At 40.2% G+C, this 114,214-nt stretch overlaps 2 protein-coding genes across 2 annotated transcripts; one reads left to right on the forward strand and one right to left on the reverse strand.

Moving 5' to 3' along the window:
* Nucleotides 1-6,000: 6,000 nt before the first annotated feature.
* Nucleotides 6,001-56,454, forward strand: LOC149298710 (myotubularin-related protein 5-like). The gene is made up of 41 exons (XM_089487058.1): nucleotides 6,001-6,055; nucleotides 23,885-23,970; nucleotides 24,091-24,228; nucleotides 25,627-25,749; nucleotides 26,064-26,174; nucleotides 27,202-27,307; nucleotides 27,522-27,654; nucleotides 27,752-27,860; nucleotides 28,434-28,547; nucleotides 28,757-28,834; nucleotides 30,501-30,614; nucleotides 30,740-30,868; nucleotides 31,045-31,143; nucleotides 31,242-31,446; nucleotides 36,451-36,563; nucleotides 36,703-36,852; nucleotides 37,435-37,503; nucleotides 38,852-39,007; nucleotides 39,097-39,353; nucleotides 39,629-39,801; nucleotides 40,418-40,491; nucleotides 40,794-40,989; nucleotides 41,824-41,951; nucleotides 42,639-42,814; nucleotides 43,776-43,915; nucleotides 44,267-44,465; nucleotides 45,228-45,424; nucleotides 46,325-46,456; nucleotides 47,584-47,661; nucleotides 48,509-48,690; nucleotides 49,217-49,393; nucleotides 50,354-50,455; nucleotides 50,607-50,792; nucleotides 51,284-51,410; nucleotides 51,913-52,043; nucleotides 52,347-52,574; nucleotides 53,661-53,768; nucleotides 54,623-54,837; nucleotides 55,794-55,881; nucleotides 56,067-56,198; nucleotides 56,356-56,454. Exons 1-41 carry the CDS (start codon nucleotides 6,001-6,003, stop codon nucleotides 56,452-56,454), a joined length of 5,613 nt encoding a protein of 1,870 aa, XP_089343184.1.
* Nucleotides 56,455-63,927: 7,473 nt separating this feature from the next.
* On the reverse strand, nucleotides 63,928-96,838 carry LOC149298711 (serine/threonine-protein phosphatase 6 regulatory subunit 2-like). The gene is made up of 22 exons (XM_089487059.1): nucleotides 96,612-96,838; nucleotides 95,963-96,149; nucleotides 95,686-95,823; nucleotides 94,935-95,000; nucleotides 94,110-94,222; nucleotides 93,090-93,203; nucleotides 92,718-92,844; nucleotides 79,784-79,936; nucleotides 79,441-79,644; nucleotides 78,588-78,652; nucleotides 76,952-77,067; nucleotides 76,360-76,445; nucleotides 75,949-76,029; nucleotides 75,638-75,735; nucleotides 74,964-75,021; nucleotides 72,576-72,697; nucleotides 71,848-72,029; nucleotides 71,081-71,243; nucleotides 70,790-70,878; nucleotides 69,949-70,153; nucleotides 65,983-66,141; nucleotides 63,928-64,048 (listed from the first exon to the last, which is right to left on the reverse strand). Exons 1-22 carry the CDS (start codon nucleotides 96,836-96,838, stop codon nucleotides 63,928-63,930), a joined length of 2,874 nt encoding a protein of 957 aa, XP_089343185.1.
* Nucleotides 96,839-114,214: the final 17,376 nt, after the last annotated feature.

Below are 114,214 nucleotides of genomic sequence, written 5' to 3' on the forward strand. Positions count from 1 at the left end.
ATATAAACCCTCCAGACAGCTCACGCTGTGCTTACTAGTTGAGCTGTATACCTTGCTACATCCTCTTCTCGTTCAAAAGTCATTTAGTCTTCCTGCTTCTGACCCCTGGCTCTCCTTTACGGACTACTCTGCTTCTGTTACCTACTTTGACTCCTGGATTGTGACCCCAATACTGCTTGATTGCTGCCTGCTTCGACCCCTGGATTGTGACCCCAATATTCAATATTGCTTCCTGACTCGACCCCTGGATTGTGACTCCTAATTTGATAAGTGCTGCCTGCCTCGACCATTGGCTTGGGACCCCGATGCTGATTATTTGCCGTCTGCCTCTGCCCCCGGACCACAACCCAACTTCTCTTTTGGATTTTCCCTTTGGCTTGGACATTTGTGGACTCTGTTCAGTCTTCCTGCGCTACCCTCCGCACCTTGGCCTGACAATATTTCCTGAAAACATACCACCTAAAAATCTTAAAGACACCACACTTTCTAGGTGGACAAATGTAGCCACAAATTTAATGGGGGACACAGGATTTTTTGTCTCTTTTCTCTACATTTTCACATTTTCACTTTTCCTTGCATATATGGCATGGTTTTTGCCATAGTTCTTTCCCAGGGCCTACTAGATATGTTTTAGTTTTAGTGAGTGATATTTTTTTGGTGTCTTAAAACAAACAATAAAATTATTGATGTAACAATTTAGTAATTATATATATTGGGTTAGATTGATGTTGAGGGATAGAGTAAAGGTAGTGTTGAGGTACTATTAGTGGATAGTGATTTTTTTCTTCACTCTGTTTGGTACAGTTAGATATTAGGGCTATGTTACAGTTTGTATATAGTGGTAGGGTTGATTAGAGTAAGTCACTGGCTATTGATAAGTGAGATCAATCATTTATCAGTGACCTAAAAGGACACTAATCAGTGAACAGAGAGCAATTTGCTAGTTTCAAAAATGTACAAATCTAAAATGAATATTGTAAAAAAAAAAAAAAATCCGTTAACACTATCAAATCACTTCTAAGTGGCCACTGACGTTGATTGTTGAAATTGATCAATAATCTGTGAATTAATCAGTCATCAGATAATAAAAATGAAAAATATAAAGTAATAATGTAAAAAGTAGTAACAGATTTAGAATCATGTAATATCTGTTTGCCACCACTGGGTGTCAGTGCTCCCATACAATACTTGCATTATTTGGTGCTATTATTATTTAAATTCTGTCTTTCTCAGAAATGTTTTGCCTAAACAATGCATATTCACAGTTTGTTTGTAATTTTAAATGTTGTACTAGTGCATACATGGCTAGACAAAGCTAGGTCTAGGGACAGGTTGGAAACTGTAATATTGTGACTAACCTCAAAAATTGAAACAAAGACAATGCATAGTGTCCATTCATGTCTGGCATTCACCAAAATAGGCAGGAAAGAGCCTATAGAAGGAACAAGACAAAGGGTGGTATCTTCTGTGCAAGTCCATTGATCGCCATACATGAGATCTTATAACTAGAGGAGGTGAGGCCAGTCATGGTAGAACATACAACACAGGCTGGAGCTAAGCCAGACCCTTGGGTTAAGCCAGTTGTGCAGTCAATGAAGATTCAGTGGGACAATGTTCAGGAGTATAAAGTCAGAAGCAGCTGCCCATGCATTCCAAGGGGAACAAGAGTAGTCTAATCATCCACTAACTGTATTTGCTACATAGTGAAAGAAAGATGAGATTGTTTTATATAGACATGGTTTGGTGCCAACATGGTGATGGCTGTGTGTGCCCATGTATTACATTAGGCAATAATTGAACTATGCCATAAAATACATGTGAGCAAGGCTGCTTCATCCAAATGTGAATATGGCATTTGTCATTCACCCAAATAAAACATTTAACTTATTTTTAAATATACACACCTGATAGCTGCTCAAAATGATAGTTTTATAGATGTAATTTAAACATTTTTAATCTTTATGAATGGAAACTTTGTCAATAAGTCACAAGATCAATTAAAGTAGAACTGTACTAATATTAGCTGCACGAGACCATTTTAAGGAAGTGAATGTGAATACAGACAATAAGAATGACATTAGTTGTATCCTCTAATAGTTTCTATATTGAAATTGAAACTTTGTGAGTCATGCAATATTTAGGCTACAACCTATATTATTTATATAGCTTTATTATGACGGCAACTGAAAGATTTGCATAAAAACAAAGCGAGTTAATTCCAAAGGCCCCTGATCAAGAATAAAAAAAGGATGCTATTATCATTACATTTTTTTTAAATGTTGCCACAATGGAATTCTTGATAATTGGACCCAAGTTTGATAAAACATTAACAATGTGTATAGTAGCAAAGACATTAATTAGCAATGCAGGTTTAAATAACTTAAAAATATATAAAATAATTGATTTGTTGGTTTTTTTGCAGTGTTTATAACCCAACATGGAAACGTGTCTTCAAATATTAACATTAACAGGGATTTCACCATTTGGTGGATTTATGTATATGTTACAGTAATAGGTTTTATTCTGACCATACAGGTTGGAATGTAAAGTTGTCAAAGACCGTATACTCTACAGGGATAGCTGGCCCAGATAGCTTGCCTATTTTGATCAAACTTAGAGATCTGATATTATTATATTCAATGGGTATTCACTTAAACTGTGACTCGTAGCAGGAACCAAACCTAAGCATCTTGGATTCACATTCAAAGCTTCAGTTTTAGTGTACACTGTTAGAAATTTAGAAGCACAGAACCATTTGGCCTGGTTAACAGAATCTGATATCATTTTGCTCCGCTTCATTTTCATTTGTTTTGTTTAGAATCCCTCCTCATTTTCGGACATTCGTAGGAATTAACAAAATTGGCAAATTTCATTAAAATTAAAATTCATACGAATCTGAGTGCACAAGTCCAGCTTAGAGAGCTTGTGGTTTAATTGACTATACCCCATGCTGTGTACAGTAAAGAATGAGGCACAGTAGATAGTAGGTAGTAGATGTACGTGATACTATTTGGTTAGATAGATGAAGGCTTTCAAATTCATTGTTTATGATCACATAGCATCTATGTTTCATAAACCATTATGAAGAATACAATTACTACACTAAGTTAATTCAAGAAAATAAATTTACAGTTTTCATTACAGAATCATTTTCTCAACAGAATATGTGGTGATCTCTGAATTTAGAGTGACCTAAACTCTAAGTGACTTAGAAATATTTAACATCATTGTTCCTAGTTTAGCTCAGTCTGTAAGAGTCAACCTCTCATCTGTCATATTTATAGGCCATGAGAACTGCAGATACTTTTGGAAGACTTAAAAAGACTGGGATTTCATACAGCCAATCAATTTTGATAAAAGAAACCGTTTTAAAAATTGCATTTTTTTTCTGTTCTGGTTTGGATGTTGATGTGCTGCTTCCATTACCATATTCTTTCAAAAACTGGCATGATCCATAAATAAGCTAAAATGTCAGGGTTATGCAATCTTTCATTCACACACAAATGCACACTCTTCATACTCATGAGCAAGCTACTGTCCAGTGGTGTACCTGGGGTAGGTCTGTCTGTTTCGAGTGACATTCATCAGGGGTGTGCCATCAGGGCCGGACCCTGGTATGCACCCCTCCAGACAAGGACTCTACTGCTTGCAGCTGGAGGAGCAGGGCCAACTATTCTCTACCACAGTTAATGCCTGGCTCAGTATAGTGAAAGGAGTCATGCTATATTGCCTTCACTGCCTGTCTCAGTATATAGTGATATGAGTTATAGTGCAACACCCTCTATATCTGGCTCAGTATATAGGGATGAGAGTTATCCTGTACCACCATCGATGTCTGGCTCGGTATATGGTAATAAATATTTGAACTATTTTGATATTTAAACAGCTGATGGTTTACTTCAAATGTTGCCTTAATTTGCATATAGATACCTCTGTGTTTAAATGTTTGCACATTTAAACATTAAGGCCTTTTGGCCTGGCAATGGATTAAGATATTTGTACACAGCTGCCGGTCTATTTGGTATACTGACTTTATTAAGCAGATAGATACAATTCAACATTTTTATACTTGAATATCTGTATTTCTAAACATTATTTTTAAATATATAAATGTAAAGACCATTTTGGCCTTGGTACACGTTAAAATTAAGTGATTATTTTATATTTTGCCATATTATTATGATATAGCTGATATACGGTAGTTTTGAACGTAACCTCTGAGACCTTAATATAAAGAAAAGCTATTCTTTTCTTAGTATCTTTAAATAATCATACTGTTGTTTTACTATTCTTTATTCTGAAGGGCTCCCTTACATATTATATACCATAAGGTTTTCAACACATATGCTAAGGAAAACAAGCTATAATGCAAAGTGTGTTATAAATTTTTGACTTGTACCTTTTTGCCTAATTATTTTAATAAGATTATAGAAGTGTACATTTAAAATGTATTAAATTAAACTGTGTGTATGATCATGTATGTGTAAATGTTGTGTGCGAGCATGGATGTGTGTGAATGCATATATGTGTACGTATGTGTGAGCATGCATGTGTATGTGAGCAAGGAAGTGTATGTGTGAGCATGGATGTGTAAGGATGTGTGAGCATATATGTGTAAATATTTGTGTTGAGCATGTATGTTTAAATGTTTGTATGTGAGCATGGATGTGTGTGTGAGCATGTATGTTTAAATATGTGTGTGTGAGCATGGATGTTTAAATATTTGTGTGTGTAAATGCATCCCAAAGGTGTTCAATGGAGTTGAGGTCAGGGGTCTTGGCTGAAGGGAACATACTAAGGCATTTTGTTATGCCTCTGTAGAAACAGTTTGGGGAAGACCCTTTTCGATTCCAGCATGACTGTGCCCCAGTGGATAAACGGTCCATAAAGACATGGTTGGAAGAGTTTGGTGTGAAAGAACTTGACTGGCCTTCACAGAGTCCCGTCCTCAATCCTATCTAACACCTTTGGGGTGAACTGGAACAGAGATTGCAGGGCAGGCCTTCTCGTCTTACATCAGCATTTGCCCTCACAAATGCTCTACTGGATGAAAGGACAAGAATTCCCACAGACACACTCTAAAATCTTGTGGAAAGCCTTCCCAGAAGAGTGGAAGCTGATAGAGCTGCAAAGTGGGGACCGACTTCGTATTAATGTCTATGTATTTAGAATGCATAAAAGGCCCTGACGGTGTAATGGTCAGGTGCCCCATTACTTTTGTCTATAGAGTGTATATGACCAAAAGTACGGGCACGTAGGCACTATGCATTCAAGTAGGTAACATTCTCCTGGCATCGACTAAACCCAGATTCCAGTGAAGTGTAATTCATCACCGCAGAGAACGTTTCCATTACTTCAGAGTCCTGTGGCCATGTGCTTTACACCACTCCAGCAGTCACTTGGCATTTCATGTAGCGCAGCTTTTCCGCAGCCTGAGAATGTGCTTTTAAGTAAAAGCAAAGGCAAATATAGTGCACTTAAGTTAAAATACATGAGTAAGGAGGTGATAAACAAGAACCCACATTTTCTACACATGCTGTAGTCATGATCAGGCATCGTATGTTATGACCCTAACTTCCTATATAGACATAGGGACATATGACACAAGCAGGTGTATCAAACATATGTGACAGTGAGCCAGCTCCACCCAATTACATTGCCAGTGTTGACACTGTTACACTTGGCAAAAGACAACGCCCACGTGTGGCTGGACCCCACCCACCGTCTAATTAGGCAAAGAATCAATTCCTAATTGTTTGGAAGCCACACCCCGTGACAGCACATCTCATTCAACGCCCAACACATCGCGCAATCCTTTGCTGATCTCACGCATGTGTCCTCCTCCTAACCCTGTCCTGCTTGCTGACGTCACCAGAAGCGAGTCCCACCTTCCGCCCTGCCCAGATTCAGGCATGCGCAGTATTGGGCCCGGCTGGCAGGAAAGATGGCGGTGACGGGAGGAGTCCGGGGCTGAGGGAGAGCAACCCGTGAAACGGGACCATGGCGAGGCTGGCAGATTACTTCCTGCTGGTGGGGTATGACCTGGCCAAGAGAGGTGAGAAGGGGCGGGTCTGCCAATTAGAAGAGGGGTCCAATGGCAGCTGGAGGGTAATGAAATATCTGGCAGCAGGAGGTGGGGGATACCCTGGGGCTGGGGGGAGGAGAGAGACTCATGGGGAGAGACGTGGGTACCGATGATAGTTACATGGATGGCATGGATGGCAGGGTCTGATGTTGTCCTGTTGAATAGTTTTTTTAGTGGTGATGGATTTGGCACTTTTGACCCAGTCAAGCCACTGAGTCCTCCCCACTGGAGACAACCCCCCTGCTGTTACTTACTGTGATGGGAGTTGCTCATAAGCATATACAGTGCCTGGCACTGCTTTCTATACAGAGATGTGCATTATGCGTCGATAGGTCTGTTTCTTATAGTGCATGACGAGATAAACATTGTGTAATGTTAACCACTGTTCGTATACAGTTGTTTTTCTTAATAAGGTGGTTAAGGATTATTGGACTGCTGTATGACGTTATATGTGTTAATTGGTCTCACATTTGTGTATGAAATGTAGGCGTCTATATTTTGGGCGTACAACCAGACTGTAAAGAGAGGGTGGTAAATAAATGGGATAGTCTTCCATCAGAGGTGGTAGATGGTAATACAATGAAGGAATGTAAACAAGTCTGGGATAGACATAAAGATATCTTTTATCTAAGACAAGAGCAAAGCATGATTAGTCGTTACACCAGGAAAGAATCAGCAGACTGGATGGGCCTAATGGTTCTTATCTGCTGTCAAATTCTGTGTTTCTATTTATGTTCTTAATGCTTCTGCTGCCTCAAATTTCTTACCCTGTCCGCATAAAACACCCAACCTTTTCCCAGGATCCCTGTCTTCTGTTTATTATATAAATGAAACCAATGGAAATCACTGCTGTCTTTCCCTTTCCATTGTGAAGACGTCCTTTGGTGTTAAGAAGTAGAACTGGGCAAGCCTATGTTTGTGTCCCTATCTTCTGTTCCTCAAGTGCACCACTTTCCTCTGTCCATTTCTCAACCTCTTCCACTCTCTACACTCTGCCTCTTGACAGTATTCTAGTGGGAATTGGTAATGCGTACATGTGTGTCCAGATTGCAAGGGTACATTCTGTGGGCCCCTGGGACATAACTTGGGCCTTGGCCAGCTGTCTCTTCTATTCTGTGTTGAAGATGCCACAGGTGCCCTTGGTCTTCTGCTTTTATACTCGTGTAGCAACTTCTTTTCCACCGACCCTTCACTTCTCTATCCTGATGTCAGGGGTTTCCTTAGAAGAGTTGGCATTGACATTCAAGACTGCCTTAGATGCCACCACAAAATCCTCTGAATGAACACAAATACTTACGCTTCTTGCAGACCTTTTTTTTTTTTTTTTTTTAGAAATAAATTCTATTATTGTTGACTTTACCATATTCATTGCAGTCCAGAGCTGCATCCCCATCCATAGGTTATTCCCCTAAGAAGTCTTTACTGCAATTTCTGCTCCTTTTTTCCTTAGGTCTATAAGATGAGCCTATTCCTCATACTGTACCCAATATCTGTATCTTGTTTGTGTCTCCTTAATACCATTTTCTCTGATGGCGTATCTGCGTGAATTTTGTGTATGTCTTGTTACTTTCCCACTCCTGGGTTACATCTCCTTGTCAAGGGCCTGGAAAACTATGTACATTTAGATGTTTTGTTGCCGGTTCCTTTTTAAAATGTGCGTTTTTTGAGGGGTTTTTTTTTTTTTGTTCTCTCTCTCTCTACCCACGTACGCTATGCAGATTTCTCCCCAGGCACATCTTGCTGTTTCACTTGGCTTTGGAGTGGTGAGACAAATATTGGGGAGAGCTGTAGTGTATGTATGTTTTTTGGGGTTTTTTTATTCCTTGGTAGGGACCTTACAGTCTCATGTCATATCTAATGTATGCGTTTAAATAGCACTTAGTAATATTAATGAAATTTACAGTGACACAGGCATACACGGAATCCTGTTATGCAACCAGATCATTGAGCTACCTAAATGAATATCCTCCCCGTAACACTAACAGGGATATTTTGCCATCTGTGTCATCTCCATGGACCTGAGTATTATCTACCCAACATCATCCAGTATCATCTATTTCTGGTCCCTTGCTATGCTTGCATCTTGAATACACTTCCTCGTGATATTCAAGCTGGTAGTAATGAATGTGTTATTAAGCTGTCCCCATAAATTATACCCTTAAAATACTAACATACATTATCGTTAATTAGAATATAAAGAGAATTATGAACGCACATCAGATAATTCTGAGTTAATTATAAGTTATCATGTATTTTATCTTCTTCTGAAAGAACATGGTGCAGTTTAGTGAAGGACTGGAAATTTAGATCTATTAGGACCAGTGTAAACACAAAACAGCTGTACTCGTCACAGTAGCTAAGGCTCTTAACACCCGCTGACATAACTGGGATTTACTTTGATGATCCTTTGTATCGTCTTTATAATTTGCCCATACAAACTATAATCGTAATTGTACATTAATATAGTTACTAATAATGTACATGCACACACTGACACCTCTGACTTTACAGCACTCTGCATCTGGTTGTTTTTGAAATAGCCTATTTGCCAAATATCTTAACCCCTACAGTAAACAAACTAGGATGCTCCAGCAGTTGTATACTTAGGGGGTGGGAGCTGACCGAGACCACCGTGCTCCTGGCATTTCTTAGCTTGTACCTTTATGGCCACCATCCTCTCTGGTAAGTACTGGGAAATATCTTCATATCCAGACACTGTCTGGGAGGGATGTGCGGCTGTGGGCACAACAGACTAGAGATGCATTGCTTCCTAGGCACACATCTCCATGGTATAAGTTGGCCTGTTGTTGAGCTCAGAGGTCTACCTTTTAACAAGCCCTTTGAGCAGCGGTGCAATGGGTAGTCTGATCATCTGTGAGTCTGGATAGAGGCTGCTGGCCTTGGCCAGTAAACACAAATGGCCTCCGGTATTGACAGATGGGAAAAAATAATAGGGGGAGGTTTGCGTTGCATCATCTACTTTTCTTTACTAAATTGTGTATACTTGCCCAATAGACCATCGTGTACATGTAAAAGTATATACATAGAGGGAATGGACCGTTATTTTCTTCTTGGCTGTGTTGCATGGTAAAGTTAAAGATGCATATGGGGCTCAGAGTACACTTGGTAGAATAGGGAGTTTTTGAAGGGGTAAGCAATACAGTACAGGGTTTGGGTAGGTAAGCTGGCTAGTGAGATGTGCTCTGCTGCCCGTGTGAGTGGTTTGGGCAAGGCAGGCACAGTGCAAGCAGACAAAAAATGTGTCCAATTGCAAGTATGGCTTCATACTCGAATTGTGCTGTACTGTATAGCAAAACTTATTTACTCCTGTGCCTGGAATTTTATTCCTCAAAATGGTCCAAATAAAGTGTGATAAAGACTTGACGCAATTATACAACAGGCTGAGAGGAGGTTAACACTGTACACATTTCTAATAGAACTACACAGTGGCAAGAACATTTGTTTTCATTAAAGCTCACACAGACAAGCATTGTATTGAAGATTGTTAATAAACAAGACAATAATAACGTGTCTATGAATGCTGTATCCAACGCTAGCAAGCTTCTCCAGTGTGAAGAGCTGACTCCTTGAGTAAGGCCTAGTTCAGTTTAAGATACTGAAGAAAGTGAAGGAGATGAAATGGCAGTGTCTCTCAAACTCTCCAGCCAACTTTCACTTTAGTGAATAAACCCATTTTTGTTATGGCACGGTACACAGAATTAAATGTGTGACATGCCTAAAGTAGAACCTTAGTGTAACGAATGAATGTGGAAGCTTGGGCAAAAAACGTGCGTATCTGAAACCAAAAGTCTGTTAAAGGAAGTTATTAGCTATATCGTGGTGCAGGGATGACATTAGACTCGTGGGTGCTGGATCTTTTAATGTGTTGCTGCTGTAGCACCAGATACATTTGTATACATTCTGGCAGACTGTGTGGGAATGTGCCCTGTAAGTGTTGCTCGTTTCCACCCCTATTGTACAGAGCTGTTTTCATGTCTGCTGTATAAGTAAATGCAGATACTCTGACTGTGTGCAGAGGGCTGTGCTAATGTCTCTTATAGGAACAGCGAGGTTCCTATTGTAAATATGTGGGCCTAGCTAGGGTTCTGCCAAAACCTGTGTATCAATCACATGTTAGACTGAGATCGGCTCCAGGAAGTTTAGAAATATCATCTAGTTTCGTGTGTGTGTGTGTGTGTGTATATGTATATATGTATATATATATATATATATATATATATATGTGTGTGTGTGTGTCTTAAAACTGCATTAGTTGTAGAACCTATGGAAGCGCACTATACACTAGATATGTAGCTACTATTTTTTCTATAAACGTAATTACCTGTTATACCTTTTGATCGAATGCCTTGGACTATGACATGGCAAGGATAACGTCCCCTGGGTCTGAAAGTGTAATGTGTGTGTATGTATGTATGTATGTATGTATATATATATATATATATATTAGACTCATAGGCTGCAAGCAGATACTGTAGCTCTGTTACAGTGGAGAATACATAATTAACAATAAACAGTAAAAATAACAAGACATACTGGTACATAAATAACATGCACACCTTTTTGTTTCAGATAATGACACTGTCAGCCTTTCCTGCTTCCCTCTACCGTACTGTCCAGGCAATCTCTGTTTCTAAAAATGTAATCGCTGCTGTTTAAAATAGTCTCACACCAGTTGTATGGAGCAATGCCTGACCTCCCTTCATACACACTGACCCCAAGGTCTGACTGATGCTTCATCTGACGTCAGAGGGTAGCTATATGCTTCCAGAACCACTTCTTATGTTTTGGCAGAAGAGCCACTTATTTCCTTTTTGCTGCACAAAACATTTGCTTTTGCACCTAAAAATATGAATGCAAATTACTCCAGTATTTATAGAAGTTACACTTCGGAGTAGGACATTACATATGTGTATCATTTTATACGTTCATCCTTTCGGAGTGGTGATTCCTGCTGACCGAATGCAAGCACTTGAATGCCGCTGATTTTGTGCTGTTTAGTATGCAAATAGTTCAGCAAGCAATATCAATTTATATCAGAATTCTAGTGTTCTTTAATGGTACAGACCTTTCTATATGAGTATTTAAGCTAATTGAATCCCCATAATACTCAATCGGGTATGGGGAATTATGTATAGAGAGAAGTTATGGTGCAAAATGCTAAAAAGTTGTGTAGGTACCATAGCAACCAGTAGTATTTTTCCTTCTCATTGCTCACGTTTATGTCTTTTGTGTATATCCCACTCAATGGCTGTCTTTTCTGGCTTATCCGCTTGTGCTGTTTTTAAAGAAATAAGTGGTCACTGTTTGGGTAACTTGAAGGGTGTTATTAGAGGGGCGGCCGTGCCAGAGTCATATGTTCTTATTGCTTACAGAAAACTTGCAATTCTAGTATTAACATACAAAGGAAAAAAATGTTAGCAGTTAATGTCTCTTAAAGGAGACGTTTCTATTTTGTACCTATATTCTGGCACATAATACAGGGCCCTTCTTGTGTGCACAAGCATCAGTATAGATCTTGAAGCGTGGCACCAGCAATGTGTAAACTTCATCATGGTATTTATACATTCCTGCACACAGACCTGCGAATCTGTGAAAGTGAAAGAAGACACCATATTGTTTATATATTAGAAGGTTTAATATACACAAATGTCTGTTAAACCTAAATATTTAATGCTAGAAACATTGTCTATACCCACTGTAATTAACCCTATATGCATCCAAGTCTTTGGGAAGGATTTCATCCCAAAAATGACATTTTGGACTTTTTTTTTTTTTGTTTATTTTCAACACCAATTCCCCTCTTTATTATTAAATGCACCCATATGAATTATATACTGGTTTTTTTCTGATACCTTATTTGTTTATTTGACCTATCATTTATCATGAACAAATATGATGGGAAATGGGAATAAATAAAAAATAAAGTTTAATAATTGCACCACCTAGAGTAGCTAAAGTACCCCCCCCCCTCTAAACAAAGTAAGAAAGGCAATTGCAGAAATAGGATTTGTATCTGATCAAAACAGATCATTGAATGCTAAGGGAAATATAATGTATGTGGTGAGTTGTTTTTTTTTTTTTTTTATATATACCTATTTTTAAATGTTTTTCCCCTACCTAAAACTACAGCCCCCCTGTCCCCGTCCCTGTAAAATAATATATATATATATATATATATATATATATATATATATATATATATATATATATATATATATATATATTCTGGCATTTAAAGCAGGAAGAGAGGAAAGCTGGACGCTGTGATTGGTGAATCGCAATAAATATAGTGCAGGTGAACACTGGTCCTCTAATCACAGTAGTCGCATGACCAGGGGCAGCACTATTGGTGATAGAGCATCAGTCCCGTGCACCAGGAACCAGCTGCACGCAGCAGTCTGAAGAGGTTAACTAAAAACATGGTTAGGCTTATTCTCTAAAATGTGTACTGTGTGATGAGCTTTCTGACACTTGACAGCTAGCCCTCTCACATCCGTGTTTCTGTATGTGGCTAGGAGTTATAATTCCCTTAACACCAATTTGGTCCTTAAACAGCCACTTGTATTTAGGCAGCCCTGGAAAGGATGATGAAACCCAGGCCTACTTTTATTTTGTCTAGATATGGTTATTACCCTTGTCATGATTTTCTTGATGTATTTCCTATAACTACTTCTCATTATTTTATATGTTTTTCTTTAATCTGGTTGTCGCTGTGCCCTTTTGCTTGGATGTTGGCTTTCCTATGCTGACGGTGACAGAGAGGTTTAAATATACCCTGCCTTAAGCAGACGCTGTTTGCTGTCTGCAAGCAACGTGCAGACTGAGTAGAACACTTGTCACATGGTAGTGTCTTGTGACAACAACCATAATGACCCTGTCACTAGTTGGGTTAGGGTTAACCTGCGAAGTGCCGGAACAGTCTTTGCTGGTCTGGGCATTTGAATGACACTTGACTCTCTTCCGACCTGTGCATGCACATCCTGCATTATATGCACCCCTTGTTTAGGATATCTTTTGACTGCGACAGCACGGTATTGATAAATAAATTTGAATATCTGCCTTTTCTTCAGTCTCGCGTGTCTGTCGTGCTTATCTCATTTACCTTTACACTTCCTTCCTATAAAAATAGGTTTATTTCCAACCACAACCAACCATGCCAACACATGATGCATCTGCAAAAGGCACCACGCATCATGCAAAATCCCACTATATTTCCTGGAATATTCCATTAGTTGTTCTCGAATCGGTTGTTATCAGCCCAAATACCCATGGCTGAAACATGGAATTATGTTGTTTGTTTTGTAATGTTTCCATTTTTTTTTTTTTACATTTTGCTAAACAGTATCTTTCCAACATTCTCCTCTGGGCATGATGGATGAACTAAACATTTAAAATAAAGGTGTAAAGAATATATTGTGCTGGTAAAATGTGTAGCAAAAGATTAACCCAGCGTTACTCAAATCCAGTCCATGAGGTTGCAGACAGGCCACCAGTGATTGAAAATCCCAACTACAGCATAGACATCTCAAATTTTTTTTTTTTTAAATTATAAAATATTGAGTCAGATTTTGAAGAAAGTGTACACATGGGACAACCAATAAGATCTTTTGACCCGCAACATATCTGGAAAACCATATTTTACAGCGAATACACCCTGTATACATAATAATGAGCGAATACACCCAGCGAATACACCCTGTATGCCTTACAAAAAGATATATGGTATGTCCTACTAATACTGATATGTATCCACACTTAATGTAACCCCACTTTTAATAAAAAAAACTGGTCTGTTTGCTGCTCTTGAGAACTGGAGTTAAGCACCCCTGGATAAACCAAAATATGCACCTTAGTTGTCATGTGAAGAGGTGGTGTGTATGGTTGTGATTTCACCATGTTAGTGTACACTTACAGTATTCACAAATATCTTTATCTAAAATGATTTGATTTATATAAAGCCATCAGATTCCAAAGTTTTGTACTAAGTAGGTGATATGTTGTGGGAACAGATTATGACCCTTCGAACGGATTCGTGGAAAGCCTTCCCAGAAGAGTGGGGGTAATTGTAGCTGCAGAGGCAGGCCCAGCTCCATAGTAATTCCTTTGGTTTTAAAATACAAGGTGATTATAGGTGTGATGGTGAGGTGTCCACGTATTGGCCATATGGCTCTATAATTTCAACTCAGTCTATTAGACTCCCTAATTCCTTATACTGCCTTGAGGTATGCAATAGGATGACTCCGTCTTAATCACCTAGTCAGGCACTATGACTAATGAAAATCTATGGAGGAATGGACCTCATTAGCATTAGCCATAAAGAACCAGCTCAGTGTGGTGTTTGAGCATGGAAAGTCATCCAAAACATCATGCCTGACATGCAAATTCCAATACACAAATAAAACGTGTATTGGAACACAATGAGATAAAACCAGGTTTGTGTCAATGTTAATATTTGTTACAGCACTGTATTTAATGTTCAAGGAGAAAATGTGTTTCTCTCATGGGATCAATCCTTTAAAGTGCTGTTAAATTTAGTGTTTAAATTTTAGTGTATTGAACTCATAGCCTCGTATAAATGATTATTATTGAGTCCACTATTAATAAGTAGACATTTTATTAGAATTTAATGAATTATTTGGATACGAATCACCGATTTTGACGTGCAATAAGAAAGAAATCGGGGATGAGCTGACCCTGAGACTCTTGAAATATTTACCCAAATGTCAGGGCATGAGTAGAGAGATGGGAATTACTGACCCTTTAAGAAGATACACGCGCAGTATTGTTTACAGTTGGGTAAAACCTCAGAGCGGTTTACTTGGGATTAACACAGTGATGGGATTGTCACAGCTCCATGATTGAAAGTCCTGTTGAAGATTACAGTATGCAAAAACTGGCTGTTAAACTGTCTGCAAAGGTCGTAATCCTGTTCCTAATATCCTAAATTTACATGTAGTTGACATTGGTGCATCTCAGAGCATTGAGCAACAAGCTAGTGTTTTTACAGTTCTTGAAAATCCAATCCAGGGTGCTAGAACCCCTTTTCATCTGTTAAAATGGAGGTCAAACTATCTGTAGATGGTGATTAAGGTACAGCATATAACTTAAAAAATACACGTTTTCAAAGTAGCTCATATTGGCCATACTAAGACCAGCGCTAGTTAGCTGACCTTTGGTCTCCTTTGCCTTCCATCTTGTCTTTTTGGTTGTCAACCTAGAATTGATTGATTTCTTATTGTTCCAATATGCATACTTCAAAAGCTAACGTCTATTAAAGGAACAGCCATGGCTAATATTTTTTCATGGTACTTCATAACTCATAAGCACCCTTCTTTAGGACCCAACTGATTATGTTCCCTTTTTCCCCCCTTCATGTCTCTCTTTTCTGAGAGCTCAGAACGTTTTAAGTGTATCACAGTGATTTACCACCAATAAAGTAACAATTTGTATAGACGCAGAATAGAGTGTATTTATAAGTTAAATTGTGTGAATAAAGTCTTGGTAAAGCCCCACAAAACAACCCAAAAAAGGTTTTAGCCCTCTAAAACAAGTGTCCTCGTTTGACCATTTAAAATCTTGTGGGAATTGTGGAATTATATAAGGGTTTATTCCTTATGTAACTCTCTCTGCCCTTTCTATGTGAGTCTAATTGGCCCTCCTTAACCTATCATTCCAGAAGATGTAACATGTAATGAAATGACATTTTAGGGGGTTTTGATAACATATTTGAAAGCTTTTCGATCTCCACCCAATTTATTTACCCTTTGCTCAAATGTATGCTCTCTGTCCCATTTTGTGATCTCATCCTCTGCATATTTTCAATTGTTATCTTTATATCTAATAACTTCCTCATTTATTTCTGGATGTCTGTGCTTTCGCTCCACTCATTTAATCCATAACCTGCCTTTTATGCCCTCCATCTGTATATCCTTTTAGTGTTTCTTTTTGTCAGATCCCTCCCCCCCTGCTTCTTTCTTCCCTGCTTCTTTCTTCCCTGCTTTCTGTGTTCAATACTGCACCATGTTTATGTTACTGGTTACAGGTACAGTCTAGTGTCCAGCACCGCCAGTGAAGAATCCAAAATGCGCCCCCACTGAAATCCTGTCTGAGAAGACAGGAGAGGTGATGAAACAGAAGGGGATAGAAAGAGGAGAGTTAAAACAAAACAAAAAATAAAACTGATATTTCTTTTTAACGCAATTTCATCTATACGTTTGACAGCAAATTAAAATAGTATTTTATAGAACTGGCCATGTCCTGTGTAGGCTAGTGGTTGCTTTATGTGGAGAACAGCATTTGACCTATATATCATTCTAGCTGAATAGCTTATGGTAAGGATCAATAGGTTTGTGTGCGATGTTTTCTTGTCACTGTAAAATACTATATTTTATTACTTATTTAAATGCACAGCATTGTATTAATGAAAGATTTGATAACAGGCATGTTTCACAGGAATCTGTGATACCTTTTTTTCTGTCTAAACCAATAAATCTGTGTGATTTTAGTCTGAACTGTGACTAAGTATGATCTCCATCTGCTTCCACATTCCGTATGTGGAAAGCTAGAGATCTGGCAGGGGAGATTCATCAGTCTGATGATAGATTTTTCTTGTTAAAGTTATCTATGCTTTCTGCATTGAACACATATACTCTGTTGTCACCCAGTTGTGTATTGAGTTGGTTTCCTGTCTCGCCTAACTCTTGTGAACTACTGTGTTGAGCGTGACCCGGGGTGGGGGATGCGACAGGAACCTCTTGGGGGGCCTGTTCCTCTTCCTGTGCTTAAGTTACATCTTCTGCAGCCGCCATTCATCTCTCTTACTGTGTGTTATGCGGTGCAGGACATTTTGTGTACAGTGGATTCCACTTAGCGCACTCATGTTACATGGTGACAACAATCATGTAGCACTACAAGATCACCAAATGTACATTGTGAGGTTGCACATCAGTTTAATGGCAGACATCTCTCAACAAATATATTATCACAATAATGTAACTGTATATTTGCTTAAACAAGTAAATGGTAGGTGGTTAACTAGGCCATTGATCAGCAGGTTTGGTCTCCGTCTTTGCCTAGTGACTTAGTAGCAAATGGGGACACATCAGTCAACCCTGTCTTACATGGTGCTTCTTAGCAACACATTGTACCTGGTGTGGATGGAATGAAGCAGGGTATAGGAGGTAATCAATGCATTGGTGTATCCTTAAAACTTGTATACAATACACAAGAGATTAGGGATATAGCAAGTGGTACCTGTTCTCCCTGGAATGTCAAACTCTTAGATCTGCCTTAAAGGCATTCTGTTTTGGCACCAATAAGCAAATTGGAGTCTGGAGGCGCTGATAGATTCCAGTGAAAGGGTCAACATATAAAAACATGACCCTTCTTTTTAAAATTAAACAACAATTAAAAAAATGACAAGTAATAGTGATTCATTCAGTAAAGGCTTTCTTTTAGGTGCAAGGGTCCCCCTTCTGTTCATGTCCTAAGAATGTGCTGCTGGAAAGAATATACCGTACATTGCTTTAAACAAGCAGAAAGACATTCAACTGTAAAATAATAAATCACCCATCTCCTCTTACATCAATGACCGACTGCTAACCCATTCTAGTTTAACTAATGGCTGCAATTAGGGATACTTGCTATGATTTAATGGCTTTCTGGTGTGAGTGTGGTTCTTGGACCTGTGTAGCTCATTTAGTAATGTTTGGTGGCTTGTAGACCCTTAAAGAGGGGCTTTTGCCAAAATGTCAGGTGGTGTCTCCTTTTACCCTAGGCTTTCTTCTCTCTCACTCTGTGTCTTTCTCTCTCTCTTTCTCTTCCTCCCTGACACTACATTATCCAGCAGCATCTAACTCTCCATTCACACAACACAATCTTGATACAACAGCTCCTCACCTCATCACATACAGCATGATCCTCCAGCCTCTCTCCTCACTGCACACAACACTATCCAGCAGAGGCATGATGTGAATTCTCTGTTTCTCAGGTCATACAGCAAAGTTTCATAGTGCAATTTACTCTACCTATTTGTTGTTGGAGGTGGCAAAAGCAGGTGTTTGATAAAACATTCTGGATACACACTCTGTATTTGTATTTTGTGTGATGTGGCATCCTGCGTATTTCATTTTGAGTTTTTTGTAATATATAATACCGTCCTATATTGGGACTGGTGCGTTAGGTGGCAGGGTTTCAGGCAGGCTTACCTGCCTACCTTACCAGCTTAGCCACCTTGCAGCATTCATCTGAAATGTGCCATATGGTCAAGGTCACAGCTTGTTGGTCCAGTCAGGGGATATCAGGATTTTGCTTACAGGAGCATCATACCCACTACCCCTAAAACCGGGACAAGCCTCAGAAATCAAGACTGTCTCGTGAAAAAAGGGATTGTTGCGAGGTATGAATATGTTTGCCTATTGTTTCAGCTTCCGGCTACATCTGTTTACATATTTACTGTTTGTAAGAGTTGTTAAGTGTTGTTCCTTCTACTGCTGAATTAAACACTTTTGTAACTAGATGCTGGATTGCTACTGCCCAAACCCTCTTCAAAAGTAATATTTCAGCATGCTAAATTTTGCCTCATTCATCAGTTTTTCCAGGAACACTCATCATGTGACACAACAGCACATATTGCTAGTTTGCTGGAGAAACTGAAAAGCATCTAAAAGGTCTTTGTTGTTTTAACCTTCAGAAGAAAGGAAAAAATACAGATGTATTTACCCCACTAGAGTTTAATGGAACCTTTAAGGCAAAGCCTAAAGTGTACCTGTGTGTGCACACCCCTGTTTCAAGGTCTCCAGGGGGTATGGTGCTGAATCATTGAGTTAAAGGCTTTTCAAGATGTGATAATAAGATCCAGAATAACTGGCTCTGCATCACTCTGTTTACAACCCTGGCACTGCTCCCCTAACTAAGAAGTTAGTTAATCTGCTGTGATAAAGTTAAGAGCGTTGGCACCACCTGACTTGTTTTATTTGTCTGAAATGCTGTAAGTTACAAGGTTGGAAACCTGCCTTATACCATTTCATATCTACGATCTCTCCAGTTACCGCTATATTAAGGATTCTTGGTTCTTCGTACAAAGGAATTTTGTCAGGACAGGCACTGGGCAGCAGTGATCAGGACACTGTTTAAATAGAAGTTAGCTTTACATCTTTAGATCTGTGTGCTTGGCTATACTGGCAGTTTAATCTAGGGTAATGGAGCAGTTTTCACACTATGTATTGTTTGTTCATGGTGATTGCAGGTTCACTTCTGTTGTCCTTTGATGCCCCAGTATAAGACCCTAAGCCATCTGCGTGTGATTGAGGAACCTCCTGACACCTTTGAATCCTCATTCAGTTGAGGACATAGCACTGGGATGATTACAGCTGATGTGGGCTGATATTTATCTGTCAGGAGGGAACATCATAGAATTCTGGGTAGTATTAGCAGTGGTTACAAAACTCTTTGCGGAAGCACTCGGGCAAGTAGATTTGGAATCAAGGGAGGAAAGTTTGTGCTGTTATTTTTGGAAGTAGGTGAAAACATCCTTCCCAGTGATAGCAATTTTTTTAAATGACTATCATTTTTTATTGTTTTTTTTACATGAATGTGCATCCTTGCAATTGGTAGATGTGGGGCTTGTGGACTAGATCCCTAGATAAAATCTAATTTTTCTCTCCAAGAGAGGGTAAATTAATTTAGCATAGGTTGGAGTTTTCTTTCTTAATATCCAAACTAATGCATGTTAGGCTTGGTCATTGGAGTGCTTTGTCTAGGAGTATACTTTTGCAAAGCGTTAAATATGGAGCAATCCGCAGGAACATTCTGCTGGTTACTATGGAACTTTTGCCGCTTTGCGTGACGTAGCATATCATAGCACAATGAAGACAAATCAGACCCCGGAGCAGCCTGTCGTGCAAGCCCAGTAGATCAGGTCCTCCTGTTTGTTAGAGTGGATGATACAATTATGCGTTTGCAGAGAAGAGCATGTTGTGTGGCTCAATCCCCTATATAAATTTGTATCAGACGTGATCCCTGTGCTTGACCCATCATTGTTTTATATAAGTAATAACACAGCCTCTGAAGGTGCCCATCTTTACACCAAAATGCGCACTATTGAGCAAAGCAAAGATTTTAAAGCATAAAATAAATCTGTTTCATAACTATTCCATAGATAATTGGAAGGAGTGGAAGCATGTCTAATATGGTTTTTACATAACTTAACTATATTTAAAACTGCCACTTGCATAAACCTCTGTTAAGTTGCTTACCTGGGTGTATCTGTAGTGTAAATGCATAACAGCTTTAGGTTATGTCATCCGTGACATAAGAGGAATGTGGTAGGCATTCCTTTATGTGGAATAGTGATTTGCATGTTATGACCATGCATGTATGTGTAGCCAACATTTTATGAGCGATTTGGGGTTATTCATTAAAAATCAATATGGGAACTCCGGTGCAGAGTTTGAGAAGAGGTCATTTAGACACTCTGGATGAGCATTCTGTTCTGCATTAATGTTTCATTGATGCCTAGATCTTGGTTGGTGTATTGAAAATGTCTTTTTATGTTAAATTCTTCAGAGTAGCTAGGAATGGGCAAAAAGGGCAGCTGCCAATGAGAAGGCTATATAGGGGTTCAGCTTAGTGTTCCTTGTCTTAAAATTCGGGAAGCAGAGTGCAAAGACTGAATGAAGGTGTTCATGGGAAGTCAGTTAATGCACCAAGTAAATTAAGGGAGATACATGATTTCCACTGTTCTCAAAATTCTGTTTCACTACAATTCTGTGCAGTCCCTGTATTTGTGAAATGACCCTTTTTTAGTTGATCAGAACACAGCTAAAAATGTGTGAGTATCCAAATGTCCTGGCATTAGCACCCAGCCTTTTCTTCTAAGTGGCACTGACTTGCTCATTGATAACAATGGGAGAAAAGGCGTATTTTGGAAACATTTTGAAATTCTGCTTTTTGTGTTGTAAGGACTTGTAAATGTTTTGAGTTTTTTCTCCCTAATATTATACACATAACATGATTATTTCCTGGTGAGAGGGGGAGATTAGAACTGTACAAGTACTGTCATATGTACAACACTTATGTAAATGAACTCGTGTAAAACGCACTTATGCCTGTTTTTAATCAAGGGCTGGTATACAATAGGAGATTTTGAAGTGAACCTTCATGAAGTCAGCTTTTTTACGTCAATTTTGAATTTTTTGGTTGCATGTGTTAAATATACTGTATTTCCAGGACCACACTTATACAAAGTACATGTCTCCGGTAAACACTCATGAAAAAAATTACACTAAACATGCCTACTGTTGAGACAAAGACTTTTGTAAGTAAATTGAGTATTAGTAACATTATTCCTAGTGCTGTTGAATGACCCAGCAATGCCTCATTCATAATTTTTGCTGAGAATATTTAATTATCATGTGACAGAAAATCAGGCTTTCATAGGTGGTCCGTGATTAAAAGAAAAAATGACAGATCGTCCAAGGTTTATTTGCTGCAAATACTAATGCGTGCAATTAATGTTTTGATTAACAGTACCTTTTGAATCAAAGTGCATTTTTCTAGTGGTTGTTGACCCTTGTTTTTGCATTTATTTACCATGCTATTTTTGCTACCATATCTCCACACGCCATGCCATACTCTCAGATGGAAAATGTATGTTGAGAATTGTGGACAGACAGGATGTATGAGAAGAGGAGTATGTTTTTGGCCTGGGAAAGGTCACTGTTGTGTACATGTATGTTAGTAGAGGATTTTTTGTTTTCTTACAGCACAGGCAGAAGCTGTGCACGCTATTTCCTCCCACCATAATACACTATTGCATGTCACAATACCGACGGCTGCAGAGCCAGCCCCACCCTTGGACACGATGACTTCATGGCAAGCGTGTGCACTGCAGGTGTTCCCAATCCCCATGATCCTCCTTAATATTATATCATACGAATGAGCTCTGCAATAAATGACAAGGGTAACGAGCAAAGGGGAGCTCAGCAGTGCTGGGTTCGTTATACAAGACACTCACCATTTATACTGCTGTGTTTTAAATAAGGGAATTACATGAATAGCTATATATAGCCTATGAGGCGACATAGAATGATCACTCCATGCCAGCCACACCCCATAGGAAGTGTCATGTTATGACCATGGCAGGTGTTGGCAGGTAAACCTAAGCTATAGTGTTGCCAGCCTCTCGCTTACACTGCTAACCTATGTAGTTTATTTGGGTTGGGCTGAAATGTTTTCTCTTGCTGGTGTATCTGTGTTAGAGAGGTCCAAGTTGTCCATTTCCCCAGGAGAAACTTGGTGTGGTTGGCCTTCCGTAGTTTGTGGGACATAAGGTTTCGTTTGGACTTCAGCTCACCTTCAACTTCTTTTAACCTGTAAAATTTCGAGGATATACAGGATTTTACATGATGGAATAAATATCAATGGAGTCCAAAAGGAATCCCCCCCCCCCCCAAGTGTTTTGTTTTTTTTTGTTTGCCGCCTTTTGGATCAAAAGCAGGAAAGCTAGGTAGAAGGCTTGAACTTGATGAGCTTAGTAGAAAGACCTATGTTGCTATGTACACTGGTGGTATGGCTGTGGGATATCCCAAGCATGCCTATGAATGAAAAGTTGCATGCACATATTTTTCTTTTGTGGGAGGAGGTCTTACTATAACTAATATATATATATATATATGTGTGTGTGTGTATATGTATATGAGATATTTAGTATTCTTTCTTAGGCTAGTGTTTTCGTAATATAGCAGCGGACTATTTGTTGTTTAGACCACTCACGTGTTACTGTTACATGCTGAAGAAAATCTCCAGAGCAGAGAGACTATGCCAAGCAGCCTCCTACACGCTCTGTGCTTAACATAGATGATTGTAAGACAAACAGTACTGTCCTTTGGCACATAAGGGATGGCATAACACCATGGCTTGCCATACAGAGGTGTAGATGGAATGTACGTGGAATCTGCTGCAAGAGGAAGTGGTTTTTACACATTGCTTACCTTTGAGGGCTTTGTATCAACCGAGCATAGATCATAACAGGAAGTGTTGCAAGTTGTCGCTGAATACATTTTTGCTGTATGATAAATGCACTAAACCTTTTATGAAGGTCAGCCTTGAGGACTCGTATTCGGATGGGACCATCTCTTCCGTCAATACACTATTAAATTGAGATACATTGTATCCAGCAGACACGTGGAGCTTCTCTATACTTTGCTCTCATATTGGGCTATTTTGTGGCTGTGATGTGTATCTAATGCCATGAGGTTTCCTAAACACTCATTAAACTGACTTTACTATGCATTATACAGGGAAATTTTAGCCCATCTTGCAAGAGAAGCTCCCTGGGTTGCCCCTTCATAGTAAAGCCAGGGAGTTAAACTGCTAAACTCCTCAGCACCAAACATTGAGAGATTTTCTGTTTGATAACTATGCCGTTCGTTTTGTATTGTTGACATTGTGTTCATGCCTCGGCAGACCTACATGCTAATGTTGTAGCTTCAGCTATCCTAGCACACACAATAGCATCAAGTCCCAGGTTTAGAGTTATTAACACATACAAACTTGCATTAGCAACCGTATCCCTTTTGGCTATAGAAGGTTAGTGTATCTGTCTTCATTTTGAAATGCATATAAACTTAAATACTTATAAAATAAGGCGTGTATGTTTTCATTCAGAAATATTTATGTGAAAGTAGTATAAAACCTAGTAGTTTAAGAAATGTTTCTCCAAATGCTCAGTGGGAAAAAAAGTGCTCCTTTTTAATTTTAATCATTTTTTCTTCACAGGTACGGGTATTGGTCAAGGCCGCATCCTGCAGAGGTTCCCTGAAAAAGATTGGGAAGATAATCCCTTTCCCCAGGGGATTGAACTGGTTAGTATTAGTTTTCTCCCTATACATCATTTCATACATGTCAATTTCTAGTATTGTGTAGTGCAGAAGTACCCCATCACCCCAATGGATTTACCTTTTCTCCCTTTATAATCTTCTCAGTTCTGTCAGCCTAATGGATGGCAACTATCTGCAGAGAAGAATCTCCCAACATTTTTTATTGCTGTCCTTACTGACATCAACTCGGAACGTCATTACTGTAGCTGTTTCACCTTCTGGGAGGAGCTGGACTCCATACAGGTATTTTGCATGTGTTTTTTGTCTTTACTTTCTTGAACAAGGAGGGCATCTCACTTTTGAGATGTATGGCCTCTATTCTGAAGCTGCTCCCAAACTTCCCATGTGTACACACTAGACTTGGACGCCGGCAACCCTTCGTGTTCATCTTCGTGGGGAAAAAAATCTTCGTATGCCACGAATATTTGCACATTCCTGTGTTCGGTTCGTTTTTTGGTAGAAAGGGGTTAATGCAGGGTTAACGCTGTACTTCATTGGTTGATGGCAGACGAGCCCCCTGCTGGCGACCAATAGAGTCGCTCATACAGACTTTTAAAATCCTGGTGCAGCAACTTGGCCGGCAGCAACCACTGGTCTCCCCACTCCAACAGTTAAAGGTCCGTACAAGCGATTTTATTGGTCGTTAGTACAGACTTTTTTTAACTGTTGGAGCAGGGAGACCAGTGGTCTCTGCTGGCCAAGTTGCACTGTAGGTGAGTTAAAGGACTGTGCGAGTGAGCCTATTGGTCGCTTGCATGGCATTTGAACCCCTGACGGCGAACCTACGGATTTCTGCTGATGCCAGAGGAGGCGGCCGATAGAGTCGTTCTCACAGCCCTTTAACCCCTGACGGCGAACCTACGGATTTCCACTCCCGTTAACCCCTGCGATGCTGCTTAAATAACGGGAGCGGAAATCCGTAGGTTTGTGGGGCAGATCAATGGCACTATCCCTGAGTATCTCAACAAAAAAAGAAAGCTTCCCCACAGTTGCAAGTTGATATTTTTTCCCATTGACAAGTATTAATTTGCCCTGTTAAATCTGGGACTCACAACATATGTCTATAGTTTTTTTTCTTCTTCTCCAAAGTAGTGTGTAGGTGGAAAGCATACATGGACAAAAGAAAGAAAGAGAGAGAATATTTTAGTAGTTGGTGGTCCTTATTAGTAATGAGCAAAATAAAGCTGGGACTGAGAGTTGAATGGCTGATCTTCACAGTGCATTCTCAGATTGAAAAATAGATTACAGGCCGCGTAGGAAGACTCATAAATTTGATTGACTATGGAGATTGAATTGTTTTTATTTCATTTTAATTTCCAACAATGCTTAGAGGTGAGGAGTGCATGTTTTGGAATTAGATTACTGTGATTATCAAAGCTTAGGGGTTTGTATTGTGTCCCTGTGTTTATGCATAACACTAAGATATGGTCTCAGAATTTTTCACAAATTTTGAGGAAAAATAGAAATGAAGCCCTAATCTTCCCAGAGCCACTAGTTGAGCACTTCATGTTTAGCAGGTATTTGTAGACAAGAGATCTGCAAAGAAAATATGTGGTAAAGTAAAGATATATATTTGAAGCCAGCCTTGAGCTACTCCAACAAAAAGGCAAAGGCAAAAGCTGATGGTTTTATTCTTTGCAGGCCATTGTCGATCAGAGAGATGGCGAATCGGAGGAAGATGCCACAATAGCCTCTGCAGCTCAGCTTTATGCTCCCAAGACTCTGGTACTTGTGTCACGTCTGGATCATCCAGAGGTCTTCAGGGTAAGAATGAGGGCTGCTTTCTTGACAGACTGAACCGTGTTGTCATACTTACTGGTCCTCTCCTGTTATCTCTCTTTGGGATACTTTTTTTTGTCTGACAGTCGATTGGCTGTTCAAGCTCTGACATCTACTTATGTCTGCGGTCTTCTTTCGCTACTTCTGTAGTGGGGCACTCAATCTAGCAGTGAGTGACTGTTGACCACTCACAGTGACTTTTACCCTGAGAATACAGTAACTTCTAAAGTACAAGCTGCTTTCTCAAATTTGGTGAGCATTTAAAAAAAGCTTTGGCTTATTTTGGTTTATTTTTACAGGACTCTCTGGGCCTGATTTACACCATTTACACAGATGGCCTGAGCGTGTCACTGGAGAATGTCGTGGGAAACCTACTAACATGCACTATCCCGGTGACCGGAGGATCACAGGTTAGTACTACCTTTAGGACTATGCTTTATCTTTAAGAATGGATAGCTCCTTTAAAAGTTGAAACATTTTTCTAGCCTGTCATGTCTTGTATGGGAGGACCATGTAGTTTTGTGTGTTTTGTATGTTCTGTCTGACACCATGTTGATGTCTTTTTCTCCCAGTTGGACCAGGAGCAGAATGATGTGGTATGCATCTCTTTTAAATCCCAGACACACATTGCTTGGCTTGTTTCCCTCTCCTTATCACACCCCTGCACTTGCAACTGAACCAAAGTGGGCCATAAAAGCATTTTATAATAAAAATATATAAAAATGATGTCCTGTTGTTTACTGTTACAACAGCACTTAGAGACAATATTCCTTTTACCATCAGATATGGTCTGTGTGTGTCTTACTATTTCTCCTGATGTGACATGTGACCCAATGTTTGCTGCTTGAGTTAGGACCACTGTTGAAGTGCCGTTGTATGATGTGGGTTGTCTTTGGTTTGTTCTATCATTGTACAATGGGGCACGTTATAGAATAAGTCTGCATATGTTTGAATAATATTATTGTCCTTGATGATGTTCTAGTGTGAAGTTACCTTTAATAGATATAAGCCCAAAACAGCTTAAATTTTCAGAATGTATCTAGCGGTGAGGTGGCAAACCACTCGAGCACCACTTGATGCATGCTCTGCACATGTTTGTGTGTTGGGTAAAAATCACTATGGAATGAGAACTCTCCTCAAACAGCTACCTTTACCCTTTCTCCTAATGGTGTGTAGTGATTTCCCTATAACTGTGTATGTTCACTCCTTCACCCCCCCCCCCCCCGATATAAGGATTACCTTTCTTCTATCGGATCTGGCTTCCAAGTATTTGATTTCTCTATTTTCAATGCAGTGGAATTTAATTCCTCTTTCTTTATATAATACATTTTCCCATATCATTGCCTGTTGCCTATATGCACATCACCCTTTTCTCCACTTTCTTGTTAAAACGTGCTAACATCATATAAATCTATATGTCTCTTTCGGTACCCGCAGAGAACTATATCTCTTGGAGCTGGGGACCGTCAAGTCATCCAGACTCCGATCTGTGACTCCCTTCCAATTAGCAACTGCAGCGTGGCCCTGCTGTTCCGGCAGCTTGGTAAGAACCTTTATTCAATGCCTATGTTTATTGGCTATTCACCCACTTCCCATATATGCCTACTACCTGCCAAATCAGACAAAAATGTCATAGTTTCTCAGCCCATGGCATGTTCTACAGCTCTTATTAGAAAGCCTGTTTGCTGAATCCTAATTTCCCGATGTATTCACCGTTGCCTGATGTTCCAGGTTCATTTTCTTTGCTCTGTCTCCAGGTATCACCAATGTGCTGTGCCTGTTCTGTGCAGCCCTCACGGAGCACAAGATCCTGTTTCTCTCTCAGAGTTACCAGCGTCTGACAGAAAGTTGCCGTGCTTTGTTGGCGATAATGTTTCCTCTCAGATACAGGTAAAGCTCCCACTTTAATGGGATACAGTTGAGCTTTATTCAAGTTTATACTGTGAATGTTAAGATTTAAATGTATACATTTTGGCTTGTTTTTCAGCTTTACATATGTTCCTATCCTTCCTGCCCAGCTCCTTGAGGTTCTCAGCACACCGACCCCTTTTATTATAGGAGTTAATGCTCTTTTCCGAGGAGAAACACAAGAGCTGGTGAGAACATTGTTGTAATATTTTTAGTGTGCCCCTTCCCTTGCCCTTTCTGTCTTTGCTCTTCTGAGCTTTCTCCCTCACCTTCTCATGTTTGTTGGTTGAACTAAAGTTCTTACGCTAACAATGCTTTCATAAAAATACCTGTTTTTTTACACTTATTTGTAGCTCTACATATATTGTGTGTGGAAACATTTTACTTGAACACGTCAGTATGAACGTTTCTCCTTCCTGTCTAGTATTTTTAAGAAACATGGAAAAGTTTAGATGTCTGTTTTTTTTTAAAAAGAAAATATGCTTTGTGAATGTCAATGTAAAGCACTCTGCAGAGCCATATGGCCCTACCCTGTCAATGATTAGGGGGAGGTTACAGTGGTCTTCAGTACTGAACCCACCTGCTAGTGCAGGAAATCTGGTTAGAAAACAGCCACCAGGAAAACAGATAAGTCTTCAGTGGGTTAACGGTAAGAAAGGGAAACTTGTCTTGCAATTGGCTAATTAAAGTTCATTTAGGATTTACACATCTTCGTGTTTCACTCCTCTTTTAAATTTACTGTGATACTTTTGTCTCCTCAGCTGGATGTGGTGATTGCAGACTTGGATGGTGGCACAATAACAATTCCAGAGTGTGTTCAAATCCCATTACTACCTGAACCCCTCCTACATCACACACAAGACGCCCTGTCATTGGTGAGAGTGTCATTTCCCTTTCTATCCATATATATGCCATATGTGTTAAAACCGGCTTGTACTGAAGACTTAGTAGTGTCCAGTTTCCAACAATGATGACCTAAAAATCCATTGTGAAAGTGCGCCTATTTATTTTACTCCTAAGTGCAAACATTACTTTTGCTCTTGATCTGCAGAAAGTATCTGTGTAACACCCAATTCTCTTTCAGGTTCTAGATCCATCTCTACAGATTGCAGACCTTGCATTTCCACCATCTTCCATCACTGCCTCCACCCTTCGAATGCAGGTAATCTCTTTAGGCACAATTGGCTTGTAACTGTGTAGAGGATGTTCTTTTATTTTGATCACATTTATTGACCCATATAATATTTATGTTTTACTTTGTAATCATTTGTGTGCTAATGTCTGGGTAATTACCGTATTTGCCCGATTATAAGACGAGGTTTTTTCCAGAGCAAATGCTCTGAAAAATACCCCTCGTCTTATAATCGGGGTCATCTTATAATCAGACCTCAAATAGGTCTGACTATGAGACTAAGATCCAGATCCCCCGCAGCGATGCAGGGGTCCTGGATCTTCCTCCTGTGTTATGCCCCCCCAACTTACCGGTGCTTCTGAGTCCCCGGTGCTTAGTCCGGGCAGGGCCGACCCAAGACTTAATGACGCCTGGGGTGAAGTTTAAAATGACACCCCCCTTGCCGACGCCGGGGGGGGGGGGGGGGGCGGGCATCACTTTAAACTTCGCCGACGCCATTATGTACCCTCCCCCCTTTGCACTTACTGTTAAACAGTCCAGCGGCGAGTCTCCCTGCTCTGCCACGGTGCCGGCTTGTAATGTAATTGACGTCACTTCCGGCGCTCAGCATTACAAGCCGGCACCGAGACAGAGCTAGAGGGCTCGCAGAGGAGAGAGAGGGGCGCCGAGCGGCAAAGTGCCGCCCCTTCAAAAGTGCCGACTGGGGCAATTGCCCCACTTGGCTCCATTGTAGGGCCGGCCTTGAGTCCGGTCAGCGTGTAGAGCTCTACGCTCAAGCGGAAGTTGTCTACGCAAATCGTGTAGAGCTCTACACGCTGCCCGGACTAAGCATCAGGGACTTGGATGCAGGGGACCTGGATCCTCCTGTGTTATCCCTCCCCCAGCTTATCGGTGCTTCTGAGTCCCCGGTGCTTAGTCCGGGCAGCGTGTAGAGCTGTACGCGATTCACGTAGACGACTTCCGCTCAAGCGCGTAGAGCTCTACACGCTGCCCGGACTAAGCACCGGGGACTCAGAAGCACCGGTAAGTTTGGAGGAGGGAGGGAGTGTTAAATGGGGGGGGGGGGATAGGGCATTTCTGGAGGCAGAGTGCTCTGTTAAATGCCTTTTAACCCCCTTAATGCCACTCTGCCTCCAGAAATGCCTTTTAACCCTCTATGCGCCACTCTGCCTCCTGAAATGCCTTATACCTACCTATATGCCACTCTGCCCCGTAATATGCCTTTTAACCCCCTAAATGCCAGAGTGGCATATAGGGGTATAAGGCAATTCTGGAGGCAGAGTGGCACATAGGGCGGTCAAAAGGCATATCATGGGGCACAGTGGCATATAGAGGGTTAAAAGGCGTATCATGGGGCACAGTGGCATTTAGAGGGTATAAGGCATTTCTGGGGCAGAGTGGCAAGCCTGGGGGCAGATGTGCATAACTGCGGGGGGCAGGTTGAAAAAAAGGAAATAAAAACAAAAACAAAATATTTTTCTCAATCATAGCTTTTATTAACAAACAATTGTTCACATAGTTTACATGAATTAACATTTACTGGTAAAACTTTTTTCCTATAGGGTCGTCTTATATTCAGGCTTTTTCTTTTTTTTTTTCATAAATTAATATTCAGATTTGGGGGGTGGTCGTCTTATAATCGAGCAAATACGGTATATGCCATATTCAACGAATTGACCGTATTTTTCTATTTCAGGACATGGAAGTACGGGCTGTATTCCTGCGTCTCTTTGCTCAGATCCTGCAAGGGTATCGCTGCTGCCTTCAGTTGATCAGGGTCCATCCAGAACCAGTTATACGTTTCCACAAGGTTAATACGATATTGTGTGTGCGCGCAGCCTCTAACCTCCCGCTTCATGTATGCCCTAAATATATTACCTATCTATCTTTAGTTCATGGAATACATATAAATAATCCCTGTCAATTTCCCCTTAGGCATCCTTTCTTGGTCAACGTGGTTTGGTCGAAGATGACTTCCTCACTAAAGTTCTGGAGGGAATGGCATTTGCAGGGTTTGTGACTGAACGTGGACCGCCATACAGAAGCATTGATTTGTTTGATGAGGTAAGGGAAAACAATGTTAGAAACAGCACAGGCACGTTGTACGTGTTTGGTTATTTGTTGGGAGTGGTCTGGTCTTGTACTAGAACTGAGACAGATTCTCACTCTGTCATCTTATTTCCTGTCACCTTTATCCATATCTCACTCTATTTTACCATGTTCTTGTTTCCATTGACAAGCTGGTTGCCTATGAGGTTAAAAAGCTCCAGTATGAGGAAGGTTGCCAACAGAATGTCATGAAACATGTGCAGGAGCTAGCTGAGAAGCTTTATCGAAATGTAAGTGCTACGGTGTGACACTAGATGTCTTCTTATGGTGGCATAGTGTTTTGACCATTGAAAATTTAATGTCCCAATGTCCATCCTGTCCTCATCAGGAAAACCCCTACCCTGCTGTCAGTATGCACAAAGTCCAGCGACCATCAGAAGGCAGCCACCTTCGCCCCCAAGACAAGTGTTTCCCTCTGCTTGATGAAAGCAGTGTGCAGTGGATCCTTGACCAAGCGGCTGCTAAGATGCAAAATGCACCCCCAGCTGTTCGCGTGGAGAAGAAGTGCATGGTTCCTCCAGGGCCACCCATGAGTATGTGAATCATGTCTTGCCACATTCCCTCAATGTTATCTATCCCATTCTCATCATTGCTCTTAACAGCGCCATACCGCTCAGTACTCTCAATTTTAATGTTTTCTCTTCTTTCCCTCTATGTATATTGTTTTTCTGAGTAATAATGCCAGTGTCATCTATTTTTCCTAGTATAGTGGCAGTACGTATGGGTTGTTCTTTCCCCTTAGGACAAGCTTCTGAAAGACCAATCAAAAAGTAAACTCCTCCCCTCTTACCAGTAAAAGCCGGCAAACTGGAGGAGTCCTCAGTTCTTTCTTGTCCCTCGTAGGGTGAACAGCTTTGTGGATTCTTCTGATGGTGCGGCACACGGGTTGTTGCCGGGAGGGGTTGAGTGTTTGGCTGCGGTTTAAACTTCCCGGGTGGAAGTTCCGTGCTGCGCGCCTCGTAACTGGCTTACAGAGGCAGCGTTCACTCTATCCTTTTTGGCTCCGGAGAAGGAGCATGTGCAGCTGTGTGGAACGAACGCCCGGGTGGCTATTCTTCCACGGTGATCCTGTAGTGCGTTCTGAGCATGCGCGGGTCGGATCGTTTTTATGGCGCCAATTCTGATTATTTGGCAGCCTATTTAAAGCTGTGCAAACCTGACTGGCCACAAGAGTGTGAGTCAGGTCAGGTTCCCGTGTCACCAAGCCCCCACACGGTTGTCTTGCATTGGATTTTTAAAGTGTTTGGTTGCGGTTTAAAACTTCCCGGGTGGAAGTTCCGTGCTGCGCGCCTCGCAACTGGCTTACAGAGGCAGCATTCACTCTATCTTTTTTGGTTACGGAGGAGGAGCATGTGCAGCTGTGTGGAACGCACGCCCTGGTGGCTATTCGTTCTAAGGTGATCCTGTAGTGCGATCTGAGCGTGCGCGGGACGGTTCATTTTTTTGATGCTTTGGCAGCCTATTTTAAGCTGTGGAAACCTGACTGGCCACTAGAGTCCACACGGTTGTTTTGCAAGGGTTTTAATTGGGTTTTAGCTAAATTTAACCCTTCGTCTCCAGAAACGGACAAACCTGCTCCTCCTGCTAAAATAGCTGCTTCTAAAGCTAGATATCTAGCCTGTGCAGAGTGTAATATGCCGCTCCTGGACGGCTACAGAAAAATGACTTCCCAATAGTGTGCTGCGGACATCTTGGCAAAAGAAAAGCAAAAGACATGCACTCATTCTTATGCTGTTCCAAGATAATTTATCCCAGACCTTTCAGCATTTAAAGATGCAGCTAAATCTCCTGCACCTGAGTCCCCTGCAAAAGGCATTAAAGGCAGCATCGTCTGACCGTTCTTCGGGGGAATGCTCTCGCTCATTTTATGATTCGGAGAATGGATTTGGATTTCCGCCTCAAGAAATTGACACGTTTATTAAAGAAGTTAACTGCGTTCTTCAGTTTCAACTGAGAGCAACTAAGAAGGGTCTCCCCTATTCCTCCCAAATTAGTGGAATTGATGCAGAGGGAGTGGAATCACCCCGGCAATCAAGCTTTTATTTTTAAGCAATTCAAGTTTTAAGAAGATATCTAATGGCAAGAGCTTCCAAAGGTAGAGGTGCAAGTTGCACAGTTATCTAAGTAAAGCGCGCTTCCTATAGGTGAGATAGCGGGACTCAGAGACGCTATGGATGAGAGAGCCAAAACAGCCGTTAGGAGATTGTTTCAGAAGTAAAGCAGCGTTAGTGGGAGCAGCTGTTATCAAGCCCTGTTGATATATGGAAGGCGGATACAGCCTCTAAAGCAGACTTATGCGACCTGCTGTTTGAACAAGGAAGACCTTTGGAAGGCAAGAGAGCAGGGGTCGCCTGCTACACTTTCAGAAAGCATGGTTTTAGTCTACAGAAATCACATGAATATTGGAGTGGTATAGACAAATGTTTTTTGTAGTCTACAAGATCAGGGTTTTTCACTCTTCCTCGAGACCACTTCCTGTGTTCCTCTTATCTTACAAAAAGTAAGAACAAAGTTTTGTTGGCAGCAGTGTTGAAGTTGTTAGTGAAGGAACAAGTGCCCTCGGAACATCACTGGAGAGGAGTGTATTCTCTAATTTTTTTTTCGATTTTAAGACCATCTGTCATCGTTGTATCGCTTATCAACATTTCAGAATGGAAGCCATTATATCCGTTTCCAGCATCATCCGAGAAGGAGATTTCATGGTCACTATACACCTAAAAGATGCGTATCTACACGTCCCTATGGCAGTTAGTTCCAGGAAGTTCCTGAGATTTGCTATAAGAACAAAGAATGGCCTGAAGTATTTTCATCTCAAATCTATTCTTTTCGGTTTGGCTACAGCTTCTCTGTCCCCTGGTGGCGCAGTTGAGACGATTTAGCCGTCATCCCATATGTCAACGACTAAATCACCAACTGAAGACTTCAATAGCCTTTTTAGAACACGGATAAATCATAAACATAGTAAAATCTAATCTTACTCCATCCAGGAGAATCAATTTCCTAGGTTGCATTGTGGACTCTGTATTCCTCTTTTTGCACCTTTCTTCTCAGAAGATCACGCGGATCAAACCATCTGCAACGATATCCGATTTGTATAATCAGGAAAGCAATGAGTCTCCTGGGTTTTTAACCGCTAACATCCCAGCAGTAAGATGGGCCCGGTCAAGAATGAGGCCACTTCAGTGGCAGATCCTTTCCAGCTGGTCCAGGTCTCAAGAGGAGTTAGATTCTAAGATCCAGGTGTCAAGAGTGGTTCTCCTACAGCTCAATTGATGGCTTTGTTTCAACCAGCAGACTGGTTTCAACCACCAACAGACGCGCCAGAGACAGGTTGGGATGCTCACCTTTGGTTCCACAGAGCCCAAAGAAGATTGTCTCCAGAAGAGGCAAGCCAGTCATACAACTAAAGGGAACTGAATGCAGTTTTTCTAGCCCTAAAGGTGTTCAAATTGTGGATTATGTTCCCCCACGTAAACTTCAGTCAGACAGTGCGACTGTAGTAGCTTACCTCAACAGACAAGGAGGCACAAGGGCTTGAAAGCTTCAATGTCTTTGTTCGGAGAATTTTTTTTTTTTTTTTTTTGATATGTGCCCATAATCATCTGAGATCTATCGGCATGTCATATCAGGGGGCCTTCTATACACTGGCAGACGACCTGAGCAGGGGAAGATATTCTCAGACAGAGTGGTCTCTGAGCCCGGTTATTTTTCGACGGGTTGGTCGTCAAGTTTGGGCGTACAGAAGTAGATCTTATGGCTACAAGACAAACAGAAAACCCCTCTTTTTGCGTTTCTCTACAAATAGACTATTCTCATTTTCTAGACGGACTAACAGCGATATGGCAAATCAACCTAGCCTATGTGTTTCCGCGGTAGCTCTGATCCCGCGTATCCAGAAGTTCAAGAAGGACAAAGCCAGGGTGCTTGCAATCCTTCCTTTCTGGCCAATCTGGGGCAGGTTCTCGGACCTGCTCCAGATGACGATTTGTTCTTGGGAACTTCCAGTATCTCCAGATCTACTGGGAAACCGCAATGTCCATATACACACCATCCAGATGTTTCGCTTAACGGCATGGATGCTGCAAGGCTAATTCTACAGGAGAAGGTATTCACGGTGCTATGGCCGGTCAGTGGTTAAATTCGAAAAGAATGGTGCCAGGATCAAGACTTCCATAGCTATCCTCCTTCTATTCCAGTCATCTTGCAGTTTCTCGAGAGGGGGTTCAATGCAGGTCTCCAGGTGGCTACCCTGAAGGGACAAGTGTCCGCCCTCGGTCACTTCTTGCTTTGGTCTTGGCCTCGGATCCCTTTTATTAGGTGTTTTTTTTTGCAAGGCTATTATTCTGGCTCTCTCGTCATCCAGCGAGTTGATTGTCTTTCATCAGGATGAAGTAGTTCTGCATCTCCGACCATTTTTCCTCCCTAAAGTCTTGTCGCGGACTAACATTAACCAGTCTTTAGCGTTACCCACCTTTTTTCCTAATCCTTCTTCTCCAGAAGAGATCATGTGGCATTCTTTTAATGTTGAAAGAGCTCTTCATGTCTATTTTCAACGTACTGCAACAGTTCGTGCGTCAGACCACCTGTTTCTTCAGTTTCATGGGAAATCTGCGGGCCAGGAGGTGTCCAAATCTACAATGGCTAGATGGCTTGATGATACTATTCGTTGAGCCTATGTATCCTGTAAAGTGGATAGCATTGTTTGTCGCTTGAAGGACACTGAGCCTGTGAAGGGTCAAAACATTTTGCAATGTGTGTCAGACATGAGCAACACAATCATTTCAAACAGCATCAATGTATTGTGTATCGTAGTAAATCGCGTATCCCAATGCTCAGCGACACCCAGATGATCATTGTGTAGTAATGTATATGATTTGTGTATTTATTTTTTTTTACAGTGTATAACACAATCTGTATCCTGTAAAGTGTATGTATCGACTCATATTAATGCGCACTCTACTAGAGCTATTTCCGATTCCTGGGCAGCTAACGCCTTAGCCTCCCCAGAAGAAATTTGCAAAGCTGCAACCTGGTCTTCATGGAATACTTAGGCCTAGCCTATAATGGCTAACATTTCTGCAGCTTTGGAAGCTGCCTTTGGCCTTCATGTTCTTCAAGCGGTCAATGCATCTATCCCACCCATGTAAGGGATCTTTTTTATATCCCATACGTACTGCCACTATACGCAGGAAAAAACAATTTCTTACCGTAAATTTTCTTTTTCCTAGTATAGTGGCAGTACGTAGTTCCCTCCCTTATACGTTGGAGTGAGTAGTATTTCTTGTTATCACTGAGGACTCTTCCAGTTTGCCGGCTTTTATGGGTAAGAGGGGAGGAGTTTACTTTTTGATTGGTCTTTCAGAAGCTTGTCCTAAGGGGAAAGAACAACCCATACGTACTGCCACTATACTAGGAAAAAGAAAATTTACGGTAAGAAATTATTGTTTTTCCATCTTCATGTTGTTGCTCTGGCTCCTCAACACTCCTTTTTTGTTTTATTGAAGTGTATCTTTTTTTCCCCACTTCCTTTTCCTTAGCTGCGATTGTGGAGCGGACTGGCACAGTAGTGGCAAACAGCATCCGACGACTTGAAGTTGTGAGGAATTGCATCTCTTACATTTTTGAGAATAAGATGCTGGAGGCCAAGAAGGTATTGTATACGCCATCAAAGCTCTGTTGCAATGTTAGCCAACCTGTAATAATGTATATTTGTTGTAATTGTTTGCATAACCTATCACTTTTCATGTAGGCTGAAGTGTAAATGCTGACCTTTTTAATTGTCTGTGTAGTTACATCCCGCCGTGCTACGAGCATTCAAGGGACGGGCAGCAAGGCAGTGCCTAACACAGGAGCTTAACCTCCACGTCCAGCAAAACCGTGCAGTATTGGACCATCAGCAGTTTGACTTTGTTGTACGATTGATTAACTGCTGCTTACAGGTGAGTAGGTGTGTATGTGAAGTGTACATGACAAAGGAGGTAACATTCTGTATGGAACAAAGTGGAAATACCCAGCAAAAAAACTACACATCCAATTAAAGATTTGCTATCCAGTATGTGTTAAGTGTGGGCATTTGATGCATCTTCCCACTCATTTGTAATCTTTCACAGACCTCCACATTCCCATTTTATTCCTACCTCTTATCATAGCTCTTTCACTGGTATAACAGCGGCCCTGGCAGCCTCTGCATTGTTCGCTGCCAAGTATATATGCCCCCCCCGAGCTGTGTATGCCACTCGCCCTCCGGGCATACACTCCCACAGTGGCTGAGCACCAGCATTTGGGTATGTGTGTAAATATGTCACTCTGTGTGTGCGGACAAGTATATTACTATGTGTTTAAGTATGGTACTGGACTCCCCCCTCCTTCAGCCAAAAAAAGTTGCGTGGATATGGTTGTGTATGTTTGTGTGTTAGTGTGTGCCAGTATGTCACTGAGTGTTTGTGAATTAGTATACGATATTTGTACTACCAGTGCCTTCTTTCTTCTGTACCTTTTCTGATCTTTGTTATGTCTTCCAGGACTGCACGGCGTTGGATGAACATGCAATAGCTGCTGCTCTGTTACCTCTGGTCATGGCCTTCTGCAGGGTGAGTGTCAAAGTTCTATCACACTTGCTTCATTTTCTCTTAAAACTCCCTCACTGTGAACATAAAACATTTTTTCTGTTTCACTACTCATTTTATTCCCCAACACCCATGTGAATTTTTTATTTTTTTTTGCTTTTGTTATGCCCTAACTCCCCACTCGTCACCATCTGTCCAATACATGTGTTTCTCTTCCAAGTTACTGCTCTCGCATTGTTGTTGTTTTCTGGCACATTCTGATGCTCATTTGCTGGCTTTCCCATCATAGCTCTTTGATGCAGAGTCTTGCTTTGGTCTACCCTTGGGTCTTTTCACTAAAGGAAGAGTTGTCAGCAGGGTTTGCAGCAGGGTTGCAATCTTTAACTATCTTACTTCACAAAGGCTCAGATGGCCCTGCATAATGAATGACTTAACGGGTTTGGAGCCATTGAAGAAATCTCACAGACTTAACTATACATTATACGTGGCTGGTTCTTCCTACTGTGGATACTTTGTGGATAGACCTTCAATATGTATAGTGAAGTATAGGATTTTATACCAACTCTCCTGTGCACCTTCATGTTCCTAGTGAATAAATTGTCTCTCTCACACCCCAGTCAGTATCTTGCTTACTGGGATACTCTTAGGGATACTCTTCCCTATTAGTATAGCCCTCTTGTTCTCTGTAGATAATTGCTTATTTGTTTTCATCCATCCCCTATTCCCCAAGGTACTTAGTAAAGTTCTGCTTTTATTTTCCTTTTATTTGTTTGTTTTTTTTTGCCAGACTAGGCATCCTTTGGAACTTGTACTGTATTTTATGTGCCTGTGTAATTCTTGGTAGTTTGGGGACTATTACCTTGTCTAAACCTTAAAGATGCACCCTATTTTCTTGTTAAATACGTATTGTAATCCATTTCATGGACTCCAGTGCATTTTCATGCTTATTGGTGCAGACATTTCTTTTTAGCCATTTGGTGTTACAAAATGACTATTCCATGGAACCCCCCCCCCCCCTCCAGCTGCCTCTTCTGAAAGCGGGGAGTCACAATTGCTCAGTAGAAATTCCATTCTGTTCAAGGGACGTAGTGGCAATCAATCATATGTATGCTGTCGGAAAACTGATGTCTTGCTAGCAAACATGCAATTTGCTGCTGTTTCCATGACTTCAGTGGGAATGATACAGAGCATGTGCAAGAAAGTCACATACAAATTCAGTAGCTTGAGAAAGAAGTGTCACTTCCTAGCTTCAGCGATTAAAGAATGCATGTAAGACTATTCCTTTGTGCTCTTGCTTTCTTGTTTTCTTTTATGCGGTTTCTCCTTCACTTTATCTTCAACTTTTTACATTCATTTGTGTGTGCCTTTTTAGAAGCTGAGCCCGGGTATTACCCAGTTTGCATACAGTTGTGTACAGGACCATCTGATTTGGACCAACATGCAATTCTGGGAATCCATGTTTTATGGGGATGTTCAGAACCACATCCGGGCACTTTATCTGTCCCCTGATGAGTCCACAGTAAACTTGGTAATTATTATTCACCTGAACCTTTCCTGCTATGAACACAGTTCCTGCATGCACATTTCGCTGTTTTTTTAAACACATCTTATTTTCAGGATGAGTTAGAAGAGGAAGAAAGATCAGCCCTAGAACTTGCAGCAGAGCAGTGCCGTCTTTGGCCAACATTGCCACGCGAGAAACAGCTGGAGCTTATCCAAAAGGAAGAGAGTACAGTATTTAGCCAAGCCATTCATTATGCAAACCGCATGAGCTATCTTCTATTACCACTGGACACTTCAAAAACCCGTCTCCTACGTGGAGGGGCTGGTTTTGGGGACACAGAAAGTGTCTCTAACAGTTTCATCACAAATAGGTGAGTCTTCTAAACTTAGACACGTCAACTTCTTCACTGTCTCCACACCGTTAACAGATTCAATTTAACAACCCATCATCAATCATGCCTGCTCTCATCGTATCTTACTGGATCTGAGCTTATTAGCATAAACTGGTAATGCAGCAGCAACCATCACACACTTTTTTAATTTAGGGTAACTATGTTGCTTGCTGGCTCCAGAAAATCATGCTTTGACTTCGCTGTCCTTGTTTTTCTATCATGTGATGCAATATGTCCTCTTCCCCATGTCTCAGTATGGCTGGCAGCATGGCAGAGAGTGCAGACACAGAAAGCGGGTTTGAAGACTCTGAGAGTTCAGACGTGGCTCACTGCGTTGTCAGATTCATCACACGCTTTGTGGACAAAGTCTGTACCGAGAGTGGGGTCACAGCAGATCATCTTAAAGGCTTGCACACCATGATCCCAGGTACATGATCATAACAGCATAATACTTTTGTGATTCAACATTCCCGCTGTGTCTGCTGGACAGTCAGGGCAGGGATAGCACCTTCTGGCATGGGGAAAAGTTTAAGCCAAGAGGTCTCATTTGTCTCTTTCAGGTTAGATTGACCCTTTGGGCATACCCAGAAGGTCAGTTGCCACCCCTGGGACCCCATACCACCAAGTTTAATAGCAGTCAACCGGGGTTGATATAAGGAAATCTCATATGAACTGGGAGTTGATGTAGGACTTTTTTGTTTTGCCCCACCCTGCATCTAGTGAACTGTACTGATACCATCAGCCAATGTTAGATTACTTGAAACATATTTAGGGAATTCATGTTGTCACCCTGTTTTGGAGACGGCCTTATAAGCCATGTTTTTAGTACATTGACTACAGTGATTATGGCAGTATTATTGTTCATTGTATTAAGCAGAATATATCCACATACATTAATGTTGTCATTTTGTCAAAAGACCATTAGTTACCCAAAGCTGCTTTGCCGATTCTGCCCAGTATGATAAGGATAGTGTAATGCTCTGATCGTACATGCTGCTGTTTTGTTACTTTGCCTACTATTGTTTGCTGTGGTTTGCCCTTAGATATTGTACAGATGCATATAGAAACACTGGATGCTGTGCACAGGGAGAGCAAGAGACTGCCTCCGATTCAGAAGGTAATATCAGATGCTGTCCGACTAGTCCAGCTTAAGTGCATTTAGTAGAGAGTTGTCATGCACAGAAAAAATCTCATCTTGCTGAAAGTGCTTTACTGAATAGTACAACTGGTTGATTTGTTTTTGGAGTTGAGGTATGTTCAGTAAACTCCAAGTTCACCAGTTATTCTAATTCTGATTGAAATGGCACATTTATGCACTAAGTGGGCCTTGGGATGGGGGGCTTCCTTGTCCATGTTTAGTCTTCAATGTACCGTCATCTTCCACATCTCACAATTGTATCTTCCTATATTTTTTTCCAGCCCAAGCTCCTGCGTCCCTCCTTGCTAGTAGGTGAAGATTTGGTAATGGATGGGCTTAGAGTCTATCTGCTGCCAGATGGACGAGAAGAAGCGTCAGGAGGCAGTCTAGGAGGACCACCGTTGCTTCCTGCTGAAGGCGCCCTTTTCCTCACCACCTACCGCTGCATCTTCAAGGGAACACCTGTAGATCCCTTAGGTGAGTTAGCATCTCGTGGTATTTGCTGAGTAAGAGCAGACAATATGTTAATCTTTGTAACATGCAACATACTGTGCAACTCCATACAGCAACAAATAAGATACATTTTAAACACAAGAAGATGGACTTTACAACCCGAAACTAATAACACCTCAATAAATTCTTTATTCATTTTTTGTTCTGAACTGCCTGAAAATCCTAACATTCTGCTCCAGTGTTTCATAGTATAATATGAACTTGGGTATAAATATTGAAGTTATGTCTTATTTCACAATACCCTTTTGTAATCTGCACCCACTACTTAAGTGGTCTGAAATGAGAAAAACATGATTTTTACACCAAAGATATAGATGTTGTCATCTATGGCAGACAGAACGTTATGCTCACGTTTACTGTTTGTGAAATGTCTTTCGAATATCTATATGCGTATGTACACAGTGCAGCCAAATAACTTATCAGAACATATCAGACACTTTAATGCCTAAACAGAGGGGCTGAATATTTGCAGACGTGTCGGGAAAATACTTCTAAGGTTTTTATACCGCATTTTCTGGTGCAATATTGAGAAGTTGTTAAAAAAACTACTGTTCAGAAACAGATTTTATAAAACAATCTCCAAGATTTCATGCCTTTTGGATATCCATAAATAGCAGTTTTCTGGCAGATACTTGCAAATTACATTTCACACAGTGTCCTTCTGTGCAATTACAAAATAGTTCTAGCAGAGAACGGTACGGAGTACTGGGGGTATTAATCATGTTGTCAATGATTAATGACCTCATTTGTTAGTATTTAACAAGCGATATGAGTGACCATAGTTGTTTCTATTTGCAGTGGCCGAGCAGTCAGTGATCCGGTCCTTCCCCATAGCCTCGCTAACCAAGGAGAAGAAGATAAGTGTTACAGCTCAGTTGGATCAATATGTCCAAGAGGGACTCCAGTTGCGCTCTTGTACATTTCAGGTAAAAGGAGCTTGCTTCACGTAATGTGTCTGCTGTTTGTATTTGAGTTACAGCAGTTGTAGTATTTACTAATGAGGAATAAGAATACACTTAAAGTCATTGTTTTGCCATCTAGTTGTTAAAACCAACTGTACTCAAATGGATGACTATATGATTTTGTATTAAAGCAGTGGCATACTATTCACTAAAGGTGAACATTCTAGGGATAACTGAAATACACGTCTCTTATGCCTGATGCTGTTCCTTTATTATAGGATCTGCTTATGTGCATCTTTTTACTTCATTGGTCAACACTCGGTTTGCATGGATCCTGTGTGTGTGATCTTCTCAAGTTGTCCCCATAATTAGAAAAATATTTAAACCGCCTGTTAAAATAAATTATTATTATTACTAAATGTTATCAGTTTGGTAGAAGGAATTCCTTAAGTTAGTGTGATCTCACCATAGAGCAGGCTAATGTAACAGCAGGGCATTGGCCTTCTTAGAATCCATATGGTAAACTGTCCTATAAACAAAGTCCTGTATGCTTATTCCTACCGGTTTCTCAGAACAAACTCAGAATCCTCAACTTCTATTCACTGAAGTTTGTCTACTATCGTTTCTTTTCGTGTTCTGACGAGCTACAGTAAGTACATACACATGTTAAAGTGTTTGCCCAGACAAATGATGTGTCCTTTTTGATCACAGCTCCTGCGTGTGGCATTTGACGAGGAAGTCCCGTCCGAGGTCACTGAAATTTTCCGCAAGCACCTACACAAGCTGAGGTTCCCCCCGGATGTGCTGGGCACTTTCCCTTTCAGTGCCGGTCTCTCACTCCCACACAGTACGCAGACCAGGACCAAGGACAAAAACCCTTCCCTCAAGTTAGTCAACCTATCTCCTTCTAATTAAGGATAATAGCTTCTACCTAAGTGAGGAATTTTTGGTCCTTTCTTGGCCAGCTGAGTGCTGGTCCATACATGTGTGATACCACTGGTCCTTTCCTGTGTGTTCCTTTGTCTCCCTGTGGACCTGTCTGATGCAGTGACCCCCTGTCTTTCTCTGTAGCCCCCTCAATGTCAGTGACGTGTTCCAGAGCCGTCTGGCTGTGGGTTTATCTCTTGGCCGGTTCCAGTCAGACACGTAAGACCCCTTCCTGGCCAGCCTGGTTATGATCTGTCGGTGACAAGGCATATTTCCTGGGTGTGCAGCTTTCCCTCCTCATCCTCTTCAAACATGTTTAGGGGTATTGCAATGCATTTAGTTCACACCAAACCCTACTGTAATGCTGTACACTGATGTTTGGTAGATAATAAGGGCCCTGTCCCTCTGGGCCAGAGATCTCGGCTCTCATGAGGTTAACGTTTAAAGTAAATATAAGCAGTTAGACAAACGGAACACAAGTTGTAGGTAGCGCTAATTAATTTAGCTATTCTTAAAGCTGTGATAGTTCTCCTTATGCTACGACTATACTGTAGCATACTGTGACCATCTTTTTTTTTTGTTTGTTTCTAGTTTTGTTTTTTTTTTAGTTGATTCTACATGTCATTTGCATGTTTAAAATGACACTACATTGTTTTAACTTTCTGCGTCATACTGAGCTTCCTGCCGGCTTTCCATTCTGCATAGCACATTGTGTCATGTGCTGACTTTTGGGTGGTTTTCTGTGTTTTGCAGGTGTTTTTCATTGATATATATATATATATATATATATATATATATATATATATATATATATATATATATATATATATATATATATATATATATATATATATATATATATATATATAAACGGAGTCCACACCATTCTCTCTTGTTTAAGTTCTGCAACATTTCTTACAGGACTCTCTCAAAGAACCTTGTGAAGAATGCCAAGAAAACAATTGGCCGGCAGTATGTAACTCGCAGGAAGTATAGCCCACCATCATGGGATCACCGGGGGAGCCAGAATTCATTGGAACAGCAAAGTGATGACATTTCAGGTGAGGGGAGTGGGTGAGGAGAGATGCTCGCTTGCATTGGAAAATAACCTAAAATGTAAAATCACAAAAATATCAAAGAATGATTGAAAGTATCTCTATCTCATGATTTTGAATAGATTTTGTGTACTTGTTTCTAGTATTTACATCTGCTTGTGGGTTTTCCAACAACTTTACCTTTCTTGGCATTGTACATCTTCCTATCTACCTTGCCCTTGTTAGATTGATCTGATACTGTTTGGGTTCCAGTTAGTGCTAATGTACTATTTATTGAGCTTTCTTCACCTCATTTAGAGTTCAAGCTCTCCTTGGTTCTACATTCTGCTTGTATAATGTATGCCTGCTATATTTTAGTGTCAGAGGAAATGGAGAGGAGCACACTGTCCACTCTAAAGGCCCCTGAGAAGCAAGCAGTAGGTAATGTGGCGGAGCGGGCATGTTGCCGCGATTATCAGCGAATGGGACTCGGTACCCTGAGTAATAGCTTGACACGAGCCAAGAATGAGCCGTTCCGGATCTCTACCGTGAACCGCATGTATGCTGTGTGTAATAGGTGAGTTCTGTCTGCCAAATACAGAACAAAAAATAAAAACACAGAGGGGATAACCCTAAATAACTGAAAAATAACACAAACATTTGCTGTGGCTCCTTAGAAGTTCTTTAATATTTAAAACGTAACTTTAAATCTTACTATTAAAAATAGATGATAGTCGCTAAGCTATAATAGCTGGTGGGGGGGACTTACTAGTGTGCATGATGCTTGAATTAGGGGAAAATGCTACTAGTATGTGTAATGCTTTTTGCTCCTGACGAAGCCAGTTACAGACTGCCAAAACGTGCATTGGACACGTTTAGCTCTCACACTCTTCAGTATATCACATTAAATTTAGGAATTTAAGCCGGATTAAGTGGATTTCTTCTCACTGTGAGCAATTTGTTTCTAGGGAGGGTTAGGTAGAGGCTTAATTGATTTTTATTATCAGGAAGTTCTGTGTAACTTGAAGTAATTCAAGCATCACATCACGTATACTAGCTGCCCCCCCCCTACTATTGCTTATCGTGTATTATTTACTTACCAGTATTATTTCTGTATCATAGCCCATGGCTATTCTTGGGTTAATTGTTATTTCTGTATCTTTCCACAGCCTTTTTTTGTTGACATATTGCTGATTATTCCTTGTTTCCTCACCCAGCCACATATCCATTTTAACCGATTTTACCATGAAATCTTGTGGATTACTGTGAATTTGTTTATATCTCTATACTATTGCCACAATTCATGAGCTTTTCTTGTGTCCATAATTGTTTTTCTCAGTTACCCTGGGCTGCTGATCGTGCCCCAGAGCATTCAGGACAACACTCTGCAGAAGATTTCACGTTGTTACAGACAGAACCGTTTCCCGGTGGTGTGCTGGCGGAGCTCTCGGAGCAAAGCGGTACTATTACGCTCAGGTGGTCTCCATGGAAAAGGGGTTGTTGGGCTCTTTAAGTCTCCCAACACCACCACTACAGGTTGGTCCTCATCTACAGAGAAAGAATGTGTCACTTTGAAGAATGCTTGATATCCAAAGCCATTAGCTAAATGTTACTTCTCTATCTTAACAAAATGGCTGTTAACATCTATTTTTTGTGCTATGCTTCTGTTTCATACAGCCATGTAGCAGTACTTTAATGCTTCATTTACTATTACTATCTAAACCTTATATTTAGAATTCACTTTGCTTAGGATAAAATGTACCCACAGAGCTCAGCTTGAGGGCAGTATGACAATAGTAGTAAAATCTCTGGATTTAATTAAATAAGGCCACATCATACTTGCATCCTTTGTTCAATAATGTCCATGAAACTATGTAATCTAAGAGTCTGAGGTCCCGGTACCTGAAAAAAACTTTGCTAATAAAACAAAAATAGTAGTAAAGCTTAAGAAATGCTTTCTTTTAGCAAGGAGCCACCACTCCTCTATATAAACTGTAGTTCCTGACAACCTTCAATCCCTACCACAAGTATGGTCACCACTGCTACACTCTAGACATATCCAACTCCCCTTAAATATACAGTCGTAACATAAGTTACTTTATCTACCCCCTGGCTAAAAGAATCGTACAGATGTTACCAGACCCACACAAGTTTCACTCTTGTTTCCTATAATCGATGCATTTTTCCTGCTTTATGTACTGTAGAAGCTCTGTGTAGATAAAACTGACATACCAGGGTATGCAAATTCTAGCTTAAGGTATGCATGCTCTCCCTTTTCCTAATCCGCCACCACTTTGGGTTAGTATGTCCTCAGTAATACAGACTTCATGCTGACTGCTCTGTGTAATTGTGTACCGAACACTTCTTTCTTGCTGCTCACGTGAATACATAAATATCCAGTTTCACCGTGTACATGTGTGCCATGTTCCTCCTCAGGCCCATCCCAGACAGACTCCACTTCTCTGGAGCAGGAGAAGTATCTCCAAGCTGTGGTGAATTCCATGCCTCGCTATGCAGATGTTAGTGGTCGCAATACGTTGAGTGCATTCCCATCCGCACATCTCTATGGTGAGTGAAATCCCCGACGCTGAGAGAACAGGCCCTGTCTAATTTGTATGGCCGCCTTGTAACTGCAGTCTTGTATTCTGACCACACCAAGCATGACTGTGTGGTTAGGGTGAGATGGAGGTGAAGGAATCGTGGAAGATTTGAAACCTGCAAGTCTCTGGAAGGAGCGGGCATGAATTTGGGGCTATAATGACTTTGTACTCTTAATAGCCGCCCTCTTATCCTCAGTGGGAATAGAGAGAATATTATACTTTACATTACTTTACAAATTCTCTTTTGTTTTGTGTGCCTGTGTCAAAACGGTACCAATACTTTGCAAGGCTGAGTTTAGTCACTTGGGGAAGGGGGTCTCCTATATATCGTATGACTTTGCTGTAGTTACCAATGGGTACTCAAAAAAACAAAAAACAAAAAACAAAGCCCATGCAGCACGACATGTAGAGAATACCCCAATCTTTAGTGACCTGCCTACCGTTATTTCCCTTCTCTCTTGGTCGTTGCCAACCCAGCTTATTAAACCTTGAACTGCTCATTCCCTTCCATCTCCACCTCATTCTCTGCAAATGATCACACTTTTCCCTTTTTGATTTTCTAGAATGTATATTGCCATTGTATGGTTGTGTGTGGACATGGTATTAAGGCCATATGAATAGGTTTTACACATGTGAGTGTGTGTGTCACACCTAGACCTGTATGTTTTGGATCAATTTGGTGCCTAACTGTGTTTTCTAATTTTTTTTAGAAATGTTCCCTGCTTTAGCAAAATTCAAAAAAATCTAATGAAAAGAAAAGGCTATTGAAATCAAACACAACTTCAAGGCAGTTGCTGTGTAGTACAAAATGATCATAAAATTATTTTAAATTTGACATGCATATGTTAAAAGCATATCATCAGACATGTCTGTTAAAATGCTAAACACTTTATTTTGCCAAAATACAGACTAATCCATCACACTGGCCATAAAGTATTACTATATGTTCTAATATCGAAATGGCTTTGGGAAACAATGGGCTACATTACTTGACGCTTCAGAGAGTGTCTGGCTCCTAGCTAATACCCACATGATTATGAAGTCGTTTGGTCCAATGACACATATAGGGTATAAAAGCCAGTGTTTCTGCTTCAGATTCTCCAGACAAACGTCAACCCAAGCTGGGTTCCCTGATGAAGCAGGTGATGGGAGGGAAGGAGGACATCCGAGGAGGTATGACCCTAGGAGGGCCATTTGTACTGTGGTGGTGGTTTGTTTACATGGAAGACGTGAAGAGTCAGTATAACATTTTTGACATAGGGAAATAATCTAGAATGCTTGATTCCTTTGATGAATGTGAGGGTTTGTTTCTTAACAATGAACACATGTTTTTGGATGTTGTGTGTATGTAATTGAGGAATACTTAGAATCAGTCTCATTATGTGCCAGCGCACACCTTTTGTGTGTTTCAGTCCTGTTTCTGGCTTACCATGGTAACACACTATAGTGTGCACGCTCACAATTGAGTTTTCTGACATTACCATCAGGACCTACCATGTCTTACATTCATCCATGCTTCCCTCTAGTCATTGCTGCCTTTATGGTGGTATTTCTGTTCCGCGAAAGCTTTATTTTCCAACCGATCATTTATTTTGGTACCTCTCCCTTTTGACCGCATTGCCCCTTTTCTCCTTGCCCCAGGTCACTCAGTTCGGGGTATTAAGCACCCCGCCATGCGGCGTGGCTATGCAGAGAGAGGTCAGTGCTTGAGCTCTGCTTGTAAAGTCCCGCAGTTATGTATGTACTGGGAAAGTAGAGTGACCAACATACTTACCACTGTGACCCTCAACTAAGCCATAACCATTCAAAAAAGCTTGGGAATACCAAGGGCATTAACAGCATAAGTCGCTATTACCTTTGACCTACTATACAGCTCGTATTATTAGAGGTTGTCCTAACTACCTTGCACTTTACTAATGAAAACATAACGAGCAATAACTTAGCCCTGAACTAACTTTATTACTTAATTTAAAGGCCGTTGTCATGTTTGTCCCTTTATCTTCATTTTCCGCCCATGCAGGTAAGTGGGGCAGCATGCGTGGCAGCGGGAGAATAAGCGCCTATGCCACGAACTCAGATGTAGGAACACGTCTAGCTGGACGAGAGTTCTTGACTCACCATCAAAATGGTGGTCCATCAGAAAGCACGCTGACACCACGGAGAGCTGCCCTCTACATCATTGGAGACAAGTCCCAGCTTAAGGTCAGTCCCATGCCATTGCTCTTTCTATTACAGTTTTTTCCCTTTAGCTGCATGTTCCTATTTGTTTGTTTTTTACCAGCAGTGTTGAATGCATGTGTTATGTGTAGTTTCTCAAAAGCACTTAGTTCTAAAATTGTGAGTGACAGGTGAAATTTATATGGGGGCAGGAAATGTTTGTAATTGAATATTGATGGATATTTGAGGATCCATACAGATGATACCTCCTTCCAATATACATGTAGGCCAGTGAGTCTCCTGCAGAAACACCTGTTCAACGAGCCTCAACATATGCACTGCATGCGGTACATTGCGCTAGCCATAAAGGGAAGCTTTTTGTTTGGTAGGGATTTAGCTAGTGCGAAGGGGAAATTCATCTAACCTGAACTCACCTTGTCATCCCTTCATTTGTGAAAAGCTCTCTATAAAAAAAAAAAAAAAGTGCAATGAGTTTGTACTACCATATACCATGTTGTGCTGTTCCCTAGTGATAAGCGTACTTTTGGTTTTCTTTTTGGTTCCGGCACAGGGAGTGAAGCAGGACCCCCTGCAGCAGTGGGAACTGGTCCCCATTGAGCTGTTTGATGTCAGACAGGTGAAGGCCAGTTTCAAGAAGTTGATGAAGGCATGCGTGCCGAGTGCTCCTTCAGCCGACCCCAGCATGTCATACATGCGCACATTGGAAGATTCAGAGTGGATTATGCAGGTGTCTGCTCGTTTTATATCCATCTATTCTCTAATTAAATAATGTTCTACGTGAAATATATATTTTTTCTCGTTCACATGTATGTTACATTCCTTTCTGTTAGACTTTCTGGTTTTGTCATCCTCATAAATGCAACTTATAGATATATAGATACTGCCTGTTGTCATGTTTACTGTGTTTTTTTCTGCATGCCATGGCAATCTTGTGATACACAAATTCAAGCAACAGAGAGGTCATCTTGCTATTTTTTAAACTATAGCTTAATATAATGCCCATAAAGTGCCAGTGTATGATTTCTGTATAGTTTTTTAAAATGTAGTCCTAGTCACAATCTTAATTGAATTGCTATTTTCACACAGTATAGTTAATGTTTGCACGTCATCATTAATTTTTTGTGTTAATTGACTTGCTGCGGCAAATCCTCTATTTCATAGGCCAGCACATTGATCACATCAGGGGTGAGCTTAGGCATAGTGGAACCTGGGTGCAGTATTTATTCGGCTCCCCTAAAGCTCACACATACAAACACACAAACTCACTCTAACACAATACCTTACATACATACATACATACATACGCACACACACTATGTTCTGGTCCCGATAACCCTAGGCTCACCCCTGGCTAACACTAAAAGCTGACACGCGCACACGCTAATATCCACACACATGCCAAATACGACCATGCATCTGCCTTATTGCTCCCCTACATTACAACCTCCATTTATCAAGTCAAAAGCAATACTGACCACAAAACATGGCCAGAAGTACATGAGTTACGGAGAATGATAAAGCTAAGGTGAAGGTCGTAGCAGTTAAAGGTGGTCATAAATTTAGCATGAAAGGCTCAACACTTTTAAGAGTTAAATACCCCCTATTCATCTGTAATAACTCAAGATAACATAAATCATGGTAATTTATTTTGTAAGATCCTCACCATTCTTTTAATCCTTTTTTTCAGCTGCACAAGCTCTTGCAGGTCTCTGCGCTGGTAGTGGAATTACTGGACAGTGGCTCCTCTGTACTGGTTGGACTTGAGGATGGATGGGATCTCACTACCCAGGTACTGGATTTGAAAACTTACCTGTGTCAGTGATTTAGGATTTTGTATGTTTGAGGATATTTATTTTGTCTCATTCAGAATTACTTATTCTACCTGCTCAGGGCTCATGTTCACACTTTGGCCCAAAAAACTGAACAATCCCCTTTTGCAGGTGGTGTCTCTTGTCCAGCTGCTTTCTGACCCTTACTACCGAACAATAGAGGGCTTTCGGCTGCTTGTGGAGAAGGAATGGCTGTCTTTTGGCCACAGATTCAGTCACCGCGGGGCACACACAGCTGCCAGCCAAAGTAACGGATTCACTCCTGTCTTTCTACAGTTCTTGGACTGTGTGCATCAGGTTCGTAAGGAGGACACTCAATATGCCTAAACTGTGCTGTTTTGGGTTTAGTTGTCCGTATTGGTACCAATAACCCATTTTGGTTTATTCAGGTCTTAATAGAATCTTAAATGGCTTTGCTCTGTTAAATGTTAGCAGATGTTAAAATTCTGCAACTAGTGACAATTTAGTTTTTTTAAATGTTTTTTTTTTTATTATTTTTCCTTACTGTTCTTGTTCTTTACACTTTTCCAGCAAAAAGTAATGTATTAATGGAAACATTTGCAACATAAAACGTATTTCCATGTGGGTTCTTTGAATACCAAGGCTTGAGCAGTTACATCATGTTCTTAATGTATGTTTTAGATGCAAATGTGTCTCTCTTCGTTTAAATGATTTTGTTCTTTTGGGTATACCCAAGTATTTCTTGTGTGTTTTTCTTTCATTAATGAAAGTCCTGCTGAAGTCCTTTTCTCAGTCTTCTTTTTTATTTTTTCTCCTAATCTCCACAGATACATTTGCAGTTTCCTTCAGAGTTTGAATTCAGTCAGTATTACCTGAAGTTCTTGGCTTATCACTATGCGTCCAACCGGTTCCGCACCTTCCTTCTGGATTCAGACTGTGAAAGGATCGAGAAGGGTGAGGATCATGAAAAAGGGTCTTTGTCTCATTAAGTGTCACAGATTTCCAAAGGTAGATTTGCTACACATATGCCAAAACAAGCCATGGGGATTACACAGTGAAGTGAAGGTATTGAGAGTCGTTCTTCCATAAAAATAGGCGGTGCATGAGGTAGTGAAGACTGCAGAACATCTATAAAAAAAAAATGAAATGGTGGCAACATGATCTTAAATGAGTATATTTTCACGCAGACAAGAAGACTCGCACTTGACATGTTTTGCACTTTAGCGCTTAATCATAAGTGTGTCTTGTTACACATGTACTACTGTCCAACAGCTTTTCATTTAAATCCATGTCAGCCCTTGCTTAACCAATCAGGCTGCACAAAGTTCTCTGGATATAAACATTTCAAGTATATATCTATTTAAATGTATCAGAACAGTAAATATTTAGAAAGGGAGAGTGTGTGAAGTCATTTAATTAGTGTCTTTTACCCATGTCATTTCTTTGTTTTTCACAGGGGTGTTGTATGAGGAGAGAGGGGATCGGCGGAGTCCCCTTGTCTGCCGTTCAGTCTGGGAATATATGGAACGGTTACATAAAAAGACTCCTGTATTCTATAACTACATGTTCTGCCCTGAGGATGGAGAGGTAGGGAAAATGGGGGTAGGAATGGAGAGGTAGGAAGTGGGGGGAAAATGTTTTATATTGTGTCCATTTAGCACATTAAGGGTTTTTGTCCCCTTCGTATTGTCCTTTGCACCAGTACCCAATGCAGTACCTTGTAGGAATAATGTTTTAGATATAGTGCTACATTGCATGGGCTAATCATTATAGTCAGAGAATTCCTGAAGAATATTTTAGTTCTCTTATATATATATATATATATATATATATATATATATATATATATATATATAATATATATACACCATGCACTTTGCTATGCCCTAGGTCCTGCGGCCATACAGCTCAGTGTGGGGTCTCCGGGTTTGGGACTATTACACCCATGAAGTGTTGAGTGAGGGACCATCTTATGACTGGGAGCTTCTTCAAGGAACCCAGCCTGAGGAGCCTGAGCGGAGTGACAGTTCTGCTCCGCAGACTAAACGCAAAATAATTTGGCCATCCTACCATGCACCCGCACGTCTCCAGATGGATGCCATCACACGTTTACTAGAGGTGAGATGCAGGAAAGAAGAATGGAAGTCATGACAATAGTTTGGACAAAAACCCTGGTTCATTCCCTTATCATTTCCCGTCTTGACTACTGCAACACTCTTCTGGTTGGCACTCCACTGTCTCGACTCTCTCCTCTACAGTCTATCCTTAATGCGGCTGCTAGGCTCATCTTCCTTGCACGTCGCTCCTCTTCTGCTTCCCCCCTCTGTGAAACCCTCCACTGGCTCCCAATTACCTTTAGAATTAAATTTAAGATCCTGGTACTGACATATAAGGCCATCCATAATACTGCTCCTCCGTACATTTCTGACCTCATTAGCAAATAATCTCCTACTCGATCCCTACGTTCCTCCCATGGGCTAAGGCTCTCCTCCTCACTCATCACCTCTTCCTTTTCCCGTCTACAAGATTTCACTCGAGCTGCCCCATATCTCTGGAATCTGCTCCCAAGGAACCTTCAGAATTCACCCTCCCTCCCGACATTCAAGAAACATCTAAAAACCCACTTCTTCAGAGAAGCATACCATCTTAGCTGCTAGAACTTCCTTGTCATCGATACAACCCCCACACTACCTCTCACCCTTTCTCTATGCCTTATGTTTGTCACCCCATTTCCCTCTAGATTGTAAGCTTGCGAGCAGGGCTCTCTCCACCAAATGTATCGGTTTGTCTTAGTCTGTCAATTCTTGTCTTGTCATATCCCTTGAATTTATGTATTGTATTAAGCGCTGTGTAAACTGTTGGCGCTATATAAATAAAGGATAATAATAATAATAATAATAATATATACATGCAAAGATATTTCACACCCTCAAAGTACTAATATATAATATACAACCCAGCTCCCTACTTGCTTCCATTATATCTTCCACTATGCAAATGATTTTTTGATGTTGATATTGCTAAAGAGCAATCAATGTGTATTTAATGCATAGACACTCCTGTCCATCAGGTGCTCACTTGAAGCCACTGGGCCACACAATTTCCCTTGGCGCTGAACATGTCAGGTGGCTATATACACGCGGTCTTCCAAATCACTATGTGTAGCGACATATTTTATTTGTATTTTTCTTATTTATGTTTTAGGAGTTGCAGAGTCTGGAGACTGACCTAGGGCAAGTCCCTGAACGCTGGAAAGAAACATGGGATAAAATAAAGGCAGCGCATAGGACAGAAGCAAGACATGAGGGTCGGGTAGGTCTTCAGTGTACTCAGCCATTCCCCTCCTGTAAAATTACGGATAGTAGGTAGAGATTGTTTTCTGGCTGTAGCCTTGGTTTTTGCATTACAGCAGTCATAAAAAATAATGCTCTATTGTCACCCAGCCATCATCATGCACTTTAATGCATACAATAACTGTGTGGTCCCTTTAATCCACTCATGCCCCGCAGGTCCTTTCTTTGCAGGCTGAACACATTTCCCTATATGTACTCAGCTTAAGCACTAGCTCAGCAAAACTAAATGGTGATCAAAAGCCATTTACACTATACTTCAGTCCTCTTAGTCACCAGTAATATGTCAGTGCCCCTCCACTAAAAGCTAATGTGTCAATAGCAGGCATGCATTTTGTGTATTAGGTCATAAATCAGATCAGGATCACAAGCCAGATTAGATAAACCTCATAACATTTGTACTAGGCTTGAATATGGCTATATATAAATCGGTGTCATAAGTAATTGGGGACTGCAGAACATTCATATCCTTTAAAATCAATGGGACGTGGGGGTGTGATTGTTTTCTGGTATGTTTCATTCTTATACATTAAAGTAACATTCCCAAGTCTTCCTGACCCTGTCGGCCCCACCAAGTATGGTTTCCCCTTTGGTTAAGGTACATCCTACATAATCCATCTGAAATTAACATATTTCAGTTCATAAAATTACATTTTGCCAGGGACACAATTAACGCAAATGATTTGTAACACAAATTTACATGTCTTTGGCCTTACAAGTTTTCTCTTCTTTGGATGTTATCTGTCCTTGACTGAACTGGTCGTCCCCAGTATGTCACAGCAGAATAAAAAACCCTATTTTTATTTCGTATCACAGAAGTCCAGTGCTCTGCTAATGCCATCAGGTGTGTCCTCCCAGCGCCATTCCCTTGGTGTATACCTACAAGAGAGTGGGGTCGGCTCCACGCTAAACCTGAGCTTAGAGAGTGGGCCAAGCACAACGAGTACGCCTAGCGGATCTGGAAAATTGGGGGCCCGAAACAGCACCAGCACCTTGTACAGCCAGTTTAACACTGCAGAGAGAGAGAACAGGTAACTTGTAGAGCTGATGTGAAAGCATAGATAACTGAGAAAAGTGAACAATACACTAAATACCAGTCTTAAGAAATATTGTGCTGTTGTGGTTCAATGAAGTGCCACAGAGGATAAGGAAAGATCTTTTTTTTAATCTCTAACCGGGGAGGGCTGGCATCTTTCTGCCCCTTATTGTGCTATTAACAGTGTCCCCCAAAAATCTGATTGACGGCACACATAATCAGTTCACTCAAAACTTTCTGCATAGAATGCCTGTAAAGGAGGGACAGAAAGGTGTTCTGGCCATGGTGTGAGTGCTTGCTAAGTACATGCCAGTCGTGGTGTAAAAGATGCCTATAGTCTTTTTATTCTAGGGACCCCTGTGACCATATGAGGAACTGGAAGTTGAATGCACAGAAAAAGCTTCTGGTGTGTACCAGAATGTTTAGATTAATTGCTCCATTGGCTGCCATCCCTTAATTCTAGCTAGACGCCCCCTGTGCTCCCTACTTTGTTGTTTGTAGGATAGGGCTGGCTATTGTGCAACAAGCCTTGTGTGAAGTGTACATTGTAGTGTGCCATGTGGTAATTTCACAAATTGTGCAGCACTCATCCCCAGGTCTAAATCCCTACTGTGTCTTTGCACCGGCGGGGCAGAGCCTGCGACACAGAGCTATACAATGGGAAATGGCATTTAATATTGTAATTAAATATCCTATACATAGATTGGATTTTAGACATTGTCCTTTGTTTTAGGTCTTGCTGTCCTGGGTTCCTCTTGTTATGCTTCCGTTTGTGAGTGATCCTATAGCTATTGCAGAAAGGGGTTATGGTACCATGGTGCAGACCAGTCATACAGTCTAACATTGATCTAAAATTAAAAGCTAACGTGATGCCATTTTGTGTTTTGCATTACCAGATATATGAAGTGATGTATGAAGTGCAGAAGAATGTTATATGTTTTTTTGTTGCAGATCCTATGAAGGCACTCTGTACAAGAGAGGTGCTTTTATGAAGCCATGGAAACCCCGCTGGTTTGTGTTGGACAAGACAAAACACCAGGTGACGATGAAAACTCCCTTATTTATGGCATTCTTGCTCTCTTGAGCTGACACCACAGCTCTCCCTCTGCATTTAAAGCTTAGGTCCTGTTTTCCTTTAGCAATAATGGCCCATTCTGCCCCATAAGCTCACATCACTGAGTGCCAGTGTTAACCCCCTGCATGATTTCTTTTCTTTCTTACTAGCTAAGATACTATGAGAGCCGAACAGACACTGAATGTAAAGGAGAGATCGACTTGGCGGAGGTAGAGACCATAATGCAGGGCACTCCCACTCTAGGAGCACCCAAAACCGTGGACGAGAGAGCATTTTTTGATGTGAGTTCCAACACAGCTATCCTTAAGACATTTGTATTGCCTTTTCCTTGCTTAGGATCTGCCTTTTGGATAGAATTAATGGTATGTCTTTTCCTGCTTGTACTTTTCTGCTACTTTCTCACTGTCTTTTTTTTTTTTTTTCTCTGTTCCCTTTTAGCTGAAAACAACTCGGAGGGTATATAATTTTTGTGCTACAGACCCTCTGTTTGCCCAACAATGGATTGACCGAATCCAGAGCTGCTTGTCGGATGCATGAGGTATTAAAAGGCAGCGGTACCCCTGAAACTCTAAACTCTTGGGCGCAGTGTACCTGCAGTGCACTAAATCCCCTTAACCAGTGGTAAAGCAGAAGTGCCCTTGATTGTGCTTGGAGCTGGAACCATGTGACATCTTAAACCCCTCTAAACCGGAATGTGAGACAGCTGAGCATCACAAGCCTATCTGGGGCTTAAGAAGCCAATAAAACTGTTCCCCAAAAAGTACTAAAGAGGTAGAAGCAAAAGCAATGACAAATTGGATGAAGGAGTCCAGGGAATTGAGTATTGAAGAAGTCGCACATAATGTTAGATCACTGATGACCTCCTGTAATTCACTGGATTGTGAGAGGGGCCCTAAATTTCAGGTATTCAGGCATTCACCCTTTACATATAAACCTATTTTTGACTGTGTGGATCACTCCAACATAGAGCCAGAATTGCCCCACACTCATCACTGATCGCTGAGATCCTCAAGAAGTCCTGCCTTCTGATTACCGTCTTATCCTGGATATTTTTGGTTCAGTGAAGATTTTTTTTTTTCTAATTATTTTCCAAGGCGAAGTGAATGACAGGCCTAGCAGTATCTGGGTACAGAATTCCTGGCAGAACAAGGCAGGGATTAGAGCAGTGGAACACAGTTATCTATATTTATAATTGGCTAGATACAGATTTATTCATTTTGTTTTAAAGCATTGGTGTTCCCAGCATTATATAGAAAGAAAAGAAAGAAAGAGAAGAAAAAAAAAAAAAGTCTCTGAATCAGCACCATCATTCTAAGGCTGGACAAATGCATACGGTAGATTGTCCTGCCGTCCTTTACAGGTTGTAGGAAGGGAGTTCTAATTTTCGCATTTCTCATAGAACAGGTGAAAACCACTATGGATCTTATTGTTGTCATAGGATTTTTCTCACTCTCGCCCCTGTGAAATGAACAATGCTGCGGCAGATTCTTATATGAAAGCCTCTTGTTACGAGAGTAGTATAAATATCCAGAACCTCGAAGACAGGGACCTCTCTGTGGCAGATTGTGGACTAAATGAAAGATTTCCAGCATGTTTCTCCATGCTGCACATTGGTTGGCGCATGTTATGGTCAGAATGCAGCAATGCTGACACCTTGTGTTTGCTGTGAGTATTGCTGGCATTAACAGGAAACGTTAAATTGCTAACGGTATTTTAACTCTGTGGCTATTGTACTTCATTTTATTATTATTATTATTATTGTATATTGCTGTACATAGAGGAATGTCTCGAATCAGCATGAGGCTGAAGGGGGACTGTAATGGGAAAAGGGATGATGTAGGGAGCTCGGACTCTTTCACTGCCCAAGAGCTGATAATTTGCACAGATTGCTCCTGTTATAAATCTACAGGAAGTGGTCCCGCTGTTACAGATGGTAAAATATTTCACGCAGATAGCGAACACCTTGTGTCTGGCCATGTGAAATCCTGCAATGGGCTCCTAGTTTATTTTTGACATGTGATTTCCCTTTGGGTTCCTACGGGGTTATGGGTTATCACATCAAATCGGTGCCATTTGTCAGAGGTGGGGAAAAAATTACTCACTCACTGAAGTCCAAAGTCACAGGCTAATTTCCGACATGATCTCCGCAACGTTTCAGCTCCTTGACTTCCACTGTGGATGGTTAATGGCTAATTCCAGGTAGATTCTCCTGCGAGAAGTATTGAGCTGGCTCTGCATACTAAATAGATTGCTTGACAGTAATTTATCCTATTTAATATTTAAGAGCCAGCTCAACCAGGCTTGTGCAAGGTATTGGAAAACCAGACAAATGGCTGGTGCCCCTATTTTACACTTTATCGCTTTTTGCGCAACCAGTCCTGTCCTTTACTGTTCTGTTCTCCCTCGATCCACATGGCTGCATGCGCAGAAGGTTAGGAATTTAGTGTGCAGTCTGATGCCTTGAAGTGCCAGGGCTGATTTTAATCCTTAATCTGGTTCTAAATTCAGCCCTTCTTGCAGGAGAATTTCACTAGACTTGGCCATAATGCATAGCAAACAGTTTATCCATTAAGTGGAACCCAAAAATGCTGTAATGTCTATTGAAGCACATAGTACACAGTCGTTTTTAAATCATCTGTACCATACATGCCTATTGTTTTTATTAAATCTTGCATTTCAACAGCCCTTCTATAGGTACTTTTTAAAAAAAAAATCTATTAGCCCCCTGAGACTGTATTGGGAGCAGAAAAACTGTAGTGTCCTTTGTGTGCAAGGTAATAAAGCATGTGAAAGCCCAAAACACGTCTAGTGAATTGTAAAACCTGAGTGCTACTAACACCTGATGTCCCTTAAATAAATGGACCATGGCTTGTAATGGCCTTGGTTTTCTCCAAGCTCTCTGGCAGTGAAATAGTAACTCAGAGCTAGATAAGTGAGCAAAGAGATTTCTTGGTCACTTCACTGGCTTTAACGGGACTGATAAGCACCACATTCCCCAGTTTCCTCTTACATTTGTCATTGCTCAGTATAGCCATATTTAACTATGGATGCTCTTTGTACATAATATTGATTCTCAGGCTGAAGCTTCCTGTTTTTGTAGTATACATCGGTTCTTGTACATTGTGTCACACATACAGTCCTTGGGTTGTGCCTAGATATCTGAAAACAGGAATATATCCAGAGAAATAAAAATAAAAAAACTAACATGTTTAATAAGATTCAAAGCCTGTGTATGTTTTCTGTGTCTGCGTGAATGTGTATTGCAGCTTATTAACCTACCTTGTTAACTCTTAGGGTTTTGCCCCCAATCTCAGACTTGTACATTGCTCTGATCGTATATAGAGTCACTGTAGGTGCTTTTGCTACCAGTATGTTATGGTTGATATCCATGCTTATATGAAGGTTGACTCAATTAAGTATATGTTAAAATAATGACAGGTTCAGGTTTCTACGAGAACAGGTATTAGCCATTTGGATAGAATATTCACCATGGGCTATTAAAGGGTTAAGATTTCAAGAGTCCCAGGGTCAGCTCATTTAGATAGTTCCCAGGTATGGTTATTAGTGAGTCTTACTGTCAAGATTACTGCACGCTACCTGCAGTAAGTATGTTAAGGGAAAGAGCAAAGGCATTTCCCTCCTTGGTATGCAAAGCACCGCATACTCCGTTGGTACTGATAGGTTGGAATTTTTGTTACATTTTATCCCCTTATTTTCAACATGTTATAGGGTGGGACACGTCCCATGGTGCCACCTTTACCCCCAAACAAATTGTCTGTGCCATCACTGGCCCATCTAATCTGCCCTTTTTTTATGTTACAACATTTTTGTGAATACTCAATTTACAAGTTTAGACGCACAAAAAAACCTTCTAGTAACATGTCCTTATAATATATACAATTGCTGCAGGTGACCCAGAAATACACACTCAAGTCCTTTTGTGATTATTGGGTGGATAAAATACTCTTCAGGATTACAATACAGAGAGAGACAGTTTAATTAAAAATAAAACAGAACATACAATTTAAAAGGGAAAACAGAAGATACACCACAAGCATGTTTACAATGAATATATATATATATACATATACAAATATATAAAAACAGGTTGCACGTTTCAGTATACAGGTTGTTACTCTGAAAAATATAACAAGGAAAGGCGAAAACACAAGTCCTATATATATCTTTATCTAGGTATATACACATATACATACACACAACATTGCTTAGAACCCTCTTTGTTGCTGGAGGTCGGTGCCAATGCAGAACATGATTTTATTGGATTTATTCGACCGCTCTGCTGCCAGGGAGTGAACAGACTTCGGGTCTTGGAACTCAGTACAGAACTCACTACCAGCAAAAAGGCTATGTTTGTACATCTGGGGAGACCTGTGGCATATTTTGGGGGGCATATTGAACCCTAGGCTGAGTGAATCATCTTCTGTGACGGGATTGAAATATGATTCCTAAAAAATGCCAGAATGTGGATGACAAATTCCATTGTGCGGTTTGTTTTTTGGTTTTTTTTTACACCATGTCTCCAATGTGACTTATTTATCTAAAACATATTTAACCAGAATTTGTTGAGTAAGTATATTTATTCTAGTATTTACATTAATGTGGAGTTGTTAAAATAAAGACAGACATATATGTTTGTACCAGAATTCCAGGCTTGAAGGATATACATATAAAGGTTGGCAGTGTTGGAATACTAGGTTGTATTTTGTTTTACAACAATTTAATTTGGCTTAAAACCAAGACTTTGGGGACAAACCCTACTAGCAACCGAAGACCCCTTTCAAAGAAGAATATACAGTTAATACCGGACCACTGAATAGCCAATCACGTACATTATGCCATGCCCCTTCTGTACATATTGGATTATTACTGCATTTTAAATATATTAGTTCAGAAAACTGTATTGGTTACACCCCGGTATGTGTGTATTCACAGCATGTAACATCTTGAATGAGGCCACGTGCAGCTGTCAGGACTATGTGATGTTCTGAAAGGGGAACTCAACACCATGCTCATTTGTCACAACTAACATCTCAATGCTTTCAAAGTTTTGTTGCAACACTCATCTCCTTATGATGATATGGTATTCAAGTTCTCAAGACCTGGAACTCTCTTGGGCATTAGAACATGGCCCCGGATTGCATCACATGTGAGGCAATATGAGATGTAATCACGTCAATATATTGATGCAGGATGTATAAGCCTAATAGCTGTAAGTTGCATCGATTTTACCCATGCAAGCCCTGTATAGTCACAGGTGGAGCAAAGTGTGTGATACAATCAGATACGTCCGGCATCAGGTTAGGGCAGTACTGCCCCGTGGTATCTGATGTCCACCTAAGATCGGTGCCACTTCTGTAGCAAACACTGGATCTACTGCATGTTAATCACACTGGAAAAACAAGAACTAAGGAACAACCATGCAAAACTTTATGTAACCCTGTACTGTACACCGTGCACACAGCACTCTAGCCAATACGGATAATGGGATGTCTGTATTCTTAAGCCTCGAAACAGTCACCAAAGGTAACCTACCCTATTAGAAGTCATCAATATTCACTAATTAATATACACTAAGGCTTGCAGCACTCTGGCTAATTTATGTGATCACTGGTACAAGTACATTAGCGAAAGATTAAAAAAAGAATCTAAATGACTTCTTGCTGTTTATAGAAATAGCAAAGGGCTTGACAGGGAAATTGTGTCCAAACCACAGTAGCAAAAACATTTTCGCTTTGATAGCAATTTAACATAGATGGTGCAATTTAACATGGGTGTTGACAGCAGCTGTAAGGCTCAAGCCTTAATCACTCCTTGCTCTTGTCTTAGATTCAGGATAGCTTCATGCCTATCCCATGCATGTTTACATTCCCTCACAGTATAAGCCTCTACCCCCTCTGGCGGGATGGATTTCCACTTATCTACCACCCTCTCAGTAAAGTCAAACTTCCCTATGTCACATGTAAAGTTACTGGAGATTGTTGCCGTGTCTCGGGCATTCCGATTATGTAAAGGAATGATAGGTTTCCTTTTGAGGGGTTCCGTTCACACCAAGCCCTCCATGCACATTGCAGGATCTGAAGTACTACGATTAGTTTGCGTCCTCTCCTCTCACTATTTCAGGCCTACTGATGGAAGACGTGCACAGATTTCCATCTGTGTGCGTTTGGTTATTCTAGTTCAACAGCCAGACAATGTCTCCATTGTACATTGCTACTGGGTAACAATTTAGTCTGACATTTCACTCAAGGCCTAGTATATACGGTACATATTATCAAGTAGTTTCAGGAAATTCTTACCAATTGTAACCAACGTTTCTGACACAGCCTGGCATGTTCTGTAAATGTTTATACCATGGATAATGTCATGTATGCATAATCCAGATTCTGGTTTATTAGCCAATTAATCAGATAAAACCCTAAAACATTTTTCTTTTTTGTAAGTGCATGCTGGGAAAATTAGTGTAATGTATGGTTATTGTGATCGTCTTTTCCTATCAGACACATTGGGCAATTCTCTAAACTCCAATTATGGGGAACATCCTAAATGTGGCACAATCACTATGGAAGCCGGTGGCGTTTTCCTGCTTATTGCTCCATTGCCACTTCACCTACACGACTTAAGAAGGCGACAACAAAATAATTTTAGTGTCTTAATGAAAAAAGTATGTGTAAAGAGCAGTTCTGGGGCAAAGTAGTTGCTACAGTGATTGCTTCACATTTATTGCATTGTATGACAATTCCTCTTAATTACCCCTATAGGTATTACCTTGGGGCAAATATAAACATGGACAACATTTGATTTGTCACAGGGCAGGTCAAATGTAAGAGAATATATATATGTATATACACACACCGGTATATAATGACCCAGGAACTATTTGAGGCATAGACTTGTACCTAGGAAATTGAAATATCACCAAGAGGGATATATTTCAAACTATTTATATACAGTGTGTGAAAGACACCAGAATAAGTAAGACTGGGGGAGGCCATGTGGTTTGCCTCCCAGGGGGCTCTTTCCCTCCTCAGCCACTTCTATGTGTGCCCTAAAGGCCAATGAGGAGGATGTTTCTTAAAAATATAAATTTCATGCATTCATTTAGGTCGTATTAAAAAGGACTGTGTCACAGATATCCAGGATTAGGCATACGTGTAACTCAGTACATATGTTCACCAAACACTGCCTATAATATGAATCATATTTGTTAACAGACTTAAATATTAAAATATTAAATATTTAAAATCTTTTTTAGATTTTGGCACAGCTATCTCATTGCTGCATTTTAGCAGTAGGACTCGTGTGCGCATGCACATTCTGCTGCGCCTGTACTAGTGGCACCTAAGTGAGCACCAGCACTTCTATTCTGTTGTAAGGAAGTATAACGCAAGAACGTCCTACCAGACTGGAGACCACTACCACCACTTCCTTCCTTATACATCTTAAATTGGGAATTAAGCAGCCATGTATCTTCTAGGGCGCTGTGCTCCACTGCATCTGCACAGACAAATACCCCTGAGTAATCAACTGGTACTTCAACCAGAGAAGAAGTGCTGTCTCATTTGGAAACATTAAGTGCTGGGTGTTGATATTTTCCATAAATTGAGAATTACTCCAAAGCCAAACACTAGTAATTGCAATGATGCTGTTAAAAGGGAAGAAGTTTCAGCAGTTGGCATAACCTGAAGGCAAAGTTTTTTTTACCGTGTGGTACGTGTAAACAATGTATTTCTGATGGTCATACCACAGGCTGCTTACCCCCTGCACATTTCTTTTTAATCTGAAGGTTATTTTTGGTTATGGGGATTTATGTAACAGAGGTATTCATCTGAAAAATATCTTAGTCGTTTTTGGCTTAGAAACACTGCTTTCAAGGAAGGAAACATGTTGATGGGAAATGGGCCATGTAAGTCTAATGTACTGTACAAACCTACGTTCCTGAGTGCAGTGTGGGTGAGATGGTCGGATACTGCTCTTCCAGGGTCCCAATCCTTAATGCTCTTTCTCCTGCCAAGAATCCCTTCTTGTATAGTTCTGAACACTGGACGTGAAGAAACAGGAGACACAAGCTGCTGAGATATTAGGCAAGTGACAAGCAGAAGGTACACAGCACCTGCATTTAAAAGATCATTTTTTACATAAAAACAAAGATATAAAATAAAAACATTAAAAGGGACGTCTCTCCCTTGTACTTCCCTATGTAGCAGGTGCACATATTTTTACAACATTAAGGGTCTTGCAATTCAATGCTACAAGAGGTATTTTTTTCTGATAAACAATTGGATACCCCAGAATATGTTTCATGGGGCAGGGCAAAATGTACATGTGATAGGTTCAGTTACTCGACAATAAATGAGCTTCCCTCTGTTGGAAGAGGTTTTTCTTTCTTGACTAAGGGCTCCTCAAAGGAAACAGCTAAAGTGCACAGAACAAAATATGATGGCTAACTGTCTATGTCAAACATGCTAACTTGTCCTGGGAAACACCAGCCCTGATTCACGTTGCTAGGAACATAGCCCATGTAAGCAGGCAGAAGCATGCCAGGACATCCGCAGCAAAACACGGAAGATTATTGCTAACAAAAACACAAAAGAATTGCTTGTTGCAGGAGGGACTCCAGGTTAGGAGCCAAAGCTTCTTTCTTTATCATCAATGTTCATTTTCCCAGATGATCTGCGAGTCCCCTGTAGTGGAGAAATAAGCTGCTTGTTTAGGAGGCAGTAATCCATTTCATAGTATCTGCGGGGCTGGTTCCCATACACAGACCCCGTGCTACATTTCCAAGTTGTCTGTAGATCAGTCTGTACTAATGTCCCCCTTGCAGCACACTCTCAGCCTTACTCAAAGAAAGTTCTCCAAATAAATGAGGCATAGGTGCAACAGCGCACAGGTCCCTGGGAGTACGAGGTCCTGCCTCAGACCAGATGTAGCTCTCAGCTTCAGCAATGTCACGCTGGCCCGTTGAGTGTCGTTTCAGGCGTCAGGGCGAGATCACTGCAGCTGAACAAATAGACAGTATCACTAGCCGAATTCAGAACACCAATAAACGTAAAAGATGTTTTAGACTCTATTCCATCCATTTTCGTTACTAAAGAGGCCACTGGCATGAGAGTTTTGGTTTCAACTCCCTGAATTCACTGTGTATTGTAAAGGGCCATGCTTGGCAAAGTATCTGGTAGATGGGCTGCACAGGACCTGCAAAATGCACTGTTCAACCAGTTAAATCATGCAAAGCAATCCAAGATACTTTTGGAGCAGATGATCTCTGGGGCTGACTTTTTATGATGCATAGTGAGAAAAACTGAGATGTAACTGCAACTCTCCTGCAAATGTCCTCAGAAGTGAATAAGCCCAAATGTTTGTGTTCAACATTACCACGGAACTGTGTCCTACAGCTTTGCATTCAGGTAGAGAATGTGGAAGTTGAAGAATTTTGCTGATTCTGGATGTCAGCACAATGATCTTTACCTCATTGCTTATTCTGCTGATAGCAGATAAGATAACCCTACAATCACCTGTCTACCTCATTTCTTAGTTTACTTATGTCTTGTTTGTGTCTTGGAAGAATGTGTACGTATGGTATGTTTTCGTATGTTTTCTTTGCTCTAAGTGCCTTGTTGCAAAGAATCAGAGTCCACCACGACAAAGGACAAGTTGTCCCTTTCTTGACCTTCTGTAAGTAAAGATTTCACATGTCTGGGGGGGGCTATTTTTTTTTTCCTTGACCTCTTTAAACCGTGTGTGTCAGCAGATTAAAGTAAATATACCAACAGATAGCTAGGCAATATGCTAATAACTGTTTGTGCTTCTTTGCCTATATATTGTTAGAAAATTAAGGAGGGAGAGAGAAGTCTGCGAACTGGACTCTCCCCTGTGCGCACTTGAATAAAGAATCTCTTGCTTACTCAACTCATTAAACTGGTGTCGTCAGATTTCTTGCCAACATTCCCAAGCACATTGTGCCAGCGTTCTGGCTGACATAACAAAAACCCCTTACACGCCTATAGACACAGAAATGCATTGAGAGGTATAAACCTAGTGGCTCACCCCTTGTCCCTGCAGGAGCTTGGCGTGGTTGTGGTAAATGGTGCAGCTCCGCTCTGATCTGAGGACTGATCTTCATTGCTGCTGTTACAGGAATGAAGTTCCTTTGTGGATTTAACATCTGTGATATTCAGCTGATCAAGGGCAAGACCTTCAGGGTTACTGCAGCAAGAGAAGTCCAATATGTCAAGCTGTTCGACACAAAGCTAATGCACAGCCCATAACCAAATTTACTGTAAATCAGACGTTCTTCCCAAATGTGGGCGATATTCACGCTACATGTCTATTACTGTTCCGAAGTTAAGAAAACGGGGCCCGTGAGTGAGCGATCAGAACCTGCGGGTATAGTGTAAATGACATGACACCACATGCAAAACCAATGGCTTGTGAATAGTACAGTATGCATATTAATACAGAAACATATTTTATTGTGAACAGAGTACTGCAAAATAATGTATGAAACCATGTACTATGTGGATAGAACGTCTCCAGTAACTGTGACTGAAATGCATGGATGTGGAGCTGTGCATATCAGAAAGAATGGCACACCTAGGAGACATCCCTTTCTATACAGAAAAAGTAGACCCGGGTATAAGAGTATTACATGCATGTGCACTATTTACCTTTATGTAGCACTATGCATAGGACAGAGATTAGAAGTAGCATTAAATATCTAAATATGCAAGATTGCATGTGTATCGTTAATACTAATATCGCAACACATGTTATGCATTAAGCCGATGGGTTGGGTATATATGTGTGTGTGTATGTAAGCTGTGCACTGCATGCCTCTGATGAAGGATTACACAACACACAACGCTATGTGTGTCTGGGCGCCAGTGACAGTGTTGCGTGTCCGTGTGCAGAACACAGAATTACAGCGTCCGGCACACTTGTAATGTGTTGGGCGATACCTTTCTGTCAAACCCAGTGCTGCGTTCTCCGGCAGAAGAAAGGGAGCTGGAAGGGATTCTAGCGTATGACATGCAAATGGTGTATCTACAAGACTATTCATTATGGTAATAACTCCCAACAACTTCAAGAAATATTGATGGGTTCAATAACCTGCATGACTCCAGCAAACAAGATACATTCTAAACCAAATGGCTCCTCTATTCTCTATGGTGATTAATATGTCATGAATACGTAAAATGAGAACAGACATGAAATTGATAGAAAGGTGCCTCATCCACTTGTAGTCACGCCATACATACATCTATAGGATACAAATAACGTTCCTTAGATCAAAGAATTTAAGAAAGCAACGGATTCCAACACATATACTTTTAACAAAAAATGCAATATACCTACTATGTAGAGCAACTTATAGGTGGTCAAATACAATAGCTAACATAAATTAACACATTACGTTCCTCTACAAATTCCAGGCCAGCTGTTTCCATTGCGATGGTCATGTCCTCCATGCAGAAAAATGAAGTGATTGTGAAATGCAGTGAGCATGCAAAGCAAGCAATCAATTCACCCCCAAAACATTCAGTACACTCCAAACACCTCCAGGAGAAGGGAGAATCTTATGGATATGAATGACAGCACTACAGTCTTGTAAGGACGTACACAGAATCGCATTTACCTCTTCCTTGTTACAGAGAAATGCCAGGGCAACACAACAGCGTATACAGACTAGCTATATGTGAACCTGGGTGCACACGGCAGCGTAGTCTGTATATAGAAGTGAGACCTTAGCCCTAGTATATTTATAAATGCATATACGTACACTGCACTTTTTGCGTACCATAATTTTTCTAAATAACTTGCCAAATTACATAAATGGCCGTATGAAGCCCCTAACCATTACGCCTGCTGCTGATTCAGTAGCGCCCGGCTTAGCTAGGTCTGATAGGGGAAGTGACGTCAGTGGGATATTTACAGGTTGGTCATCTAATAATGCAAGGTTTAAGGCCAGACATAGACCCAGTGGGAGCTGGGCTTTACTTTTATGACCTTATTTTTGGCATTTCATTTAGTATATAAATGTCTCTCCCTTACGAGCCCAAGTTGATACAGATGGCAAGGAGTTGACATCTAAAGGCAAGACAAAACAGGAAACATACAGTGAGCCACTAACTGAATGGATTAAGGCCAAGCAGGAGCGTAATAAATCTGTGGTAATCTAATATGTGGGTGTAAAGTCAGTTGTCATGGATATGGAGAATGTTGATGGTGAAATTTGATTTTGGAACAATCTTGGCGCATGACCATAAGCAACAAATATGGTATCGGCAAATCCTGTACAAGATCTCAAATAGTATAGACAATATACGGTGTATGGAACCTTCAATTTAATTGTCGAAAGTCCAGTAACAAACAAATCTGTACAGGGGTCTAACAAATGAACATGGATTATGCGCAAGAAACAGTCTGGATTCTGATCCAGTGGTTGTTTGTAGAGGAACTTTAACATGAGGCATGATGCCACTTACCTGTACAATTACCACTGGCATATACTGTAAGTTATTTTAAGATCATTTCCCTACTGTAAGACCTGATGAACTCTCCAGAGATTAAACTGGATGGAATGGATATGTAACACCTAATTATTGACAGTAATGGGCACTATGGATACTGTCAGCATGCTCCCACCCTGTTACTGGAAAAAGAGGGCAAATATCCCCAACCGAACATTCCCAATAAAAAAATAAACTCTACAAAGACAAATAAATTGGTATACAGCTTCTGGCACACTTGTAGTGTGTGGGGCAATACCGTTGGGGCAAACCCAGTGCTGCATTCTCTAGCACAAGAGGTGTACAGTGTATAGAACTGAGACTCGAGCAAAAATAGAGGACTGACTCTATATGTAGGAAGATATATAGTGAGTCAAATCCACAGAACGTACTGGATAATCCAGGAGTATCTCCCGGAACACCCAACAATTGAGTAATGGGCTTTCTGTGCGGGTATGAAAGCAGAAACTCAACTGCTCAAGATGCCCAGCTAGTCCACCCTAGCAGATGAACTGTGATCGTATACTCTAAAACACAAAAATACTATTGAAGTTGCTGCATTTAAACGAACACCTCGACTGCAAAGAACATTATAGAAGAGTAGCAAACACAGCATACCATTATGTTACCCAAGGTAAAGGAGATTTAAAAACGTGCATGGATAAGGCAAGATATTGTGGGAATATACCACGCACTGTACAGAGTAACATGTTGGCTACACAAAGTCAAGTCTCTTTTACACCGAGTAACAACTGAGACTCTCCCTATTCCATTGGGTGTTTGGAGCATGTAAGTCCTTCCTTGGCATGCTGTACATACCCTGCAGGTGTAAAGATTCTGAGAAGTGCCCACAATGAGGGGGAGAATAACAGAAGGACAGGTATACAGGAAAGAGAAGGAACACAGTCAAGAGAAAAGTAAAATCATTTAATGAAATTCGTTTACAAAGTTTGTATAGAATTGATTTAGTGGTACATAGAAAATAGAAACACAGAATTTGACAGCAGGTAAGAACCATTTGGCCCATCTGGTCTGCCCACTTTTCAAGCTGTAAAGACTTAAAACTTAAACAGTCCTTGGTCTTCTATTAGATTCAGGATGATTTAATGCCTTCCCCACGCGTGTTTAAATAAATATGAAGGCTGGCAATTGTAAGAAAAAACACAACTGCTTGCATTTTCTGTCTTTAGTTGTTTTGTCTTGCTTCCAAAAAGCTGCCTTAGGTATATGGACCTTTAAGTGACATGGTATATTGTGAACTATAATATATATATATACCATAATATCCTAAATAAGTCATAGAGCACTATACAATTTTGATGAGCACAATCACATGAAAAAGAGATGTAGCCGCTTTCTACTCTGACATTCCACAGGATTTCAGAGTTCATTTTGTTACTGAATGCTTATACAATGTTACTAACTCGAATTTTACTTTGACACAGTTATCAGGGACATATTTTACAAACACCCTCACTTCTAGTTTTGGGGACCTTTATCTCACCTGCTGAAGGTGGCCTTCTCATTTTTTGTGTCCATGATGAGCCTGATGGTCTCATGCCCAGTTCCTGTGCTAATAGTCTCTGTGACAATGTTTATCTTCTCCTCTTCTTCACTGTCGGAGCCTCCTGAGGAACCGCTATCTGAACCAATTACTGCAGCCTTCCTGGCGACGCACACATTCCATGCACACGGTGAGGTGGTGCTGACTGAGGGAAAACCCAACCAACAACATTACAACAAATAAATAGAAACTGTCATCCTCATTCTATTAATTGCCATATAGTACTTTAGGTTTCTACAAAAGTCGAGACCTTTCTTAAACTCTACATAGAAATATATGGTACTATATATATATATATCTGAAGACATCTTTGATTTCATTAGGGTGTTGTTTTTAGTAGAGCCCTGCGCGGGACTGTTTTCTTAATCCTGCTCCCACTGAATTTCTGACCAATGTCTGTGTTCCACTCCCGCCCGCTCCCGCAACATATGTGTCCAATCCCGTCCACTCCCGCAAACATCATTCACAAACATTAATTCACTCATATACTCATTAATTCCCTCAATCACACACACTCGTTCATACAAACTCCCCCACCCACTTACCTGATTTCCCGCGTACTCCCGCAAGGCTGCCTTCACGTTGCTCACACACAGCGTCTCTTCTCTTGGCCCGCCGGAACAGAGCAGAGTCATGTGACGAAAATTCGCGCTGGGTGCGAGCAACGCACACAACACACGAAAAACCGCCCGCAAGTTTGCATCCCGATGCAGTCCTCTAGTTTTTAGTATACAAGAACAGTTTACTCTCCATACACCACGCCATCATACTTCATACTTACAAAATTTATCCTGACTGTGCTTAGTATGTCCCTCGGAGCCACTGCTCTCAGTATCCACAGGTGAACTGCATCGTGGTCCTGACTCTGAACTGGGGGGGAAAGGCAGCATTTTGTAAGCGAGACCATAAGCTAAAATGGAAACGTAGCACTGATAATTGCCTTATTATTGCATTTTACTCTGTAAATACAACAAAAAACACAGACACGTGCATAACAAACTTCCCAATTCTTGTTGCTACCCACAATATGACAAGAAAAAAAGAATCGATATGTGAAACTGCAAAACCTTACCAACAGAAAGGCTGAAAGTCTGTAAACTTGGCCCACCCCTTCTCCTCTGGGGATGATGTCTCAGGAACTGGTGCATCCCAGACGCTGGACCCTACATCCAAAGCCACAGAAGGTGCTGGGGGTTTGGAGTTGACAGGTTCAAACACAGCTGTCCATCCTGACTCTGAAAGCAGAACAGAATATAAGACCATGAGTGCATGGTGGCCATAAAAAAAAAGTTTATTTCTAAAGAAAGCCAACTGGCATGAAATATTAAAGAAATATAAAAGAAAACCAATAATGGTCCAAACTGGTACATGTAACTCTTTAAAGCTTTTAGCATACCTAAAAATCATTAATTAAAACTGCTTTTAGCTTGTGCTTTGTGTTTGGCGATTAGTGTGATTGCTTTGGATTTATTTATATTACGCTTAACCTCATAGAAACTGAAACCTGTGTCTCAAAGTTGAAATTTCCCATCTTAAAGTCCTCTCTTTTCTCATCGCGCCACCCTTGCACAGACCCAACCAACAACTATCATGTTCATCATCATGTTCTTATAGGATAACAAATCATATTTATACATTAAAGGGGGAGTACCAAAGAGAAGAAAATACAGAGAAAATACGGTGATGTCTACAGAAATATGTTCCAGTAAAAGTCCTTTACCTGAAGATCTGAAGAACCATTGTATTGTTTACCATAGGCTGCATGATAAAAATCCATTATTGCTACAATACACCCTTAGTAGACCTTCTGCCATGCACTCTGTTGAGTTTGCATCTCACCTTCAGAGGATGTGGCTGAGTCTTGTGTGGGGGGGCTGCTGCTGATGGGACTAAGGGCTGGTGGTGTCTCTACACCGTGGCTTGCCCCCTCATCCTCTTCATCAGATGCTGGGGTGCCAGTGGGCTCCCCATTCTCCACATCACTACGGGACGAGTCCTCTGAAGACTGAGAAACCCCAAATCTGCAATGCAGGGAGGCAAATAGTACAATGGGCAGAAAAGAATAGAGAAACAGTATTAAGAAGAGAATAGTGGGTTTTGTATGTAGACAAGAGCTCATATTAGGGAGCATAATAAAATGAATTCCATGCCACTTAAATTGTAAGGATGTTCCAAGCATTGTGAAGAGGGTGGTAGATAAGTGGAAGAAGTTACTAGAGTGAAGAGACTTAAACATGCATAGCACAGGCATAAGGTTATCCTGAATTTAAGACTACGGTAAGGTCCTTAGTTGCCATCTTATTCTATGTTCCTCTGATATTCTGTGCCATGTAGGTCACTTTTTATATTTTCATTGATTCTTTATGTTTATGTTGAGCCAAAAGTGTCAAAAGCCCTCTATTGCACATGCAAAATAAAATACTCAAATTTGGGCAAGTGTCCTCTAAAAAAATAACGCGTCAAATTCACAAAAGCACACAACTACAGGTACAGCCTACATGTTCTAAGCGACTTTGGGTTATATAACAGACAAGTAACATGTATGTGGCAGAGAGCCCCCCACTTACCGCATCCTAGACTTGACCTGAGTACCATAGCCAATTTCCTTCTCCTCCCATATATCTTCCTCTTCGTCATCAAACTGCTGGACGCGCTCATTGCAGCAGGCTTCAAACAAGGCAGCATTAGGCTGCAGAAAAACAACAGTGTCTAGTGAAAGTGAAGCAACAAACATCTTACAATTACACACAAGGTGTAATGTTTAATATATTGTAAATATAGCAATAGAATTTTTTTTTTAAATGTACTTATGTAAATTTTTCACTAAAATAGCTAAGCTGATAAAACCACCCCAAAATTTATCTTGATTTTGAAAAGACATCATTTACATATCATTTTCATATACTTCTGGCAATTAGAGGGTAGATTCTGCATCTGTGTAGTGTAGATGTTTGTTTCAAAGTTGTATGATTTTTGTAACACTAATAGTGTCTAAAAGTATCTACAAAATATCCACAGAAATGAATCATTTTGGCTTAATTTGGCTAGAGAACCCAAGGTATTTTGCCATGCAACCATTTTGCCGCCACAAAATTCTGCCAAAATTGGACATATTAATTTTCTGAGCCTTTTTCACAAATGCTTGTGTGTTCCGTAGGATTTCGCACAGTTTATCTGCAACTGCAGAGAAATGCACCTAAATGTGTTCACCTGCATCCCCAGATTGCAGAAGGACTAAAATAGGTAGAGATTCCTAAATAACTCAATGCTGGTATAATAGTTATCCAGCCAGAGGTGGTACCTTCCAGGACCAAAAATAGGTCCCAAACGATGTTGCCCTTTGTGCCTACAGAGTTAGGGCTGTCTGGAGGACTCTGATGTCTGAACCTTCCCTTGCTTTAACATAATATATACAATTTCACCCCACAACCTGATGGGATTTGCTGCTTGAAGCTGTCTCCCCTTAAATGGCATCAGTAATTCATCAAGTGATTCATCAATACAGATGTTTTGCTCTGGTGTGGACACCTGAGAACCTTTTTTGCTGTAACTGGATGTTTTTGTTTTTTTATAATGCTATAAAAAAAACTATGGTAGGATTATTCTGGATTGGCAGCCAGATATTGCGTGACATAACTGTTGGTTTCCAAAATGATGTTTTCAAAGAAATCATGGGTGAAATAACTTCTTACAAAATGAATTTGCTCATTATCCTCAATGTTATATGTGATGCCAGACGTGGCTTGAAATGGGGGGATTTCTGGGACCATGTTCATTTTAGACACTGGTTGGAGGACAGCAGAGCCAGCTGATGTGTTGCTTGAAGCATCAGATATTTGTTCATCAGCTGTAAAGGTACTTTGAGATGATGGAAGGGTAGCATTATATACATGAGACCTGTCACACTCGGCTGCATCAATGGCATATGCCTCATCTGTAGTATAGTAGTGTGCCAATTTATATTTCCTTGACGCTAAAAAACACGAAAACACACTACAATATCCCCAAATCCCCTCTACCCACCAAACTAACACTTACGCTAAAACCCGCTACACTATCCCTAAATCACCTCTATCTAAAACTAAAAGTTAAGATGGAGGGCTCAGGGGGTGAGCCGGAGGGCAATCAAAAGGTTTCATGCAGTGTTGGAACTTGTGGAGTTGCTTGCAACAAACAAACAGGGGACAAACAGGGCCGGCCCTACCACGGAGCAGAGTGGGGCAATTGCTCCAGGCGGCACTTTTTAAGGGGCGGCACTTTGCTGCCCCAAGCCCTTTTTTTTAAAGCGGAGGAGAGAGAGGGGCGCCGAGTGGTTTTCGCTTACCCGCTCAGCGCCCCTCTCTCTCCTCTGCGAGCCCTCTAGCTCGGTCTCGGTGCCGGCTTGTAATGCTGAGAGCCGGAAGATGACGTAATTTCCGGCGCTCATCATTACAAGTCGGCACCGAGACCGAGCAGGGAGACTCGCCACAGGACTGCTGAAAGGTAAGTAAAAAGGAGGGTGGGGGGGTAGATAATAGGGAGGGAGGGCGAGGAAGGGTAGATAATGGGGGGACGGCAGAGGAAGGGTAGGTAATGGGGGGGCGGCACTTTAAACTTCGCCCCAGGCGGCATTATGCCTTGGGCCAGCCCTGGAGACAAAGCTAATGTTTACTAACATTGGCTGTGTCACATGAATGCAAATGATCACTGTGATTGGTGATCACAGCGCTCATATAACTCTGGGATGCCTGGATTGTCTCATTGTGGGCAGTCTTCGTTGGAGGCAGGATGGGGGCCGCTGCATTTCCTATAGGACGTATTATTACATCCCCAGTCATCGAGGCCACTGTTTAGAGGGCATAATACTATGTCCCATAAGTCCTATTTGTCCACATGGGAAAAATAGAATTCTACAAACTCATCTATACATGCATCCTTATGAATGAAAAACAAACTATGACATATTAAATACATACACTGTCATCGTCAGCATCCATGTTGAAATTGATTTCTGCAATGCGGTCAAAGGGAGCACTGCAAAAGAAAGATTCCCTTGATGAGTAATAATTATAGGACATGTTGTAATTTAGATATACATTGTTTGTCATATTTGTTTACTGATGCATACAGTGGACCTTAACAATGACTGCAAAGCTGTGCAGAAGAAGTATCCCGTAAACGGTGGTTTAGTATTCACGTACATTGCATTCAGCACCTTCTCAAAGTGCTTAAGGCAAGTTTCACAGGAATATTCACTGTAAAATCTGTATTTTTTTCCAGCGGCATTGGCAACTGGGTGTATGCAAATACAACTTACTATAGTGCATAACTTAAAACTAGTGATTACTAGTATTGTGGCCATCATGTTAAACAACAAATACCATATATCCCAAGATGAATACTTACTGGCTGCTCTGACAACTAGAAAGAGCTGAAATGATCTAACAAATTTGCAGAATTTACCTATGTGCTACACTTAAAATTCTATTTTGTAGTGTTTAAACAGTAAAACAAGATACACGGAGCTTTAGACACAATCTTGCCACCATGAGTAAGCTTTGTACAGTAGTCTGTATTAGGTTAGTAGGTTATAGCCAGCAGGTGAAGAGAAACAAGGTGAATAACAGGTTAGAAACAGTAATACACATACTTTATGCTGTCCTCCTGCTCAGCAAATTCTTCGTCATTGAAGCCAAACTGATCAACAAAGTTAGCAGTCATCTGTTGGATCTGGTAGTCTGAGAAGGCCTGTAATGTGGAAAACAGGGGTGTTTTCTTTTTTTTTAATGGCTCTACTCTGATATTTGGATATTCTGATTTTCCGATGTACTGTGAAGGAAATGTATTCTGTACACATTAGCAGCACTGACACACTGTAGAGCTGGTACCAGGATATTGAATCAATATGAAGTCACTAAGATGATTTTCCCATTTAAAAATCATCTGTCCTCTAGAGCTCACCTGCTGCACAGACAACTCATTAGGAAAGGAGCCGTCAATGTCCTCATCCTCACTGGATGAGTGGAGGTGATGTGTGCTCACCTGGAACAAGGAAAGTAAGAAAGTGAGTTACTGGGAGGAAAGCAATGCAGAGGATTAATTGCATTGGAACATGAACATTGGGAGTGCATAAGGTAAGTGCGGGGAATCTAAACTAGAGCCAAAACCTGGCTTTTTCTCAGTAGAGCCGTTTGGATACAATAGCTCCTTGTTAATGAATAGCAATAGACTTGATGATGACTTGGCTTCCAAGTCACCTGGAAAGGGGCACGTGATGGGCATATCTGCTTTAACGGTGCTTCTTTTACGTTGTTGTGGATAGAAAGCATACACAGATCTTTACACACAACGGCCAGTCACACTATACCTTACCAAGTCCACTGTGTTCCTGCGGTTTGTCTCAGTTAAAGTCTCCTCCACAAAGCTTTCCCATCTCCCTCTGCAGTCCTCAGGTAGATCTGTAGAAAAAGCAACAGAAAGAAGAGCTAAAGCTGGAGAACGGAAAAGATGTGCAAAAAGACACGGCATTTGGTCACTTATAACCGGGCGCCCACTTTCATTGCTACAAATGCATTATTTGGTTGTAGATGTTACGCTGACAGTTACACGTTTTTCACACCCTGTACAGAAATTATCACTGGTTGGTGGGAAGAAGATTGCCGATTCCCTACTGCATAGAAAAGATCTATGAAAATGATTTTATAGAGGTATCTCTGCACAAAGACAGCAGAGAAATGTCAGTGCTCAAACAAAGCTAGACTAAATCACCTGGGTACAGACAGCAACCAAACATTTCTAACGTATCCGGGCTCATATTACAATTTGAGTTATTTAAAAAAGGGATTCATATTGAAAAGAGCAAGCAAGGGCTGACTGGACCATTCCATTGGTTGTTACGGAAATAAGATTACTTGTCAGATTTTGCACCAGAATCATAATTTATACATAGCCCCTATGTATGTACCTGTAATGAAGTCACCGATCTGTGCCTGCATCTGGCCTTTCTCCATGTTTTGAACAACTGCATTGGCAATGCGGGTCAGATGCCCCATATTTCCTCTCCTTCTACCACCCTCCGTCCTGAAATTAGAAAAGTTACACACGTAACAGTTACTGAGAAATAACAATGACACAAGCGTACAGCAGTGTTATGTCGTGAATTGTACTCAGTGGCGACTTATTTGGAAATGTTTCTGTTTGCCATCTACTCACTATGAGAGTTGTAATCCCACAACAATGGTAGAACTGGGTTGTTGTATAACAGTTTATTAGTAAAATTATTGTTTTATTTATACAGCAAAAACAGATTCTGTCGTGCTTTACAAGGAGTAGGAAACAGCATGAAATGTGTATGTAGTGGAAGCAGTGAGCAAGCAAGGAAAGGTCATTATTATTAGTATAATGGGAGAAAATAGCACATAGTGCTGTAGTGTGTAGAGTCGCACAGGAGTTTATTAAAAGTAACATGTGGCAAGAGAAAAAAACACCACACTACATTAACTATACTAGGATTTGCCCTGTACCGTTACGGCAATGAGATTATTATTTTTTTCAACTCACTATTTTGTGAATTTTCCCTCCAATTACCAAGTGTTATAAACATGGCCACCATCACCTGAGAGAGCAGGGAGGCCAGGTGCCACAAAAGCACCCTACCACCAGCTGCACCAGACCCCCCGGGCTAGGAAAATGATGTCATCTCCTGGTGCTCAGACATTGCGTGTGAGGACCTTGAGGGTGCAGAAGAGATGGCACCAGCCTACCCCGGCCTGAGCCAACAAATGTAGGTTGTGTGTGTTACTGTATGTGTGTCTATGTTAATATAAGTGTCTACGTATGTTACTGTGTGTGTGTATCTTACTGTGTATAAGTATGCGTGCGCATAAGTATGTTACTGTGTGTGTGTGTAGGAGAATCTTGTGGCTCCCACCGTCTTACAGGGGAGCCCCGGCATTTTTGTTACATCGCCGAGAAGAGAGACAGTGGCACAGCAGCATGCACAGAGAGTGTGAGCTAAACAGGAGACAGGAGAAGGTGAGTAGTGTGTGTATTGTACAGTATGTAAAGTGTTAGCATTTGTGTAGGTGTCAGTGTACAGTATGGGAGAGTCAGGGGTGAGCCCAGGGTTATTGGCACCTCAGAGAAGAGGAGCAGGAGAATAATGTGTGTGTATGTAAGTGTACATTGGTAGAGTGAGTGTGTGTTAAAGTGAGTTTGAGTATTAGTATGTATGTGTGTTAGTTATCGGGGGCCTTGAAGAAATACTGCACCCAGAAGCCACTAACAGTCAGCATGTCCTGTTCTCATAAGATGTACTCAGGAGAGGATCCTAAGGCGGAGTGATGGGTGATGCAATAGGTGCGACAGACATGGGGCAGGCTGAAGGGCATGGGGGCCCAGGCGTTTACCATGTACTGGGGCCCAGGAGTTAAACATGTACCGGGGCCAAGGCGTTAAACATGTACTGGCGCCCAGGAGTTAAACATGTACTGGCGCCCAGGCGTTAACCATGTACTGGGTCCTGCGATTTCTGGTGCTGGCCCTGGTAATAAAGAATGTGCTTGGAAATCAGTTGCTGTAAAGGGAGGGAAAGCACTTACTGAATCTTGTCATTGGTTTCCCAGGCATCCAGTATTCTCTGGACTAAACAGCATTTCTGAAAGAGCTAAACAAAACACATTAATGAGCAAGCGAAAGTAAACATTGTCCCTATAAATAAATGCTACGGTTCACAAGAGGACTCCTCTGCAAACATTATGTATTCTTCCAAAATGGACAGATACCCTCCATCAGAGCTATTACCGTACAGATGTGGCCTTCAAATTTAAGGTATTTACTAGGGAGTTAATACTGCATATTGGATACCAGACACAATCCCTATTGTGGAAATTTAATAAACATAATTAATGTTTAGAAAATCCAAGCATAACCAACAAGGAGTAGCTTAGTACTTTGTGAATGCATCAAGTTTGGTTTTTGAACTGTTATAGGATGAGTACATCTTCTTGCAGGTCCCTCACGCAGCTCTCCCGATGCTAGGCACCAGGAAGTGACATGAAATCACAATGATGGAAGAATGAGACCCCTGCCGCATCTCAATGATGGGCATCATGCTACTCATTACTAGGCCAACAAGTCAACAACTAAACTGAAGTACATGTTTTAAAAAAATGTTACAAATGATACCACGTGTCCCTGATCCTAATCATTTGCTCAGCAGATTAAAGTGTTTTATAACTCCAAAGGGATACAGATAATATGGATAATATGGATATCCCAAAATACAAATACAGTGTTCTGTAAATTAACAATACAACATTGAAAATGAAAAGGTATGTTCTTTTTAACAACCGCGTCAAATTAATACTTAGCAACAAGTTAGTCTAAGGCTGGCAAAGTAAAAAGAGAAGCTGAAAGGATAACAAAAAAAACAGAGAGTAAGCTTAGACTCACATGTGTGACCATGAGATCCTCCTGCTCAGGTATGGAAGTTTGGGTGTTTTCTGCATTTCCATTAAGTGCCTCTTCCTCTTCAGCCTTTTTCCCCTCAGTTACTGCATTTTTCCCATCACGCAATGAGTGGGACAAGATAGCTGCTATGCACAACTCCACTTGGAAGTGGAGGAAGTTATTCCAGGTGTACCTAAAGAACAAGTCCTGTGGGAGAATGGATGAAGATCAGAAGAAACAAACACAAAATAGATGTTGCCTGTCTACAGCAGGAGGAAAAAATTTTTTTTATCTCATTTGTCCCCTGATGAACAGCTTTAGAACAACTCTTGCTGGAATTGCTTACAAGTAAGAGGTCCATGGTGCCAAGGTGGCATAGCTCTTGGTTAATACTGGAAGTGTTGGTATGCAGCAAGGCAGCAATGAGCCGAGTTATGTGCAGACGGGCATTTCCCAGAGGCTCCTCCAGCACTCCAATTGTGGTCAAGATTGATTCTTTCTGCATAAAGAACGAAACATGACTTACTCACATATATATACTTCAAATACACACTAAGATGAAATGAGAAGATCTGACAGCTTACTTGTTGGAAAAATACTTATGTTATCGAAAATATTATTTGCTTACATATAAGGAAGTAGAAAATGTCATGTCCATGATATATGCACCAGTCCCCGCCAACACGCTTCCTCTATAATATTCTATATATATATATAGAATAAAAGGTCAAGTCTGGGCCATTTTTAATTATGCAGCTTAATAGGTGTAACCTGCTTGAAAAGTAACCAATCATAATGATGCATGCTATTACAAGTAGATAAGATGCTATATAAACCATGTAATCTAAACATATAATCAGACAATGCTTCGACTTTTGTGTGTTATGTGCCTTGTCTCGATTATGCGCATGATCTAAATAAAGGAAAACTCTTTCTCAAGAGAATTCGACCATTAATTCGACCAACATTTTGGTGCCCCGTGTGAGGAGGTCCTGACCGGAGACGGGGACGACGGTCCTGAGGAACTGCACCTCGAGAATCTGCATCTGGGGTAATATAAGTCCTCCAGCTAAGATTGCTGTTAACCAGAGGCACTTTGCGACATCGTCCCTGAAACCGGCAGCGTCCTCCCGAAGATTTAGTACGGTCTTCTCTTCAGAAATGTGAGTAGGAAAATATTTCTGGGAAATATTATAAGAGGTCAAAGTCTGTCAGGGACTACTGAAATAAATAACTGCGTATGCATTCGATAATAAGAAATAGTACTTGGAGTAATGAGACTGATCAGGAGAAATGTGCACAGGTAGTTAGTCATTATTTTTGTGATAACGAATTGTTGTTTGTAATTGTGACAATACTGTTGGGGTTGGTTGCGGCTTGTATTATTGTGAAAGAGTATCACAAGACCTTAAAGAGAAGAGCTCTTATGGTCCAGGGACAGCTATACCAACCCATGTCACAAATCTTGTCTGAATGAATCTGTGTGAATGACTGTTCAGGAGTCCTTTACGGCGAACGAACAGTTAATAAGGTTGTTGTTAATACGCCCCCCGGCATTTGTGAGAAGCTCTCTGTGATCAAGTGCTGGGATTGCAAGTGAACAACTTCGCTGCGAGAGTGATTTTCCTGCCTCTCCTGTCTATGAACGGTATCTTATAAATACCAAGAGCTCTTTGTTTAACCCTGTCCAGATGTGGTATCTTATAAATACCAAGGGCTCTTTATTTCACTCTGTCTAGAAGCGGTATCTTATAAATACCGAGGGCTCTTTGTTTCACTCTGTCCAGACGTGGTATCTTATAAATACCAAAAGATTTTCCTTGTTTTCTGCTTTGCGGTGAGATTGTATCATGGGGAAATCCCACAGTAAGGGAAAGAAACAAAAGGATGAGAGTGTTTTCTTGTGGATAAAGAAAAAACCACTGAAAGGAGACAAACAGTTCATGTACAAACTTAATCCAGAAAATGTTAAGTATTGTAAGAGATGGAAAAGCAAATTTGATTTTGATTGTAAATTAACTGAAAGGGGATGTATAACCTTACTTGATAAAATCAAGGAAAAGGGTTCCTCCAAATATGGGAAAAATGGGAAAGAGGTTGCAGAAAGGTGGCTTAGAGAAGCACACATAAGAAATCAGGCTATAGAGCTAAAAAAGGCACAACAAATACTAATGTTAAAAGAAAAGGAGGATGACAATTTAACGCTGGCGGCAAAACAGCAGAATAATCCATCTGTTGCTGAAGCCCCTTCCCCTCCTACTTTGCAACCTGTGGTAACGGATAACAGTCCAAAGGATGTGGTTAATTTGTCTCCGCCTGTACTGGAACGTATTTATCCAGATCTTAGAGAGTTAAACCCAAGTAACCCTATCACTACTGTTTCTGTGATTCACCCTGTACCTACTCTGCCCCCAGAATACTCTGGCCCAGTCACCAGAGCAATGAATCGAATAATTACTAATTGTCAGGCAGGAGCTGATTATATCAGGCAATTCGAGAAAAATGCTATAGATGGTCAATATCCTATGATAGAGGTACCAAACCCAATGGGTGGACAAGAGGATGGTCACGGTAATAGACATCCATTAACCATGTGGGTACATAGAACATGGACAGAGGAGGATATTAAAAAAGCTACTGAGCATGTTAAAAATCCAAAAGAGGATCCCCAACAGTTTGAGACTGATATCCGAGGGCTCTGTAACAGTTACCGATTAAATGGTGAAGAAATAGAAAGAGCGTGTCGAAGGGTTTTGGGATCAGATTGGAGTTCAGTAGAACGGAACTGGAATGGGTACGATAATGCGGGACAACCCCTCCCATGGGGTCATGTTGATTTAATTAACCGTTTAAACACTTTCATAACTGCTTGTACGACCAGATGGGCTCGTAGAACAAATTGGATGGAGATAAATAGATGTACCCAGAAGGATGGGGAGGATGTGGATCAATATTTTTATCGACTGAAAAAGGTCTTTGATATCTATAGTGGATTAACCCCACCTCCCGATCCAGATCCAAATTCTGCTTATGAGCAGCAGTTGAAAAATGCGTTTGTGTCTGGGACGCGTAAAGAGATAAATGCGTATGTCAGTAAACACATGGTTAACCTCCGTACTGCGTCGTTGAATGATGTGTTGGAATATGCTAAGCATTCTGAAAAGTGGCACAAAGAAAGGGAGAAAAAGAAAGTGAGAGTAATGTTAGCGGGAGAGGAGTATGAAGGAACGTTGACAGGGAATAACGAAAGAGGAAGAGAGAGATTTCGAGGTCGTGGCCGGGGCAGAGGGTCATACCGAGGTAGAAGAGGTAGTGGTGATAGACGGTCACGTGGATGTTATAATTGCGGAAAGGAAGGTCATTGGGCGAAAGAGTGTCCCGAGCCAGACAAGAGAAAGCAGAACTCCCCAGAGCAATGACCAATACAGGAAAAAGAGACGTTGGATCTCAGTAATGTTCATGATGTGTTGTTATTGTCAAACTTGCCTGAAATTGATTTAATTGTAAATAACAAACGTGTAACATTTTTGGTTGATTCAGGGGCTTCGCGAACCCTATTGAATTATCCCACCTGCACGGGCATACAGAAAGGGACTGGTAAAATTCACATAAAGGGAGTAAATGGGAGGACACATACCGAAAGCTTATCTGTTCCCCTCCAAATACAACATCCAGAGTCTGGAAAAATAATTACCGCCAGTGTAATATTATCTGAGGTATGTCCCGTAAATCTCCTGGGAAGAGATCTGATTAGAGAGTTGGGAGTGCACATTGCACCCGTGGGAGACAAGTTTGATGTTACGGTGGGAAGAAGAAATAATTTTCAAGGACGGCATGATCATTACTACTATACTTTGAACATAGATTTTACTGAAAATAAGGGAAACATAATACAGGCTTTAGAACTTGTATATAAGACATTTGAGACCTGTGATCATTTACAAGTTCAGCATTCAAATGATTTTCATTGTACAATGTATGTTAAGAGAACAGCAGGAGGAGACGAGTACTATGAATCACACTTAAAAGACGAACGAAATACCATAATACAGACAGAATACTTTTACTGGACAGACAAAGGACAAGGGGCATTATCTTGTATATTAACACCCCGAATGACTGCACTTTTTCAAGGTATAACACCACATTTGTCTCTGTGTAAACAGCAAACTGATCAGTGGAAGTCTGTGGGAGATATGGTGTTGCGATGTGAGGTTAACCATTCGTGGAAAGGGGATAAAGGAGACATTGAATACAATGCTGAAATAAAGGCATATCGGCGACCGTTTTGTCGAAAATTTGTGGCTTATCCCGAAGTCCATCAGTGGGAAGACAATTTAATTTGACTATCATTAGAAGAAATACCTGATGACTTATGGTCCTCAGGACCTACTGATGTAGGACTAATGAAAGGGATTGAACCTGTAACTATAACACCAAAGGATACTTATAGACCTCATCAACGACAGTATCCCCTTAAACCTGAAGCCGAAGAGGGCATAGCACCAATAATAAGTGGTTTATTGGAAAAAGGGATCATTGTGCCTTGTCCAGATAGCCCTTGTAATACTCCTTTATTTCCTGTAAAAAAAGCAGAACCATCTAGTGGGTGGAGAATGGTTCAAGATTTACAAGCTGTAAATCGGGCAGTAATTCCACGTGCGCCCGTGGTACCAGATCCTAATACCTTACTAAATGAGCTTGACCCAGGAAATAGGTGGTTTTCTGTAATAGATGTAAGCAATGCTTTCTTTAGTATACCGCTGCATAAAGATAGCCAATTTTGGTTTGCTTTTACATTTAGAGGGAAAAGGTATACATTTACCAGATTGCCACAAGGTTACTGTGAATCACCTACTATTTTCTCACAAGCTATGAGTTCTAACATAGCCAAGTTCACTCCAGAATATGGGAGTCAAATACTGTTATATGTAGATGATATTCTGCTAGCATCTGACCATGAGGAAAAATGTCGAAAAGACACTATCGCGTTACTTATGTTTCTTTATGAACAAGGACATAAAGTCAATAAGAAAAAGTTACAATTTTGTAAAGAGACAGTACGTTACCTTGGATATAATATATCCCAAGAAGGTAAACATCTAGATGATGGGCGAAAAGAGACTGTGTTACATGCGCCACGTCCCATAACAAAAAAGCAAATGATGTCATTTCTTGGAATGACTAACTTTTGTCGAACCTGGATACCAAACTATGCAGCCTTAGTAGCACCCCTTGCAGCTCTAATATACGATACGCCAATGGCCGCTGCGGATAAAATTCAGTGGACGCAAGAAGCAGATGATGCGTTCTGCCAAGTAAAGAAAACACTAGTAAACGCCTCTGTCCTAGGGTTGCCAAATTATGCTAAGGAGTTTGTGCAGACTGTGGATGTAAAAGAAGGGTATATGACATCAGTACTCACCCAAGAGCATGGGGGAAAGCAAAGGCCTTTGGCCTATTATTCTACACGTTTAGATCCAGTAGCGAGATCTACGCCTCCCTGTGTACAAGCAGTGATCGCAGCAGCCGAAGCCGTCAAAGCTTCAGCAGCCATTGTACTGTTTCACCCATTAATGCTAAAGGTCCCACATGCAGTGTCGATTATCTTGTTACAAAATAAGATTTCATATCTCAGCCCTGCAAGACATCTATCATGTATGACAGTGCTATTAGCACAACCACATATAACTATAGAAAGATGTACCACGCTTAACCCATCTTCTTTAGTTCCAGTAGAAATAGAAGGGGAACCGCATAATTGTATCGATGAAATCACAACCAGAATTCTACCACGAGAAGGGCTAACTGATAGTCCTCTAGAAGATCCTGATGAAACACTGTTTATTGATGGATCCTCAAAAAAGAATCCCGATGGCACAAATGCTACAGGTTATGCCATTGTAACTCAGACTGAAGTAATTAAGGCGGGTAAATTGCCCAATCATTTATCAGCCCAGGCGGCTGAATTAACGGCTCTCATAGAGGCCTGCAAATGGGCAGTAGACAAACGGGTGAATATCTATACCGACAGTCAATATGTGTTTTCTACTATACATGTGTTTGCACAACAATGGAAAAATAGAGGTATGATTACCTCCACAGGGAAACCGATAAATCATAGAGCCCTGATTGAAGAACTATTAACGGTTATACATCTACCAAAAGAAGTAGCTGTAATAAAGTGTGCAGCCCATACCAACAGCAAAGATCCTATAGCATTAGGCAATAACCGTGCAGATATTGAAGCAAAAAGGATTGCTCAAGAGATGTTTGCCATAATCACTCACGATATACAAATTGATCACCAGGTTTTGTATGATATGCAGCAGGCTGCCCCTATGTCTGAAAAGCGATATTGGCAGTCTAAACAAGCCACTCTATGTAACAAAATTTTTCACATTAACAACAAACCAATATTGCCGAAATCATTGTTTCGCTATGCAGCCTTATTGAGTCATGGGCTGAGCCATGTCTCAACAGGAGGGATGGTAGCCATCATAGATAAGGTATTTACAACATTCGGATTTCAAAATTACTCTAAAAAATTTTGTGCTAATTGTCTTATCTGTGCTCGATATAATCCACAGGGAAATCTCAAACCTGCTATTGGGAAGTTCCCCAACCCCGAGTATCCGTTTCAACATATTTGCATGGATTATATTGAACTAAACAAATGTGAAAATATGAGATATTGCCTAGTTATTGTTGATGCATTAACTAAATGGGTAGAAATATTCCCAACAGCCCACGCAGATGCAGATACAGTAGCTAAGGTCATGATAAAAGAAATCATTCCTAGATTTGGAATACCAGAAAGAATATACAGTGACAATGGGCCTCATTTTGTCAATCAACTAATCTCCAGATTTACACAAGTATTTGGTATACAATTAAAGAATCATTGCGCCTATCATCCTCAGTCAGCAGGGTTGGTAGAAAGAAACAATGGAACAATAAAGAATAAATTAAAAAAGACTATGGCAGAAACTGGGAAGAATTGGGTTTCTTGTCTACCTATGGTAAAATTGAGTATGCGTATTACACCTAATAAGCAGGGTCTCACCCCATTTGAAATAATGTACGGGAGACCCTATAGTTTGCCACAGATAAAGGTAAAAGAGGCAAATGATGAAAGGGAATTAACCCTAGCAGATTATATGGTAAAAATGCTGAATACCAGATCAATACAAACTGTGAATTCTCTTCCAGAGACACAAGAGCCAATTCCTGAGAAATTGAGCGTTGGAGATTGGGTACTAATAAGGATAATCAAACGAAAGAATTGGTCATCACCGAGGTGGGAAGGACCGTACCAAGTACTACTAACCACCCCCACGGCATGTAAGATAGCTGAGAGGAGTTGTTGGATACATCAGTCGCACTGTAAGAAGGTAACACCACTTGCTGGTAGTCACTCATTAAGTCTGGGTACAAAGGGGGGTCCAGACGATAGGTTGGACTCGTCTCAAGCCAGTGAAGAAATCCATTCCCCAAACCCTGAGTTGACGGCCAGGTAGGATGAAGGGGTGGTGCCTGCTTATAGTTTATTGGGTAGTGACTGATGCTATTCCTTTTTTTATTAAAAAGACTGAGTGGAATGAGAACAAGAAAGTGACCAAGTGGGAAGATACCAAAGCACAAAATCTGACTTTTTCACCAGCAGGAGATAGTTCTATTGAAATTGATCTGTGTAAACTGATTAATTGTAAAAATATTGAGCAAACAAGAAACTATGCTAAGTCCGATGTATATGTATGCTGGATGCCCGAAAGGCCCCCTAAAAGACAAAGCATAACATCATGTCTTGGATGGGATTATGCTATGTGGACAACAGCTAGTTACGATTGGGGATATGATATACCCGGGGCAAGAGCAAGTAGAATCAAAACAAGATTTTCTGTGAAAAGACTACGATCCGAATGTACAACCTTTAATAACTGTAATAAATTGTTATTTACTTTAAAGAAACCTATGAAGACGGATGAAAGACTATATACTATAGGTGTGTGGGTTTCCGGTAGAGACCCGCAGGGAACTTTCTTTTTGTCTTTTTCAGAAAATAAGGTCCAAGCAGAAAAAGAGTCTCAGATCCAGGAACAAAAACATATCGAGGAAATTGAGACAGGGATAATTCGGTATACCAATTTGAGTTCTATTGATCAAATTGCCCTGGAAGCAGGATTTCATGGAGATAACGTTTGGTTGGAATGGCTTCAATTTACTGTAAAAAGTCTAAACAAAGAGAATTGTATAGTCTGCGCAGAAGCCCGTCCGCAGTTGGCTACGGTGCCATTTCCATTAACAGAAGAGAATGATCCAGTCGGATTTGACTGCATAATAAAGCTCTTTGATGAGACTTATGCCCCACCTGGAAATGGAACTTGTCATACATTAGACTTGTTGTTTCCCAAGGTTAAAAGGGCTCAATTACCTCCAACAGTGCAAATATATGAGGGAAATTACACCTGTATGAAACTTCAGGGTGATAGCAGCTATTTCGATTATAAAGATTTGTCTAATTCACTATGTGTCGAGACTTTCTCCACAGGACTGCGACAGCCAACCCAGATGAGAGCAGATATTTGGTGGTTATGTGGAGACCGGAAAATAAGACCTTTTATCGATCCCAGAGGAAAAGGAAAATGTGCTGTAATACAGCTCATTGTACCTTTAAATTTGTTGACCTCACGGAAGGAACCAACCTCAAGGCCGAAAAGATCAATACAACCACAAGGATCGTTTGATGATCGAATATATATTGATGAAATTGGAGTACCACGAGGAGTTCCAAATGAGTTCAAAGCCCGAAACCAAATTGCTGCAGGTTTCGAATCAATCATTTTCTGGTGGAGTACAATAGCAAAAAATGTGGACTGGATAAACTACATCTATTATAATCAACAGCGGTTTGTGAATTATACTCGAGATGCTATTAAAGGAATACATGAGCAACTGGATGCGACCTCCCTTATGGCCTGGCAGAATCGAATGGCCTTGGACATGCTATTGGCCGAGAAAGGGGGCGTGTGCAAGATGTTCGGGAACCAATGCTGCACCTTCATACCAAATAATACCGCCCCTGATGGGAGCATCACCAAAGCCCTCGAAGGACTAACATCCTTGTCAAATGAACTTGCCGAGAATGCAGGAATACATAATGTGTTCACCTCTTGGTTAGAAGGATGGTTCGGGCGATGGTCGGGAATGATAATGTCCGGAATAATTACTATCACTATAGTAGCCGCAGTATTGATATTCGGAGGATGCTGTTTTATTCCATGTTGCCGAGGACTTTTGAATAAGACAATTGATAAAGCTGTAAATCAGACTATGTACTCCCTGATCGACAAAGAAGAATGTGATCAATTATTAAGAGTATCTGAGACTCTACATATTAATGACGTTGTTGATATGAAAGATAAATTATCAGTGTTAATGACCGATACTGAAGATGAAGAGTCTGATATTTAATAATATTTTGATAAACAGGAGGGAAATGTTGGAAAAATACTTATGTTATCGAAAATATTATTTGCTTACATATAAGGAAGTAGAAAATGTCATGTCCATGATATATGCACCAGTCCCCGCCAACACGCTTCCTCTATAATATTCTATATATATATATAGAATAAAAGGTCAAGTCTGGGCCATTTTTAATTATGCAGCTTAATAGGTGTAACCTGCTTGAAAAGTAACCAATCATAATGATGCATGCTATTACAAGTAGATAAGATGCTATATAAACCATGTAATCTAAACATATAATCAGACAATGCTTCGACTTTTGTGTGTTATGTGCCTTGTCTCGATTATGCGCATGATCTAAATAAAGGAAAACTCTTTCTCAAGAGAATTCGACCATTAATTCGACCAACATTACTGTTCACTAGACGTGTGCAAATAGGCCAAAAACGTTTCAGACTAATTTTTTGTTTCGTTCTTGGTCCATTTGTTTTCAGAAAATGGCCTTCCGGTTCGGATGAAAATCGGAGGGTGTTTTACATTCAGTAACTAATAGGGAGGTGTTCAGATTTCTTTGCTTTGTTTTCGTTTGTTTAGTTGGGGGTCCCTTCTCGTTTTTGGAAATTTATACGAGTTGATGAAATCGGAAAATTGTGTTAAAATTGAAATTTGTACGAATCGGAGTGCATATGTCTACCGTCCATCATGAGAAACACAGTAATGCTAATGACATTAGAAGCTGCTGTTTCACCAACTATGCTGAGGTTATCATTTTTGTAACTAAATGCAGCATGGGAAACACTATTTCTACTTCATCGGCGGGGTGGTAGATACATAGAAGTGAGTGTATTCAAACATGCATGAGATAGGCATATTGCTATCCTAAATCTAAGACTAGACCAGGGGTGTCCAAGTTTTTTCTGCAGTGGGCCACTTCATCAGAATTGTATACGTGCGCGGGCCGCACTCATTTTTCACTGTGACAAAAAATATGGCCTTTAATAAAATATGCAGATTAAAATAAAGTAAATGACACAAAACCTTTACTTTTCCTCTCACTGATTTCTGGGCCTTGAAAGTTTTGCGACTACAAATTTAGGATTCCCTAGATTTATTCTAGGGATGAACTAAAATTAAAATTCTGGACCAAAACATTCAGAGTTCAAAACCGAAAATGACCCCCACCTTTAAAAATAATAATAAAAACTCACATGTTTAATAAAAGTAGGTAACACACAATTGGACAAAATTAGCAATATGACTTGGCATGATAGGAGTGTGATTGCTAACAGCAATCACACTCCTATCATACCCAGGCAACCAGTAAATGCTGGTACCTAGGCATGATGGGACTGTGCTCGCTGTGATTGCTGTTAGCAATCACACTCCTATCATGCCAAGTCAGCCAGTACATGCTGGTACAGGGTGGCTGTAAGTGATGTGCAGACCCCATACTGCTGGCAGCATCACTACACAAGGGGGGCAGCTAGCTAGGTTTCAACATGTACTGGCTGACTTGGCATGATAGGAGTGTGATTGCTAACAGTAGTCACAGTCCCATCATGCCTAGGTTCCAGCACTTACACATCCATCCAGTAAATGCTGGAACCTAGGCATGATGGGACTGTGATTGCTGTTAGCAATCACACTCCTATCATGCCAAGTCAGCCAATACACGCTGGTACAGGGTGGCTGTAAGTGATGTGCAGACCCCATACTGCTGGCAGCATCACTACACAAGGGGGGCAGCTAGCTAGGTTTCAACATGTACTGGCTGACTTGGCATGATAGGAGTGTGATTGCTAACAGTAGTCACAGTCCCATCATGCCTAGGTTCCAGCACTTACACATCCATCCAGTAAATGCTGGAACCTAGGCATGATGGGACTGTGATTGCTGTTAGCAATCACACTCCTATCATGCCAAGTCAGCCAATACACGCTGGTACAGGGTGGCTGTAAGTGATGTGCAGACCCCATACTGCTGGCAGCATCAATACACAAGGGGGGCAGCTAGCCAGGTTTCAGCATGTACTGGCTGACTTGGCATGATAGGAGTGTGATTGCTAACAGCAATCACAGTCCCATCATGCCTAGGTTCCAGCACTTACACATCCATGCTATCACACACACACACACACACACTAATTTATTCATATAATCATTCATTCACAGATTCATTCCCTCAATCACACACACTCATTCAAACACCCTCCCCACCCCCTTACCTGCACTGCAGCTCCTCGATGCCGCTCACAGACTTCAGCAGGGGGCGCAGCCTCCCTCTGCCTTCTCTGCTAAAGCACAGAGGAAGTAGGATGTCACGTGAACTCCGCTTCCTCTGTGCAGTCCAGAAGACCCTCCCACAAGTAAGTAGCAGGGCTTGAGGTGCGGCTCGCGTAAGATCGGTTGCCCTGGCTGCCGATCTTACGCGGGCCGCACCTCGAGGTCTCGCGGGCCGCATTTGGCTTCTTACCTACTATTAAATTCTAGGTTTCTATCATTCCTAGTATTGCAGAAAGGCAAAACCTTTTCAGAAATATATCATGTAAAAATTCCCTCAATTGTTTTCTCACACAAAAGGCAAAACAGGTTGTTGTCATGGGAACGGCCTCATTTTTATGCAATTAAACATTTTGGGGAAATAATAAAAATGTTGCTAAGATCTATTTGCTTAACATGCTAAAGCTTAACGCGAATGAACACCTATAAATTTGAGAACGCAAAGGAGCATAGGAAGCAAAGGTGAAAGTAAAAGAAAAACAACTATGTTTAAATACCAGGAAGCTGTTTTAATCCATCTATCTATAAAATGTAATATACCATTCTACAATGTATTTAACAGCTTCATTCTGGGACACATTCCCATGCAGGAACTGCTCCAAAATGCTTTTTGTCATCATTGTTTTTCTCAGTTTCTTGGTTAGAAATTACATTAGTGGTATAGTTCTGCTATAGTATACTGAAGACTTTTCAAGCCTCATCTGATGTGCAAGTAACACACTGGGGGCTGTTTCAAAGTGGTATTAATCAAGTAATCCTCAGGAGCATTATATTGGGTTAACCACTATTGATCGACATACATAACTCCCATTCCTTCTCCGATCTTTCTATTGGCATAGAAAACAAGGTTACAAACATTTTAGAGCCAATAAAAAAAAAAAAACATCTATTGAAAAATAACAATCTTTGAGCTTTGGAAAGCATCCCCACAAAAGGTTTCAATGGGGCTTTTAAATCGGGAGCAGATAATGTTAAAAAGAGAACAGTGTTCAACATACCAAACACGAACACCAGTTTTCTACAAATGAATTGCAAACCCACTGGGGTTTCTTGGGATCAGACTGGGGCAGAAAATTGTCCCAGGAGATTTAAGGACACAGGCTTTTAAATCACATACCTCCATATACTATTACACATGCATAGGTGGCAACACATTGTTTGTTTCCTTTCAATTATGCCAGGATTTGACAGATTACCTAGAGTCAGTCACAAAATGCAGGAACTGTTGTGCTACTACTGCTAGGTCACATGATGTCGCACAACGTGACCATACGGAGCTGCTGTCTGCAAACAGAGAGCAAAAACCTGCTCTCTAGAGCCCCTGCCCTGCTCTCTAGAGCCCCTGCCCTGCTCTCTAGAGCCCCTGCCCTGCTCTCTAGAGCCCCTGCCCTGCTCTGCGTAGTGCCACTGCTCAACATATGAAACCCTAGATGCCAGAAAGAAAATCTGCCACAAGAAATAATCCTGTTACGGAGACCGGATAAACAGCAACATATAACGTGTACAGGTAGACCATTACAAAAACAATACCTTTGGGGGATGCAGAAGAAGGTGATGAAAATCCTTTAACCGTGGCTCTATTGCCTGAAGAATACTACTGTTGACAGTAGGAGGCCTATCATATCCTTGCGGAAGAGAATCAAGTAAGGGATCTACACTGTAAAAAACAGGAGGGGAAGATACATGAAAATCCTTAACACAAAGAGCGAGAGAATGCTAATGTGTATTCTAATTGCAAAAATTAATTACTTTCATCTCAAAAGCATTAAAAAGCAAATGATGTTATACTGACGTCAATAAGCCTTTGAGTCCTATTTGCAATTCTAGAAGGGGTGTCTTTCAAATCAAAATGATTCTTTATGTTCGCATGGACCCGAAAAGTAACAAGGCGGCCGGATTTACCTTGGCCTCCTGGTCTCCAGTAATGTCAGCAGGATCTGCGTTCCACTGACAACACAGCTTTCAGTCTGCTCTCCATCAAACATATTGCGCAGCAGCTGTTCTACGCACTGTTGCCTACAGGTTAGAAAAATAAAACGTGTACCCAAGATCTCCTTCAGGCGTATAACATTAAAGAAACAGTCTAGTCCCCAAAACTGTATTTTCATTTATTAATCAATGTTGGAATCCATTGTACAACGAGTCCACTGCATTTTCCCGCATATCGTCACATGGATTCTTTAGTTACCCGAGTTAGAAAACGAGACTGCTGCCTAGCTTTCAGTAGAGGCAGCTGGGGAGGATATAAATGAGATTAAAGAATGAATGCACCAACTTGTATGAAGTATAACTCCAATACACGGTTAAGATGAAAATAAGGCTGGCGTTCTCTTTTAATATCAATATACAAAATAACTGGACACAAATGTACGTGTTGGACAAGGGGATGTGATTTTTCTTTTAAAATACTTTTAAAGAAGCTGCACACTCATTTTGTGCCAATGCACCATAAAATGCCTTGAAAACACATCTTCTACCTGGCAGCTACCATGGAACAAGGGTTCACATTTGGATACACTCAGAAAGCACATACGGTAGTTCCAATACCATTTATCTCTTTTGTCTCATATTTATTAATGGTTCTGTAGATTTTTGTGTTCTTATTTCTCATATCTACATCTTTAGAGGGTAAAACTACAGATCGGAGAGGTCTTTTTTGAGTACATTTTACAAATACATTAAACACAGCTAAGCACAAAAATGATCTGCAATGATGGAATGGTCATACAAAGATAATCATTTATAACATAAAGGATTTACTTACTAAACGCTATAACGACAAAATACAAAATATAGTAGGTTTGGGTCCAAGCCCTACCAGGATTTCGCTACTGTCTCAGTGACAAAGTAGGATTAAGAATACAATGCAATGATTAGCATTACACGACCGGTTCGTTCTGTGCTGAAACACCTGATACTCACGATTCCAATGTAACCAGCAAGGGATCTGGCTCCAGCGTTTCCTGCATCTGGTTACACTGATCCCTGCTCAGTCGGATGAGATCGCATAGGGTCTGAGATGCATTGGATTGTCTCTGTAAAGAACCATATGGGATAAGTATTAGATTGCACCTAGTAAGTCACATTTCATAACATTAGTTGGCTAAACAGAATGTGTGCGTCTTCCAAAACATATATTTTGGGAAGTCTGTACTAATTATTAAATAGATCAGGCCAAAAGTGACCTCTCTACAAAAAAAATTGACTAACATAAAAAAGAGTTAAGGAGGACACTGCTTAAACAAGCTTACAATCTAGAAGCAAGATGTTCAAAACTATGGGCACATCACATAAAATTAAAGTCATTCCTTCATCTAGAAAGAAAGAAATAAAAGCAAAACCAATTACACATGAAACATGTACATTTGTAATCAGGTCTTAAAAATATTACCCAAGCTGGTAAGATTCCATGCTCTCATTTATTGGATGAAAGATATAAAGCTGAGCTTACTTACTAAATTGAGGAATGCAAATGAGATAAAGCTACCGATTAGGAAGGGCCAAAACAGCACATTTCCTCTGAGTTTAAGCTCATATAACACACAGCTTAATCTTCATATCTCACTGACTAAACTATGCATTACGCAGGAGAGAAAGGTACGTTCTGCCACGTTTGCTGGAGTCAACTACTAGATACAATCTTTCACAATTCATTGCCAAGCCACCAAATTAAAAAGCTGTATCAACACAACACACAATTTAGTGCATAAACCCTATTGTATGGATGACAGAGAACGAAACACTTACATCCTCATCGTGGCTGCAGTGGATAAGATCTATTAATCTCTGGATGAGTTTATCCTCATTCAGCCACTGGAAATAGAGGGAACAGCAGAAACATAATTATAAACATTCTTAATGCAGATCATTTATAAAGCACATATATATATATATATATGTCAGGAATACCAAACATGCAGTACAAAAAGTAGGAACACTTGCATGACTCCCAACAGGCCAAATTTGTCAGCCTTGATGTAGCGGCATTATGTGATAATATAACAACTAAATATTTTTTGGGATGGAATCAGATTCACTCCAGATCATGGGGATTCTTTGTGTAGGGAGGCGAAACGAGCATCTGGTGTTTTTCTTACACACCACCTGAATTGCTACTTGTGTTATCTGCTGCCAGGCGCCTTATTTCTTATTTTTCTCACTAGACAGAGGTTATTACCAGTGGGATTTCATTTTTTTTTTTTTCTTAGTACAGCTACACTTATTATTCTTGGGTTGTTTTTAGTATTGATATTCTTACTAATTATTATTATTATCATTTTTAGATATTTATTAATAAAAGCTTTAGATATTGATTAGCTGAGCGACACCCAATTTGGACTTTTACATGTCAACAAATGTACACTTGACCTAAATGCTTGAGCTTTTACACCTGTAACAGTGCTGTGTGGTCTTGTAATTGTTTGTGCTTTGATGTGATTTTTGTGCTTTGTTGTGTTTAATCTTATGACAACTGCTGCACATTTTGGTTAATCCTTACATTTAAAACTTCTTGCCGCAGTGGGGCTGGCTCCACACAGCTAATGAGACGAAGTAGAAGGTCCATCATGGCTGATGTTCCTATGTGATTCAGCACCAGGGTGAGAAACTTCTCCTTCTTCCTTAAGAACCCAATTACCTGTATAGGAAGAACCATTGGTAAACATCTTTCTCCATACCCCACCATTAAAGTTAACATGCAAACACTGGGGAACCATTTAAGTACCTAGGGAGTCAAGCAACTTTCTTCCGAAGTTAATGTAATAAGTACTTCTCACCTGCTCAGTCTTTCTTGCTATCAGGTTTCCAATAGTCTTGCTAAAGAAGCTGGCCAGCAGCGGATTAAGCGGTGGTTCCTGTTGTAGGAAGTCATACAAGATGCTCAGGAGGTTCTCGTCTTCACCCAGCTTGTCATTGATCTGTGGCACGTCACACGTCAGCAGTTCACATGCAATATTTGGATACCTGAAGAAAGGTAAAGAGCTGAGATTCAGTCTTAATCATAACACCTAACTGTAATGATCGCACAATGTTTAATAATGCTTTTGCATGTCGTAATTCTGAACAGGCAGCGTAAAGAGAGAGAAACAGAGTTTATATGAATATATGTATACTTTAAGGAGTCACAGAATTCCGTGTTTGTGTCCCGTATAGAGTTTATGATGTAGAAGGAAAGTCCATAATTTGGTTTTTCATATAATTGATAAAATTAGAAAAACTTGTTTAGGAAATCAATGAAGTTATCGCAGTTTCCAATGCCCATTGCATACCAAAGAGTGTCGTGGTCTAGCCAATAGCAAATGTCCTATCTAACATATATACCGAAGCAAAAGATGTTGGTTCTTAGGAATGCTTTATAAGAAAAGCACTGCAAGTGGGTTACAACAGTAAAGAGAATGTTGTACAAATCTCTGATTTTTCTCTCACTTGAAGCGGACTCTTTCTTCCATGTCCATGGGAGGTTTCTGTGTGATGAGCTGAACAAGCTGCTCCATGCACTGTGGCTGGCATACAAAGTCCAGCAGCCGCCGGTTTTGGGCCTTGCACTCTTGGAGTAGGTCATCCTCCTCCATTAGCTCCTGAAGACTCACATCCTCCTTGTCTAGGAGCTTGTCCACATGTGAGGTTGTGTTCAGATCAAACTTCCAGAACATGTTGACTGGGAGTTACTTCCTGAAACACAAATGAGAGCTGAAACCTTCAAGATATCACCACATCAGCATGGCTTTATTAATCACTATCTCAATGTTTATTACTCTGCTAGACTCTTGCAGACATAGACTTAAAATGTGGGTGTATGACACCAACCAATGTACAGCGGGGTGTTGTTAAATCCGTACATTTTGCTGCACTGTAGTGAGCCTCGATATAGCTGAGGCAGACATTTAGCATACACATGTGGTAGATGCACAGTTTCTTGTCTACTGACCCTTCCAGCTCCTATTCCAACACTACCAAATCAGTTGCTGTTACCACGTGCGTATGCACACTAACCACTCATCCCCTCAACAACCACCCTTGTAATTAATCATAAAACACATCTAATAGAAAGTAAACTAATTCATTACAGAAGATTGAATTAAGGATTTCGTGTTTGTGTTTCTGACTGTACAGGTGGTTGCAGGGTTGCCATTTTATATTTATTTAGGTTTAATGTTATTAATGAGGTTTAAGGCATTTCATGTGTTTACTGTTTGAATCAACAGGATGCTGCTGGCCCTTAATTATGCCCCTTGAGACAATGTGGCCTGATATATTATAAGAGTCTTAACCACTGTCTAGCAGTAATTAGATCTGCAAGGCGGTTGCAAATGTAGCTTCATTTTTTTCAGGCAGCAACAAAGTGTTGCTTCCATATTTATCAATATAAGGAGCAAATGAAGGAACAAAAAGGTTGACTGCTGAAAGTAAAATCTGATGAGCCAGAGCAATATGGCTTTTAGGATTAGTTTTCATCTTTATCTCTCTTTCTAACAGATAACACATTCTTGGCTAGATTCCCGTCTTTTGCAGGCTGTGGAATATGTTGGTTATAAATAATAACTAGTAATATTAACGATAATGAGTCACCATTCAGCCTCCTGTGCTTCACAGCGCAAGTTGGAGTAAAGTCTGCTCTGATAATCAGGCAGCTCCGACTATGAACGAATTGTGTATATATATGCTCTGAAAGGAGTCCGAGCTATTTATTATAAATCCCTCCTGTATGCCACATAGGCATGTATGCATTGATCGATATATTTCGCAAGGATCATGGAGTACATTTACTATCCGGAAGCCTTTTAAGACTTTTTAGTACGTTTTCAAAATATATGTATTATTTCGGTGGGTTATGGAAGAAGTAGCACATATCCCCAATCAGTTTTTCCTCCTTTACAGAGCAGTGCCGTACCTTGGAAGGAAGCCGGTCCGGTCTCAGAATAGAAATTCCAAGCACATACACATATACATTTGTGCTTATTATTCCTGATTCTTCAGTCAAATGATTTCCCCTAAAAGAGATTAACCAACATTTACTATTTGCAACAACAAACAATTTACACAAACTACAGCATAGTCTTGCGCCAATTCCTGACTGCTAGCATACACAAACTAAAGCATACATTTTGAGCTGTATTTTACAAGCTAAATTTATTCCAAATTAAATTTATTCATTGGCCTTTCTTTGGAAAAGACATGACTACGAACATTCTCTCACAACACATTAATTTTTCATTAAAAGAAAACTTTCACTAATGTTGGAAAAAGAACATAGATATTTCAAAAATATTGGCTTTTCCAAAAAAAAAAAAAAAGTGTTTTTTTTTCCCCCTAGTCTGATCTATCCATCCATAATCATAAGTATCTTCTGGCAAACAGCAGATATGTAGTAAACATTAGAATGGCTTAGTCTAAATCACCAGACACTGACATTCTGACTAATGAAAGTCTATGGTGCAACACATTTCATTGGAAAAGTAGGACATAAACAGATTGGCATCTGACCAGGGAAAGTGGCCCAAAATATCACATCAACGCCTACAGTATCCCCCCTTCAAGTCTGCAGATAAAAGGACATTTATGAAAGCAAAATTAAATAAAACCAGGTGCTAAATTACATTATTGCATGCAGCAGTGTATTCAAAGCTCAAAGAAAAATACTTATACTTATATTTATTTTGTTGCTAAGATAAAACACACCTAAATAACAAATATGTGGATGCCTAAAAACATGATACTTTAGGAAAACTAGAATCGTTTTAAAACAGAAAACTAAATGTTTTGAAAATTTAATAAAAACCAAAAAGCAGTTTATTTAGCACAAGGTGGGCAGTCAAAAAACACAAATAAAAGAGGGAAGACAACCCAGTCTTGGGCATGCAGGTCTTCAATAATGTACTAACTATAAAGTTGATATTATATAGTTGTTTTTTTAAGGACAGGCAGGGTTTTTAGTTAAAACCAAATATATAAAACCATAACATATAATTGAATTCAATATTTTTTTGAATACAAAACTAGATAGAAATTGGGACGATAACTAGAGTCATGAGTTAAAACTGTTTATAGCCTGTACTGTTGGTTTGGCAATCAGCATAATCACTTTGGATATCAACATAACGATTGGAATAATCACTGCAGGTCCCGTGAAGTTAAGAAATCTTCCCACATTTTTATTCAGATCACGTGGCTTTTTAACACACCAATATTGCTTATTATACTCTTTAAATCTGTAAACACAATCGCAAGAGTTTACTTTGCATAGAACCGTAAAATGTAGGATATAAAGTAGCTTTGATAATTAATAATTAACTTGGTCGTGATGAAGACGGAATGCAGTGGAATTTTGAAATATCAAATCGGGTCAACTAATTATGGCATGTGCCTATCATTTTACCGCATCACTAGTTATTCTTATTTTTTCATTCAACCACTTTAGGATTTTTAATGGTAACTTAGCAAATGGCCCATTCTTGTGCTCTGTTTATTATGGCACTCCACTAAATTTAGATTCTGTAGCACTGTGTAGAATTATTGATGCTTTCGATATGGTAAGGCGTCTTCCATTGCTATGTTGACCAGTTACGCGTACCACCCTCTCTATATATATATGCATTTGTCTAGTAATCTATTACAGCAAGCAAGCACAGAGGACTATTGTCCTTATAAGATTGTGCCATGTTGTGGAACATGAGATGAGACTGGAATATAGGTTTCTGAGATGTTCTGCATCTATTTTTGATGTTGCTTAGCCATAACCTCAATATACCCTAATCATGTGATCCTATCATATTACAGGAGCTTGGAGAGAAGCAGAATATCACAAGTCATGTGGCAGACAATGAAAATTTAGCAAAGCTGGAATAGGTCTGCCTTACCAGTAGAGATGTTTAATACTAGGAATAGAGAAAAATTGTAATGCACAATACAACCAGAATTAACAAGAAGGAACTTGGTTGGTTACTTGAAATGATTACCTGTGCAGGTTCCAAGTTAGTGTGTATTTGTTAGTAACTTCATTCTGCCTGGCCTACTTCAGTGACTTTCATCAGACACTGATCATGGAGTTTGGAAAAAGTATCAAAAAAGTTATGTTACACCACCAGCAGGGAGCGTAACTAGAAACAACGGGGCCCTGGAGCAAAAATTGTCCCGCACCTCCCCCAACAGCTGGTATGTACTCTGGCACATATATGCAGACACGCTTACACAAATTACACACACAATTAGACATCCATGCTCACACACACACACACAATTAGACATCCATGCTCACACACACACTATTAGACATCCATGCTCACACACACACATAATTACACATCCATGCTCACACACACACAATTAGACATCCATGCTCACACACACATAATTAGACATCATGCTAGCTAGCTAACAAAGAAACATTCCAACCCTGCTTACCTCTCACCGCTTCTGCAGCTTTCTGTCCGGCTGCTCGCACAGTGCGAGCAGCCTCGGTTTCATCGATGGGTCACGTGACCCCAATACGCTTCTGTCTTCCAGTGCTGGTTCAAAATAGTTTAGAAAGGGCCCGGCAACCTTGATCACTTTTGAAATGTCACTGGGAGACAGGAAGAAAGGGTCGCAGGGATCACACCGGGCCCCTGTCCTGTCTACCCATTGTACAGAGCTACAGAATTTGATGGCGCTATATAAAACAATAAATAATTATAATAATTCCTAAAACATTATAGACATATCACCACATTGTGCTTTAGAGCCCAAGATACAAGGCAAAATTCAGCAACCAAATTAACAGTTGTCGCATTTAATTTTTCTAATCTAATATAATAATTTAATTATTTTGCTGAAATTGTAATCATTGAGTCACAATAGCATGGGACTGGGAACAGGATTACAGTACGGCTTATCAAAACAAAAAACTCTCTGCTTAACTGTTTCTTCTTAATATTCAATATTTTACAGTCAAAATCATTTATTCTTGTTCAATTCTAATTTTTAAGTGGGCAGATTGTTCTCTTCAAGCACACCAACACAGTTCATTTGCAAAGCAATCTGTGTCATTATGAAAACCTTATGGCGTATTAAATATACTATAAAGCCCCGCAGTAATTTAACTGCGTTGTCAAATTCCTTCTAGATATGAAGTCCATGTGGCTATAGTTTTTGCTTATAGGCATTAAAATGTCCTGTATAAAGGGTTTATACATAAAAAATGAATCAACGCTTTCAATGGTGGTGCTTGAAACACATTTTTACCATCACTAATGGGAACATCAGAAGTGTTTCTTATCACTGTTCTTACACATTCTAGCCTGGAGCGCCTAGCTGTGTTATCAAGGGTTCCAAATATGATAAATAGCTCAAAGCAGAGGTTGGACCTTTATACAGATGATTTCTTGAAGATCCTAACCCCACTGCTTTTCTGCAGAACAAAACTCTGAACCACTGTAGTTTAATATTATAACATGAAATCGACATTTGGAAAATTCAGGCTATGTGTTTGAAGACTCCTCCATCTCAGGAATAAACAATCAGGGACTTGTTTGACTGGAGAAATAATTAAATTACTCTTTTGGGTTGTCTTATACATGGGACAATATAGAATGGGATAAGACCATTATAGCTTTGTTTTAAGTCTTCTATTGAACTTGCTTAAAAAAAGGTTTTGTTCAGGAGGTACATGGTTCCATATTTTTTTCAGAACCTTACAAACACGTGTAGACCAAAAACCCAAACTATCCTGTGATTTTTCCCTATTGCAGTCTGCTCTCATCAGCAAAAACTGGCGCAGTTTTATTTTAGCCACCTTAATATAAAAAGAAAGAGTTGAATTCCCCTTCTTTGAGTAAAGATTTTACCATTTTATGATGTGTGAAGGAATGGAAAAGCAATCCCATTCAGAATATCTGTCATAGCTATGACATGTGACTGCATATGAGTAGTGCTGATATATGGGCAGAATTTTAGATCTTAATCCAACGAGTTTTGCAGTTTCAAATATATTACATTCTCCAGGCACTCATTTTGTTTTAGCTACAGCTTATCTTCCTATAATTATTTTTGCCGTTTTTCTTTTTCCTTACATGTTTTGTTATTTTGGTCTCCACCTTGTTATGTCCAGTCCAGTCAGCAGGAGTATTTCTGTCAATTTAGTACATACCATGTTAGTCCAGTGTTAATTAAAAAGGCATTTAACAGGCGTCTCCAACAACATTGCAGCTAAATAGCACCCTCTATTCTGCCCCATCTGAGAGACCGGTACACGCCATTGCTGGAGGCCACATGAGGTCTATGTATCCATTCCAATGCAGCTAACGCTCCGAAAGGAATGAAAAACTAATTTATGAATGGATCTCTGTATTATCCGTATACATTTTCATCGTAGCCCCAGAAATGTTTCTTTGATTATAAGGAGCTTTCATTAAGGGAGATGTTAGACACTGTAAACATTGATCAGTTTCACAACACCTAGTTCTTTTTATTTTTCTTTCTCCAACAGGACACATGCTTAAACAAGCAGCACATAAACTGTATGTATGTATACATGTTTTTTCAAGACAAACTCAAATCACCCATATGTAAGAGATGAAAACAATTTTTGACAATGGGGCGGATTGATTAAGGGGCAAAAGGGACAACACTACAGTACCACATTACTTGTGTTTGGTGTTGTATGAGTCCTAATGGGAGTCCATTTGATACATGGTGCCCCTCTTCCTTCAGAAGCAGCATTTCTGGAGTATGATCAGACAGGGATGAGGAAACTTCTTACTTCCAGTCATGTGACAGGTCCAACCAATAAGAAGTTAGTTTTGTAGTCACATGCTATAGTCAGTAAAGGTCACTGTGTCATGATCTAGCAGCAATCACTGGACCAGAGATTGCCTGTGTAGGTAGTAGCTAGGATCCATGTGGATGGGAGTTAGCATGTATGTATGTGTTTACGTGGAGATGTTTCTTTATGACTGTATGTGCTTCTCTATTAGGTGATTGCAAGCCTTCACTAAGGCTGTCTGCAGGTGAATTGAACATTTCAACCCACTGATATTTACAGTGGATATAAAAAGTCTACACACTCCTGTTAAAATGTCAGGTTCTTGTGATATTAAAGAATGAGACAAAGATAAATCATGTAAGAACTTTTTCCACCTTTAACCCCTTAATGACAGTTGCTGGTCCGGGCACGTCATGCACTAACATCCAGTTAGTGACAACTGACGTGCCAGGACCGTCATGGCTTTAAACGGATGCAGAAAGTGAAGGTGTTGCTGTAATGTCTCAATGTCGAGGCATTCAGCAACACTGAGATCGGCATCAGGGGCTATGTCTGGCCCCTCCCCGGGGCGTCAACGTCCGCCATACAGTGTATGACGGTAGATGCCCGTTTTAAAAGAGTTTAGGAGGCGATCATTGATCACCTCCTAAACTTTAATAATGTGACTGAAATGCCTCGGGGAGCGGTCACAACCGCCACTGCGAGGGATTTTGCGAGTGACAGTGGCATATACCAAGAGCTGTAAAGTCATACCTAAAATACAACATGTGTGAGAAAAATACACACAGAAAATACTACTGCTAACTTTGACAAAGGCTGGTGGTAGAATTACTGCATGGACAGTGGATCACCAAATAAAGTTCAACACTGAAAAATGTGCATGCCCCAAATGTGGCCATTTTGCCCCCAAACAGCCAGGCAAACCCATGTATCACTGTACTCAGGGGATGTTGCTAAACACATATAAATTCATAGATTAAGTAAAATGTGTGTGGGGAAAAAAAACACAAAAAAATGACTACCACAAAGTTTGACAAAGACTGGCGGTAGAATTAATGCATGTAAAGAGTTGAAATACCCTGGGGTGTCTAGTTTTCCAAAATATATGGTTTGATGGGGTAAATTGCATTGGCCGGCTTCAAAGATATCCGAAATGGCACATGGGGGGAAGAATTACCAGATTTGGAAATAATGGTTTTGAAATAGCAAAACGCTACTTGTAATTATCGCCCCATAACGTGCAGAAAAAAGCAAAAAAAACATAAAAACATTGGGTATTTCTAAACTCAGGACAAATAGAATATATTTAGCATGTTTTTTCATTAGCTTTTATAAATTCTAAATTTTTCACCATATTTTATACTTTTTTAATGGTAAATGATATGATACAATCAACACAATGACATCTACTTGAAAAAAAACAATATATAACTTGTGTGGGTTCAGTAAACAAGAAAGAAGAAAATTACAGCTAAACATAAGCACCACAGGAATGTTAAAACAGCCTTTGTCACGAAGGGTACCAAAAATAAAATTAGCCATTGTCACGAAGCGGTTAATATGACCGGTTGTTTTTGCAAACTTCAGCCGGGCTTGAATGGTTTTCTTTGTAAGAAAAGGCTTCCGTCTTGCCACCCTACCCCATAGCCCATTCATATGAAGAATACGGGAGACTGTTGTCACATGTAGCACACAGCCAGTACTTGCCAGACATTCCTGCAGTTCCTTTAATGTTGCAGTAGGCCTCTTGTAAGCCTCCCTGACCAGTTTTATTCTCATCTTTTGATCAATTTTGGAGGGACGTCCAATTCTTGGTAATGTCTCTGTTGTGCCGTATTGTCTCCACTTGATGATGACTGTCTTCACTGTGTTCCATGGTATATCTAATGCTTTGGAAATTCTTTTGTACCCTTCTCCTGACTGATATATTTCAACAATGAGATCCCGCTGATGCTTTGTAAGCTCTCTGCGGACCTTGGCTTTTGCTCTGAGATGCAACTAAGCAAATGTCAGGTAAATCCTACTAGAACAGCTGAACTTTATTTGTGATTAATCAGTCACTTAAATGATGGCAGATATGTAATGACTTCTATTTAACATGAGTTTGAATATGATTGTTTAATTCTGAACACAGCCCCAGTTATAAGAGGGTCTGCACACTTTGCAGCCAGGTTATTGTGAGATTGTTGGGGGGTTTCCCCCCTGAAAGATTTCAGCTTGTTTTGCAATTGAATTGTTCACGTTATAGGTCACATTAAAAGGTGGAAAAAGTTCTGACATGATTTATCTTTCTCTCATTCTTTAACATCACAAGAACCTGACATTTTAACAGGGGTGTGTAGACTTTTTATATCCACTGTAAATATATTCAACACTCAATACTCAATCTTTAGTCACCTGTCTCTTGTCACTTAACCAATACCTCGTCTATTCAATTATTTACTGATTATTACATCCAAACTCAATTTATTTTTAAGTGACAGTATCAAATGTCATACTGAAATCCAGATAGGCTACATCCAGGCATAATATTTCCTTGCCTGACTATTGTTTTAGTCAGCAAGTCAATGAAATTAATTTGACAAGATCTCCCTGCAGTAAACTCGTGCTTTTATATAGTTTTCAGCCACCCCCAAAATAATGGTTGTATTCATTGTATTAGTCTGTTGACCTATATCATAGATGTTAAAGCAAACAACATAATTTCTCATAAACATAAAATAGAAATGTATTATAAATATTGTAAATGATAAAATAAAAGCTACTCTGTAACAGTTATTATGAACAAATTACTGACCCGCTAGATAACATACAAACAATATGTAACATACAAGGAAGCTTCTCCGCATGACACGTGCCATAATCATTGGCCAAGCAGGAAACAAACTGCTAAATGCTCCAGTGAAGAAAAGAGGTCAACTAAATGACATTCATGACACACAATGCATAGTATCACACTTGCAAATGCTTATGTCACGTATGTAGAGCTGCCATTTTGCATATATTTATAGACGTGTAGCTGCACTGTTCTTAAAATAAAAGTGGAACATACTGCTCCACGTGTCATCTCCTGATGAATACTTACTGTAGGCAAAACAAGGCAAGTTCTGACATCATTCATTATGATACATTCTCTTGAATAGATTACTTTCATGTGACCATATGGCATTTCACTGTTTTGTACAATTTTCAGAAATCTGTTTCTAGCTTGGGTCCCCCCCCACACACACATTTGATGTGTTTGACAGGTTTCCAGAAGTATACCATATGGAGGGTAAACAGGTAGCACATATAGCCCTGTTGCGCCAGATCCAAATTGGACTTTTAATTTAAAAGTATTATTCAAACTATTCTGCTGAATTTGGCACTTTTTTAACTTTTTGAAATGTCATTTTCAGAAAGAATTCTTTAATCATATAAGATTTTGCCTCATTTTTAAGTTTGGCCGAGACTCTTCAATGTCAAATTGACACAAAAGCAGGTACGGATAGGCTGCTGCTATAGAACTAAAAAACGTAAATGTTTCTGTGTTGCTTTTTATTAAATTTTCATTGGAAATAATAAAATAACATGTCTACTGATGTTTATTTGCTTGACATACTACAGAAAGTAATACTTTTATTATAATATATAACTATGCAGTGAAGACCATAGGAGACAATCTGAAAGGTTATTCTAAATCTTGCTACAAAAACTATACACTTAAAAGGGATATACCAAAATGGTAAATACTAGTATTAGAATAAAAACATGTTTTTAAAATCGTTGCATTGTTTTCAGATTCAAAACAATTCTAGTTTTCACATAACGCAATGTTGATAGACAGCAATATAGATGATATGTTAACTTAGTCTAACCTACTGGACAAACATACTGACGCCTTATAATACTGCCTTGCGGCAGACAAGAAACTAGCGCAGACTTATTCACCCAGAGAGATTTAGTGACTTCTGAAAGTCTATAAAAGGACTTTATTAGCTCTGCCATAAAGAAACATACAATGTTGTGTCTGTGCAGGGAACGTCAACCAAAATATCACATGACAATGGCAGAAAAAGGATGCTTATTGGAACAAACCCACTTTTACTCAATGCTTAAGTATGCAAAATACATATTTTTCTTGAGCATTAAATACAGAATAAAGTAGTGTATTAAATGCTCAAGAAAAATATGTATTTTGCATGGGACTCCCTGAGGAGAATATAAGACTCTACACACGAAAGCACACTGAAAATCTTGCATTGATTATACATGTTAAACACAGCAACAGTTTCAAAATGATCACAAAAAGCAAACACATCATGCTTCTGTGTTTCAAAATGTATCCGTCGTAAAGGTGGCACAGCTACAACCATTTTAGTGTCTGTGCATAAAATTATCTTCATCTAACCACAGCAGCCCTGTGCTAGCCGCATCAAATAAACACATTCTAACTTTAAGAATGATTATGGAGATGGCGTTTAGAGCTAATGCCATTTGATTTTACACATAACCCCCAGTGTTTAGGGCTCAACAAATGCATGATGGCCACTCAGAAATTGGCAAACTGCTTTGAAGCGAATGGAGGTTGCTTTTTTCCTTGCAAGTTTAGTTCCCATTAACTTTAATGGGACTTTTAACTTACATGAATCAGACCGTAGACAGAGAGTGGGGGGGAAATAACACATTCAAGTACAACAGACTTCAGAGTGCTAAGCTCACTTTATACACTAGCGAGTGTTTTAAGCATTGAAGAATGCCCCAGATTTCTTTTACCTAAAACTTTACGTCCCTATAGCCTCCCCTACTCTGCTGTTTTTAATTTGAATCAAATCCTTGGTTCCACCATCTTCCAAGCAACACTATTGAGGTCTGCTAATTATGTGAATCAAATCCAGTTACTATGAGTACATAAATACGTTTATTAAATGCTGCATGACTTATACAAGACTGGGACCAGAAAAGGATTTCTGACCCCTGATGTTTGCTCCAGCTTAAGTATATCATTCATACTGTCATTCTAAAATGTTTCCACTTCAGAAATGCCAGGTACTACTCGCTTACTCCATGCCGTATACAGTGGTGCAAAAATATATATAATTAGACACACTTGTGTAATACTGTATTTGCTGCTGGGTCTGTAAAAATGCCTATAGCTGTACCAACACGAATAAACTTGCATAGTGTGTATAATAATATCTCACAGTCAATTAAGTCTACAGAAGAGAGCAGATCTAACATCAGATGGAAGAGCTCACAGTACGGTTACGTGTTCAGCAGCCTGCTAGGAAGCATGAGACTCAATGTACAGATCTTCTATAAACAGATGGTAGAGGCATGCTCCATAACCAAGATATACTTATACCCTATTTCATGGAAAGCTACACATTGCACAATAAGCTTGCAGACTTCTAGTGAACACTTCGTGGCATTGTAACACCTGCAATACCAGCCACGACAGGCTAATATGACATAACAAGCATGGCCCCAAAACATTCACCTTTACACTAAGTGATCAGTATAGCAATCATGACCTCTCTCAAATATATGTAACCCATTTGTTTGGCTGCTATGTAATAGCCCTTTCAAACTTTGCTCTGGAATTACTTTCTATAATGAACCCCTGATCTCACCCTAAAATAGGTGGACATTAAACAAACTATACAATGTCAAACTTAAAAGATCTTTTAGGCATGAACAATGGTAATTGATTAATTCTGGAAGTTTATCACATTTATCACTTCATACAAAGAGCTGAAGGAATTTAATAAACACCATATTATTCCAATTTTGTGGCAATTAAAGAAGTAATCTATCAAAAATTCAAATAATAAAATATCCTAAATGCTCCCCTATCGCAACAAACCACCATATATCATGAATTCTTGCATATCCCCAACTAGTTTTGCTTTCTTGCCTAATACATGGAAACAGCATGATGTGACCAATAATGGCTTCATTCCAAGGAATGGGGACATCAGTAGAGTCTCCAACTTCCGGGTAGCAGTGACTAAACCTCTGTGATCATATTCTCAGGTATAAAAACAAAACATATGTTCTGTTCTATTAATATATGTACACTGGGTACATTCCTTGTCACCAAAATAAATTTGTGGATATCAACCCGGGCAGAAATAGTCCCATAAATGGACCTTACATTCCAAAGAAGAAAACAACATCAATAATGAAGTATCGTCTTCGTGTGAACAAATCTAACTTTATTCAGTGCTCAGGATGTACATGAACATAATGTGATGGAGGTTTCTAACGTATAACTCTTACAAAAATGTTGGCATTAAAAAAAGGTGCATTTTGGTTTCTTTACACAAACTAATAAATTCATGGATACTTAATACAGGTGCACACGGGTGACGTGTAAACGATGATTTAATAACTCCGCATTATTTGTAAGATGTTCACATTAAAATTCCCCTCAAAACAGAATGTCATCAGACCCTGAATTCACTGTTACTGTATGCGATCAATATTAATGTATATGTTTGAATGGATTTTTAGATTGATCCCACATCTTTAGAAATATACATTAAAAAATCTTCTATAAACTAGATTTAATCGCCGCATCGTACATATGTACAAATGCTTGTCACGGGGGCAATAACGGACTCTTTAAAATCCTTATTAGGTATAGAGGTATACACATATAACACATGCCTTGTACAGCGCTGTGGAATATGATGGTGCTATATAAGACAATAAATAATAATTATAAGGTATAAGAAAAAGAAACATAAGAAGAAAGCATGTCTGTTTATACAAATAAGAAACATGTCTGTTTAACCTAAATCACAGATGAACGTGGTTGCAACGTATATGAACTGTATACATATCGGTTTTAATGTGCGAGTGATCTATGAAAAGTTATTAGTGTACACAATCCGAAATGTGTACCATCAACAAGATTTGCAAAGTCCCCTAGGAATGTATAAACTTCTGGTCTGTTTGTTTGCATGCCCGTGCAGAATAAATACATATGCACATTGTAAAAGTGCTCGCCAAAGCCGCTAAACATCATATATGATGTGCATATGTTAACGTTCAACACCCAGGCGGGGAGGCCGGTGCGCGCTCTGCCCAGCAACCTTCTCTCCTCTCGGACTCACCGGAACTTTATCCCCCGGTCCGGAGGCTGCGCATCCTCCACTGCGCTTCCTGCCACCCAATCAGAAGGCAGAGGGTTAATTAGCGGGTCAGGGAGTAATAACCAAGGTGCACGGCTAACCGGACGCCGGATGGTGCCCAGGCGAATCAGTCCGGGCTCGGTTCTACTCTCGCGGGCCGAGATTCCCTCAGTCACCGGCCGCAAGATGGCGGACACGGGGGAGGCGCCACATCACGGGGAGGGGGGTTGATTGAGGGACGATTAACTAAAGGCTTCGGGGACATTAAGTGTCGAACTAAGTAACGGCTCTCCATGTTAATGATGTTAATGAGCAGTGAGGAAGGTCACTTGGCGGGAGCACCAAATGAAGAGACTGTGTGATTGGGGGGGTCACCTGTATATATGTAAAGCATACCACACGCTTTGGTGAGGATGTCAGCTGTATGTGTTTCGATGACTATTGGGGATGAGAAAGAATTCAGTGAGTTTGTGGGATACGTAAATGTGTAAGAACGAGAACATCTATAGATCAGAGCACACAAATGAGTCAAAATGAGAACACATACAGATTACAGCACACAAATGTGTCACAATGAGAATACATACAGATAACAGCACACAAATGTGTCAGAATGAGAACACATACAGATTTCAGTACACAAATGTGTCACAATGAGAATACATACAGATTACAGTACACAAATGTGTCAGAATGAGAACACATACAGATTACAGTACACAAATGTGTCAGAATGAGAATACACATATATTACAGCACACAAATGTGTCACAATGAGAATACATACAGATTACAGTACACAAATGTGTCAGAATGAGAACACATACAGATTACAGTACACAAATGTGTCAGAATGAGAATACACATATATTACAGCACACAAATGTGTCACAATGAGAATACATACAGATAACAGTACACAAATGTGTCAGAATGAGAACACATACAGATTACAGCACACAAATGTGTCACAATGAGAATACATACAGATAGCAGTACACAAATGTGTCAGAATGAGAACACATACAGATTACAGTACACAAATGTGTCAGAATGAGAATACACATATTACAGCACACAAATGTGTCACAATGAGAATACATACAGATAACAGTACACAAATGTGTCAGAATGAGAACACACACAGATCACAGCACACAAATGTGTCAGAATGAGAACACACACAGATCACAGCACACAAATGTGTCAGAATGAGAACACACACAGATCACAGCACACAAATGTGTCAGAATTAGAATACATATAGATAACAGTACACAAATGTGTCAGAATGAGAACACATACAGATTACAGTCCACAAATGTGTCAGAATGAGAATACATATAGATTACAGAAATGTGCCAGAATGTGAACACCTATTTGTCAGAACCAGAAAGCCTATAATTTAGACTACACAAATATGTCCAAATGAGGACGCTGATAGATTAGCCTCAGTATTTTGCACTATGCACAATTTGATTGGCCATTTGTTAAACTATAAAGCTAAACTATTGGTGCACAAAGGCATGAAATATGTGTGTACCCTAGGGAGGGCTTTTGAGCAGCAACACCCTATTCCCTCATTATATAAAAACAAAAAACGCCCAATAACACCCTAGCTAGTGGTAGGTTTCCACAGACAATACACAAACATTAGTGTCAATGTACAGACATTTTGCCTGACCCCGGCTCATTGCTCCCAATGCCCTCCTTGTTTGTTAGAAGTTGCTCCTCCATTACCAAGTATTAATATTAATGTTGTCAAAAAGGATTGTGTGCATCTATGGGATGTGCACCGATTCACAAAGGCTACCTAGGAGGGACTGCGCATGACTAGGGTTCAAGGCATTTTACATAAAATAAGTAAAAAAAACAATGTATCTGTACTCCAATGAAACCCATTTAACCCCTTGACTGCTAACGACGGCATGGTGCCGTCGCTAGCAGTCCCAGTCAGGTGCTAACGACGGCACCATGCCGTCGCTAGCACTCTCCTATCCTTTATGGAGGTCTGTGGACCCCACCTCACACTGAAGGGCATCACCGGGGCCACCCGATCCGGCCGGTGACGGCACGCGCAATGACGCGATGACGTCACTGCGCAACTTTATTAATAACTGACAATTGTCAGTTAAAGCGGTATGGGGGCATGCTGCTTAGATGCCTGTATCTCAGGCAGCTACAGACCCCCAACATATACCATTGGAAAGGTAATCGCCTCACCTTTCCAATGGTATAATGCTTGTGAAAAAAGAATAAAAAATATTGAGTAAAAAAAATAAAAATGTACAAAAAAAGTAAAAAAAATTATTTGGGGGTCTCTAAAGGCAGATAAATAAAGATCAAAATTGCCTAGAGACCCCCAAATTAAATTATCTAAACATAAACTAGTTTAACTTAAAAAAAAAAAAATGTTTAAGTATTCTAGCTAAATAATCACTGTGGTAGCCAATGTTACCACAGTAATCATATAGCTATGAAAAGTCACATTCCCTTTTTAAAAATGGCCGATACTAATTTTTAATCCCATGATCCCTTTGATCATGGGGTTAAATTTAGCCAATGGTAGAAGGAGACAATTTTTGAAATCCTGATGAACTGCAAATATTATTAAAATCAGCCATTTAGCCTGTGCGGTACGTGAGTAACCATCTCATCCCTGGAGCGCCTTGCATTTTTACTGCAAAACTTATTTTTGCTGTAAAAGTGATTTTTTTTTCTCCCTTTACCATCATTTCTTTGGGATTGTAAGGGGAAAGAATGGTGTGTGTGCGTCTGTGAGTGAATGTATAGAAAGTATGGTGTGTGCTTCTGCGAGTGAATGGAGATATGAAAGGCGTGTGAATGGTCAGTAATTAGTCAGTGTAGTTTCTTGAAATGTGTACTTTATGAACCCTAATTTAACTTCCCAGATGTCTAGACCACTTTAACTTCAGATATGGCAGATTGGAGAATCTTGTCAAAAATTGTCTTAAAACATTTAGGGGTGATGCCTGCAATTAGACAGCTGGGAAGTTAAATTATGGTACATAAAGTATACATTTTCAGAAACTACACCCCTTGGCGCATCAAATGAGGGGCTGCATGTATTCATATCACAAGACTGGAGTGTGCAAGACATAAATGAACTTGGCGCTTTTAACTTAATTTTTTTTTATTTTTAGTGTGATAAGTGTGATATTCATTTATTTGTTGTGCACATCAGATTTGTGATACAAATAAGACCTCATTTGCTGCGGCTTGGGGTGTAGTTTCTAAAAATATATAGTTTTGTTGGCATATTTTAACATCCCAGGCAGCTAGAGCTGTTTAATTGAAGCCAGCCATGCATTAAATGTAAATATGTCTTTTGTGATAGTCTAATAAATTTAACTTTTAGCAATAAAATATTAGAAAAACACAGTCTACTGTTCTCAGTTTCTTTTTATTTTAGACCGGTTACCTACTACAAATATTTAGCAGCACAGCTTTTGATATTAGAGTTTAGAAAAATAAAATTACAAACTAGTTTTTATTGAGTCGGAAGTGAAAAATTACACTTTTTTCCCATTTTTGGCTATATTTTGCAAACCTGATGAGACATACACATATAAAAAGGGTATAGTTGGAATCTGCTGGGTGTGCTGAAAAAAACAATATATGCTTTGTATAGTTTATTCCCAAGAAATTTACTTATAAACGCGTTTAAACGTGAAATGCACCAAAATGCCGAAAACCAGCTTAGCACCAGGGTGGGAAATGGCTTAGCAGCCAAGGGGTTAAATAAGAACAAATAAACATGTATCAGTTAACAGGTTTATTCAGTTTAGCTATATCGATACTGAAATATCAGTATATATATATATATATATATATATATATATATATATCAGTATGCTCCCTTACATACTACACTATCTTTTTCTTATTTTTGAACTTGTGTGACTGGAGATCCCTTTAAGGTCTGTGTAGAATGCAGACCTCAGACATCTCTCTGGAACTGAATGGTGCCCTTATGATGTCATGGTGATATCACTGGAGTGTGTTTAATTATTTTTAATTTTATTTTTTACTTTAAATTTGTTTTATTTTGTCCCTGTTTCTCACTCTTTTCACGTTGATCTCTATTGCTGCTGATCACAGTGTGATCAGCAAGCAGGGCTCTATTGTCCTGCATTGCCGATCGCAGTACC

This window comes from Sceloporus occidentalis, unplaced genomic scaffold (genome assembly GCF_023333645.1).
Source record: "Sceloporus occidentalis isolate IW3139 unplaced genomic scaffold, rSceOcc1.0.p SCAF_31, whole genome shotgun sequence".
Classification (NCBI taxonomy): domain Eukaryota; kingdom Metazoa; phylum Chordata; class Lepidosauria; order Squamata; family Phrynosomatidae; genus Sceloporus; species Sceloporus occidentalis.

Excerpts from the sequence above, each read along its gene's own strand:
- LOC149298711 (XM_089487059.1), bottom strand. The coding sequence starts at position 96,838 with ATGTTCTGGAAGTTTGATCTGAACACAACCTCACATGTGGACAAGCTC. Across the intron at positions 92,845-93,089 it reads CTGGAGACCAGGAGGCCAAG|TGTAGATCCCTTACTTGATT; the intron begins GTAAATCCGGCC and ends TGTTTTTTACAG. Across the intron at positions 72,030-72,575 it reads CAGGTCAAGTCTAGGATGCG|ATTTGGGGTTTCTCAGTCTT; the intron begins GTAAGTGGGGGG and ends CCTGCATTGCAG.
- LOC149298710 (XM_089487058.1), top strand. The coding sequence starts at position 6,001 with ATGGCGAGGCTGGCAGATTACTTCCTGCTGGTGGGGTATGACCTGGCC. Across the intron at positions 41,952-42,638 it reads TGCGCTCTTGTACATTTCAG|CTCCTGCGTGTGGCATTTGA; the intron begins GTAAAAGGAGCT and ends TTTTGATCACAG. Across the intron at positions 53,769-54,622 it reads AAGCAAGACATGAGGGTCGG|AAGTCCAGTGCTCTGCTAAT; the intron begins GTAGGTCTTCAG and ends TTCGTATCACAG.